The 122,361-nt window shown below is 47.3% G+C and overlaps 2 protein-coding genes across 7 annotated transcripts; one reads left to right on the top strand and one right to left on the bottom strand.

The window, feature by feature from the left end:
• Nucleotides 1-7,225: 7,225 nt before the first annotated feature.
• Nucleotides 7,226-26,462, top strand: CD74 (CD74 molecule). 2 transcript variants are annotated; one of them, XM_066590398.1, is made up of 10 exons: nt 7,226-7,429; nt 15,089-15,270; nt 16,739-16,818; nt 17,631-17,693; nt 18,374-18,469; nt 18,972-19,044; nt 20,764-20,886; nt 21,954-22,148; nt 22,315-22,374; nt 23,692-26,462. In XM_066590398.1, the coding sequence occupies exons 1-9, from the start codon at nt 7,350-7,352 to the stop codon at nt 22,362-22,364; spliced, it is 942 nt and encodes a 313-aa protein (XP_066446495.1). In that variant the 5' UTR covers nt 7,226-7,349; the 3' UTR covers nt 22,365-22,374; nt 23,692-26,462. The 2 variants fall into 2 exon arrangements, with proteins under 2 accessions (XP_066446495.1, XP_066446496.1); XM_066590399.1 differs by lacking the exon at nt 20,764-20,886 and having other exon boundaries at nt 7,228-7,429.
• Nucleotides 26,463-28,445: 1,983 nt separating this feature from the next.
• On the bottom strand, nt 28,446-84,498 carry TCOF1 (treacle ribosome biogenesis factor 1). Of its 5 annotated transcripts, none has more exons than XM_066590392.1 (30): nt 84,340-84,498; nt 79,956-80,008; nt 79,034-79,092; nt 78,814-78,854; nt 76,036-76,219; nt 73,418-73,515; nt 70,914-71,048; nt 68,260-68,364; nt 63,256-63,453; nt 60,773-60,916; nt 59,147-59,293; nt 57,547-57,657; nt 57,276-57,419; nt 56,911-57,030; nt 55,502-55,654; nt 53,807-53,950; nt 53,371-53,508; nt 51,295-51,474; nt 46,422-46,583; nt 44,632-44,757; nt 44,360-44,548; nt 43,193-43,330; nt 40,995-41,189; nt 39,706-39,775; nt 38,745-38,824; nt 38,486-38,636; nt 37,083-37,385; nt 34,250-34,344; nt 30,335-30,386; nt 28,446-28,877 (listed from the first exon to the last, which is right to left on the bottom strand). In XM_066590392.1, the coding sequence occupies exons 1-29, from the start codon at nt 84,439-84,441 to the stop codon at nt 30,354-30,356; spliced, it is 3,798 nt and encodes a 1,265-aa protein (XP_066446489.1). In that variant the 5' UTR covers nt 84,442-84,498; the 3' UTR covers nt 28,446-28,877; nt 30,335-30,353. The 5 variants fall into 5 exon arrangements, with proteins under 5 accessions (XP_066446489.1, XP_066446490.1, XP_066446492.1 ...); XM_066590393.1 differs by having other exon boundaries at nt 53,371-53,510; nt 53,812-53,950; XM_066590395.1 differs by having other exon boundaries at nt 60,773-60,913.
• Nucleotides 84,499-122,361: the final 37,863 nt, after the last annotated feature.

Genomic DNA, 122,361 nt, shown 5'->3' with positions numbered 1-122,361 from the left:
GTAAAGGTATTGGGTTCCCCACGGCCCCGGCACGACAAATATAACACACCTAAACAGGAGAATCTCCCAGTGCTATTTGTTCCTGGAACCAACACACATAATAAGAACAGTTCCTCAATTTTTCTTCTACCCTCTGTGGCAGCATCTGGACAAAACTCCCCCAAGTTGCAAAAAAGAACTGCACCATTCTTTGTTTGAAAAGTGACGTTTCGGCCCAATCCATGTGGAACAGAAAGGCTAATTTATCTAGGAATAATTATTTAGGAGGGGGGAGTACCGGTTGTATCCAAATTTGTAGAATAGCTTTCAACCCAGCTGCTGCCACAAAGTGCAAAACTTTCTGAGCACCTCTCGAACAATGATACTTGTCAGGATCCAAGTACCCAAATATCGCCCACTGAGGGTCTTGCGGACAGAGATTAGTTAAATGTGTTTTAGTGTACAGTATTCTTGGATTCTGGACCAAAAAGCCTGGATCCCGAGGCAGGCCCACAGACTATGAAATAAATTAGCATTCGGTGCTGCACACTTAAAGCAATCGGGGTAGAATAAATTCCCATAAGATGCCCTCTCTCTGGGGTTAGGTATGATCTGCGAGCAACCTGTAATCTCATCTCCACAAATCTGGAAAAGGGTAGATATTTGTAGGCCGAGGACATGGACTTCAAAATCATTTCAGGAGTAAGATTGGGGTTGTCCCCCGACCACTTCCCCACTCCTGGATCTATATGGTCCTGTTCCCGCATATCCCTTATTGCTCGGTACAATCTAGATATCATTCCCCTCACTCCCACAGATCTAGATGTTCTGCCTGTTTGCACCCAGTCAAATTCCTGAAACTGTGGTAATAATTTCTGAACGTAATGTCTGGCCTGTATATATGAAACCATGGCACTGATAATTCAGGATACTTACCTCGAGCGACAAAATGCATCTTTCTTGCCTGTGCAGCAGTTTATCTATTCAGTCCATTCCTTGATCCCACCAGGAAAAGAAAATATTGTGGGGATGATCGTCTTGAAAGTTTGGGTTATTAATAAGTGATGTGATGCAACTTTGAAAGTACTGTCAAACCCATAACCTGAACCCTAACTGCAGGAAAAAAATTGAAAAAGTATACATCACCTAGAAGTGCTGTCTGCCTCCGCTGCAGTTTTACCCCGGTCCCCGAGACTGTTCTTCTTGATCCCTTCTGGCTCAGGATTGAAAAATCCCTGCCCCATGGAAGCACTGTCCCGGATTGGCTGATGCTTACCCAAACAGAGCCAGCACTCGATGAACCAATCACAGCCATTCATCGAGTGGTGGCTCTGATGTGCTAAGCATCAGCTAATCAAAGGCAGTGCTTCCAGGAGGCGGGGATTTTTCAATCCCCATGCCGGAAGAGATGAGTGCTGGGGACCGGGGTGAAGCTGCAGAGGAGGTCTGGACAGCGCTTCTAAGGTGGTGTATACTTTTCTTTTCTACCTGCAGCCAGCGCTTATTTTTGGGGTAGAGCTTATATTTCAAGCCCCCCCCCCCCCAAATCCTTGCACGTCATGCTACAAAGTCATGCGACTTTGTAACACTTCAAAATCGAGGTATCACTGCGAGAGAACGCAGCAATATCGCACGGACCAGTGATGTGATATCGCTGCTATTTTCTCGCAGTGTCGCCTATGTGAAGAAGGTCTAAAAACCATCTGCTGTTATCTGCATACAGCGAAGGGAGCCTCATTTACATGCAAATGAAGCTAATAGGCTACTAATGGGCATTAGTGCCCATTAGCAGCTTATGCAAAATGATCGCTCAAACTGTCACTCTCCCTGTCAAATTTTGAGTGATCATTTTCGCATGTAAAGGGGGCTTTACTCATTTGAGCAACTATTTAGGCAATCATCGGCCCATATTAAGGTACCTTAAAGGGGTTGTCCCGCGCCGAAACGGCTTTTTTTTTTTCAATAGGCCCCCCCGTTCGGCGCGAGACAAACACAAGGGATGGGTTTAAAAAAAAAAAAAAGTTTAGTACTTACCCGAATCCCCGCTCTGCGGCGACTTCTTACTTACCTTACCAAGATGGCCACCGGGATCTTCACCCACGATGTACCGCCGGTCTTCTCCCATGGTGCACCGTGGGCTCTGTGCGGTCCATTGCCGATTCCAGCCTCCTGATTGGCTGGAATCGGCACACGTGACGGGGCGGAGCTACGCGATGACGTGTAGAAGGGGGCGGAGCCAGACCGCCGCTCGTGCCGAGACCCAAGAGAAGGGAGAAGACCCTTCTGCGCAAGCGCGTCTAATCGGGAGATTAGACGCTGAAATTAGATGGCACCATGGAGACGGGGACGCTAGCAACAGAACAGGTAAGTGAATAACTTCTGTATGGCTCATAATTAATGCACGATGTATATTACAAAGTGCATTAATATGGCCATACAGAAGTGCTTACCCCCACTTGCTTTCTCGGGACAACCCCTTTAAGTAAATACGTCCCATATTTATGTTGTGTTTTTCAATGGAATGATATCTAGCACATGATCACTATAGAGGTAGAACCTGAATGGACCTTGATACAAAGTTTGTAACAGGATTCCCCCAGCTACAATGTGCCATTTATAAAAGCGGAGTCACCCTTTCAGGCAAAAGGGCGTCCGGACCCCTCAGACTCCGGGGCTCGAGTGCGATTGCTACTTTTGCACCCCTATGATTACGCCCCTGACTTTATTCTTCGTATCTCCAGTGCTGAGAACCTCCAGAAACATTTCCATACATACGTTTGGCATAAAACTCTCTTACTAGATGTTGCACTGGTGCAGACTGGTAGAGCAGGAGATTATCCTCATATTACGCTCCCTTCCTGCTTAGCACACGGCACAGTTTAACAGAACGGGAAAGTATCAGAATGAAAGTCTGTCTGCCTGACAACAAGTGATGCAACGCAGCAGCCAATGAGAAATCCAGGTATGGACTCTTTTTTTTTTTTGTTGCTATCAATTGATATATATTATTTATAATCATGTGATAAATTTCATTTTTTTTTAGCACATGAGTTTTTTTTCTCTTTTTTTCCCAGGATTACTCCTCTATTGTTCACAGATTATTGGAACTAATTTTTTGTTTATAAATTTGGAAATTTCTTCAGTTTATCAGTATTTTTTGTCTAAATTAGATATAGAGTTGCATCAGATGATAATGTAGAATTTGTATATATTTATATATATTTCATACTTTATAAATGTATTTGTATAATCTATATTTTTATATCCGTATATATTATAACATAGAGTAATACATATATTTTTATTGTATAGATTGAAATACTGATATTGTGATATTGGAAGTGATGATACAAAGGTTTTTTACATTTGGTGGTAACCAATGAAGCTTGGAATGAGCTAATGTGTTTGACTATTTGAAAGAGATCCAGGAAAGTAAGAGTTAATTATCAGCTGATCCCTTTTTTTTAACTGTATATGTTTCTTAAAGGGGTGGTCTCGCGAAACCAAGTGGGGTTATACACTTCCGTATGGCCATATTAATGCACTTTGTAATATACATCGTGCATTAAATATGAGCCATACAGAAGTTATTCACTTACCTGCTCCGTTGCTAGCGTCCTCGTCTCCATGGTTCCGTCTAAATTCGCTGGCAGCTTGCTTTTTTAGACGCGCTTGCGCAGTCCGGTCTTCTCTATTCAGCACGAGCCGCTTCAGTGTGCTCCCCGCTACAGCTCTTCTGCGCATGCGCAGACGAGCTGTCACTGCTCGGGAGCGCGCTGCAGCGGCCATTCTGCACCTTCCTCTGTTAGAGGAAGGTGCAGAAACTGGAGCTGCCCAGCGGAGAAGCCCAGCCCAGCAGCCCCGAGAAGCGTCCCAGGTAAGTGATGGGTCGGGGGGGAACTAGCGCTGCGCCGGGGGAACTAGCGCTGCGCCGGGGGGGGGGGGGGCTGTCGCTGCGATGGGGGAACTAGCGCTAGGCCGGGGGGGCTGTCGCTGCGATGGGGGGGCTGCCGCTGCGCCGGGGGGGGCTGCCGCTGTGATGGGGGAACTAGCGCTAGGCCGGGGGGGCTGTCGCTAGGCCGGGGGGGGCTGCCGCTGCGATGGGGGGGCCGTCGCTAGGCCGGGGGGGCTGTCGCTAGGCCGGGGGGGGCTGCCGCTAGGCCGGGGGGGGGGGGCTGTCGCTAGGCCGGGGGGGGGGGCTGTCGCTAGGCCGGGGGGGGGGGCTGCCGCTAGGCCGGGGGAACTAGCGCTGGGCTCCGGAACCTAGCGCTGGGCTCCGGGGCCTTCACCTGGGCTGAGGGTCTAGCGCTGGGGAGCCGGGGGCTAGCGCCTTACCTGCTGCCTGGCGGTGGGCGTCTGGTCGGCGGCTGCGGGGCGTCTGGTCGGCGGCTGCGATGCGTCCGGTTGCCATGGAGACACAGCTGGCGGCGTCTCGGGAGCGCGCACGTCGGGCTGCAGCGAGCGACGGGGAAAGAGCCGGCGGCCATCTTGAGAAAACTTTATAAGTTGCTGAAACGCTGGAACGGTAAGTACGAACCAGCTAGAAATGTCATTTACAGGGGGGCTTAGTAATGTATACTTAATGGGGGGGACTGGGCAAAAAAAAAATTTAACTGCTTCCTCGAGACATCTCCTTTAAGGAAGCGACGTCTATTATAATGGTAAAGTGATCAAGGTTCTGATGAAAACTGAAACGCGTCCTTTGTTTTAGCTGGATATGTAAAGGCACATTCTAAATTAAGCAAAACATATCCTTTTTCAGTATTGTTGTATCTTGTCTCCACCACAGTTATGGGTGGAGACATGGGATGTGCTGCAGGAGCTAGGGGGAACGCCCCCAGCTCTGGATTGGCTGCCGGAGACACACAGTTTCTCCGGCCCTCTGCTCCCGCTGTGGCCAACTGTCCCCTGCTGCTAGGCGCTGCCCGTCTGGGAGATGTGCAGGTGCCTCTCTTGAGGACATAATTCCCCTGGCCGCCCGCACACCCGGCCGACAGCTGTCACTCACCCCCCGACGCTTTGCCTCGTTCCATCGCCATTACTGCGCTGGCACTACTATCTCCTGTGAGTCCTCCTGTTGCTATGCTGCTACAGCGCCGCTTTACAGGGCCCAGGTAGCAGCACGGGTGCTTTCAGAGATCCCGGTGTACTTGGGTATTTTCCCCTCGTGGTAGTGACTCCGCCGCTTACCCGTCTTCCTTTCTGGCTGCAGCGCTGATTGTGTCCCTGGCGGCTGTCTCCTGTCAGTAACCCCCCGCTGCTCACCCGTCTCCCCTCCTGGCTTCAGCGTTGTGTCCCCCTGGTGGCCTCCACTGCAGTCTGTCATTCAGTCCTCCTCCTCCTGCTCCTCAGAAGCTGGCCCCACTCTTAACATGACGGCAGCGCCACTACTACGGTCGGCCGCTGTCATTCTCAGCCCCCGCCCTCCGTTCTCATGACGGCAGTGGGACTTATCTCCAGGAAGCTCCAGTCAGCCGCTGTCATTCACGGACGGCCAGTGTCACAAGCAATCTTCTGCCGGCGTGCAGCTAACTAGTCAGCAGCTGTGGTGGGTACCTAAGACTCCACCTGCACATACCCATGTCTCCACCCATTATTTCCTGTGGAGACAAGATACAACAATACCTCCTTTTTTTTACTACAACCAGCTTCATTTATTCCTTGGATTTATTACCTGTCTACTGCCGCCTGGGACTGGGCGGAGAAGCTGCACATGTGAAGAGCGTCTTGCCGCAGCTTGAACAGCGTTCTGTTGGGAGCGAGGTAGTAAGCAACAAATCCTTTTTCTATTTCACTTTGTCCAAGCCATAACCTAAGGCCTAACTGGAAAAAATGTTAAAAAGTATACATCACCTAGAAGCGCTTTCCGGCTCCGCTGCAGTTTCTCCCCGGTCCCCAACACCGTTCTTCTTGATCCCTTCTGGCTCGGGATTGAAAAATCCTCGCCTCATGGAAGCATTGTCTCTGATTGGCTGACACTTAGCCAATCAGAGCCAGCATTCGATGAACCAATCACAGCCATTCATCGAGTGCCGGCTCTGATTGGCTAAGCGTCAGCGAATCAGAGGCAGTGCTTCCAGGAGGCGGGGATTTTTCAATCCCTGGCCAGAAGAGATGAAAAACAGTGTCGGGGACCGGGGAGAAGAAGGAGCCCCGGACAGCGCTTCTAAGGTAATGTATACTTTAAAAAAAAAAAAATTAAGTCCGGGTGTCTTTGTAGCGCTACAAAATCGCAGTATCGCTGCGGGAAAATGCAGCAATATCGCACAGACCAGCGATGTGATATCCCTGCTATTTTCTCGCAGAGATGCAGCGCCGCCCGTGTGAAGGAGGCCTAAAATCCATAATTCAACCAGGCAGCTGATAGCAGGGACCACACGCTGTGATTCTCCATGGGAGCGCTTATTTTTAGCTGCTGTCCCCAGGGAGAACAAAGCGGCTGTATGCAGATAACAGACCACCTGCTATTATCTGCATACAGTAAAGGGAGCCTTATTTACATGCAAATGAAGCTAATAAGCTACTAATGAGCATTAGTGCCCATTAGCAGCTTATGCAAAATGATCACTCAAACTGTCACTCTCCCTATCTTTTGAACGAATTTTGAGTCATCATTTTTGCGTGTAAATGGAGCTTTACTCATTTGAATATGCCCCAATGTTTCTTCCTTGTATTTGCTATCTAGCTGATTGCAATCTATTGTTCTCTGTTATCAGCCATGCCATACTTGACTGTTGTCTTTTTAAATGGAATAATATCTAGCGCATGATCACTACAGAGGTAGAACCTGAATGGACCCCGATGCAAACTTTGTAACAGGATTCCCCCAGCTAGAATTTGCTATTGCTACTTTTTTTGTACCACTGTCACCAAAATCGCAATCAATTTGCGATTGCTACTTTTGCACCCCTATGATTACGCCCCTGACTTTATTCTTCGTATCTCCAGTGCTGAGAACCTCCAGAAACATTTCCATACATACATTGGCATAAAAGTCTCATACTAGCTGTTGCACTGGTGCAGACTGGCAGAGCAGGAGATTATCCTCATATTACGCTCCCTTCCTGCTTAGCACACGGCACAGTTTAACAGAACAGGAAAGTATCAGAATGAAAGTCTGTCTGCTTGACAACAAGTGATGCAACGCAGCAGCCAATGAGAAATCCAGATATGGACTCCAACCCAGAAAAAAAAGCTCAATGTTTCGGGTATTTCCAATTTTCAGGTGGTGTAAGATATTTATAAGTTACTTTCACTTCCTAAAGAAGCTTGATTGGTTCTTGCGGGAGGTTTTAGACAATTTTACATATTAGGCAGTGCAGTCATTAAATCAGAAAGTCGTCCAGAGAGGAGCAGCACAGAACCAGAACATGGCTGATGAGGCGGAGAACCTGGTGCAGAACGAGGTGGCTGAAGACAATATCATCACCGTCTCCAGCAGGGAACCACGGTATGAACTTACATTCTATATGATAGATCATTTAAGGAAATAGCTACTAAACATTCATACATACTTGCCAACTTTTTAAGTACTTTTGATGGACACGTCCTTGTTGTGCAGGTGTATCTGAGCCCTCATGTCTCCAGAAAACCGTAAAGTCCCACATTCTTAAAAAGTAATGAATTTCCACCTTAAATAGTTTTACCCAAATAGGAAGTCCAAAACTTTGTCCAAAACTTGAAAATCCCTCAATCTCACTTTTTGCAATGTCAGAGGGTCCCAGAAGCTGAGATACGGGACTTGTTTGCCAGGGTCTATATTTCAGCTTCCAGGACCCGGTTCGAGTAGAGATGGTGATAAGAGAGAGGGTGTAATATTGGGGTTCAAGGGGTTGACCAATGCCATGAAAATGTTATACCATATCCACTAGTTGATTGGGAAAATGGGGTTAGCAAATGCATGGAGTGATGATCACATATGTGCACCACTGCTCCAATCCTTGCAATGAGACCACCGAAGATAGACGAGCGCCTGAACCCAATTATCGTGGATTGGGATGCGTTCCACCAAAATCATCTACCGTAGCAAGTCGGCTTATGACGTGGAAATCTTTTGATAATTTTGGAATCTACTCTTCCCCCTTGATTTGCTTTTGATTGCCCCTTCAAACTCCCCTTTCATCCTTTGCAGTGATGGTAACTGTACCTCACCTTTTGGGGTGGGCCCCCTCCTATCATGAGGGTAAGTACCAGGGTAACGGGCTTAGCAGCTGCTATGGGAACGAGAGGGCAAGGGTCTTCACTAGGAAGTGAGGGGCTGTTTAGGTGACCGTATGCATTACATGTACTATGTTGATTTACTGGGTCCAGCTGGGGGCATGCCAGCTCTCCGCTGATGGCAGATGTCGAGGGAGATAAGGGTCGGGTAGTTGCATTTCAGCTACCTGATCCTTTTGTTTTCAGGAGATGAGCCGCTGCCAGTAGTGTCTGGTATTAGTTCCTCCCCTCTCTGCATGCCGAATTCATGCCTGCTACGCCGATTTAAGCGTACATGCAGGGGCGTAACTATAGGGGGTGCAGAGGATGCATTTGCACCCGGGCCCAGGAGCTTTAAGGGGCCCATAAGGCCTATCTTCGCCACATAGGTAGCCTAGTAGTATGAATAAAGCAATTATAGTTGGGGGGCCCTGTTACAGATTTTGTATTGGGGCCCTGAATCTTCAAGTTACGCCTTTGGGTATAAGTACAGATGGAGGGAGAGGTTCCCCCAGGTGAACTTTTGCACCTGGGCTCCGGAGTTTTTAGTTACGCCCCTGCGTACATGTGTATGGGGCGGACAGCCGAGATAGTTGTTGGCCAGACAGCTAACTAATGTATATGGGCAGTCTTCGGCCGAATTTACACGGACGAGCGGGACATCGTTCCCAGAATCTCAGACTGCTATCGCATTTGTAAACTTGCACATTTCTCTGCGATTAGCAATGCGTTTTGCAAGAAAAATGTACCGCATCTCCGCGCATGCTGTTTTAACGCACATGAAAATCGCATGCTGTTTCAACATGGAAAATAAAAAAGTGTATTGCACACTTTAAAATTTTTTTTTATTATTGCTGCCATAGAAAATAATGAGTGATTAGCCCAAAAAATAGGAGATTCTGCGATTTTCCCTAATGTAAACACACCCGGTGTAAATAATGAGTAATTACAACACGCGAGTTCTGTGCTTCTTGCACATAAATCCAGAGTTTTCATTGCCTGTGTAAATGCAGCCTTAGAGATAAGATAAAAGTATCTTCATAAACAAGGCCCGACCTCACTGACGGAGGAGGAATACAACAGAAGTTAGAGACTTGGCATCAGAACCATCTCTATATTTCACATGGGTGTTTCTAGATACTATTTCAGGAACAAACACCTAACTTCAAGGTTTGTAATTTCACAAGCGTCAAAAGCAGCGACGCCGGATACAGTACAGAACACGATACATCAGAGTGGGAATCGCCGGTTCTAATTGTCCTCGGTGTATTGTAACATACAAGCAATGCTAATATGTGTGATATCTATAGAACCAGTGAAAAGACAACCAATGTGCTGTCCGTGACCGATGGCACCAGCACAGGTTGGCTCTGCTCCTTAGGCTCTGCAGTCTGTTCTATCTTGTCCTAAAGTCTTATAAGGAAAAAGAAGTAGAGGGGCTAAGAGATGCCAAGAGTTTGCCTCAGATTGGCATGAGAGGGAACCAGCATTTTTTTGGTCCATTGGGCTTTATGTTCCTTCTTTGCTTCTGTACTGCAGGCTAAGGCTGTGTTCACATCTCTTCGGAGATCGCAGATCCGTTCCAAAATCCCAGATAGAATAGCGCAGCATGGTGCTCCAATTTGTTCGGCAAGATATTGGGCGGCATGACAGAAACGCAGTTGACCCCATTAGAGTCAATAGGGTCCATTGGGTGCCAAAGCCAAAAAAGAAATATGGGCTCACCTCACCAGCAGTATCTTCCAGTGTTCCATTGGGTGCCAGTCATGTCAGTGAGCTGCCACATCAAGCACTTCCATGATTCTCCTTTTTGGCTCCTGCTACTTAGCCAAGCATTGGAAACCCCTAGCATATATATATATCAGGCATGTCACGCACAAGGCCCATGGGCCGAATCCGACCTGCCACCTCATTTTATGTGGCCCACCGGCCGTGCAGCATCTTTAGAGGCATTCCACTCATCCAATCTGTAGCTGTAGTCCGACGATCCCTTTGTGCGCCATCCTGTATGCATGGCAGATGACGAGGGGAGAGGTCAGTGGTCACCGACTCAGCAGTGGCTGCCGCTGGCGGGCCGGGTGAGTGGAATGCCTGTAGGGATGCTGCCAGGCCAGAGGCCAATCGGAGGGTCACTATTACAACTGGGATTACTATAGGCGTACTCATTAGTACTGGGGCCACTATGGAGGTGCCTTTTACTATATGGTCTGACAATTACAATCGGCTCTATGAAGGCAACCATGTGGCTGATGTGGCCCTCAGTGAACATGAATGTGACTCCCCGTGAACATAGCCCAAATCAGAGGTGTGTGAATAGAGGCAGTATGGAGGCACACGGTGTTGCCCCTCCGTATGAGATAATTGCCCCTCCGTATAGTAAGTCACCTAATGGAGTGCGCCACATTTACTCTGAAATCATATAGACCTACAGAGGTATGAATGTAACAGGAGACATAAGGATGTACAGCGCCATCTGTGGTAGAGCGGGATGGATGGATGGATGTACAGCGCCATCTGTGGTAGAGCCGGACGGATGGATGTACAGCGCCATCTGTGGTAGAATGGAATGGATGGATGTACAGCAAAATCTATGGTAGAGAGGGATGGATCTAGAGCTGTGCCCCGTACAGCGCCATTGTGGTAGAGCGGGATGGATGGATGTACAGTGCCATCTGTGGTAGAGCCGGATGGATGGATGTACAGCGCCATCTGTGGTAGAGCCGGATGGATGGATGTACAGCGCCATCTGTGGTAGAGCGGGATGGATGGATGTACAGCGGCATCTATGGTAGGGAGGGATGGATCTACAGCGGTGCCCCGTACAGCGCCATCTGTGGTAGAGCGGGATCGATGGATGTACAGCGGCATCTATGGTAGAGAGGGATGGATCTAGAGCTGTGCCCCGTACAGCGCCATTGTGGTAGAGCGGGATGGATGGATGTACAGCGCCATCTGTGGTAGAGCAGGATGGATGCATGTACAGCGCCATCTGTGGTAGAGCGGGATGGATGGATGTACAGCGCCATCTGTGGTAGAGCGGGATGGATGGATGGATGTACAGCGGTGCGCCATACAACGCCATCTGTGGTAGAGCGGGGTGGATGGATGTACAGCGCCATCTGTGGTAGAGCAGGATGGATGGATATAGAGCGCCATCTGTGGTAGAGCGGGGTGGATGGATGTACAGCGCCATCTGTGGTAGAGCGGGGTGGATGGATGGATGTACAGCGGTGCGCCATACAACGCCATCTGTGGTAGAGCGGGGTGGATGGATGTACAGCGCCATCTGTGGTAGAGCAGGATGGATGGATATAGAGCGCCATCTGTGGTAGAGCGGGATGGATGGATGTACAGCGCCATCTGTGGTAGAGCGGGATGGATGGATGTACAGCGCCATCTGTGGTAGAGCGGGATGGATGGATGTACAGCGCCATCTGTGGTAGAGCGGGGTGAATGGATGTACAGCGCCATCTGTGGTAGAGCCGGATGGATGGATGTACAGCGCCATCTGTGGTAGAGCGGGATGAATGGATGTACAGCGCCATCTGTGGTAGAGCGGGATGGATGGATGTACAGCGCCATCTGTGGTAGAGCGGGATGGATGGATGTACAGCGCCATCTGTGGTAGAGCGGGATGGATGGATATACAGCGCCATCTGTGGTAGAGCAGGATGGATGCATGTACAGCGCCATCTGTGGTAGAGCCGGATGGATATACAGCGCCATCTGTGGTAGAGCGGGATGGATGGATGTACAGCGCCATCTGTGGTAGAGCGGGATGGATGGATGTACAGCGCCATCTGTGGTAGAGCGGGATGGATGGATGTACAGCGCCATCTGTGGTAGAGCGGGATGGATGGATGTACAGCGCCATCTGTGGTAGAGCGGGATGGATGGATGTACAGCGCCATCTGTGGTAGAGCGGGATGGATGGATGTACAGCGCCATCTGTGGTAGAGCGGGATGGATGGATGTACAGCGCCATCTGTGGTAGAGCGGGATGGATGGATGGATGTACAGCGCCATCTGTGGTAGAGCGGGGTGGATGGATGTACAGCGCCATCTGTGGTAGAGCGGGTGGATTCTGAGTATGTACTAACATGATATGTATGAAGTAAAACAAATAAAAGACTCTCCCGCTAATACATGGGGGGGGGGAGGTCACTTCTTGGTCACTTCTTGGTTACTTCTTCTATTATTTTGGCTTTTCTGCCGGCGGTGACAATTACATCTCAGCAGAACAATGGGAAACGTTACCCAACCAATCAGAAGCTTTAGATTGTGTGATGTCACCGGTTGCCAGGCAGAGGCATCTTGGAACTTGCACTTTGCTGTACAGACTTGTGAGAAGAATGCCTCCTCTGTTCCTTCTGGTAGCTATAGAGCTGCAATCCGAATGCTGTCATCTGCGCCCCTGCCGTCAGTCACATGTCACCTACAAGTCATCTTATGGGGTACCAGAAAGACCCCCAATAATCATTCATGTCTGAGGGACCCCAGGAGGCGAAAAAAGGGGTCGCCCAAAACCCAACTACAATTGTATGCCATGAGAGCGCATAGGGAGAAGGAACAATAGCTCTGCAGCGCCACCTATTGGAAGGCAGCATTCATGCAAGTCAATGTTAGACTCTATATACAAGCCTTGTAACAATGACTGGAAATTGAAAGCCAAGCCAGTTTTTATTCAACGCACCTACTGACTTGATTCGGGCAATTATGGTCCAAGAATCACCCCAGAAGCCATGCTGCGACCATTGGTCCGTGAAAATAAAGAATCAGACATGCGAATACACGCACTGACTTTAACCCTTTGCAATCCTATTTTGGATTCAGGGTTTCCTAGGGGGGCTTTTTCTTTCTGCCATTACACAATGGCGCCATCTGCTGGCTAGAGCCAGTACTGCGGTATGGGACAGGCTGAAGAAGCCCCCAACAACAGAGTGGTCAGTAATATACAGTAAGAATACCCTGCTGGACGTCTTCTGACATTGGAGCTGTACAGCCTTCAATCAGAATGTCTTTAGACGTCAGACAGTGGATTGGAAAGGGTTAAGGCCTCCTGCCCACGGACGGATATTTTCTGCAGAATGCGCAGTGGGCGTCCGCACTGTAGATCTGCAGAAAATACCGCCCACAGCATGCTCTGGGAAATCGATTCTTCCACCACACTTGCGGAGACTAATTGTGGATTCCGCAAGCGGAGGAAAAATCGCAGCATGCTCCATTTTTCCACAGATTCCGCATGCACAGCTTCCAAGTCAGTGGAAGCCGTCCGATCCGTGGCCCTTCCGCCATGACATTGCAGAAAGGTCGCCGATTCTGCGTCATTGCCTAGTTACGGTGCTGGAAAAAAAATTGAACAAAGAAAATCCCTACTGCGCATGCCTGACGGCGAGCCGCCAGGTCCATCTGTAGTACAGAATACCTGGCGGCAGGCCAGGTATGCACAGACGCCGCTGCCGGATCTGAGTTTTGTCCAAATTTTGCCAGTTTCAAACTCAGACATTAAAATTGTCTATGTGAAGGAGCCCCGCCCTAGTGGTCAGTGTGAGAATTGCAGGGTTTCAGGATGTTTTTTTTTTTTATAAATAAGACATTTTCTGATAACACATTCCCTTTAACTTGTGAATACACTTTGTCAGGATGTCCCTTTAATACAATCTCAAGTAGAAAAAAAAAGCTCAGACTTTTTGTCCCCTAAACATAGAAGTTTATGAGACGCCACCTGTTGGGGTATATAATACTTTTGCATACCGATGCGACATCTCGTGGCGTGATATGTCAGGTTTAGAGATAAGGACTCGAATACTCAATAATAATCTCTTTCTATCTTAATGTACATCACGTGTTGTCCGCACATAAAGGTGTAGCAATACATAGGAAGAATTCCGTACAGCGACACCTGGTGGTGTGAGGGGAAACTGCAATTGTTAATTTCAAAAGCACCTATCATTGCAAAAACAAAAGATCAATAGCGTCTCTTGGGGCCCTTTCACACGGCCGTATTGCGTATTTCAGTCCTGGAGTTTGCAGTGTATTCAGACTGAAATATACTGATTCCCTTTGTGTTTCTGCCTTTAAAAACCCTAAGGCCTCATGTCCACGGGCTTAAAATCCGCAGCGTTTCTCCCGCATGCGGATCTGCGCCCCATAGGGATGCATTGGACACCCGCAGGTAGTTAAATACCTGCAGATGTCATTTTACCCGTCAGGCGCGGATCCGCGTGCGGGAAAAAAAATGGACATGCTCCATTTTCGTGCGGGTCTCCCACGGGGACGGCTCCTGCAGGCTTCTATTGAAGCCTATGGAAGCCGTCCGGATCCGCGGGAGACCCGTACCAGAATTAAACTCACCTGCTCCGGATGATGCGGTTCTTCCCTTCTTCGCGGCCAGATCTTCTTTCTTTGGCCCGGCGGATGTGCCGAGCACATCCGCCGGGCCGAAGAAAGAAGATCCGGCCGCGAAGGAAGGAAGATCCGCATCATCCGGAGCAGGTGAGTTTATTCTTGTTTTTATGCCTCATGTCCGCGGGGCAGGAGGGACACGCTACGGATTCTCCATGGAGAATCCGCGGCGGGCCTGATTTTCCCCGTGGCCATGAGGCCAAAAGTCCCATTTATTCTGTGCATATATGTGCAGCTAATACGCAGGTTTCCTGTATATTTATGCATGCCCATTAAATTAAATGCGCCTTTTCGGTGCATAACATGCAACATGCACCACATCAGGACACGCTGCGGACAGTTTCACACTAGATGGACTGTTTGGAGGCCAAGAAGAATTTGGACCATTTAGAGAAGTGGGGACTGCAGGACTTATGCAGGGAAGGTTCCATCCTAGTGCTGCGTACATCTGCTCTGTTCTCCTCTGGACTTGATGTCTAAAGACTCTTCTCTTTTTGTTTCTCTGCAGTACTTTGACATGTAACAGAAGAAATGTTGTGCCGGCTCTTTCCATCTTTGTTGCGCTTCTCATCGCCGGTCAAGCGGTGTCGGTCTACTTCCTCAGCCAGCAGCAGAGCAAGATCAATGAGCTGGACCTCACAACCAAGCAGCTGAAACTCAACGACATGATAGACAAACTTCCTGGATCACGTCAGTAATCACACTTGTAGCGCCCGGCAGCGCCATTGTTAATGGCGGTCCCTACTATATATACATAGGGGGTTGTGCTGCATGTAGAAGCCCCGAATATCCTGCAAAAAGGGAGCAATAACTAAATCCTGGTGTAAATGATAAGAATGCATGATATTGCTTCACTGGCACTTGTAGTGCTGAGACTCATCCAGGGAGCAAATGCAAAAAATAGATGTCCACCCAACATAATAAGTTGTAGTGATAAGAACTTGGGTCTCTGACTGACACAGAGCTGCAAATCTTACGCATAGACCTGGAGTTAAATAGATCTTCCAGACAAAAACTCTTTAGGATAGGATATAAATAGTTAATTACGGGCGACCCGCTGCAGGGGATTCCCATCAATCACGTGGCCAACCTTGCCAGTGTAGCGGTCCTGACATGCATCATAGGAGGCGGGAGTGGAAGGGGCCTAGCTGGCTTCACCCCATTTGAAATCACTTCAGTACATCGGCCCCCGGGGACAGGTGTGGAAGAGGAATAGCCACTTCAGCTCCCATTGTTTTCAATGCGGATGAACCCAGCTAGACCACTTCCGCTGCCGTCATCTATGATGCTCATCCGGCCCGCTGTGCTGAAGCTCATCACTGGGGATCCTGTGTGGTGGGTCCCCAGTAAGTAACTATTGATAATCTATCCTGAGGATAGGTCAACACAAGTTTTTGCCCAGAAAACCTGTTTAAATAATAAAGTTCTGTCTGCCTACAGCCACAACTAGAGGGAGCTTGCTGCATACTGTTTGCATATTGAAATCTAATAAATCAGTATGTAGCGGCTCTGCAGCTCCCCCTAGTGGTGGCTGCAAGCAGAAAGAATTTTATTATTTATCCCTTGTACCAGAATTAACTTTTACAATCTGTTCATAGAATAGGTAATAAAAGTCTAACTGAGTGGTAAGACCCCCCCACCCTCCCACGATCCCAAAAATGGAGGAATTGTGTCACCACTGCAGAGATGCTTCTCCCACCTGTAGGAACGTCAGATTGAATAGAGCAATGGCCATGTATGCATGCCTACCACTCCATTCATTTCAGTGGAGCGGACAGAAGTAGCCGAGCGCTTGTACTCAGCTGCCTCTGGCAGCCCCATTGAAAATTAAAGTAGTGGCACCGTGCATGCATGACCATTGCTCTATGAAATAATGCAGGATGCTGAACCGGTTTCCCCTAGAAAATGCCCGGCGGTATGCTGGAATCCCCATTATAGTCAACGGTGTTTGTCGGCACCCATTTTGACCGATCCTGTGCTACTTTTTCCTTCGTTTGACTCTGATCTTGGAGACAACCAATGGAATAACTTGACGTAGATATGACGACCCCTAGTGGTGGCTGGAGGTAGGGGACTACTTATGTCATAGCCCCCCTTTCTATCTGTTCTACACAAACCTCATCTTATGACCTTATATGTATCCCGTTTCCACTTACAGCTCCTTCCCAACAGCGACCAAAGCTGAGAATCGCGACTTTCAACGCTCCTATGGCTTTACGTAATGATGGAACCATGGAGGTAAGTAAATAAACGGCCGAATGTATAAAGAAGCTGTCTGAACCGTGCCACACTTGGTAGGCCTCATCTGTTTTGCAAGGGCTATTCTGTAGATTTAACCCCTGTCAGTACTGATGACCAATCCTTAGGATCGGTAGTTGATCAGCAGGGGTCCACCACTCGGGACCCCCAGCAATCACCTGATCTCAGCCTTGCAGGCCAGGTATACAAGGTATAACTCCCATTGATTTCAATAGAAGCAAAGCCACCTATTTATTTCACTTCTGTCTCTGACCCCGGGCCGGAGCTGGAAGTGTAATAGTACCCTGCAGTGAGTGTGGGGGCTGAGACCAGCTGATCACCGGGGGTCCTGAGGTGTGGACCCCTGCTGATCAACTACTGATAATCCTGAGCATATGTCATAAGTACTAAAAGAGGTTAAATGCCCAAAAGACCCCTTTAATTTTCTTAGCTGTGTACGTGGACTTTGCCGCAAATTTCATCCCCTCTTTCGAAGAGTTGAAATCCGCAATGAAAACGCCATGATTTTCGAGCGCTGTCGAATGCAGTAACCTGTGTTCGGAAACGCCAATAAAAGTTCGCAAATGCCAATAACGATGAAGGGGTTAAAAGCTTGCAATGAGGGACTGGGGCATCAGGGGGTAGTGATAAAGCGTAGAGGTAGCATTTGCAGCCAGTCCAAGGTCTCTGTGGCTACCAATATCACCCATTAAGCAGGCGCCTTGTTATAGATTTTGTATTGGGGCTGTGAAGCTAGAGGTTACTCTGTAACTCTGCCTGTCAGTAGAATCACCAAGGATTTTTCTCTACAGCTGCTGGAGAAAGCGGCGATGGACAGCAACGGTGTTGGAGATGCAGTGCGATACATGCTGCAGGTAAGTGGCGGCTACATGACTTAGCTGGTGAGAACAGCTAGCTCCGATGGTTGACACCCGTATGAAGTGGCTGCCAGGTACCGGCTCTGGAGTCGGCTCGGATGCTCATCCCACCCCACAGCTCCCTGCCACATCCACCATATACTGTACCGGCAGATGTCATGAAGGGATTAAATGGCAGAGCTACCAGCTCCATGCTGCGGGTGGGATTTATGTGTTACACGTCCGTGGAGGCGGGCCTCACGGGCTCTTATAGATTGGGGATGACTTTTTTGCGTAATAATGAACTGGATGTTTACAAAAACTTGTTTTTATTAATTAATAATAATAATTAAAGACATGTAGAAATAATCAACTTTATATATTTTAGTAATGTTACATAAAAAAGGGCGGGGTACGTGGATGGGGAGGGGTCTGTGAGACTCCATGTCTGCAGTTAGGGCCGGCTGACCGCGGAGAATCAGGGCAATTCACAGCATGCTGCGAATTGCCTGCCGCGAGCGGAGAATCGCAGTGATTCTCCGCTCGTGGACAGGGGCCGGCGCTTTCCATAGCAATGCCCGTGGACAGGGGGCCTAAAGGTTAAAGACAGAAAGGGAGCTACAGTGATCGACGTGCGACTACTTCTTGATGACCCAGCTGTTTTTCCTCATACTATGTCTTCCTTGTTTTGCCTGTAGATGCAGAACCCTATGAAGAAATATCCATCATTCAACGGCACCGTCCTAGAAAACCTCAGGAAGTTGAGGAGGAGTTTGAGCTATGAGGAGTGGACGGTGAGTGCGAAGCTCTATACATTCACTAGTTCATCAAGTAAGGGCCATTTTACACGGGATGACCTGTTGGGTGCAGATGCCCGACACGCCGCCCCGGGCGATGATCATTCTGGTGCTTTTAAAGAGAAATGATCATCGCTGGGTGGATGGAGGCGGAGCATACCGAGGATCGTCCCGGTCAGTCCACCTCCCTAGAAATGACTAAATCTGCTCATCAGCTGATCCGCCCGCCTGCCCGCTGTCAGTAAAGTGGGGCCGGACATTCCCATTGGTGGTCAGGGCCAGAATTGAAGTAAGAAGCATTGCTTCATTGACTTCAAAGAGAGTGAAGCTCTCGGGACAATGATCATAGACTGGCAGCGATCCCTGGTGGCAGCCCAGCCAATCAGCTAGTGATCCTGAGGACAGATCATCACTAGTAAACACCCATTTAATCATGATTCAATTCCCGATTGTAAGTTGAGGTTAGCCGCGGGAATCATCAGGCACTTCTGTCTTTCAGGTCTTCGACACTTGGATGCAGCAGTGGTATCTGTTTTACTTGGTGCAGAACTCCAAAGAACTAGAGACTCCAGGTACCAAATCCAGAACGCTCAGCTTCTACCGACACATCATAGGAAAGTAGCTGGTAAAGAGGTACTATAAAGGGGTACGCACCGTCCCGAGGCAGCAAACATTTGGCTGGACCTGCTTAACAGCAAGTGCAAGAAGTGCACCCCCAATGGGGGGCCAGCCACTTCCAATACCGCCTTATAGTGCCTCTGTACCGCACCGGAAGATGGAGGTGTTCTCCCATACCAGCAGCTGCTTCTGGGCAGAATAGCTGCATAACATGGCATCTAATGCAACACAAATCCATATGAAACAACCTCTATATGTATCTGCATGAAACCAGAGGCGTATGTGAGGTAGAAGAACTCTATGGGTGACTCGTAATGAGGAATATGGCCTTGTGCATACATTGTTCACAGCAGGGACGTAACTGCCGTGTTTCCCCCAAAATAAGACACTGTCTTATATTACTTTTTGCCACAAAAGAAGCGCTAGCTCTTATTTTCAGGGAATATCTTATTTTACTTACCTAGCAGGTGCTGTGCCGGTCCCTCCCGCTGCTCTCCGTAGCTCCGCCGCGCTTTTTGCTCTTTTCCGCAGGCAAATGGAAGTGATGGCTCTGATTGGTTCAGCGAGCCCTTCTCAGCCAATCAATGCAGTGCTTGCTGTAATTGGTTCTTTGACCTCTGCATTGATTGGCTGAGCAGAACCAATCACAGCCATTGCATTTTGAAGGCAGCATTTATGAATTGGCTGAGCTGCAGCACTGCTTGGCCAGTTCATAAATGCCGCCTCCACAATGCAATGGCTGGGATTGGTTCTTCGACCGGTACTCAGCCAGTCAATGCATCGGTTGAAGAACCAATCACAGCTGTCGCACTGGTTCAAGCGAGTGCTGCGTTGATTGACTTAGTAACGCTTTTTGAACCAATCAGACCCATCGCTTGCTGGAGGCGGGATTTATGAATCCTGTACAACGCCTGCTAGGTAATGTATTCCTTTTTTATGTGGTGTAACTAGGGCTTATTTTTGGGGTAGGGTTATAGTTCAAGTCTTCCTGAAAATCTCGCAAAATCAGGGTAAATCTTATTTTTGGGGAAACACTGCATAGGGGGTGCAGAAGATGCAGGCACACCCAAAGACTTAGGGTGCTTTCAATATGGGCCAGTATTAGCCCCCCATTTTCACCCAAAACCTGTATCTTAATTCGCCGCTCTGGAATTCTACTCCAAAACTCACAAGTTTCATTGTGGACTTTTGATGTTTCATACGGAGTGCAATAGTCGATGTGGAAGCCGTCTACACCAAAATCCACGTCCAACATCTGGATTTTGAAGCAGATGTGCAGCGGCGACTATTCCGGTCCATGTAAAAATACATTTAGGGTCCCACAAGGTCTCTCCTCAGCATATGAGGGGATCAGCACTAGGGAAGAAACATTACAGTTGGGTTGCCTATTACAGATTCTGCATTGGGGCCAGCAGCTTCAAGTTATGCCTCTTGTTCAAAGTATGCCACTACCAGGCTTAGGCCGCCCGTGAACTTGTGCGATGTAGGTTGGACTATGTTTTGGTTGTCATCTTCCACCGGTTGACATGTCGGCTACACTGACAGCAGATGCATAAACCAGACGTTCTCTACTCTTCTAAATCATGTTGGTGGAACGTCCCCTGATAAGGTTTACAGGGTTGAACCTCACTTACGGCCAACGCAATTCAAAGTGCTCCCGCTTTCTTCTTCAGGAACCAGTGTACCGCAGCACAGAGACCTACCTGTTGACTTGGAAAGAAGCAGAAACCTGGTTTATGTCACTACCAGTTACTCATCTGACTCAGCCCCCAGTTATATCGATGAGAGCCCAAGTGGTGAATATATGTTCCCTTCTCTGTATGTTGTATAGCAAACCCGTAACACGAGGAAGATAACACAATGGTCCACAGTAGTAAAGCCTCCAACAGCAATATATTCGTATGTAAGACATTTATTACATAGTCTTCAGCATATACTGAAGTCTACCCACTCACACCAATCCCTCGGCATTGTGCGGCTCACAACCTCACTTCTCCACCGCACCACATTAGTATGTTTTTGGAAGTACTGTGGACTCCAATCGTAAGCTCATGTGGTCAGGGCCCCGTCCTCCTGTGTCTTGTTTCTGTATACGTCTCCTGTCAAGTCTAATGTGGGATGTTTAAAAGAAGAATTAATCAGCAGACTTCAGATTTCTAAAAAATGGCTGCCAAATGGTGCACAATAGGCTTAAAGGGGTTGGACCACAGATGCAAGTTATCCCCTATCCACATAGTTCATCCCGGATTTTGTGCCAGAGACTGAGAACGGAGCCTCTGGTATAGATGTGAACATGGCCGTAGTCAGATAATTCTGCATAATACACCCTTTCCAATCCAATTTGTATCCTGGTTTTCCTCGGGGGGCTTACTCTTTTTCTGCCATTATACAACAGCGCTATCTTCTGGCTAAAGCCAGTACTGCATGAGGTGACATGTTGGATAGGTTCCGACAGCAGAGAGGCTGGCAATATACAGTAAGAGAACCCCGACGGCCGTCTTCCAACATCGGAGCTGTACAGCCTTAAATCATAATGTCTTCAGACAGTGGATTGGAAAGGGTTAAATCTTTGCAAAAATGCTAACTTCTGGAAGCCTGGGGATTGGCATGAGGAGAAAAAATGTGTATCCCATAAATGTTCAGTACAGAGAAGCTAGTGTTTTCTATGGAAAAGTAGATACATATTATGTACCGTCCAACAAAAACATCACCAAAATCCACTATTTTCTGGTTTTGAGAACATAATCCAAGTTTTGGCACCACCTGGGCTTTATGTAGATGTTGCTTGAGGTTGTCTCTGTAGCGTGGAGCCACCCCAAAGGCCTGCAGATCCTCTACATAGGATGTTTTATGTTTGTCTAAGGAGCCCCACTGATGACTGAATGCCAAAGGAGAGCTCAAGCCCACGTTCAGCTTGGTGCCTATCGCCCTCAATGCGATAAGAACGGCAACTACAAACCCATGCAATGCCAGTGGAACATACACTACTGCTGGTGCGTCTACAGTAATGGAACGGAGATCCCGGAGACCAGGGCTCGAACCAAGGTCGACTGCAGCGGTAAGCAGACTGGATATAGTACAGCGGTGGCAGACAGGGAAGTAAACTAAAGTCATGTGTCCACCAGCACTTTTTTTATTTTGGTGGGGGTGGAGGTTCTGCTCGCATCCGCATTAGGTGGGTTATCATGAAAGAGGCTTAGCAGTGATTTTGTTTTTCCCCACAGACCTTAGTGAGCCCATGATAAAGGAGGAACTGCTCCACTTTGCTAATTAATTCATTTACGGTAAGTGAAAGATATGCAGCTTATGCATCATTGGTATATATATTGAAGGCCCCCGTTCACATGGGCCGTGCTTCCTGTCTGTGTGAATCATGGATAGCACACAGCCCTTTAGAGCCAGCTGGCTTATTCACACCGCCATTTTTTTCACTACTAGCTAGAGGGATTTTTAAGTGCAAAAAATGTCAACTTAGTTACAAAAAGTGAATTTCAATTTTTGCTCGTTTCCACGTTGGCTATCGTACTTCTACAACTCGTACAAGTTGTCTTAAAGTGTGGGGACCAGTTACAGGGTTTGTACAGCTTTAGAAAAATCTGGCTGCAGGAAATAACCTCCCAATCCCAGACTAGCCCTGACCCTAGTCTCATCAGCACTGCCACTAGCTCCTGCTCACTGTCTGTACTCAGACCAATAACAGAGGAAGAAGTCTCCAAATTGCTCTCCTCTGCTCGCCCCACCACCTGCTCTAGCGACCCTCTCCCCTCACACCTCCTCTGGTCCCTCTTCCCGGTGGTCATCTCCCTTCTCACAACTATATTCAATCTCTCTCTTACCCATGGCTTTTTCCGCTCCTCATTCAAACATTCTATCATATCCCTACTGCTAAAGAAACCAACTCTTGACTCGTCCAATGCTGCCAACTACTGACCCATCTCAAATCTCCCCTTCATCTCCAAATATCAGAATGCCTAGTTTACCCCTTGCTGTTGGGGTCCTGCAGGGCTCGGCCCCCTCCCCCTTGCTGTTGGGGTCCCCCAGGGCTCAGTCCTTGGCCCTCTCCTCTTCCTGTTGGGGTCCCGCAGGGCTCGATCCTCAGCCCCCTTCCCTCCTCTTCCCCTCGCAGTTGGGGTCCCCCAGGGCTTGGCCCTCTACCCCCTCACTGTCGGAGTCCCCCGGGCCTCGATCCTCAGCCCTCTTCCCTTCACTTTCCCTTACTGTTGGGGTCCCACAGGGCTCGGTCCTCAGCCCCCTCCCCTCACTGTTGAGGTCCCCCAGGGCTTGGTGTTTGATCCTCGTCCCTCTTCCACTTGCTGTTGGGGTCCCACAGGGCTTGGTCCTCAGCCCCCTCCCCTCACTGTTGAGGTCCCCCAGGGCTTGGTGTTTGATCCTCAGCCCTCTTCCACTTGCTGTTGGGGTCCCCCAGGGCTCTGATTTATATGCAGCCTGACAGAATAAAAATCTATATATAAAATCGTGAACGCAGTGCAGACTAGATGCACCCCTGTGGTCTCCCATCATCCGGCCACGGGCCCCAACACCTATTGATGTGTAATTCCTGCTTCTATCATTGTAAACTTCTCTCAAATCTCGTTCTACAGGTGCAAAAAAATAATCTGCCTGAAGACATCGGTGATTCTGCAATCTGCGTAGTAAATGGCGCCGGGGTCCAGCCTAAAGTACAAGCTTCATAACTTGCTGTATGTTGTCACTTGTCACTAGTTAAGGAGAATAAAGCCTTGTGTCGGGCGTGTGCCCACTGTGTGTATAGAGTGCCATTACGAAATCATTTCTATCGCTGCTGCATGCGTGGATTCGGGCCTGATGCATCCTATAAAAAGTCCAAACTTTGCCTCCTCGAATCTCAATAGGAGCTGGAAGAGCTAGAAGGACGTGTTCAACCGGTGCCAGATTTTGGCGCAAATTTCACCTCTTCACTTGAAAATCCACAATATAAAATGTATTTTACAGATTTTCTCTGCGGCGTGACTGCAATCTCTTAAAATCCCATCCCCCATGCTTGTACCGCAAGGCTCGCTCCCACGAGAGCGAGGTCGGTGTGAGCCTAGCCTTACGGTACAAGCATTATGGATGCTATTACTATGCCGGAGCACCTTTTCTTAGATTTGCGTTGTTCCTTTGGCATTCCTTCTGGAAGCATATGGATACATTGACAACTGGGCAGTACCAGACAGAGCATGGACACCCTAACATATTCCAATAGGAATAACAGCGGGATGACACCACAGTTCTAAGAAAAGAGGTTATACAAGTCTTTACTAAAACAGACGTGACAGGAGAGCCAACCGATCCTCTTCTAAATTAAATGTGACTAAAGTTGCAATCCCTCACTCCGCCTACAGACAAGAGTGGCGCTGTTTTCTGTCTGGGATAAAGAGAAACCAACATCTTTATTCTCATACAACTTAAAAAGCACTGGGCCTCAGTAAATTTGCTGAGTGCTTCACTAGGACTCATTCTGCACAATGTGCTTCTTTCCCATCTAAAGTTGTACACCGCCTCTATGAAGGGGCTTGCCCATTAGAAACTCTTACTTGAAGTGGTGGCGGCTCTAGGCCAAAGATCTTTGTGCTTTTTCTTATCCCAGAGAATCCCATGAAAGGAGCTTCAGAATATATAGACTAAAGGTACTAATAGGGGCAATAATTGTCACCGGTAAACATGGCCGCCGCCGTCAGGGTGCTGGGCGACAAATCGCTCACCTGTCAGAGGCACTTGGATTTCAGCAGAACTACAAACCAAGCAACTTTCGGGCCGTGTAACCAGGAGCCACTCAATCTTTGGGCAACTCCGGGTTACTGTGAATGGAGGCTGCGGGCACAACCCCATGCTCCTGTATAGACAGTCGGGCAGTAGTCTGTGGGATGGCTGTTGGCCACTTATGCGCCCAACAGGCATCCTGTGTAAAAGGCACCTTAAGTCTTGTAGACCTGACTGGGTTGGAATCAAAGATGCAGAGGAACTCAACAGCTCATTCTGGTGGGCTTTGCTAATCGGAAACTCCTAATGTGGAGGTAGACGCCGCTGGCAATACCCAATAAGGATAAAGGCAACTCTCTGGTCCTGCAAAATAAAGATGGGCGCACCCCTTCTCCGACTACCTGACTGGGCAGTAGATGTATATTGTCCTCGACTAACGATGTACACCAATACAAAGTGTGCCTCAGGTAGTCCGAGGAGTGGTACGGGTCTCTGTTTTCAAGGGCCGGGGGTTGGTTTAACCAGCATTCTGTTTTTAGATCACCAAATTTGGAAATTCAAGCCCAGGTCTATCTTTAGAAAGCAAGATGCAGCTAGTTCCATGTGCAGATGAACGAGCCTATAAAGTGTCTGTGGGTGTAGACGGTGTTTCTCCAACTACAAAACCAGATGACCAAGATTTTTAAAATTAAATAGCTGGATGAGTTAAAGGACCCTCCGCTCCTGGAGGAAGTAAGATGGCGGCAGCGCTTCGGGCTACCTGGTGCACTAGAATGAGTCTCGTTAGTGTGATCCAAGCGCTTCAGGTATATGGTAGTGGGCCAAAGTAACACAGGATCGGTGGAGTGCTCCAAGAAACGTTACACCCAGTTGGTGTAATCAAGATACTTCCCCTTTATTGTGCATCGCAGCAGACTTCTATGGTAGTTAGTAAATAGGGGAGGCGTCTGTCCTGCACAGTAAGTAATGGCAATACAGATGGTGGTTCTTCTGAAGAGCTGATCAAGTGGTGCGGCAGCAGGTCTCCAGGCAGATTATCCTCATCACAAGTTAGACATTGCTCAATGGTTGTTTTCATGGATTTGACAGCGCCCTTAAAGGATATGGCTACTCTAAGAGCTCCTGCACACTGGCAAGGGTGATATCGGGCCAGGATTCACGGCCCAATATCACCCTCACAATCCTTCTGAAAACCCCTGGCTGCGAGGAATTCCCCATAGCAAGGAGAGAGAGAGGGAGGGAGGGAGGCAGAGCTACAGGGAATCTCCTGGAGATCTTCCCATAGTTTGATAAATGGGGGTGGGGCTAGATGGCTCCCCCTGACAGAAGGGCAGGGCTAGAGGGTGGATCACCCTAGCCCCAGACCTCTCTTGGCCAGAGTGGAATCACTATGGGAACCCCCTCTAACCCTGCCCCCGTCTCCACAAATATGGGGAGATCCCTATCACATCGCCTGTAGCTCGTCCCTCCCTCTCTCCTCGCTATGGGGAATTCCTACAGCCTCACAGGCTGTTTCGCGATCTTCTATTGATTTCAATGGGCGATATCGCTAAAAGAATGAATATGCTGTGATTTGTTTTCTGCATTGCAACACAGTGAAAATCCTACTGTAAAAGCCCTAAAATAAGCCCTAACTGCATAAAAAGAAAAAGATAGACATTCATTGAATGGCTGCAACTGGTTCATCTAGCACCATGGCTCAGCCAGAGGCAGCGCTTCCTGGAGGACCAGGAAGAATTGCTTGAAGACAAGTGCCGGGGAGATGTGGAAAAGTGTGTCAGCCGCTGTTAGGTGATGTTTGTTTCTTGCATTGCATATAGGGCTTATTTTTAGGGTAGGGCTTATATTTCAAACCCCCTCTCCTTAAAAAAAAATCCTGGCAAAAGAGCACCACAAAGCCGCTACATACAGTCATATGTATAAGGCTTAATGTGAGCAGCCAGTCCTGGTCAGCCCCTTTAAGAGTTTCCATATTTCAGATCTATTTAGTTTTTAAATAATGTAGTGTTTTGGCTTTGCAAAATATTCTAGATGCATAATTTTTGTAACAAAAAGTTAATTCAGTTTTTTTCTGTAGCGTGGTTTATTTGCGGCTTCTATATCATGTGCTTAGGATGTCACTTTCTGCGCACACTTAGGATGTCACTTTCTGCGCACACTTAGTGTTTGTCAGCATTTCTTGAGATCTGTGTGTTCATCTCAGAATTGCCTTCTTTGCTGCCAAGTTTAAACTGACTTTGTAATTCTGTGATCTGCATTAAACCAATTAAAGGAATTCTCCAAGTCCAGTCATGTGATGTGATCTCTCTATTACAATGTTCCTCCTGTGCAGCCTTTTTGGTAAATTCTAAACCTTAGTGGTCTTTTCTTTGCAAGCAGTTGCTCAGTCATATTTTCTATGATACTACTAATTTCCAGGTCAGCTCTGCAGTCAAGAGGAGAACCCTCATGCTTGATGGAACCTACTGTCCATAGAAGGTGAAACATGATCTCATTATAGGCGTTGGCCATCTTTTGATTATACCTTCAATAGTAGATCAGTTAGGTCCATAGTCGGAGACCTCCACCGATCAACAGTTCATTGGGGCTCTGCACTTGTGCACCGAGCTGATTTCTAGAGGAAGCTGACTGCTCTGTTCCCACTGCAGTGGCCGGGCTTGGTATTACAGGCAAAGTTCCCACTGAAATTAATGTAATACAAAGCCAGGCCGCCGCAGTGGGAACAGAGCCGTCTATCCTGTGCAGAGATCAGCTCAGTCCACTGGTCCAGAAAACAGCTGATTGGTGAAGATCCCTTGAGATGGGAATACTGCGGTCTACTTTTCATGGCCTAACCTGAGGCTACGGCCATCAATAGTTTACAACAAACTTCTACATTTAGTTAGGTATGACATTTCCCACAGTGTATACTTGACATGGGGAGGTTGGATTGCAAGCTCCATTGTAGATAGGGACTAGGAATTTTAGGCCAATGATGACCAATTGCAAGGGGTTTCTGAGCTGGACAAAAAAAAAAAAAAATACCCAAGACCTAAAGAATGGGGAAATGTGATAAAATGGGTGAATCATCGCTTACTGGTTGCTGCAATGATGTCCGTAGACGCCCACATGACTGCTGCAACCAAATCACTGGCCTCAGTGCTATAAAAAAAGGCACAAGACCACGGAGACCAGAGATTGGCTGCAGTAGTCACATGGGTATTCAGGCATTTACCAGCATATAACTTCCAGTGGTGTTACATGCCATTAAATCCTTCCAATGTATATATCCAATGGAAGGGTCTCCATCATGTTATAGAGCAGGAGGAGTTAAGCAGATGGATATATAGTCTTATCAAATTCAATAGTTAGCTCCCCCTAGTGGTGGCTGAGGGCAGACAGAATTTTACCATTTCTCTCCCCTCTGATACAAAGCTCCCAATCCCCAGCACAGGCGGAGCATCAACCGCTATGAAGCTACAACAGATTACAGAAGAGAAGCATTCTGGACCCTACCTATAAACCATCCGTTAAATAAGCCAAGACTCCTCGCCGCCATTCCAGCATTTGAAGTGTAGATGAATATTTAGGAGCCTCTTCAGCCCATGAAAAAACAAAAAGCCCCCCAAACAGACACCGTTCACACGCCACTAAATACAATACGAATATACCAACTTTTTATTTCACTTCCAGTGGAGCTGTGAATGGTATAAAGTAGCGTCAGGTCGCGCCGTCGCACAAGACTGTACTAACAGATCAAACAAAAACAGAACAAACCGTTCCATTGGCTCCCTAAAATAAAGCTTTTTAAAAAGTATAAAACGTATCTTACAATAGTTCTGTTCAATTCACACAAAGACCCCCGCGCCCCTCATGATCGCTGATCCGCTTTATGAATATAGCGCCATTTCACAGCTTGCAGAGTCCGTGTCCATGATGCCCGACCCGTACAGCCTAGAAACCGCCCAACGACATCGACCTTAAATAAAGTAAAATAAACCCTTCGTCTGGTTCCCCCTCATGTCATGATTCAGACAATGCATACATCTAAGACGTGATGGCTCGTAAGTCTCCATCCAATGAAGTTCTGAAAGAAAGGAAAGCGTGAATTAAAGGCCCTGTGCTCCGCCGCATCCATTTCCATAGACAGTGATTCAAGAAGAGAGACTTCATAATTCGTTTTCTGATTGCTTGACTTCCGTTGTTTCCCAAGGCAGCTGGCCGCCAACTGCGCCCATGATGGACGGGTTTCGAGCTATGCACTCTAAGGCTGGGTACACACGGGGCGGATTGCCGCAGCAAATCTGCATGCGGCCGCTAATCCCGGGATTAGCCAGCCATGTGGACGAGATTTCTCAGAAATCTCGTCCACACGGGACGGCAAATCCGCTGCAGCTAAACCGGCAGAAGCCGCCGCTGCGGCGCGGATTTGCCGACCGCAGAATGTTCTTTTTTTCCCCCCGCTCCCATAGAGGAGAGCGCGACCGCATTGGGAGGGCAAGCGGCGGGGCCGCCTCAAAACTGCCGCGGGTTTTGAAGCAGCGGTTCTCCCGGCGGAAATCTCACGTTTTTTTGCTGCGGCCAAACAGCGGGATTTCCGTCGGGAATCCGCCCAGTGAGAACCCAGCCTAATAGCTACACTGCGCAGGACGGCGTTAGCAGCTGCTGTGCCTCCTGCAGGCTTGGGTATAAAGCCCCAAGTCCTCAAGGCACCCCAACAGGTCATGCTTTCAGGATTTTCTCAGTGTTACACAGGTGATTAATTATTGTCGGCACCTCAGACATTGCCACAGGTGTTCTTACTATAGGAGATCCTGAAAACCTGACCTGTTGGGGGCGCTGAGGACTGGAGTTGGGAAACACTGCTTTAACCCCTCAGTGACCGCCGCTACGGCTTCTGACGGCCTGTATCAGCGGTCTATGTATGAAGAGAGATTGCTGGGCGATCTTCCTCCATACATCACGGGCGCTGGCTGTTTCTTACAGCCGACACCCGGCAGCAACAGCTCCGATCAGCCGCGCAGGTGTTGGCTGGGAGGTGTAGCGCTTAGCGAGAGGCGAGTCTCTGTGTAAGCCAGTGTTTCCCACCTCCAGTCCTCAGGGACCCCCAACAGGTCCTGTTTTCAGGATTTCCTCAGTGTTGCACAGGTGATGTAATTCTTGTCGGTCCTCAGACATTGCCACAGGTGTTCTTACTATAGGAGATCCTGACAACCGGTCCTCAAGGCGCCCCAACAGGTCATGAGTTGGGAAACACTGGTGTAAGCACTGTGCACGAGCGCAGACAGTCTTAGTGGTGACGTCAGCGCTCATGCAGTCATTTCAAAGACTGTCGGCCCGTGTAAAAGGACCATTAGCTGTACATTCCATAATCTCGACCACCTCCTACAGCCAAGGCGGGGGGTGGGGGTCCCAGATATGGGACCTGCACCAGTCTTACTCCTTTATGGCATACAGTCTGAGATAGGAATACCCTATAAGAGTTAGAAAACAAAACGATATTTCTATTTGTGTATTCATGGTCAGTGAACGCCGGACACTTACCTCCATTGCTGTGAGGACTTCAGACAGTCTTCTTGTCACCTTTTACCTTCTTCTGCAGAAAAAGACAAAGACAGACATTTCTTACAAGGTTCCGCTTTATAAACAGGTTCACTTCTGCTTTCAAGTCATTTATACGTTTCTGGGAGGAACACCAAAGGGGACAACAGAGGTGCAGGGAAAGATGTGGCAGCACCTACTTCACAGGGGAACACATGCATCTACTAACACAATCAGACACGTTAGGAGAACGGAAAGGTAGTCATTAACCCCTTCCCAACCGCCTCACAAATATACAGCAGCTCAGCAAGCGGACACACTGCTGGCGGGCGTATATTTATGGTCCTTCTCAGCTGAGCACCTGGGAGGAGCTGTCGGAATCTAATGAAACGGACTGCAACGATATAAGTGATAGCAATATCAGAGCAAAGGGAGAATGTATTGCGGAAAAACGATCCCTTGAAGGGAGGCTCTAGTACCCTGTTGTACCGCCTCCAGCTTAGATACTAGATGTGATACGGTCAGGTATGGAGGCTCTAGTGCCCTGCTGTACCGCCTCTAGCTTAGATACTAGATATGGTACAGATGGGCATGGAGGCTCTAGTACACTATTGTACCGCCTCTAGCTTGGCTACAAGATGTGATACGGGGGGCATGGAGGCTCTAGTACACTATTGTACCGCCTCTAGCTTGGCTACAAGATGTGATATGGGCGGCCATGGAGGTTCTAGTACCCTGTTGTACCGCCTCTAGCTTGGATACAAGATATGATATGGGTGGCCATGGAGGCTCTAGTACCCTGTTGTATCGCGTTTAGCTTGGATACAAGATGTGATATGGGGGGCATGGAGGCTCTAGTACCCTGTTGTACCGCCTCTAGCTTGGCTACAAGATGTGATATGGGCGGCCATGGAGGCTCTAGTATCCTGTTGTACCACCTCTAGCTTGAATACAAGATGTGATACGGGCAGGCATGGAGGCTCTAGTACCCTGTTGTACTGCCTCTAGCTTAGATACTAGATGTGGTACAGATGGGCATGGAGGCTCTAGTACACTATTGTACCACCTGTAGCTTGGCTACAAGATGTGATATGGGTGGCCATGGAGGCTCTAGTACCCTGTTGTACCACCTCTAGCTTGGATACAAGATGTGATACAGGTGGGCATGGAGGCTCTAGTACCCTGTTATACCGCCTTTAGCTTGGATACAAGATGTGATACAGGAAGGCATGGAGGCTCTAGTACCCTGTTGTACCGCCTTTAGCTTGGATACAAGCTGTGATACGGGCAGGCATGGAGGCTCTAGTACCCTGCTGTATCACCTCTAGCTTGGATGTAAGATGTGATACAGGAAGGCATGGAGGCTCTAGTACCCTGTTGTATCACCTCTAGCTTGGATACAAGATGTGATATGGGGGGCAAGGAGTTTTTGGCGTCTTAGAGGCATCTAGTTGTCAACAAGCTCTACACAAGCAGACAGAGAGGTCACTACACACAAGTAGCCTCTGAGAGCCTTTTTGTAGGTCAGTTTTAGGGCCTCGGTGACCAGAGCGTTCATCTAATCACCACAAGTATCATTATTCACACATCTGCCGGAGATGGAGCTGCATGCTGAGTTTTGCAGCAAAACGACAACTTCTTCTGGGGGCATTTTTCTTTCTTTTGACAATGAGTGATGATCATTCATGTACAGAAATACAATCTACCGATGCTGCGGGTAACAGTTACTGGTGCGATGGGGGTTTGCTGTGCTACGTGATACGAGGGACGTGAGGTGGTTCTACACGGGAAAACTAGAGGATTCATTTTGGGGGTAAATTATAACAAAAAACTACCTTATAAAATAGTGTGGGAAAATGTGGAAAAAAACTGTATCTTTTCCCATTTCTGATCATTTTTCCCTAAAGGAAAAAAAAATTTCTAAATTAACATCCACTCTAACATCCAATTGTAAATGAGGAAGCCCAACGAGTCCTGAAAATAGAAGGAACACAAACATTGTGTGATCGACCCAGCATTCCAAAAGGTGAATAGTGGCTCCGGGCACAAAGGCCCAAAACACCTCCGGTCACCAAGAGGTTAAAGAGTTTCACTAAGATTTAAAGGGGTTGTCCCGCGGCAGCAAGTGGGGTTATACACTTCTGTATGGCCATATTAATGCACTTTGTAATGTACATTGTGCATTAATTATGAGCCATACAGAAGTTATTCACTTACCTGTTCCGTTGCTAGCGTCCTCGTTTCCATGGAGCCGTCTAATTTTCAGCGTCTAATCGCCGGATTAGACGCGCTTGCGCAGTCCGGGTCTTCTTCTTTTCTGAATGGGGCCGCTCGTGCCGGAGAGCGGCTCCGTGTAGCTCCGCCCCGTCACGTGCCGATTCCAGCCAATCAGGAGGCTGGAATCTTCAATGGACCGCACAGAAGACCTGCGGTCCACCGAGGGAGAAGATCCCGGCGGCCATCTTTAACCGGTAAGTAAGAAGTCACCGGAGCGCGGGGATTCAGGTAAGCGCTGTGTGGGTTTTTTTTTAGGTCCCTGCATCGGGTTGGTCTCGCGCCGAATGGGGGGGGGGGGGTTGAAAAAAAAAAAACCCGTTTCGGCGCGGGACAACCCCTTTAATGGACATGGTTTAATAGAAAACATTGACAAGAACAGCGCAATTAGGTATTCATGTATGTGGGGATTGGCAGGAAGGGGTTAGAATGGGATCTAATGGCTATAGCTGGGCATAACCTGGGTAACGGCTCATAACATGCACTGAATACTGCCGGTCATACACAAGATAGACGTGGGCTGAAATGGCCATCCACTGTTCCAGAATTCATTGCAATGCCACACTACTGTGATCTACATTTAAAGGGTTTGTCAGTGGGGTCTGACTGCTGAGATTGGAGAAATAGGACTTGCCTGCTGCCTCTGACATGCATGGGGCGATCTGCGCATGCATGACCAACACCCTATTCATTTGGGGAGCTTGTGGGACCCTTATGATTGTGGCAGTTCCACTGGTTGGACCTCCACCAACCAGATAGTTGTTCCCCATCTTGTGATTAGGGATGACATTGTTTTTGCAGGATAACCCCTTTAATGGTGGGTGGCCGCCGCTCAGGATCCCCGACAATCAGCTGATCTCTGGGCCTGCTGTCAGCGTGGACAGCGCTGAAAGCAGATAGAACCATTAGCATTGCAGCGACCTTGGTTGGTAATGCAGGTACGGCTGCCATTGAATTCAATACCTGCAATGCCAACCCAGGCCACTGCAATATAGACCGTACTAACCACTTCCAGTGCCGACAGCAGCCCTTGGAATCAGCGGATTAGCGGGAATCCTGAACGGCAGACCCCCACGATCAGCCATCTAAAGATAGGTCATCAATAGCCAATAGCAAACATCCTGAACAAACCCTTTAAAGGGGTTTCCCACTACCTTAGAACCACTCTACTTCCTGGCCGTGACTTCTCACTGCTGCAGCCAATCATTGGTCACAGCAGTGATGTTCTATAGCCGCTGATTGGCTGTCCTCTGTTGACATGTAAAGGATCAGTCGGGGTTCCATCGGGTACCAGATGCATTTGCCGGATACAATTATGCAAGAGAATTTGAAACAAAAAACTGAAGTTCTATAGAAAAGAGCAAACGAAAGTGTGAGCCGAGTCCCGTCTCCCTTCCCCGGTCACACGGAAATGAGGAAGGTTGCATATTTTAGTACCCAAGCCAAACGAAAAACACGTGAGACATCTTGTTGGGAGAAGATCTACCAAAACTGGTGCAAAATGAACATTGGAGGTTGATTGGTTGCTATGGGCAACTGCACCACCTTTGATCAATGCTGCCCCTTGTTTGGCTAGCTGTGCAGGTTTCTGAATCCCCCCCCTCCCCCCAGCTCTCTCTATATCTGTATCTATCGAACACTTGCCTTTTTCTTCGGTTTTGACTGAAGGCTGACTCCAGAATCGGTTGACTCTCCGACTGGAGTGATCGGACTTTGTGACGGCTTCTTACTGTCATTTTCTGCAGGGACAACAAAGAGCTCAGTGTGAAGCTGGCAGAAAGGTCACAGAGATTGGAAAATGAATGTAAGCACTGCGTAAGAGCTCATGCATTTCAATTATAAGAGTTGCATTTTCACCTGCGGGGGGCGCTATAGTGAAACTGAACACTGGTGCCCCACGGATTACAGCTGACCTCTGCGGGACCCACCGGCAGGAAACCCCGTCATCAGCTCATTTATCTTTAATATATTAAATATTTTTGATTTGGATTTTCAAAACTTTTCTAATTTATCTTTAGAGCTCTCTTATAAAGACCCTTTATCAGCTGTTGGTGTACGGTTAGTCTGACAGCCGTTTCCACTGGCTCACCCAAATATCCGACTCGTTTAGGGAGTGACTGACCTCCCAGGGTGCTGGCCGCTCCTCTAGGGAACCAAAGGATTAGGTGTTAAAGCTCAATGTCAGGGAAAGTTGAGCCACCCCCATACACTTTAAAGAATCGTCCGGACTCTGCTGTTAGTAGTGGATTTTGGCGACTGAAGCCTAATGTGTATGGGGGGGCCTGAATGGGAAGTTTACTGAAAGCGGACAACTATTATAACTAGTAAGAGCCGTATTGATAACAAGGCACTTGACGGCATGTGCCTAGAGCGGTCGGAGGGAGGGCAGGCATCACTTTACTGTTAAAATTAGTTTATTAACTTTGTGTACCCTTTGTGCTTCCAGCCGTGTTGCTCTGAAAGCAGTTTAGCAGCAATGCAAATCAGCACACAGGCATTGCTGATAACAACCAGAGCTGCTGTAAAAAGGTCACGACAGAAGACCTCTGTACAAGTCCTGCCCACTCGCCAGGTTTTCTGTTCTCCACTGTTTTTAAGCTGCTTAAAATCCTGAAAGATCATCGTTCAGTGTACACCGCAGCCATTCAGTGTACACCGCAGCCATTCAGTGTACACCGCAGCCATTCAGTGTACACCGCAGCCATTCAGTGTACACCGCAGCCATTCAGTGTACACCGCAGCCATTCAGTGTACACCGCAGCCATTCAGTGTACACCGCAGCCATTCAGTGTACACCGCAGCCATTCAGTGTACACCGCAGCCATTCAGTGTACACCGCAGCCATTCAGTGTACACCGCAGCCATTCAGTGTACACCGCAGCCATTCAGTGTACACCGCAGCCATTCAGTGTACACCGCAGCCATTCAGTGTACACCGCAGCCATTCAGTGTACACCGCAGCCATTCAGTGTACACCGCAGCCATTCAGTGTACACCGCAGCCATTCAGTGTACACCGCAGCCATTCAGTGTACACAGCAGCCATTCAGTGTACACAGCAGCCATTCAGTGTACACAGCAGCCATTCAGTGTACACAGCAGCCATTCAGTGTACACAGCAGCCATTCAGTGTACACAGCAGCCATTCAGTGTACACAGCAGCCATTCAGTGTACACAGCAGCCATTCAGTGTACACAGCAGCCATTCAGTGTACACAGCAGCCATTCAGTGTACACAGCAGCCATTCAGTGTACACAGCAGCCATTCAGTGTACACAGCAGCCATTCAGTGTACACAGCAGCCATTCAGTGTACACAGCAGCCATTCAGTGTACACAGCAGCCATTCAGTGTACACAGCAGCCATTCAGTGTACACAGCAGCCATTCAGTGTACACAGCAGCCATTCAGTGTACACAGCAGCCATTCAGTGTACACAGCAGCCATTCAGTGTACACAGCAGCCATTCAGTGTACACAGCAGCCATTCAGTGTACACAGCAGCCATTCAGTGTACACAGCAGCCATTCAGTGTACACAGCAGCCATTCAGTGTACACAGCAGCCATTCAGTACTGAACAGCCGCTGCTTACAGTGAATGGAGGCAGGCGGGGGGGGAGGGAGAACTCTTCTCCAGCCACCTTGCCTCCCTGTGAGTGATACTCGCTCCTGTGTAACAGAACCGCAGCAAGGACATGCAGGGATGAGTGTTGGCATAGTTTGCCAGACACTCATGCAGTGTAAATGGGCCTTCAAGGATGGATTGTTTTGCTTTGTGTTTACAATTTACTCATTGTGTATGCAAGGGACAGAGACAATGGAATCTGCTGGCCAGATAATCTCTGGTTTACATAAACTAATGAGGGATTAGGTGCGAGGAATTTTATTCATACGTGTCAGCAGTTTGTCACAATTCGTTCAGTCATGCGGTTGTTTAAGCGATAATTGTAGCGTGTAAAAGGGCCTTTAGTTAAATATCGTAGGCTGGGGTCATCATATATAAATGGGCAGAGTATAAGCCATGCCACTTTACACAACTGCTTTTCAAAATATCCATGATGGCCTTTTCAAAAGCATGACCAGAGGTAGCCCGTCATGACCTGTGAGACACAAAAAACTACATTATGGGGTGTGCAGGGAGGGTTGTTTTATACTCACCAGGCGCCGTGCCCCTCCGAAGTCCACATATAGCCGTGTTTACATGTGATGCTGCCCTAGGCACAGAGTCTGAATACACCCCATTAAGACTGGCATCACACTGTATTTGTGTGCCCAGCCTTTCCATCCCGGGGTTCCATCTGAATCACTGACCACAGCATTCAGATGGAAGCCTGGAAAAAGCCATTGACTTAAATTAGTCAGAGACCAAAATGGTTTGATGTGTATTATCATATATTTTACACAGGCTGCCGTCATTTCCCAAAAAGCCTGGCAGCAAACTTTCTTCTCCTCTTAAGCAACCCCTTTAACACGCACTTACTTTTCTTGTCCTTTTCAGGTTTCTTCTTCTCCTTTTTGGAGGGTAGAGGGCTGCTGGCCTCCTCTGCTACGCCGGCTGCCTTCATTTTCTTCTTCTTCTCCTTCGAGTCTCCATCCTCAGGGGAACTCTTGCGCTTCTTGACGCTCTTCTTTTCAGAAGACTGGCTGAGTTCTGGAACGGCTGGGGATGTTGCTTCAAGTTTCTTGGCTTTCTTGTCTTTTGAGGGGGCAGGAGTTTTTTTGGTCTTTTTGGAACTTCCTTCCGACAGAGCTAAAACCGTCTCTTCTTCAGATTGCAGGAGAACTTGGGGGGGAAAACAAAGTCTAAAGCTGAACCGGTGGTTGCACAGTGGGCACTATAGGGCAGGTGTACAAATACTATGAAACAGACAGTACAAGCAGACAAGACAGTAACTGCTTCCGATTTATTGTCACTTTGTCCTAAAATTCAACATTTTGGTCATTCAGTAGTCCGAGACAAAACTTTACACCAACTATTAGTTTGCGCAATTTACAACAATTGTGCATAATTTGGCATATTCACGCCAGTCCCTTTACCACAAAGACACACCCCTTTGTCACATTTGTCAAAGAAAAGCGTCCAAGAGGGTCTAACGCTCATAAATGTTTTTTGAGCACAATTTGAGCCAAAAGCTATTGAATTCTAAATAGAAGATCTGTCCCTATGTGTTGGGTGAGAAACGGCAGCCAAGTTATTAGCAGCAGGAAGAGCTACTTGGTTACTAATGATGCTCCAGATTTGGGAGTGAAATTGATTGATTCTTGGCGAGCCTAAGAGGGTGCAGCCAGTCCACGAAACGTCACACCTTTTAAGGGGGACGTGCAAGTACATGAGATAAACTCAGAGGCACGAGACGCGTTTTTTGAGCTAGACTCCTGTTTTTATTGAAAATTAATCCATATAGATGCATTTCGGGGCCGTTGCGCCCCTTCCTCAGTACTTTAGTTGGGGATACACAGCCAGGATTGGCTGTGTATCCAGGATTTACTATTAAGGGCCTTTCCACGGGTTTGATTGGAATAGTTAAATCAGTTGGGGGGGGGGGGGGGGGGGGGTCGATCAGTGGGGGTCCACCACTTGGGGATTCCTGCCGATTAGCGGATATGCCAGAGGCAGACAACTCTTGTCTGTAGTGCAGTGGCCCAGTTTAGTAATGCAGGCATTGAATTCCATGGGAGCTGTGCCTGTAACACTAATCTGAATGACTCCATTGCAGACAGTGAGTGCAATCACAGCGGGCCTGCCCAACAGCTGGATAGTGAGGACCTCTGGCGGAAGACCCCACTGATAGGTCAACTATCAATGACCTATCCCAAGTCCTAGAAAACCCCTTACGGCATCTACAGTAGAGTGCTGGATACCTGAATCCCAATCTTACTAACCTTTTGGGGTGGATGGAGTCGGCGCAGTCTCAGGCTGGGTATCAACTTTGAGCTTCTTTACACTTTGCTTCGTGATGCTCTTGTTGTTTTCTTTGCTTGCGTTTAGCTTTCGTTTACCTGAAGGTGTTTTTGTAGGAGATTGAAGGATGCTCTTCAAATAAGTCGTGAGAAAAGCAGGAAATGGTTAGCACAATATTACTAGGTAGAAGTGAAAATAATGTATATAGAAAGGAGCAAACCACTCCGGAGCGCCACATACCTGAGATTCTTCCGGTTCACTGACACTTGAATCATCCGCAGACACATCGCCTCTTCCAGGTTCCGCTGGTTTACTGCGGCCTAAGAGAAGATGAGAATTCAAAGGCTGCTTAATGTGAATGTCCTGCTTTCATCATCCTGGTGCTTATAGAGCCAAACAACTGCATGGATTTAATATGCATCTAAACCAGCGGCGCCTCCCCCGAGAAGAGCGCCTCCCCCGAGAAGAGCGCCTCCCCCGAGAAGAGCGCCTCCCCCGAGAAGAGCGCCTCCCCCGAGAAGAGCGCCTCCCCCGAGAAGAGCGCCTCCCCCGAGAAGAGCGCCTCCCCCGAGAAGAGCGCCTCCCCCGAGAAGAGCGCCTCCCCCGAGAAGAGCGCCTCCCCCGAGAAGAGCGCCTCCCCCGAGAAGAGCGCCTCCCCCGAGAAGAGCGCCTCCCCCGAGAAGAGCGCCTCCCCCGAGAAGAGCGCCTCCCCCGAGAAGAGCGCCTCCCCCGAGAAGAGCGCCTCCCCTGTAACAGATGGTTCCACCTTATAGTATGCTTACTGGCCATCTTCTTTAAGACAACCACCCCCTCAAAAGCCCATTTTTCACAGTCTGGTATAAAGGCAAGTTCGGTTTTTCTTAAAGACTAGCTGCACCTTCAACTAACTTGACATGTCATAAGTGTTGATCAGTGGGATCCTGCTGCTGAGACCCCCACTGATCACTCATGCTTTATGCCCCCTCAACTGTCTTTTCGGTAACCTAATGTTACTGTTCAGAGCAGCACCACCCACTTCAGTCTGCACACAGTCTCCCAACCCAGGACGGGTTGCCACAGGCCGCATGGACAGCAGCCACTTTGTGACATTTCTGGAGAACCCCTTTAAATAACAAACACACCAAACAGTACTCAAGATCAGACCTGGTCCATCACTCATCATGATCTTCAGGACTAGGAAAAATTCCCTGCATGTTCTTACCATCTCCTAAGACCTTGCCGTCGGTTTCTTTAGTAGTCTTGACGTTGGGCTTGACAGATGCATTTAAATTCTGCAGAACACAAAAGGATAGGAGGTGAATCACAAATTCCATCAGAAGAGTCACAGAACCTGTTATACCCATAGCAGCGATACCCCAATGGAGCTCTACGCTTCTGGCCTTTTGGAGACTTGTCCTAGCCCTGTGTGTGGACAAATCTTGAACTCATCCATAGGAATATAGATATACTGGATAAGGCGCTGAAGGAGACTTAATATAGGGCCTTAATTATCAACACTAACAGTAAGACAATCCTTGTTGCCCATAGCAACCAATTACAGCTTTTTATTTTTCGAAAGCAGTCTGAGAAATTAAAGCTGCACTCTGATTGGTTGCCATGACCAGCAAGGACCGCCTTGATAAATGAGGCTCTAAAGTTTCAGTGAATTTATCAAACTTTTCCAAGGTTCATAAACTTCTATTTTTCCGACCAGCAATTCTCTTTGGTACAGATTTTCCCTGCGAAATTCCCTCAATGCATTGCCTTATGCCATTGCGGCCGGTCCCTTAAAAGGGGGTTCTATTACTTTTGACTATTGATGACCGATCCCTCCAGATAGGCCATCAAAGGCAGATGTCAAGTCTGTCAGTGCAGCGGGGCCAACAGACAACAGGGTTGGAGCAGAGGTGTGATAGGGGGCTCCACTGCTGGCTTTGACCGACAGGGTCGGACGTCCCTGTAGCGGTCAGAGCCAGAAGTATAACAGAAGGCATCGCTTCCATTGATTTCAAAGGGAGAGAAGTTACACTTGCAGCCCTGATTACCGATGTGAACATCCGGCCCCACTGCACTGACAACGGGCCAGAAGACAGAAGAGCGGGTGTTTGGTGGGGATGCAGAGTGGCAGACTCTCACTGATCAACTATTGAAGACCTCTCCCGAGACTAGGTCATCAATAGTGAAAAGTGATAAAGCCTCTAAGCCCCTGAGCCCTAATGGGATACACGACTGTAAGCTACACGACTGTAAGCTACACGACTGTAAGCTACACGACTGTAAGCTACACGACTGTAAGCTACACGACTGTAAGCTACACGACTGTAAGCTACACGACTGTAAGCTACACGACTGTAAGCTACACGACTGTAAGCTACACGACTGTAAGCTACACGACTGTAAGATACACGACTGGTTTTGTCCAATATGCTGAATGCTACTAGAAGCTCCATCATTTTGTCGCAACGTGCAGCTGGGAAAGACATGGACAATGTTCTCCAGAATGAAACCTACCTTCGGTGAAAGGTCATCCTCACTATCCGAAGAGTCGCTGGAGCTGCTGGAGCTCACGGCAGCAGTCTGCTTCAATCCAGCAGGTTTTCCAGTTGGGCCGGTCACCTTGGTCTTGGGAGAGCCCAGAGCCTTAACAGCCTGGACTGCCTGGACTGCCTGCTTTCTCTGTGGCGTTTTAGGGGTATCGGTCGCTTCCTTCATAAAGTAGTAAAAAACATTTTTAGCGTTACAACACGGAAATAAAATCTTAAGCCAGGCATTAAACTGAGGGTCGTTATTTTGTATCCAGTCACTAATGATCTGCTAACGGCAGAAGCCTCAAAATATTACTCTGTGCCTCTTCTCAACCGCTCCGCCGCCTCTGAACCCGTCAACCACTTCAGCCTGTTAAACGTTCTCCTCCCTTGGCATCACATACTTGGCCATCTCCTCGTATCTCACTGATCCGTGTCTCCCTCTCACATACCACATCCTCGCCAGCTCTGCTTTTGCCTCCCCAATACTCTACTGCCCTCCAGCTACACCCTTGGTCTAGGACCGCTAGAATCACACGGCTTTCAGTGCCACCTGTTTTACAGCTCAGATACAATATTTCCTCAACTCAGAGTCAAACTCTAGTGCGAGTCCAGGCACTCAGTCTCCGGGTCCGACTACTAAATCATCCTTCTCTGTGCTCTCCTATCCAAGACTCTTGCACCCCCAATGTATCTTGTACTCTGGCAGAACAGAGGTGAAAAGGTTGCGCATCAATCTCATCACTGGCGGCCATCGGCCAGAGAATCTACTTCAAGATATTATCAATGACATCAATGTTTGGAGCTCAACCGGCCCCCTCCATGCATGCCCTACGTGCGCGCAACCGGCCCCCTCCATGCATGCCCTACGTGCGCGCAACCGGCCCCCTCCATGCATGCCCTACGTGCGCGCAACCGGCCCCCTCCATGCATGCCCTACGTGCGCGCAACCGGCCCCCTCCATGCATGCCCTACGTGCGCGCAACCGGCCCCCTCCATGCATGCCCTACGTGCGCGCAACCGGCCCCCTCCATGCATGCCCTACGTGCGCGCAACCGGCCCCCTCCATGCATGCCCTACGTGCGCGCAACCGGCCCCCTCCATGCATGCCCTACGTGCGCGCAACCGGCCCCCTCCATGCATGCCCTACGTGCGCGCAACCGGCCCCCTCCATGCATGCCCTACGTGCGCGCAACCGGCCCCCTCCATGCATGCCCTACGTGCGCGCAACCGGCCCCCTCCATGCATGCCCTACGTGCGCGCAACCGGCCCCCTCCATGCATGCCCTACGTGCGCGCAACCGGCCCCCTCCATGCATGCCCTACGTGCGCGCAACCGGCCCCCTCCATGCATGCCCTACGTGCGCGCAACCGGCCCCCTCCATGCATGCCCTACGTGCGCGCAACCGGCCCCCTCCATGCATGCCCTACGTGCGCGCAACCGGCCCCCTCCATGCATGCCCTACGTGCGCGCAACCGGCCCCCTCCATGCATGCCCTACGTGCGCGCAACCGGCCTCCTCCATGCATGCCCTACGTGCGCGCAACCGGCCCCCTCCATGCATGTCCCAAGTGCGCGCAACCGGCCCCCTCCATGCATGTCCTACGTGCGCAGAACCGGCCCCCTCCACGCATGTCCTACGTGCGCAGAACCGGCCCCCTCCATGCATGTCCTATTCCCTGCGGATTTCAGCCGTTCGTTTTTCCCTTGTGCAGCGTATGAACAATATAGGTCGTGCTGCATATTTTCCACAATACTAAAACATACGAAAGTGAACGCATGTATTGAAATCGATGGGTTCTATGCGTACGCCAATGCGAGTGAGCCCTGACATCATGTGCATCACACACGACTCGCCTCATCTGGCCTCTAGAGGGGGCATGTGTTACCACCTCGCTAGCGGCTCTAGGTTGTGCGTGCAGACAGTAAGTACAGCATTACCCTACAGCTTGTAAGAGGCCACATCTGAAGTCTGGGAGCCCTTAGCTTATTGCGTACTGTCCGACAGCACTTAATGTGCAACACGCAGTTAAACAACCTCTAACGATGGTGCAAGCAGTCAGAATATATGTATATGTACGTGTGTATATATGTAATTACCACTAAATCCACAACCTATTAAACTAATCAGTGTGGTTGGAGGTGTGGAGTGACTGGATACTAAGCGTTCTACAGGTGACCATACCTTCGCTCCCGGCTTCCCGTCATGACCCGCTTCAGTAGGCGGCTTGGAAGGGGTTCTGGCCTTTGTCTTTGCGTTGGTAATGCTTGGTTTAGCGAAGGAACTTCCCAGCTTAGTTGGCACGGAGGGGGATTTTTTCTCCTGTTTTGAGCAAACAACGTTAAATCTGTTACAACACACAGCGGTATGACCCGCTGCCCAGAGCGGTCCAGGTGATGGTAGGTAGAGGGGTTCCATGTACCCTCTATGTACGAGTTCACCTTTGGTATCAGAATTGGGAACAATACGTGTCTGCCCATTATCAGCTGCCCAATGAAGGATCTGCCCGTTCACAGCCGCAGTCCTGCTCATCCTCGGTCTGTATGTGCAAAGCAGTAAGGGAAGCTGAACGCTATGTGCGCATCAAACAAGGACCCCCATAGATAAGCAAGTAAACCATTTATTAACCCCTAGGTTGCCCTCACACCAGGTATTAACCCCTTTTTACCCTCGGTGACATTAACCTCTCCACCACCTCATCCACAGGAAACATGTTAATCATTATGAAGTTTTGTGCTCTATATGGGGCATCCCCAGCTGCCAGAAGGAGACCAACGGAGGTGAAAGTGCACGGGCTCTAAAAATCCGCCACGCGCCTCTGAATGAGCCCCGACAGTGTGGGCAATCTCACGCACGGAAGATCTGATGCAGAAATCCCCATCACTGCAGCATTTGTCTTTATGGGGCTTGCAGAAATCTACGAGCATGCTGGGAGACCGCCCCATTAAAAGGGGTTGTTTGGGAATTAGTTCAGCTGATTAGGATAGGTCATCAATAGCTGATCGGAGGTCCACAGCTTGGCATGCCCGACGAGGAGGCGATTCCAGGCATAGCTGTCAGTACAGGTAGCCGATTGTGCCGCCGGTACTGCAGCACTCCTGACGGCCAAGCGTTTCTTAGGGATACCCGTCCAATCAAGTTCACCTGGACGGGGCAAGTTGGCCCACATTCTTTTACCAAAAATGTGCAATTTTACTGAGATATTAAATGTGTATCAGTGCTAAGTGTTTCTGCCCCGTTAAGTCGTTAATGCCCGAAGCCCTCGACGCCTTTAGGACTTATGGAAAACTATTTTTAGGCCACCCATTTTTTTTGCACCCAATCTGTTCCATAACCACAACTAGCGCGTACCGTAGATGCTTCCTCGTCCGTTGAGCTCGTTTCAGAAGACTCGCTTGACCCCTTTGCGGCTTCTTGCGTCAGCGCAACAGCAGCTTTATCTTGTCCTGCAGACTTGCCTTTTTCCACCTGGGATGCTTTTGGTGTTTGGCCTGCTCCCTTTTTGGCCACTGCCTTAGGAGTTGTTGTTGGAGTTCCAACCTAGTCGTCACAGCATTAGTTAAATCGGCAGCTACAAAAATAAACGACGGCAGATGCCATTCTACTTCATCCCCATATCATACCTGCTTAGCTTGTGCCGTCTTCACAGTCTTTCCCCCCTTTGCAGGCAACTCTGCTTTACCCTTGGCTGGGCTGGCTAAAAACGGAGTGGACGTCAACAGGGGAGTTCGCGAAGACACCTTAGGTTTCTTACATAAAACATAGCAATGGTTAGGAAATTATCACAAGCGGCATCGTGTAGCATTTACAATATACACTGGCATGCCAAAACTCTTGGGATAGCAACATGTAAACTGCTTGTAAAGTGGCGTTACCTCCGTTGATGCTTGGGAATGCCCAAACCTGTATAAACTGTTAGATTGAACACTGGCCAGAATGCCCATGGCAAGCGGACGTAAAATACTGGAGTTCAAATGAGACATGATAGTGGATGCCAGATGGATGGGGCATGCCATTGCTGAAGTTGTGCAGGCATTTAACCCTTTCCAATCCATTTATTTTTTCTCATCCATTCTCCCCCAGCTCCAAATAAATTGGAGCTGGGGAGAATGGATGAGAAAAAAAAAAATACATTTTCCCTTCACCCTCCTGATCTGACAGAGTTCAGGAGGGTGCAGGTGCTCACTGCACCGTGGGGGGAATGTGGAAGTAATACTTCCACATTCTCCCTTCTGCCTCCTGACTCGGCGATCATGTGACCGCTGGTGTCAGGTGGCACCCAGCCGTCACATGATCGCTGGGCCGGGAGGCAGAAGGGAGAATGCGGAAGTATTACTTCCGCATTCCCCCCACGGTGCAGGCTCCCAGCTTGGCGATCATGTGACCGCTGAGGTCAGGTAACACCGGTGGTCACATGATCGCCGGCCGGAATATCTCTTCATTACATAGTGCTAATTGAGCACTATGTAATCTGTAAAGGAGACGGGGGTCCTTGATGAGGATCAGTGCAGGACCACATCTGCATCCGATGTGTCTGATGATCGGGTGCAGATGGACTCCTGCACTGCAGTGTCGGGCCTGTCCCGACATCGGAGCTGTGGAGGAAAATGATGTCGGGGCAGGCCCGACATCTGATTGGAAAGGGTAAACATTCCTCAATCCACAGGATTACGTGTACCGGGAATATATCTTAGAGGCTATTACCATCCACAGGAGATTAATCATCACGAGCGGTGGCACATGGCTAGAATTGCATGTCTGAACAGACAAGCAACTTTGTGAAAGAAAGAAACTGTGTGAGAAATCCCATTCAATGCAGGAGGCCCCAGACACCCCGCAGGTCAGCGCAGCGTTCTGTAGCTGCCATGGCATATGGGAGCAGAAGACCCACCAGAGCGCCTCTTATTACAACACCAGACAGAATCTCAGCTGGGCTCATGAGGTTGCCAACTTGACCCTAAGTGGACCGTCGGCACGTGGCGGGGTCCGATGAGTCACAAATGGTTTGCGCTGATGGCAGAGTTTGTGCGTAGTGTAGACCCCATGAAGCCATGGACCCCAGTTGTCCACAAGACACTGTGCACACAATGAAGGAATAATGCACCGTGCCATCAGGTCCAAGTTATCCAGAATTGGTGTGAGGAACGTTCAGGCAAGTTCCTATGAATAGTGTGGCCTGCACATTCACCCGACAGGAGCATATTTTTGAGATGTGGTGAAAAAGTTCATTCACAGGGCTGTGGGTGGCTATTCCGAGAACATGGCTCCACATCCCTCCGGTCATGGAACCAATGCCTCATCGAGTTACGGCACTTTGCTGGGTTAGGGGGGGGCTCCTACATGATATTACTTCCTGTCCCGTGACTTTTGGCATGTGAGTTTATATTGGCTACTAATGTAGCTCACTGAGTACCTGAATTCTTGCTGGCTCCTGTTCGCTATCTGATGAATCACTGCTATCCGAGCTCTCCGCCGCCGCAGCAGGCTTTGGGTCTGTGACAGTCTTGCTTTTGGCTTCTGGTTGCAGGGACAGTTTTGTTGCTCTTTGTTTAGGTGTCAAGGAACTAAACGATGCCTGGAGGTGGAAGAAACAGAATTACTGAAATTAAAAGGAATGGCTCACTTATCACCTCAATGCATCCAAAATAAAACCTGGAGCAACTCTGCCATTATTATTAATCCCTTCCCCGTCTGTGATGTACAGATACGTTAGAGATGCAGGCTGGGTAGGAAGCAAACTCACACTTTATACTCAGCAGGTGCCATCCGTTTCTGACAGCCGTGGGTGCAGATAGCTCCAGTTGTGGCTGTTGGACAGCTTACACACCCAGCCAATCCTGACCGTGGCATGTAAACTGTCAGATGAGACAAACCATAAGAAAGAAAGTACCAGCTAGAAGCGGGCCACAGAGGCTCCCTCTGGAGCAAAACACCAGGGTAGCAAGGCACAAACAATTGGGTGGGTGCTGAAAGGTCCATTGTAGGACCCAGCGGGAATGTAAAGAGAAGGCTATAACATGAATCCACCGCTAGAAGGTCCGAGGCGTGATGCTAAACTGACAGTGAAGCATCCAATGGAACGACATACACCCCCAGAGGGCGAGCTCTTGCTTCTCTTCAGGAACACCCTTGCCAAGGCCAAAGATGGAAGGTCAACGGAAGAATGGCAATATCCTAGATAACAGCAAAGGTTTGAGATCACTTAAGTGGAAGGAAAAGTCAGAGCAGATTACAGAGGGACTACCAGGAGAAGGTAAGTAAACCACGACCTGAGGAATATCCCATGAAAAAAAGGTTGGTGGGAGGTAGGCAGAGCAAGGGTCACACCAACGATACCTGGTAACTGAGGGAACCCTGATCTTCTAGCGGGCCAGAGAGCAGGTAGAAAAAGGGTCTTTCCGTTGCTGGCGGGCAAAGGGGAAAACTGATCTTATGATTGATCCAATGTCGGAGAGGACGGTCTACTTTGACTGAATGAGTGAAGGACTCACCCCTTGTAATGATACCTTCTCAATCAAGGATGTTGGCAAGCCCATTGTGCACTCCAGGGATGCAAACTGCCAAGGGGCTGGAAAGTGGATCTGCACACATTGACTAATGTCTCGTGCGATTCGGACATGACCATGGCAATGCAGACTCTACTCGATCCCCTAAGAAAGTGGCATTTGGAATGGAACGCAGAGTGAACAGGAGGGGAGTCTGAAGCTGGAGGGAAGGAAAGATGGTTTGAAGTTCAAAGACGATGGTGGATTCGTGTAGGGATTATATATCCATTAAGATCCTACTCCACCTATGTGTGAGATTATGGATAAATACCGGAACAGCAGCAGAGAAAGGTCCAGGGCCCATGTGGCGAGGGGAGAGACCTAATTAGATGAAATGAGGTCAGAGATGCATCAAGTCTAGAAAGCTCATGGATCTCCTCCAGCAAGTTAAAGGGGTTGTCCCGAGGCAGCAAGTGGGTCTATACACTTCTGCATGGCCATAATAATGCACTTTGTAATGTACATTGTGCATTAATTATGAGCCATACAGAAGTTATAAAAAGTTTTATACTTACCTGCTCCGTTGCTGGCGTCCTCGTCTCCATGGTGCCGACTAATTTTCGCCATCCGATGGCCAAATTAGCCGCGCTTGCGCAGTCCGGGTCTTCTCCTCTTCTCTATGGGGCTCCGTGTAGCTCCGCCCCGTCACGTGCCGATTCCAGCCAATCAGGAGGCTGGAATCGGCAATGGACCGCACAGAAGCCCTGCGGTCCATGAAGACAGAGGATCCCGGCGGCCATCTTCAGCAGGTGAGTATGAAGACGCCGGACCGCCGGGATTCAGGTAAGCGCTGTGCGGGTGGGTTTTTTAACCCCTGCATCGGGGTTGTCTCGCGCCGAACGGGGGGGGGGGGGGTTTAAAAAAAAAAAAAAACCCGTTTCGGCGCGGGACATCTCCTTTAAGATGGTGCCCGGTGAGAATTGGGATCAAGAAGCCAAACTGCCCAAGGTCTGCATACAATAGAAACAGAATTCTCTACAGTCCTGGTGAAGTACTTGTGTAGAAGAAGACAGAGCCGATTCTACCAGCAATGCAAGAAGAGTTATTCTCTGCCTTGGGAAGACAACAAGGCGCCTCCTACATATAGAATAGTAGAAGGTCTGGATAGTAAGTAGGACAAGACAAACTAGACCCTGCAGTCCGGCGTCATCACAATCTTACCCAAGCAGAGGAAGCTTCAGAAAATAATGGAATGATTTGCCAATGTTGCAATGGGGTCTAATTAGAATTTGCCACAGAGAACCATGCTGAACACGTCAACTTCAGGATCTCAAAATGCAATGCAAGGGGAAACCCCTTATGAGGAAGAACGTCTTCAGATGCGGTTCCTTGCAGCCCGCAAAACAGTCCACCATAACAAACACACCTAAGGGATAAAAATAGGCGGATCTGGGGTGAGAATTATTCCCTGGTGAGAACATGGTGATGGGGCACCCGATGCTCACAGGAAGGATTGTGGACTGCATAAGACAAGTCCTGGGCTTAGCAAGGGGATGAAAGGGGAGACCCCACAAGGAACTGCACAATTTGAGAACAACATGGCTGACTGATGCTAGCCTCATGTTATAGAAGTCATCACCCAAGCCCACAGGCAGATTTGAATTGGGGACGATCCGCAATTCAAGCCGCCCAGAGGGAGACAATGGCGTCCGCAGCTTCATTAAAGCATGCAGATTTCTTTTGCGGACCTTTTAGTCCCGCACAGATGGCTTCCATTGAAATAAAGCTGTCCGATATTAAATTACGGACGGACCACCGACTCCGCAGGAAAACAGGAGGTTTAACAAAAAAAAAAATTAAGAATCTCTACTGTGGACGTGTGCGGAAGTGCGGGTCGGCGCATCGCTGCACATGCACAGCCAAGACCCGGATAGGCAAGCACGGTCCTCGGCTGCGGGCAGGGTTGGATTCCGCCGCAGGCTCCCACATGCGGAGTCCAACCAGCCCGTGGCCATGAGGCCTAAGGGAGAGTCTGGTGGGGCTGGCTGTCTGATGTGAGCACAATTGGGTGGCTATGACAGTCCCATCAGGGGAACGAGGTGGAAGGGATCTCTCCTCTCTCTCTGGGAGGGGCCAAAACAGGCACGTCACAGCGGGGAGGAGCCAAAAGCTGGAGCGGGGTCGAAGGACGCTAATACTCGAACGAGCATCAAGCTCGGCAGACATGATATATCGTATACATGAAGGGGAACGGGTGGGTAATAGATGCCTTTAGTAGGCGAGTATTAATATCAGTTACGTAATCTAGTTACCTAGTTGTGTCGGCTACAGAGATTGACCATTGTACCATTCCTGCCCTTGGGAAGGGATGAAGAAGCCGTATGTATGGTGGTGACAAAAGCAGCATAATCAAACACAAGCATTAGGATTAATTCTATCAGTTCCACTTTTTGAAGTCGTGCAGTGGCCTTCAGTGCATCGAGTGGCAGATATAGCGTCTAGCAGTACTAGAATTACTCCTCCCATGAACTTGGGCAACTAGATGGCTGATGTGTGCCATAACTGTGCAGTTCTACGTAGTCATGTCAGATGCCAAGTCAAGTCTCAATGTGATTATCCTTCTTATGGAAAGGGGGCAATGAAGAAGCCCAGTGTCAGTGTCCATGAAGTCCTGCCCGTACAAGCCCAGAGTTGTGGGGAGAAGAAGGGAAGTGCCCGGGCTGGAGGTTAAAGGGACTGATGGTCTACAGTGAAATCAGAAGAGGACGCTCTGTGGGAGGAAGACTAAGCCCTGTGAGCACGTGACCGGCCTGAGAAACCACAGCCTAGATTAGCAGCGCGGGCCCAATTGTATATGTCACGTCGGCAGCAGCGCAGGACAGATACTCCGTGATGGCCCCTCTGCTGGCAAGGCGTATAGAGCAACTGGGAAGACCATGATCGGCAGGTGAGCTGTGGAGCTTCTGATGCCGCTTTTCTGCCCCCCCCCCCCCCTCTACTAACCTCTGGCAACTCTGCTCCTCATGGCCCCGCTCGACTAAGTACTTCGTCCCGACCAGTTTAACCCCCCCCCCCTCTGGCAACTCCGCCCCCCCACTGTAGTGATTCATTTGTCCCAACCACTTTACACACACACTGATACAGCAGGAGGGCAGCTCCCACTATGGCCGAATTACCACCACTCCTAGCCGCTGGCTGTATCCGCGATTCCAAACACTGACCCTAACCGGCAGCTTCTCATGTGGCGTCTTGTAGGCAATGCGCTCCTCCATGCCCCGCTGGACTGCCTCCTTCGTGCAGTCAATTTCACCATTAATTCACCCCCGCTGATAGGCGCTGGGCAACCATTCATGCACGGAACTCCTGCATGGCAAAGCAGGATGCATGTATCTGGCGTCCTGTTGCCATGACGACGCGCCGAGTACACTACAGAGGGAGCTCCCTCCCTCTGTGCATGCTTTACAGGTCTCTACCCAGCTGTTCTCGACAGCTAAGTTAAGGTGTGCATCCACAAGCCAATCCTAAACTGTGGGCGTTTCCTGTAGCTCTGACCGGCCAGCCCACAATTCCAGCCATAACTCTGGTGGAGACAAGATGCATCTGTACCAACAAGTCCCTCCATGTATGCAAATAGGGAGAGACTTAACAGTGATTTTACGCTGCTCTCTGGGGTCACGGCGATGATCTCCATACAGGGCCAATCTTGAAAGGCTCAGTGTCTCTAATTAAGGGGTCATTCAGTGTAAACAAGGAAGTTCGCAGTCCATTGACACAGGAATTTTTCCAATACTAAATACTGACCTGGGCAGACGGAAGGTCCCCATCTGAAGAATCACTTGTCTCAGAAGTCTCGGCTGCCGGCACTTGGAGCGCTGGGGCTTTACTGGTCACAGGAGTTTTCTTGGTAGCACTACGTGATGCTGCAGATGGACTTGCTGCAGCTTTACTAAGCGATACGGCGACAACTTTTGTTTTCTGTGTCTGCGCAGACAGAAGTAAAGGAATCAGACTTGGTCAAGTGCAAGGAAAATAAAGCACTTCACTTTTTAACCACTCCTAATTAGTTATCAGGGCAGCTGGGGGTAGCAGGATTACAACAGCCCCTGCATTGCTGGATTACAGCAGGTCACTAGGACCGGCTCCACATCACTCAGGACATATAACAAAAGGCGCTTCCTTTATTGTCCCTCTATTAACCCTTTCCAATCCACTGTCTGACGTCTGAAGACATTCTGATTGAAGGCGGCACAGCTCCGATGTCGGAAGGCGTCCGGCAGGGTATTCTTACTGTATATTACTGGCCGCTCTGTTGTCGGGGGCCTCTCTGGCATGTCACATACCGCAGTACTGGCTCTAGCCAGCAGATGGCGCCATTGTATAGTGGCCGAAAGAGAAAAACCCATAGGAATCCCTGAATCCAAAGTTGGATTGCAAAGGGTTAATACCTTTTCTGACAAATTTTATTCTGTGGGTCGCTGGGATTAGAGCAATACCAAATTTGCTTTTTGAGGCTTTTTTTTTTGCTGTAATACCTAAAAAAAATTTTTTGTCGCTGTTGACTGCCATAACTTTGTTATCTTTCGATTGACGTAGTTCCATGAGGGCCTGTTTTTTGCAGGATAAGTCGTGGTATCTACGGGTACGATTTTGGAGTACATGCAACTTTTTGATCGCTTTTTATTACTTTTTTTTGGTTTCTTAGAGACTTAGGGTGACCAAAAAAAAAAGTGATCATGGGGGCAGCACTGGCCAATGAGAGCAGAGGTAGGTGTCTTAGATTAATAATGCATACTAATGCAGTGTGCATGAGGTAGTCATTGAAGCAGATCGGACATCTTTGTTCAGGACCAGTCGCTTTAATGATAGGGAGGTCTCTGCTGTAACAAAACAGAAGATGAGCCGGATGAGCAGACATCAGTATATGGACAAAGGAGTAATTCCGCTGCTCTAGCATATTTTTCGTGGAACCACCATGGAAGATGAGGCAGATGGGCTGCCCAGGAGTACAACATAAGGTCAGTGAGTGGCGATCTCCCTCCTCCCACTTTGTACAGAGACTGTTGTCCATATCTAAAGCAGTAGATGGTAGGAGAAGTCAACTCTTCCTTTGCTTAGTGTCGCCCCCTAGTGGCAGGAGCTATACCCAAGGTCCTCACTGTGTTCACTAATGACATTGGCGAAAAATCCAAATCATCTGTCCATCGGATAGGTGATAACTTTATGATCAGTGGGACCCCTGCTAATCCGGAGAACACACATGCTCCACCGACGCAGGAACTGTTGGGACCCTCGCTCTTGTGATCAGTGGAAGTCCCAGTGGTCAAAGCCCCACCGACCATAAAGTTATCTCCTCAGATGGGTAGGGAATAAACTTTAGATTTTGGTAGAACCCTTTTAAGCAGATTTTTATAGGGGGTCGTTTTTTCTTTAACCCCAGCACACTTGATTTCTTTACACGTTAAGTTGGCAAAGTATGTGGTTCCTGGGAAATCAGTGGACGATTCTGGTTTAAAGGGGTCGTCCAAGTATCTTATTCTTTAAATGGCCGGGCATGTTAGAAAATGAAAAGAAGAAGTGGTACTTACCTCTCTCCTCCTCCTCTTCCCAGGAAACAGTTGAGCGGCTCCAGTGAAGACCCCGCTGTCAGCACAGACTGGATGTCAGGTGACCAGTGCAGCCCCAGAATCCCCATCCCAAACTCCTGGCATCATGGCACCCAGATGCGAGCACTGATGCCAGGAGAATGGGAGACGATGCGGCGGTCTCCAATTGGTTGCAGTGGTCACCCATCTGGTCGGAGATTTTTAATAATAAGACTATCCTCAAAAACGGCTTCATTTTTTATCTATATGCATTGCAACAACAAAAATAACGTACCGTTTTCTCTTCTAAGTCAGAGGAATCGCTGCTTTCAGAGTCAGCATCCGAGTCGGGAACATAGGCAGTGGTTGCCTCAGATGGCTTCACTGGTGGGGTTCCTGCGCTTAGAGTTGAAACTTTCACAGCAGAACTAGGCTAGAAGTAAAAAAACAGTCAAAATATTAGCCAACGTTTCCCAGTAGGAAAACCCAAAACTTATACAACATTCAGCAATAGGTCATCCATGCCCAGTGGAGGAGGTAATGCTTTGACCCCTGCTGTTTGCTAGAATGAGGTGGCAGAAGATCTGTACCCTCTTCGCTACATAGCTAGGGAAATCTAAAGCGCTCTGCCGGTCAGTCATAGCGATCAACAGGGGTCACGGCGGTCAGTGTTGCACAAACAGAGGCATCTCTATGCTCTTGCAGTCCATGTCATTCATGCTAGCAGCTACCTCATCATCATCACTGTCCGATTCCTCGCTGGTCTCATCAACCACATTCTGGGTGGACGTTCTCACTGCTGCAGTGCCGTCATGGGACGCTGGGGTCAGAGCTGTAGATTTGGCATTGGACTTCCCGTTTGCGGCTGGAGTTGCCTTTGGTTAAAGGCAACACAAATGATATTGAAATAGGTACAAGCGCAAAACTGCAATCCTAGCTAAGAGACTAAAGCGCTCCGACGTTTCCGTATAAACGCTGAGCCGTTGCGTCTCTCCACTGTAGTAGATGACATTTCCCCATTCCCACAGAAGCATCGCCCTTTGATGGGTATGTATTTAACAGGTCAGCCCCTCCCAATGCTTGTTGGCTGCAGAGCCCGCTGAACACAAATACATGCAAGAGGCTGCAGCACCGAGCGTTCTGTGGAAGGCCAAACCAGTGAGAGACTGGCGCAGCGAGTCCATTTACGATGCAGTGCGTTCACGGATAGTGAACTGCTGCGGATTTTGGTGCAGGTCTGCACCCCTTCGACTCAAAGGATGAAATCTGCAATAGATCGCTGCAAAAACCATCTGCACCAAGTAGTGAGGATTTTGATGCAGATCCACACCAAAACCCCCCAATGTGTGAACGGACCCCGTGTGTGATAGCATTAAGTGGGAGGGCAAACTGTTGAAAGTTGTTCGCTAGTCAATTACCTTTTTACACCAGACGATAATCAACCGGCAACTATTTTCTAGGCGACTGGTGAACAAATTCTCACTTGTTTGGTGGCGGTGTTTATGCAGAACTGTCGCTTACAGTCGCTCCATCACGCAGCCATTTGGAAGATACGGAAATAGTAACCGCACTCTTATGAAAGCTGACTGAAAGAAAATCTAACTTGTTGCCCAAAAGAACCAATCACAGCGCAGCTTTCATTTCTAATACTGCTGAGGTAAAATGAAAGCTGCGCTGTGATTGGTTGCTGTTGGTTGGCCCACCCTGTAGGGGTGTCCCATATAAAGCCAACCTGATGACAAGCAGCTTAGGCTGATTTAGATTTAATCTGTAAGGTGACCCCAATACTGCTTCTCCCCAACAGCAAATGAGTTTCCCCTGATAATAGCGGACCATACGGGGCACCCTAAAAACAGCTAATCATTTAGACCCTTAAACTCCTGGCCTCTTTTTGATCTCAGTTCTGACCAGCTCAGATGATCTTAGCTTTATATGGTCTCAAATTAAGTCAGATTCTCAGTCTGTGTGATGCTGTTACATAGATCTACCACAGAAACTGCCTAGTGGTGTGCCCAGTCACTGATGATGATCACACAACCCCTGCCACAGTTATAATAGAGGATATCACAGCTCACCCTTCTGACCGTACACTTATGGGCTGTAACGTATTCAGGTAAAGATGGAAGGTAACAAGGTATAGTCTTCGCTAAGGTTGTGCTAATACATCATGGGGTAGATGTAAAATATCTCAGCCTCAAGATGGTGCCCGATAAGCATCAGACAGGGGGCTGCACTGGATGGAAGAGGGCTCAATACACAGTGTGACAATTAGGTGATGGTAGGGGTGGGAAAATGTGTTTTCAGCAGAGTGGCCCTTTAAGTACATACAGTTAATCTGCGATTCACAAAATGTGCATACTGAACCAAACTAAGCCGAGGGACGGAAGGAGAAGCACAGGCTGGAGCGTGCTATGAAGCAGTAATACCTTAGCAAGTGGCTCGTAAGTATCGGAATCCTCTGTTTCTGAGCTGTCATCGGCAGGCAGTGTGGCTTTGGCCTTTGCAGCCACTGCTATGGGCTGCTTGGCACCGGGGGTCCGCGTCTTCACAGCCGACGCTCGCAGAGGACTGGCAGTTTTCTGATAAAAATAAGTGAAGTAAGTAGGCTATGATGAAACGCACGATATACTGATGAGACAGATAGAGGTCCCATACATTGGGACCCGAGAGACATTAACGTACGGCACATGTCAAGGTGCGAAACTCTCCAACATCTCACGTCCCCAGTATAAACCTTAATGCTATGTTACGTCCTGCTGCCTCGCTGTATGTATGAAGAGAGATCGTGCGGCGATCTCCTTCCATACAATACGGGCGCCAGCTGTTTCTTACAGCTCCCGGCAGCAACAGCACCGATAAGCAGCGCAGCTGATCGGAGCAGTTAGCCCTTTAAAATGCTATAGTCAATTCTGACAGCGGCATTTAAATCCCCCCCGTACAAAAAGTCGCATGTATTCCAAAATGGTACCAACGCAAACTACAGGACGTCCTGTGAAACATGAGCCCCCGAACAACTATGAAGACGGAAAAATAAAAGTTATTGCACTCAGAAGACGGACAGAAAAAAAATATATAAAAAAATAAAATCTTTGAAAAAAAAAAAATGTAGTACAGCAAAAAACAAAAAAAAAACAAAACACAAACTAAGTTTGGTATAGAAACAAGACGCACTGAAAGATGGCGGAATTTTGCTTTTTCTTCATTTTACTTCACTAGTTTTTTTTTCTTCATTGTACTCCACTTAGAATTTATTTTTTTTAAGTTTTTCAGTACATTAAATAGCACCAATGAAAAATGCAACTTGTCCTGCATAAAACAAGCCCTCGTACAGCGGCGTCGATAGATAGAGGAGCTATGATTTTTTAAAATAGGAAAAAACAAAAAAAATTGTCCATGTCCTTAAGGGGTTAATGTTGTACTACATTTAAAAATTTTTTTGGATTTGGCTACGACTGTACTAATCCACATAATAAAGATAACATGTGGTTTTTCTTAAATCTTGGGTCGTTTAAGTAAACGCCCGTCAAAAGTTGCATTTTTTCTCTATTTCTTCTCACTTAGAAATGTTTACGTCTTCCCGGAGCGGTCTCATCACAAACCCCTTAATATGATCAGCTAACTGGCATGGGCTTCCAAGACCTCCCGCAAACCACTTCTTTTGTCAAATGAAGCCAGACATTTTCCTTGCGGGGTCTACTGCATTGATACAACTCCACGCCAGCCATTTGTATGAATGGGCTGAGCCGCTACGGGCTGACATGCCTCAGCACAGAATAGAAGCAGAAGGCGTCCCCAACCCCCTTTACTACAAGCTGCAGTAACATTATGCCAATACCTTCACCCCTTGATCCTCGTCACTATCAGAGGAGTCGTCTTCGGAGGACTCATCTGCTGCGGCCTTCTGACCGGCGGATGGAGCTTTCACACTTGATGCTGGAAGCGGACTGGTAATTTTCTAAAGGAAACACAAATGCAATGATAGTACGATCCTCTTTAGGGAAATGTGTGGTATATGCAGGGTGGGAAACAAATCTGGACATACCCGTCTAACTATGTAAATAGGAGAAAAAAAAAAAAAATTCTTATTACTGCACCAGTTAAACGAATGTGTCCAGACTTTTGCCTCATGCTGTATTTCTCAGGGCTGCATATACGTCCAGCCATTTAGACAAGTTTGTTAGGACTGTGTATTGCCATTACCGTGGCGGCCGGCTTCTGGTCATTATGCTTATCCGTGTCTGAGCCGTTAGCTGCAGATGCTGAAGTTTGCAGCGGGGTCCGGGACTTTCCAGTTGCAGCACCCGTGGATGGCGTCTTTATAGCTGAAGTTTGACTGCTAATTCTCTGTTGTGATGCAAAGGTTTATGAAGACGGTTATCGTTGGTGATGTACAGGGATACGGAAGAGAATTCTAAGGGATGCACATCGCTTAATACAGGATCCCCCCGTTATAACTGTCTACCATTCGTACCTGGGACAGCGGCTCCTCATCACTATCCGAGTCGCCTGTCCCTGAAGAGTCTTCCGCAGGGGCGGGCAGAGACTTTGCTTTAGGCGAGGTAGCTACCGGGACAACTTTTTGCTGAAATGAAATCACATATACAGAGAGCTGGGATTACATTGTGGAGTGTAAATACCTTTGTGTTCGTACATGAAGGGGTGTGTTACTTCTAGAGGAGATAAGCGGCTGCCGGGCATCTACAGTGACAAGTACACCGACTGGCCAATTCAATTTTGGATTCAGTGTTTCCTAGGGGGCGCTCTTTCTGCCATTATACAATGGTGCCATCTGCTGGCTGGAGCCAGTACTGCGGTATTGGACATGCTGGAGAGGCCCCCCCTGTACGATTGAAGCGCCCGTAAGGAAATGAGACCCCAGAGAGCATAATGTCACGACACGTTTTCTGTGGATCAGTTTCAGTGTGAATCCACATTAGATGGGAAAAACCAGCGATCGGAGAGACTTCCAGCGAGGCCGGTCTTCAGTGCTGGACTAGCCGGGGGCAGGATGTCACGGCCAGCCTTGTGGGGGTTTCGCGGACAGCAGTGTGGATCAACGAAAAACAAAAGAGAGGTTCCCATGGATGTAAACAACTCATCGCCTGAAGCACAAGCAGAATGAATCGATGACCCCTTCTTGTCAGTTTTCATAGGGCAATATTCCTGCAGAACAATATTAGCACCTAGTAGAGTCTACACCGTGACGAACTGCTGCGGTTCTGAAGGGCAAAAAAGGGTCCCAAAGCGCTATTAGATGGGGGTCTCTATTAACCCTTTGCAATTCAATTTTGGATTCAGTGTTCCCTAGGGGGCTTTCTCTTTCTGCCATTATACAATGGCGCCATCTGCTGGCTAGAGCCAGTACGGCGGTATTGGACATGCTGGAGAGGCCCCCCCGACAACAGAGCGGCCAGTAATATAAAGTAAGAATACCCTGCCGGACGTCTTCTGACATCGGAGCTGTTACAGCCTTCAATCAGAATGTCTTCAGACGTCAGACAGTGGATTGGAAAGGGTTAAGGTAGAGATCCAGTGCATCATAAAATTCCACCATGTTCAATATAGGGGTGCAGTCAGAATAGCGTTACACTGCGAGATGGTCTACAAAGTCCCCCAGAATAACAAAGCAACACAAACATCATCCTCATCTAAAGCCAGCTTGAACTTGCAAAAAGTAAAATCGCCCAAAAATAACTGGCAGCATGGAGAGGGGTCCGTCTGCCGGTAAATACAACACTAAAAGGGAACCAGTATTAAATACGTGACATGGCTCAAAGTAATGGAACGTGGAGTCTGGGGAGCTGTGCTTCATACTCCCTGGGCACGCCGTTCCAGCACCGTGTCCCCCGCGCACCGGCAGCTTGACTCTTTCTGCAAGCACATCTCCCATAGAGAATGCAGAGAGTCAAGTTGATGGCACCTGTGAACTTTGTGAGGGCGCGGTGCTGGAACAAGACGAGCATGAAACACAGCCCTCCGGACTCCCAGTTCTCTCACTTTTGAGCCCCATAATGTAGTTTATGGGGCTCAAACACAACAGGTTCCCTTTAATTACATAAACACAATTTTACCTCAGGTGCCTTTACTTTCAATTCACCATCAGAATCATCGCTGGTCTCTGAGCTTTCAGCTCCGGCTGGTACAGCTGTGCCTGGCTTGGGAGCCTGGGAACCAGCAGTCTTTGCCCCTTTCTTTGGCGTTGTGGTGGTCTTCTGATTCTGTAAGACAAAAAAAAAAAAACATCAGATGAATAATTCAGGTGAGACACTCAATGTGCAGAAACATCTGCAACCTGTGCAACGACGACTGTGCGGACGCTGTGTGCGAAACATCTGCTGTTCTAGGAGACTGGCTGCAGCATTGCCAAGGGTGGGAAGTTGTGGCCATCCCTCGTTAATGCCGATGACAGGGACACACTCGGTTACCTCGCTGGTGTCAGACGGGCTCTGGAGGTTCCCTAGTGTAGTCCCGTTCTTGGACCTTAGGGTAACTGTATCTGCACTCACGTCGGTACCATCACGCACAGTCACTGCTGGCTCTACTTTATCTGGTGAAGCTGTAACCTCCGGCTCTGGGATTTTCTGCTCCAAGACGATAACGCAAATATGAGCGATTAGAAAAAGGTGAAACATAACGAGGAGGCGATATCACCAATGCAAAGTGGAGGAGTTGGCCACATAGGACACGTATGGGTGACTGCTCCAACTGGCATCGGGTTTGACAAAACCTTTTTTTCATTTTCCTTGCTGCAGAGGTAATCGGACTTTAATCTGCTCCAACCTCCCAAAATACATTAATTGGCTTGTATTTTAGTCCAGAGTTAAGTGTATTCGGTTGTTTTTTTTTCTCCTTTCTATGACCCACCCCCTGAACAGGTCATGAGTAGGTGATGGACGGGGGTCTGCCAGGGGATAGGTTATCAGTTAAGAAAGCCTGGAATACTCCTTTAAAGTGTAATTGCACTTTTTAAAAACTTGACAGAGCACCTGCTCAAGTTTTGATCAATCGGGATCCAGATGCCAAAACTCCCGCTGATCGCTCAAATGAAGGAGCCAATCAAAAAACTTTGACGTCGCTCTGATACGTCAAACATCTTAAAAAGTGCAATTACTCTTTAAATAGCAGTAAAAAAAAAAAAGTTGCACTGGATCCTTGGTCTAACACAATGCAGATCATAACCCCAAGGTGACAATTTTGAAGAATGTGTTGGATCATCATGGGTGGTCACTAGAGATGAGCGAGCATACTCACTAAGGGCAGTTACTCGAGCGAGCATTGTCCTTAGCGAGTACCTGCCCGCTCAGAAGAAAAGATTCAGGTGCGGCGGGGAGGGACGGAGGGGAGATCTCTCTCTCCCTCTCCGCTCCCTCCTGCTCACTCCCACAACTCACCGCTCCCCCCCGCGCCGGCAGCCGAATCTTTTCTTCCGAGCGGGCAGGTACTCGCTAAGGACAATGCTCGCTCGAGTAATTGCCCTTAGTGAGTATGCTCGCTCATCTCTAGTGGTCACCACTCTTCTCCATTAGGGTACGTTCACACTGAGTGGAAACACTATGGAATTTCCACAGCATTGCAACATAAAATGTAGGTACTAAAACGGTCTGCCGATACGGCTACGGGTTATGCGGACATTTTGCGGAATTTGACACGTTTCCGCCCCATGTGAATATACGGCTGATATTAAGGGTATCACATACCTGCTTTACAGGTTCCTCTTCCATTTCTGTCTCACTACTCGACGGGCTGACAGCTGCCTTGGCCTGTGATGGAGTGGGTTGGCTTTTATCCTTTAGTTTTGATGCCTGAACACGTGTTGCAAGTTTGGGAGTTGTTGGCGTCTGCTGCAAATACATCAAGATCCGTCAGGTACTTAAAGGGGTTGTCCCGAGGCAGCAAGTGGGTCTATACACTTCTGTATGGCCATAATAATGCACTTTGTAATATACATTGTGCATTAATTATGAGCCATACAGAAGTTATAAAAAGTTTTATACTTACCTGCTCCGTTGCTGGCGTCCTCGTTCCCATGGAGCCCGACTAATTTTCGGCCTCCGATGGCCAAATTAGCCGCGCTTGCGCAGTCCGGGTCTTCTGTAATCTTCTATGGAGCCGCTCGTGCCAGAGAGCGGCTCCGTGTAGCTCCGCCCCGTCACGTGCCGATTCCAGCCAATCAGGAGGCTGGAATCGGCAGTGGACCGCACAGAAGAGCTGCGGTCCACGAAGACAGAGGATCCCGGCGGCCATCTTCAGCGGTAAGTATTGAAGTCACCGGAGCGCGGGGATTAAGGTAAGCGCTCCGGTAAACTTCCTTTACTTCCCTGCATCGGGGTTGTCTCGCGCCGAACGGGGGGGGGGGTTGAAAAAAAAAAAACCCCGTTTCGGCGCGGGACAACCCCTTTAAGACAAGTCAACAAAACGATGGTATAATACTGTCTGCTGGAGCTCCCTCTGACCAAGAGCGGTATGGCCTCAGCAACTCCATCAATGCATAGATGGGAGTTATGGAGAACGCCATGTGCTCACTTGGAAGAGTCACCCTCGTTAAATGAAGGAGCTGCAAAACGTCCAGGGGCTGTGCCAAGTTACAAAAGTATTCCCCATCTACAGGATAGGGGATAAACAGACAAAACAAAGTAAGCAAAAATGCCAAAAAAAAAACTTTATTAAACGGGATAGTAAAGTATGAAAAAACTTGTAGCAAAAAAAAAAAAAAAAAATCATTAGGTTCCCAAGTGGAAGAGAACCGCCAAGGAGCGGAGCCCCAACAGCAGATGTGATCCAGGCAAAAGTGAAAGCAAAACAGAACGCATCCATGGAGGAGATCCCGTCGGGGGGATCGCGGTTTTTCAATTACCAGCTACTATATCTTAGGCTGCCGGCACACTGTTGCCTTTGCTGCCATTTACTGGTTTTTGTCACTGCATGTATTGTGTTACATGAGGGGGTGGGAGTAGCCATGATGTGACACCCCCTTGTGCTTTGGCTTTTCGCATGTTTTAAGGGTATTTAACTTGTTTCTTGTGTTTATGGTTTAAGTGTGCGGCTCTGATACTTTGCTTATTGGTAGTGCCAGCCTTACGGGAGTCACGGTGAATTCAGGATAAGGGATAATAGAGATCAGTGGGTGTCAGTGGTTGGACCCTCACTGATCACAAAGGCCCCCAACATGAATGAAAAGACAGTTGTGCATGCAGGCTGCGGCTCCGCTCAATTCAATGCGGCGGCTAGAAACAGGTGAGTATTAGCGCTCAGCAATCTCCAGTGCTGTAACTGAAATAAATGGAGCTGCGGTGCACATGTGCAGCCATTGATTCCTTCACATGGAGATCTTCAGGACCCCCGTTTTCAGAATCGGTGGGAATCCCAGTGGTTGGACCCCCACTGATCATACAGTTATGCCCTATCCTTTAATAGGGTTGTGCCAAGTTATAAAGTTATCCCGTATCTAAACGGGTGTTATGAAAATTGGAGAGTTCCCGAACTCCCATTACTCTAAAGCAGATCCGTCACTGGATAGAAACAGACACAAAACTCAGATTATCCCCGTTTTTTTTCATTTTACATAATCGCCTCCCTTCACCTTGATGGGCTCTTCTTGGGTCCAATGCTCTCAATAAGTCAAAAGGGAGGTCCCCACCGCTCACTCAATGGGTGATGCCAGACTTTCAATTAAGTACAGCTTCATCCACTGAGAGTGAGCAGTGGGGACCGCCCACTTGACACATTGAGAATTCAAAGACCTAAGAAGTGCTTGTCCAGGCAAAGGGAGGAGAGTATAGAAAAAGAAGAAAAAAAAATGGAGAGCGTCAGCGGGGCTATGTAGACCATGTGTGTCCTAGTGGCCAGACAGGTAATAGCACTCATTTGCTACTGTCTACTTTATGTCCTCATTAATTCCCTTTGACAACCAAGAGGATTATGTAGCAGGTCAGAAAAGGTCTTTAATTCAGATGAGCGAGCGTACTCGCTAAGGCAAACTACTCGAGCGAGGGGAGAGCGGGGAGGAATGGGGGGGGGGGGGGGGGGGGAGAAGAGAAGATCTCTCTCTCACTCTCTCCCCCACCGTCACCCAAATCTTTAGAGACGAGCGGGCAGTTACTCGCATAGGGCACTACTCGCTCGAGTAGTTAGCCTTAGTGAGTACGCTCGCTCATCTCTAGTCTTTAATGAGGAGTTTCACCTTGTTGTCGCTATCGGAGTCATCCTCGCTGCTTTCATCCGTCTCCTTCGTAACCGGAGTTTTCCCTGCTGCAGGGCTGCGCTTGGGCGTTGGGGTCACCTCTGTCGCTTTACCTATGGATTTCCCCTTCGTACCTTTCCCCCGTGTTGTCGTGGACTTGGCAGCTTTCACCTGAGGAGCCGCTGGCGTTTGCACTTTCTGTTACAAATCGAGATAGATAAGTGATATTAAGAGATTCTAAAGGCAATACTAAACCCTGCAGAAGGCGGCGAGGCATCTGATCTATGGACGCTGTATTACGGCTTCATACAACCTCCTGTTGTACTGAGACTTCGCTGTGCACCCAGCGACGTCCGTGCGGCTCCACATCCGCATGGATTAAAGGTCAGATTGGAAAAACATTAAAAAAAAAAAAAAAAGAACCCAATCTACATTAACCCTTTCCAATACACTGTCTGACGTCTGAAGACATTCTGATTGAAGGCTGTACAGCTCCGATGTCGGAAGACGTCCAGCAGGGTATTCTTACTGTATGTTACTGGCCGCTCTGTTGCCGGGGGCCTCTCCGGCATGTCCCATACTGCTGTACTGGCTGTAGCCAGTAGATGGCGCCATTGTATAATGGCAGAAAGAGAAAACCTCCTAGGAAACCCTAAATCCAAAATTGGATTGCAAAGGGTTAAGTTCTGCAGGAAACAGTGGCATTCTCTACTGGATGTCATATTAGGTGGGTGTGGTACATATATACGCATGATGGTGGTGGTGAGTAGGCTGTGGCATCGCAGGAGTCCACGTGGGTAAAAATAAATAAATGAAAAATTCTCCCCCCAGATGATTGGTGAGCGGGCATTCAGGCTGTTGATTTGCCCCTCTTTTGTGTGGCCCTTGTTAGATGTTTTTAGATTTGGGGCCCGTTTACCGCAGATGAAGAGGAGGAGCTTGTAGAAGATGTGCCCTCACTCCAGCATGGCTGACGAAGTCCCCCACGGCGTACATTTTACTTTAGTAGTATACGAAATGAGAGCTGGGCTGTGATTGGTTGCTGTGGACAATGAAGGCTTTCTTTCAGACAGCTTCCATAAGCATGTGGTGTCGGGCTACTTTTTGCTGTCCTGAATGCCTGCTTAACAATCAGTGGGTAGATTTTTTTTTTTAACCCACGTGGACTCTCACGATGCCCCAGCCTACTCATCACCATCATGTGCAGCTAACCCGGACTCTGAAGGCTCACACGGAAGACCCTGTTGGGACCTGCTGAGCGCAGTCATGGTAGGCTGCCGCGGTCAGTCCCTAGGTGCTGCCAATCTCCCCGTAGATGCTCCAGAGATGGGACTGGAGGCAGCACCATCTTTCCTGCCAGCCAAGGCTCTCTGCGTTACCCCCCTCAGGGATGGTGCCTTTATCAGTAGGTTGTCCAGATATGGGATTGCCACGATCCTCCTGGAATGAAGAATTGCCTCCACAGCTGACAGGACCTTCGTGAAAACACTCGAGGAGCTGATGCTAGGCTGAATAACATGGTGACAAATTCGAAAAGGTTTGAGTGCATTGCAAAGCAATCACTGGTGGGACTGGCAAATTGGAATGTGGAGATAGGCGTCCCTGAAATCCATCAATGAGAGGCATTCCTGTTGCTCCATGGGTGCAATCACTGCTCTGAGGGTCTCCATGCAAAAATGGGGTACTTTGACGTAATAATTTACAAGTCTGGAATTCAGTAACAGGAGAACTGATCAGTCTTTAAGTCCTCCCACACACGGGGCGTTTTGTACAGCGTTTAGCTCTGCCTTTTCAGCCCGGCGCTAAACGCTGTACAAGGCTCCCATTCATTTCAATGGGGCTGCTCACACAGGGCTGATAACGCAGCGCCTTCCAACGCTGCGCTTTGACAGCGATGCAAGTTCTATTTTGGGGCGTTTTCAGCCCTGCGTCACCCATTAAAATGAATGGGCAGTGGTTTTAGCACTGCTGAAAACGCGGCAACACTTGGTACCGCGTTTTTGGCAGCGTTAACCGCTCGCCGATTTTCAGGGTGAGGGCTTGCACTAGAAGCCCTACCCCGAAAATCAGCCAGAGCTAGGTAGAGAAAAAAAAAAAATCAATACTCACCTAGCCGCTGCAGTCCGGGTCGCGGCCGCTGGTCTCTGCCGCTGATCCGGGCTTCCTCTGCACTCACAAGTCTATTGCCGTAGGCCAGGTTTGAAAACCCCGCCTCCAGCAATAGAGCGCTGTGATTGGTTGTCGGCGCTTGCTCGATGCCCAATCACAGCCCTTCATTGACTGTCTCAGCCAATCACAGCTTGCCGGCGCTGCGTTTCTGCAAACGCCCTGTGTGAGGGAGGCCTTAGGAACAAAGAAGCTGGAGTAAAAGCTAGTAAGAGGTTTGAAGAAACTGGGACGATGACTTCCTGGTCGATTAGGTTTTGAAGAGATTGAAAGTACTGGGAGGATCTGGCCAGATCGGAATAACGGCATACCCGAAAGAGATTAGCTTGTGTACCCAAACATCTTGGGACATGAGACAGACACACTTCCCTGAAGAGAAGGAGATGGCCTCCCACCTTGCATGACTGGGTTGGGTACCGGCGGTCATGTGGAGAAAGATTTAGCCAAGAGGGCTTAGGTGCCTGGGGGCAAGGACACCTGGAGGTTCGAAGGAAAAAAAAAAGGGAGAATCTGACATTTTGCCCTTGGATAGTGTGACTCTGTGGGTGAAGGCAAGGCAGAAGAGGGAGGTGACGGAATATGAATGCGCAAAGTTGGAGACATTAGTGGTTGCCTGGCTCTGTCGCGCGTACATTCTGGTAGGAACAATTCTTTACTATCAGGGCCTTCAGTCGGGTTCTGGCTGACTGTCCTGCCCAGCATCTCCACAGTGGACCTGAAGGCTTTTTAAGGCCCGAAACCGCCACTGAGAGGGAGCATGCCCATTTGGGTTCAGGGCACTGTAGGGGCATGGTGGTGGAGGTCATTGGCTGGTCTGAAAGAGGCTCCTGCTGACATGAAAATTTGGTGCGACAATGGGAACATGCAAGTGCATCGCTATGGCTGTATTGTGCTTACTGGATTCTCTCCTAGAATTAGATGTAGTTGTATGCGCAGAATGCCCAACAGCATTCAGTTGCAGGCTCAGAAGCTACAGTTGAGTTAGGGTGCTGAGAAGTGGCTAGGGCAGATCTTACCCTAACCCAGGGGGTCCAGAAGTCCCCTTGAGTGGTGTAGCAGAGGAGCTGCAGGTAAACTGGTGTCCTGGATGTGGAAGAATGGCAGAAAAGGGGAGGCAGGACTGGTCGTTACTAACTGAAATCCTACCCCTGACCGTAGAGTCGTGGCCAATAATGTGTTGATCACAGCGAATCATCTATCATGGGCGAACGCCTTCCCCGCACCTATGCGAAGGGAACTTCTTGTCCCCAGTTATCTAACGAGTGCAGGCTGGATGGTGAATCGCACGAACGAGTGGAAGCTCGGGAAACAGATGTGAACCACGCCATCTGAATCTTCGTCACGCCCATAAAGACTGCAAATGGACGCAGGGACCAGCAGTCGAAATTCCCCAGGGATGCAATGCAGCCCAGATAAGATCGCCCATCCAAAGGAGGAAAGTTCCCTGAACAGGCAGCAGCGCCCAATTCCCATCACCCTGCTCAGATCACACAAGGGCCGGGTCAGTAAACCAAGGTCATTTCTCACCTCCCTTTGATAGGGAGCCCAAGGAATTTGAGCAAGATTATCTCCGCTGGCGGGTCACACAAAAGTTGGGGCTTCTCTGTGCCTTCGGGAGGTAGGGAATCAGCAGGGGAGTTGGGACACATCAGGGTTGCGCTCAGTAGGAACTCCAGGATCTTTAAGATCTGCAGCAAGAAGGTCTGGCTCCTAAACGGATTTAACTTAGTGGCTGCAGGAGGGTATAGCTGGCAGGAGTTACTCTTCTTGAGCTTAGTGTCCACCTCCTAGTGGTAGGAGCTACATCTGAGGTCTTAGCTGTATCCCACAATGACACAACCGAGAAATATCTACTTATGTCCTTACCCTTTGTGCTTTTAGGGATGGGCCTACTGAACCAAAATTAGAGCTCTACCTTAAAGGGGTTGTCCCGCGGCAGCAAGTGGGGTTATACACTTCTGTATGGCCATATTAATGCACTTTGTAATATACATCGTGCATTAAATATGGGCCATACAGAAGTTATATACTCCCCTTCCCTGCGCTGGCGTCCCCGTCTCCATGGTGCCGTCTAATTTCAGCGTCTAATCGCCCGATTAGACGCGCTTGCGCAGAAGGGTCTTCTCCCTTCTGGTCGGTCCGGGCACGAGCGGCGTTCTGGCTCTGCCCCCTTCTACGCGTCATCACGTAGCTCCGCCCCGTCACGTGTGCCGATTCCAGCCAATCAGGAGGCTGGAATCGGCAATGGACCGCACAGAGCCCACGGTGCACCATGGGAGAAGACCCGCGGTGCATCGTGGGTGAAGATCCCGGCGGCCATCTTGGAGGAAAAGAAGGAAGAAGTTGCAGAGAGGGGATTCGGGCAAGTAAAATTTTTTTTTTTAATTTCAACACATCCCTTGGGTTTGTCCTGCGCTGAATGGGGGGGGCCTATGCAAAAAAAAAAAAACCCGTTTCGGCGCAGGACAACCCCTTTAAGCCTCCAGCACACGAGTCGGGAGCAGCACCTAAGAGACTCAGACGCAACTCGCACTGGACGGCGCATGGACTGTGTGCTGTTTGATTTACAGAGCGCACTGACAGGTGATACATGTCCTACGTCTCAACAGTGAAATGGATGGGAATAGAACATACATGAGCTTTTTTCACAAGGACCACCGGCCTGTCTGAAGTAAATCAACATGCACATCCTCACAGGCCTATAACGGGGCTGTGTCCTGTCCGTGGACTAAGCACGCACCTGGCCTTACATACGGAGCAGCAAAACTTACTAAACTTAGTAGTTTGTGGGATCAGTAATTCTTTACTGACACAAATCAGGTCGGCAACGATCTTTACCTGTTCCTCCGGCTCCTCCTCGCTACTCTCTGAACTATCTGCTTCAGAGGAAACTTGCTTTGTGTCCTTCGATGCCTTGAGACTGGATGGAGTCACAGCTGCGGGCTGCAATGAGAAGACGTGGAGTCCTGTAAGTACGCCTCTACACAAAATGCTAAGTATACAGTAAATACCTATTTCTTACACATATGCTCTATGTTAACAAAAGCATAGGGACACACGTAAGGTGGTGGCATAATTAGATTTTATTCACATTTTTCCAGCTAGCCCCCCCCAGACCCAGTTGTTGTCTCTACACCTAGCGACCCCCCCACGCCCTTCTCCGCCAGACGCAGTTGTCGGCTTTACACCTAGTGACATTTCCCCCCTTCCCGTTGTCCCGCTCCACGTCTTGCGATCCCACCCCCTCCCGCGCCAGACCCAGTTGTCGGCTCTACACCTAGCGACAACCCCCCCCCCCCCTTCCCCGCCAGACCCAGTTGTTGGATCTACACATTACAACCCCCCCCTTCCCCGCCAGACGCAGTTGTCGGCTCTACACCTAGCGACATTCCCCCCTCCCCCTGTTGTCGGCTCCACACCTGGCGACTCAACCCCCCCTCCCCGCCAAACCCATTTATCGTCTCTACACCTGGCGACACCCCCTCCTTCCCCGCCAGACCCAGCTGTCGGCTCCACAACTGGCGACATCCCCCCCCCCCCCCCAACTTCAGACCCTATTATTGGCTCTACACCTGGCGACATCCTGTCCCTACCCCCGCCAGATCCAGTTGTTGGCTCTACACCTGGCAACTGGATTTCAGCATGGCTAGTTACAAATGGCAACAAATGTAAATTTTTGCTATTCTTTGTAAATTCAATGGCACATCAGTGTTCAATTCTCTCGGACAGCACATGAACATCTGTCAGTGTGCGGGCCGATCCCAACGGGGCAGTGATCAGTGGTCCAATTATGGTTCCTTATACGGGACAGAATAGAAACAGCTTTTCCACGTGAACCATCAGTTCATGTTAAATAGCACCTGTGTGCATAGGCAACAGTGGCTCTAATGGGGAGGATAGTAGTGACTGGAGGACGATCTCTGTGCATCTTCATCCTCACGTGTGGTCAGGCGGTGGAACTTCTAGCAGATGTTCTAGAATCTAAAAGACCGGCATTCAGACTTCCTTTACTACAGCCATGCAGGCTGGTCACAAATGGAAACAAGATTGAAAAGTCTAGTCGCCATTTGTAAAATTTTGAGTCACTGGCAACCACTTTAATTGCTATTTGGATTCCTGGATTGGCAAGAAAATACCTTATAATTGTGTTCAGAGAATTACAACAAAAGGCAGCGACCATGTAAGAGGCAGAACCTACCCCAACATATCAAGGAAGGGGGGGGGGCTACACACCTTGGGGCGCATGAACAATGTCATGTGACAATCCTTTACCGTTTGGTTCCCCGTGAATCAAACAAAAAAAAGAATGCAGATGCATATGGAGTAAGTGGGACCTCAAAAACTCCCTACAGGTACTGCATTACCACTGTGTGCATGAGCCCTAACATAAGTCCATGGCATTAAAGGGGTGGTCTCACCAAAATAATTTATTCCCTATCTTGTTGATAGGGATAATCTATCATCACAAGAATAGGGGTCCCCAAGGTCCATAAATGTGCTGCTGCATTTCAACAGCACTGCTGGAGATGGTCAAGTGCTTGAACTCTGCCGTCTCCGGTCGTCCCACTAGCATGAAAGGAGTTGTATTGTGCATGTGTGACAATTACCCTATTCGTTTGGCATATCCAGACTTGCTCTCACGATTGAGATCCCAGCAGTCAGACCCCCACGATCAGCTTTCGTGTTTCCCCGAAAATAAGACAGTGTCATATTAATTTTTGTTCAAAAAGGTTTACCTTTTTTACATGTATAGCTGCCTAGACACTATTTAAATTGACTTTTTAAATTAATTGTTAGCAGGGCTTAATTTTGGAGTAGGGCTTATATTTCAAGCATCCTCAAAAAGCCTGAAAAATCATTTTGCATCCTCAAAAATTCAGGAAAATCATGCTATGTCTTATTTTCAGGGAAACAGGGTAGTTATCCTGTATCCCATGGAATGGTGGGGGTCCAACCACTGGGATCTCCACCAGTAGAGAGTGGTGGTCACACATGCATAATGCTGCTCCTGATTTCAGTGGGAGCGCTGGAGATTGTAGAGCACTTTAACTTCAGTGGCTCCATTCATGTGGGGACCTTCAGTACCATAAAACCATCCTGCTGCAATCCAACGAAGAACCTCTAAAAGTCTTGGAAGACTTCCCATTCCACATGCCTTAAAGGGGTTGTCCAGAAGTTCAACAAATGGCCACCATAGGTGCAGCCTGTGGAAAAACATCCTAGGATCGGTTGAATGCATCTCTAAACTGGGGGGTGAAGGGTACTGCTCTACAAGCAGGGACGGAACCCGAGACTACACGGTTCCCATGAGGCTTACCATTCAGCCTAAAAGTAACGGAAAAGGGTGGCATTAGGCTCCACCTCTTCCCAGCTAGAGAGGCATTCAGCCCACCCTAGAATGAGATTTCATGGGCAGCACGGATGGAGGCCATTTTCTTGAAGTCCTGGAGACCCCTTTGACCTCACCACCTTTATTCTTTACAATCACTCACTTTTTTCTCAATGTCGGTTTCATCGCTGCTCTCAGAACTCTCATCAGCATCACCTTTAACCACCGACTTCCCATTGGAGGCTGGAAGGCGTTTTTTAGCAGCCGCTGTAGGAGTTTTAGTGCGCGCTCTCTTAGCCTAGAAGAAACCAGAAAATCATGTTACCATTCTGCAAAATACTTGCCAAAGTATTAGGGCAGCAGAAATGCAGTCCTAAGCTCTCGCTCATGACCTGAAGGTTGCGAGTTCAATCCCCGCATGGTTCAGGTAGCCGGCTCAAGGTTGGCTCAGCCATCCATCCTTCCGTGGTCGATAAAATAAGTACCTAGCTTGGTGGGGGGGTAATAAATAAATTACCTGAAAGCGCTGCGGAATAAGTTAGCGCTATACAATATTTTTATTTAAGGCCAGCTGCTATGTATGCAGTGGACTGGTGTTTATAAGGAAGCCTACATACACAAGTCTTCCATCACAATAGTTTTGTAGTAAAAAGCGAATGAACTTCAAGGAGCTTTAGGGTGCTTTTACGTAAGCGGAGTTAGGCCACAGGAGGTACTGCAAGCGTCCGCCATATTTTACTACTGAAGATGCAGGCTCCCATTTCTGCAGTGTAGTGGGCTATGGAGCTCGCACATGCACAGCAGCGGCTACCTTCGTCTCAATGGGCCAGCTACACAGCCGAGTGTTGCGACCGAATAGCCGTCGGACCCATAAAAACTAATCGAAAGGCGCCATTCATTTTTATGACGTACACAGAGGCAGTGAAAGAAGAATACCTAGTTGTGTGACGGCATCCTGTACTCTATTGTTACTTTCCATTGTGAAGTCTAGATGACTTTTTAATCACCTTTCATTGCATTTTTTCTTGGAGACGTAGTGATGAAAATCACAATTCTGACATTGCAAATTCTTTTTTTTTTTTTTTGACCAGGTTCACCGCGCGCGGTAAATAATGCGTTGGTCTGATAGGTCAGACTTTTATGGATGCAGCAATAGCAAATATGTTTTCGTTTTTTTTTTTTATTATAATAAAATGTGGAAAAGTTTTTTTCATATTTACCAGTATTAGCTTTTAATTTTTGAAAATAAATTGGTTTTTATTATTTAAGCGGTTTTAATTTTTTAGCCTTAATTTCCGTTCTAAACTTGCGATGGTTTGATCGCTCCTGCAGTATGATGTAATACCGTAGCATTACACGATCTAATAGGCAATCTGCAATGGCAGCGCAGGGGGCTTTCAGAAGGCCTCCCCGACTGCTATGGCAACAGAAGAGCACCCCATGACCTCATTGCTGGGGGACTTTGGGGACCCCTGAACTCCGATCAGGGCATTTAAATGCTGTCAGAATTGAGTGCTGATTACACCAGTTGTGAGCGGATGTCAGCGGTAAGAAACAGCCGACAGCTACAGTGTATGGAGGAGGATCAGCTACCAATCCCTCTCCATACAAACCGCGAACCTCCATGACGTCACTGAGAATCGCATTGGTCTACGTGTGACAAAAATATCAGGATTACTTGGATCTGTAAAACCGTTACAGGGTTATTCTAGGAATCCTATAGAAAGGCCGCTATAGTCCCACCAAGTGGCGGTCCTACATATTTATCAATAGGACAACCCCAAAACCAATGTCCGAGACAGGACTGCAAACGTTATCCTTAAAACAGGATTGAAAATTGCATCTATAATAAAAACATTTAAAAAAAAAAAACTGAAATGAAGGAAATGCAGCCTCAATAAACGGGGAATGACATCACTAAGGTCACACATATAAGAAGCCCCTAGAGCAGTGTTTCCCAACTCCGGTCCTCAGGGACCGCCAACAGGTCCTGTTTTCAGGATCTCCTATGGTAAGAACACCTGTGGCAATGTCTGAGGCCCCGACAATAATTACATCATCTGTGCAACACTGAGGAAATCCTGAAAACATGACCTGTTGGGGGTCCCCGAGGACTGGAGTTGGGAATCACTGCCCTGGAGGAAATCCTGCTCATATCAAACTACAATAGGCACAACCAAGCCCAATGTAAGGCGTATAATAAAGTGTTCCCATGTGACTGAGGGTCTGGAGATCCCTGCGCCCCCACGTGCACATTTTGCCCTCAGCTTTGTCCCCTGGGAGCTAAGGGCGAAACGTTCGCATCGGGACGCAGGGGTCTTCAGACCCTCGGTCACACTATTATATGCATACATTTGGCTTGGTTGTGCCTCTTGTAGTTTGATATGAGCACGATTTCCTTTAGGCCCTTCTTATGTGTGTGACCTTGGTGATGTCTTTCCCCGTATATTGAGGCTGCATTTCCTTCCTGTTCCGCTCTTTGGGGGGGGGGGGGGGGGGGGGGGGCTTTTTAAATGTTTTTATTATATATGCAATTTTCAATCATGTCTTTAGGATAACGCTTGCAGTCCTGTACATTGATTTCAGGGTTATTCTACTTCAAAGTGACGTGCCAGATTTCCAAAACTTGGCCTGCTCATTAAGGCGCGAACAGGCTTGGTCACTTACCGGCTTGGTCTGTTCACCGTTGGGGGCTGATGAAGTCTTGGGGGCTGATGAAGTCTTGCTCTTTTGCTTTGATGCTGGGGTGGACTTTAAAGCGGCTTCTATAGGAAGAGAAATATGAATTAGGCTCTAACACTGTATCATCTGCGCTGACAAACACTAACTATTGTAGCGCTTCTAAAGTACGCACACATGTGGTTTCAGCTCGAGGGGTGAAGATCTGCCAAATAGCTGAAAGCTCTTCTCTTATAGGAGTTGCCCTCGCGACTCTCTTTAACCCTTTCCAATCCAGTACCGGCCCCTCGCCCAACATTAAGATTTCCCTGTGATGCTGGATGAAAGCTGACATGCTTCTAACAGCGTGCCGAACAGCTCTCCATTGCTTCCTGCACACCGCACCGACATCGAATTAGAAATGGTTAATTTTTTTAAAAAATTGCTAATAAAATCATCATAACGGGTCGTTTTTGTGCGTTTTCTGTTGAATGCTTCCAAGGGATCCACAACGCACGTTCCCACCCAAAATAAGTAAAAGCTGAAAAGTGTGCGGGTCGCAGGGAAATTGGATTGGAAAGGGTTAATAGCAAAACATACATAACAAGCCTGTATAAGCTTGAGAAGGCTGACCGTGTCTCCTCATCAAAACTCATCGCACTCGCAGGCGAGCGGGATATCAGCACGGCTTTCTCAGACCAATATCTTGCTCACCTGTGCAAATACAGCCCAAGGTTGGTCTCACATGGCCGTAAGCGTAACCCGCTGTGGGGGTCCTGTAGTGTTTAACCCATTTTTACAGGTGTGCAGGTGGCCGTGCCCGGCATACGGCTGCGGATTTTGGTGCGGATCCACAGGGTGAAATCTGCTACAGATCCACAGCAAGAAACTCTGCGTAACCTACAGCTAATTGTGCCAATCTTGGTGCAGATTCTGTGGACGGACCCAACAAGCGCCTTCACACAGGGCTGATTGGCTGCAGATCTGAAGCAGATTTACACGAATCTCCAGCACTTTAGCCCTGTGTGAACGCACTCCTTGGGTAGGTTCGTGTGTCGGAAATGCTGCAGAATTAGCTGCTGTGAGGAATCTGTAGCAGTTACATTGGATGCGGATGGTAGTAAGCCCCTTCCACAAGCTGGACGGAAAATCCACTGCGCAAATTGGCCCCCCCTGCAGATTGTGAATGTATGCAGCGGCGTTCACACCCTCGAATAAAGCCTGCAGCGAACGCAAAACCTCTGACATACTGAGCATCATTGCTGCTGCAGAAACTCTGCAATGTGTGATCATACCCGTAGGCTGGAAAGATAAGTGCCTCAAAAGACAGAACATTAACCCTCCGGACCGCTGATGGTAAGTTTACGTTGGGTGGTCCCGAAGGCTGTATGCAGTGGACTCCGCTCCATCCCTGCCGTGATCGGAAATAGCTGTGATGGTCAATGCTGAGCATGCATCTAAACAATCAGAGAGATGGGGGGGGGGGGGGGGGGGGGGCGATGGACTAAAATGTCAGACCGCCATGCAAATGAGAGACTGCCATGCATAGATGCCCATCAAGTCCTGCCCGTGGCAGGGCTTGATAGGCAACGTCAAATATCGCTATATACTGCAATACTGAAGCACAAAAAAAAAATAAAAAAAAAATTGCTAAAACTTTTCTTTAAATATCAAAACAGTTCATTAAAAAAAACAAAACAAAAAACACAAAAAGTCTTTTCCCTGTAAAAAAAATTTATAATTAAAAAAAAACGCATATATTTTCTCATCCTCGTGTATGTAAAATGGCGATTAAAATATCCCAATATTTATCCTAAGGGCGCCTACTTCTGGAGTTTTTTTTTCCCTGCGAAATTCGCAGCATTTTTTTTTCTGCAGGGGTCTATGGGACTTGTAATGTTAAAATCGCGATCGCGCAAAATAGCAATTTACCGCAAGTCCCATAGATCCCTACAGGAAAAAAAATGCTGCGAATTTCGCAGGGAAAAAAAAACTCCAGTGGGTGGGCGCCCTAAAACGGTGAAAGCTGTTATATAAAAAAAAAAAAAAAAGAAGGAAGCTGAAATATGCCAAATTTTTTTTTCCCTTTTGTTTGGAGGGGGAGGGGTTGCACTATTCCACCTCCCAAAAAGTGTGAATGAAAAGTGAGCTAAAAGACGTACATTTCCCAAAGATTACATTAGTAAAAACTAGTTGACCCTGCAAAAAAACGAACCCCCGCATAACCTAGTATAAAAGTCTTAGAATACGGTTTCAAAAACAAAAAAAAAAAAACTGAAAAACTATTAAAAACTACATAAATTTGCTAACAGCATAATTGTACTTAGAAAAATGTACATCTGTAATTTTTTACTGCACTGTAAAGGCTGAAGACAGACAAAAAAACCCCAAAACGGACTGCATTTTGCATTTCTTTTTTAAATTCCTCAGTTTTTCCGCACGATAAATGGCACAATTATTAATGGGAAAATGTTTTAAAGAGTAATGAGAAGGGATGAGAAAAGGAAAAAATCTCTGGGGTATTAACCCCTGAAGGGCTGAACACTACTCCGATCCAGGAAAAAGCCTATAGCTCAGCGTACACAAAGCCTCCCCACACGCCAGCGCCCCGTCCCGCCATCCCTCACCTTCGGATAGGACCATCTCCTTCTCGCCGTCCTCGCTGCTATCAGCGGGGGCCGCAGGGATCTCAGTTGCCGCCGGCGGGTCACTCTGTGAGGACGCTTCCATTTTGACGGATCTCTTCTTGACTTTCGATGCTGACTTTTTCGCCGATTTTTCTTTCTTGCGTTTTCTGTCTTTCGCTTTGACCTGATCCAAAACAAGACGAGATATGAACACATTAAGGCCGTTTTCTGGTGTCATCGTTTGTAGTCCGACAAGAAGCTGCAGACGGTCTGCAATGAAGGGTCAGATCTACAGGCAGCAGAAGATGAACTCTCCCGTAAAGATGCCTTTGGGGCAAACACCTGGGAGAGAACATTGCCAGCGCATACCGCTCGGTCCGCTGAGTAATAAGTGTAAGGGTGCGCTGCTGCGGGCATAGCCTTACCCTCCAACGAGAGTATCACTGCAGTAGTGCAAGACAGAACGTGTGCATGGCACCGGTCCCGGGGCGGTAAGCAAAATCCCTGTGTCTGCTCTGCTAGATGTAACTATGTCCTGCGCCATCAGGGAGGCGCGGCAAACTCTTCTCATCCGCACAGAATAAATCCAGACACATTCTCTTCCGTATGTCTGCATTTTGATAATACAAGCTCAATGATGGGGAAAGGCCGGCTTGGCACATCTAGACCGGATCACACCGGATGGTCGTGCGGTGGGGGCAGGAGGGAGAGGATACAGGAAAAGGGAAAATATTACACCATCCAAAATCATCCTACTAAATGGACTCGGCGTTCAGGCACACACCGCAGTATTAAGCGGCGACTACTGAACATGGCCTATGCTCAGACTCAAGGGGGGCTCCCCACTAGGATGTCCATGTGCCCTAAGGCTGGGTTCACACTGGGCGGAATTGCCGCTTTAAATCCGGACGCGGGTTTAATAGCTGCAATTCTACCGTGGAAATCTCGTGGCATTTCTGTGCGGTCATTCTGCGAGATTTCTGCGCTGTGTGACCGCAGCCTAAAAGGGCACTAAGGTAGCACCGCTGAGCTCAGTAGTTACCATGTAGCGGACACCAATCATCGATGGTTGTGGTCAGAGTTATGTCCGATCCCATCAATTAGGACCACAACAGTTAAGCTGGGTTTCCACGGACTAAAATCCCATGGAAAACTCGCGGCTCGGATGCACCAAAAAGCCACGAGATTTCCGCAGCTTCAAAACCCGCAGAGTTCCGTTGTGGCTTTCTCTCCCCATAGAGAGGAGTAAGGCCGCAACGGAAAAAAAAAATCCTGGGATTAGGAGCTGCGGGCGGATTTGGCGCACAGAAATTCTTCGGCAAATCCGTCTCATGTGAACCCAGCCTTAGGCCGCCTGCAGACGGCCGCGTCGGATCCCGCTGCGAGAATTCTCGCAGCTGGACCAGACCCGAGCCCCTGCAGGGACCAGTGCGGCACTCACCTCTACCACAGCTCCGGCTCTCTGATGTGCCGGCTAGCTGGCGCATGTGCAGAGCGGCACAGAAATAGAGCATGCCGCGACTTGTTTTGCACGCAGACAAATCGCGGCCGTCTGCGTATTGTGATGCAATCCTATGCAGGCGTCCAGGGGTGGAAATTCTGCGGGAAATCCCGCTGCAGAATTTCCGCCCGTGTGCAGGAGGCCTTAAGGTGTTCAACATCCCCATCAGTGGATGGTCACAGCAGCTGCCGGCTTAAAGTGACTGGAGCGGCACGGGGGTATATTACCTGCAGTTCTTCTCTGATCCACTAGTTTTGGGCTCTATTTTCGGCTAGTCAAGTTGGCTGCAGCCATTTTCTAACTATTTAATGTACACTGCACTCTGATTTGCCAATACTGACCACATGAGCAGTTCTGCCAATCAGAGAGTAAGTAACACTACCAATGCCATGTGGAGATTAAGTAGTGTGAAGATTGCGTCACCCATCTTGGGTGGCTGAAGTCAGAAACCGAAACCAGAAGATCAGAGGAAAGACAAAAGCACAGTGGCAGCCAATATACCTCCTCCTGTCCAGAGACAGAATTTAGTCCCAAAGTTTTTCCCTTCCATCGAATTTATGCTGAAAGTGTGAAATCTGCCACAGATCCACACAAAATCGGCGGATTCTGGTGCAATCTGCTGCGGATCGTTTTTAGCGGTAGAAAGTCCGCAGCAAATATGCCCCATGTGAACAAATCCTAAAGGTTTTACCAGGACTTAATTATTGATGACCTACCGCTATCAGTACAGATAGCTCCATCCACGTCGCAATGGCCCAGGGAGGTATTGCAGGCATGAAATCAATGCATTGCCAGTCTGGGCTTTTGCAATGCGGACAAAGTAGTCAGCTTCCAGCTGTGTTCACAATGACAGCAGGCGGCACCCCTGCTGATCAACTACCAATCACCTATGTTGAGTTTAGGTCATCAATAGTTAAGGCCTTCTGCACACGACTAGATTTGCATTGCGGAATCTGTGGTTTGTGTCCGGCTCCGGGTTCCGCAGCGAATACCTTCCATAGCATGCAAGGGAAAAGTGCTTTTTCCTGCACATGAGCAAAAATCAATTGGGATTTTCCACTCACGGTGCGGTGAGCTGTGTCTGCACAGACGGCTTCCGTTGAAGTCAATGGAAACCACCCGATCTGCGGCCCATCCGCAATGAACATTACAGAAAGGTGCTGGGACCTGCGTCATCACCTAGCGACGGCGTGGGAAATCTATACTCTTCATGTCCGACAGCGGGCACAAAAAAAAAAAAAATATTGGAAAAGAAAAACAAAAAAAACCTCGCTCACCTTCTTGGCAGAGTCCTTTATTCCTTGGACCACCGGACTATCTGAAAGAAAAAGAGCTATGAGGCTAATGAGCTCTGAAATAAACACGAAATAAGGAATCCAAAAATTCACATTCATTTTGAGACACCATAAAAGACTAAAACAACCACCAAGAACAAATACAGCCAGCCCCCCTATAGCGCCACCTCCTGGTAGTTCTTTACACGAAGGTCAAACTTACCAGAATCCTCGGAGCCCCCCAGGTGCTGTGCCTTCTTGTCTTTTTTGCGCTTCGACTTTCTGCAAGAAGAGACAGAAGAATGACACTGGGGTTCTGTTGGGGCCACGTCAGGCGTACAGAGGATGTAATTGGGGTTTGAAGGCACAAATCAATGACGAAACCTTCTGTGGAAAAACTGAGCACGTGGCAGATTCCAGAATCCGCATCCTGTGCGTTCATGCTGCTGTGAAGACGCAGCAGATCTTCATCCCTGTAACATATATCAGCACAGGATGCAAGACCCAGAAAGATGAAACCTGCGGCTGCTTGGAGAGTCACCGTGGATTCAGGCCACGGACAAGTTCAAAGCCACATAATCCACGACTCAAATTCGGAGGGCTGTGGTGGATTCCCATATACAGATGAGCCCACTGAGTGCAGCGGACACACCTCGGGGTCTGCGTCACGAAACAAAGTTACTTACACCTTGTTTATATCCATCGATTCCCAGACACGCAGAATCAGGGCGACATCCACGTCACTTTCTGCCACGTGAACATATTAAAGCATCTGGACATTGTGTCCAATCATATACACGCTATTACTCCCTCCCACGCAGGACGGGAGCCCATGGGTCATGCATTCAGGTCTCCCGAACATCAATTGGGGCAATTAAATGCAGCTGTCAGAATTGATAGCAGCATTTAACAGGTTAAAAGCTGCACTCAGTAGCGCTGATGATCAGAGCTGTTGCAGGCCGGCACCCCGATACCCGCTCCACACAAACCTTGCACCTCCGTGATATAAATGTACGTCGTGGAGCGTTAAGGGGTTAACTAGAGGATGCAGCCCCCCATTAGCACCAGCAGGGTCTACCTGTACCGCACTGAGTTTGCTTTGTGCCTCTGAACCCTTCATATGAGCAGGGTAGCACCTGACTTACTTTTTCCAGTACGAGAAGACGTCCGTGAGCCACGCATTCGGTAAAGCGAAGTCCTACACAAAAGAAAAATAAAGATTATTATTAATTAATCAAGTCTATTCAATATTGATAACGCCTTAACGGGTTTGTCTGGGCCATCTAGTATGGTATAGTAGTGGACCTGCGGGGGCCCATGCGGATGCCCGTGCCTACTGGCAATGCTGGAAGCAGACTGCCATGTCCCTGTTTTCTCCCTATGAGAGCTGTGTCTGTAGTACCAAACAGGGGCGCTGCAATCCGTTTCCGCTGCTGTCCGCACCGCTAGTGGTACCAGGGATCAGCTGACCGGCAGAAATCCCGAGCCGCACCCCGCCGATCAACAGTAAAAAGTGCAAATCAGAATCCACAGAGTAAAGGTGGAATATGACGCCATGTCAGCTCAGCGCCCGTTCATCCGCATGAGGATCTACGCTGCGGACACGGCACTTCTTAACACGCAATGTGCAGCAGGTTTTCCGCATACAGATGGCTTCATCAAAATGAGTCTCAGGGCCCTTTTAGACACAACGATTATCACTTACAATTCGCTCAAAAGCCATCTGTGGAGCGATAATCGTTGTGTCTAGATGTGCCCATCTTTCAGTTTTCATCCGAACTATGGTTTTCAGTTCTGCTTAAAAACCATCATTCAGCAGAACAGCCGATAAGCAGAACCGCATGCTGTGTTCTGCCCGCGGGGAGCCGATTAAGTTGTATCAGCTGTCAGCCCCAGATCAAAGGGAATGTAATGAAGGAACAGCGGGTGGTGTGTTCCCTGATTACCGCTCCTGGCGGCTCACATGCTATTGACTGGTACTAATAGGCATTAGTGCCAGGTAGTAGTTTGTGCAAAATGATCGCTCAAAGGCCAAAAGCAGCACAGAGAAACACAGGCCAAAAAATAGGAAGAAAATTGAATGGCCGAACGGCTAAGGGTCAGTTTTACCGCAATAGCACTCGCCTATACGAATACAGTCTAAGGGCTTATTTAGATTCATGCCGGCCATTATATGGCGTGTCTCTCTGCAGGGGGAGGAGGCTGGAAGGGTCGGGAGCAGTGCTCTGAGCTCCCACCCCCTCTCTACCCCTTTGCACTATTTGCAATGAGAGGAGGCGGGACGGGGGCGGGGCTAAATTCCGGGAATTTGATCTGCAGCGTTTTAATCTAAAGGGGTTTTCCGTGGAAAATACTATTGACCGCGTGTTGTCCGCGCCGGAGATACACCGAGGTCGGAGCAGAAGTCTCTGCGCCGACCTTTGTGTAGTTTGTGTGAGCCCGGCCTCAGGCCCAAAGTCCACGGGCTACTTCACCCAGAGGGATACATGGGCGCCCGCAAATTAAAGCATGCGGATTTGTTTTGCGGACCTTTCAATCCGCAGAACAAAGCGCAGCATGCTCCATCGAAATCAATGGAAGCCGTTTGTCCTGCGGCCATTCTGAAATCATCAGTGCAGAATGGCCGAGGGAGCCATGTCTGTCACTGCGCCGGCACATGTGCAGCAGATGGGAGAAGACACCGGGGGTATTATTATATCTTGATGACATCAGGAAGTCCTGGTGGAGTCAAGATTGACAGGGGGTTGTCACCCCCTGTACCTGATTGGCTGGACAGCTGCCAAGTCAGTAGGTCCTGGAAGGCGATGAAAGCTGTGAAAAAGCCATAGAGTGCCGGCCGCTGCTGCCGCGACTAAGCAGTGAGGCGTCTTATTATGCAGGCCACTACTGGCGCCCCCCCATTTAACTTCATGAGGCTGGCCGCAGCAGGGAGGGCAACGCGGCGGCGGGAAGCACTGTCAGACCCGTCCGGATGGGATTGCGCCACGGCACCAAAGCAGGATTGTGAGCGGCGGCACAGGCAGATTCTACCGGTAGTCGGCTTCTCCTGCAGGCGATTAGCGGAACGCACCATGTCGCGGACTGATGACGGGCGCAGCAGTGACGGCCCCACGACCGTGGGAAGCCACTGTGACAGCCGGGCGCAGTGCTGCAGCACAGCGGGGATCGGAGTGTGGCAAGGGATCGCTGCTGTATGGTGGGCGGCGGCGCCGACACATGGCCAGTAGGTCTGCGCAGTCGGAGCCGGCTAAAGGGAGCACACGGAAGCTAGGATGTTGACAGCAGGTAGCCGGCTGCCGGAAGGGAAGACACAGCCGGCGTCGGTCAAGCAGTCCTCATCCTCCCTGCGGCCGGGAGCCATGACAGAGAAGCAGCGGTGAGCCAGACGTGCAACCTCTACATTACTTTTTGCCGGCCCCGCTAGCTTACGGTGAGGCTTACTTTTTATTTTGCAGATGGTAGTGTAAGCCTACATATAAAAGTAACCCTCACCCTAAGCCACCACTGCCGGCAAGAAGCAATGCACACTGTGCTGCTAGCACCTTCGGCTCTTCACCCTATCGGGAGCTGGGGGTGTGAGAGGGGCGTTCCTCCTGTCAAACCCCTAGCTTGCGGTGGCTTCAAGATACACTAATACCGACACCGGGCAGGTACGCACGGGTCACCGGCCGGGCATGGGGTCAAGCTCCTCTACAGGGATTCCGCATGCAGAGTCTGACTCCCCTGTGTGCGGGCGGCCTTAGACGGGTCGGATTCTGTCGGTGGGAGTTTGTGGATGTGGGTGGACACGCCGGCCTGACACATGTGCAGTGGAGATTTTTTTCCATTAAATCTCCTGACTTCCCGGGGGATCCGCAGTGACAGCTGCAGGTGTGCCGTCCGTGCAGGATGTGTGGAAAGTAATCGCAGCATGCTCCGTTTTCTGCAGATCCTGTGGGACGGCTTCCATTGACTTCAATCTGCGGCATACCGGCAACTGTCACTGCGGACGTGCTGCGGATCTGCGGGAAAGCAGATTGTAAAAAATGTATAATATATATATAAAGCTGAAAGCCCTCACTGACTCGCCAAAAGTTCTCCAACTTCCCGATGTCGTAGAAACATGAATTTTGGCGCAAGCATAGATTATCTCCAAAATAAGAAAAAGCTATTGGGTCCCAACTCGATTATTCAATTCTAGCGCAAAAAAATTGGCGTCAAAATTTAACGTACGTAATCTAAATCACTCACTTCCCAATGTCATAGAAACGGGAAATTTGGCACGGGCATTGAATACATCGTAAATAGGAAAAGTTAATGCGTCCCAACTCGATTATTCAATTCTATGCGCAAAAGAATTAGCGTCCATATTTTACGTATGGAATCTAATTCTCTCACTTTCTGGTGTCATAGAAACATGAAATTTGGCACGAGCATTGATTATGTCATAAATAGGAAAAGCTAATAAGTCCCAACTTGATTATTCAATTCTAAGCGCAAAAGAATTAGTGTCCAAATTTTACGTATGTAATCTAATTCTCTCACTTCCTGATGTCATTTTATATGAAGTAAACGCTGCATGGTTACCTCCACGTGGTGTTTCCTAGGTAACGCAGAGAACTATGCAAAATGGTGAACATATGTTTTTCCTCAGTATCTCTAAAGTAACCACGACTTCATAAGATTTCCGTGTGACCACCAGATAAACGCCAGTACCAAATTAACTCGGGCGAAGCCGGGTATATCAGCTAGTCTATATATATATATATAAATAAATGTGTATATATAAAAATTGCACTGCGCATGCATCGGGCACAATCGGTGGTGCGCCGGAAGCATCCGCTGTGCTGAAGAAAGAAGTTCTGGGCGACACGAAAAAGTATTTTCCTGCCCATGTCCGCGGATTTGGCTGGATTCCGTGTCAGTGGATATGAGGCCTTACACACAGTTATGGACTTCAACAAAAGCTAAATATATTTATTAAGCACAGAAAGATGTTAAAAACACTAAACCCACAAACAAACAAACGAAGTCCCACCGCAGCACAGACTATAAGGTCCGATGCCCACGAACAGAAGCGGATGTATTTACACACAAGTTTCCCGCACATTCAAGCTCGCCCATTGATATCAATAGGCCATTACGGTGCGACATACGCACCAAGGCCGCACATGCGGTTTCTTTTCATGCAACTTTCAGTAGGCCATCAATACTTGATCAGCAGGGGCCTGTGACTCGGAACCCGGCCAATCGCTGCCAGCTCTGGTGTGCACATAGCTCCAGTCCTTATGTAGTGGCCAGCCCGTGTAACTGCAGCATTGAATGACGGCGAGGTTCATTCACAAGGCTAACCCATTTAGTAACCACTCTCCATGCTGTAAATTCCCCGTGAGCGCCCTGAACCCGCATTCATACAGGATACTGCAATCCCATTTACAAGGTTTCAGCTACTCTATGGCTAATGTCACTCTGCACCCCGACCAGACACACACTATGTTACAAGGCCAGAGAGCACGCGCTGGTCACGTGACTGCACAAGCGTCTCCTTACCGTCCCGCTCTGTAACCGCAGCTCGTTGGCAGCGGTGATGTAGCCATGCCGGAGGAGGTGGTAGTACACCAGGCTCATGAGCTCCTTGTTAACTTGCGGCATGATGCTGTTCCACAGAGGCAAACCACGTGCTTCCTGCCCCACTACTTCCGGCCGTAACTCTCTCGGTGCATTGTGGGACGGCCGGAGGTTGTTCATGTCGCTCTTCTTTTTTTTTTTTTTTTTCGTACGAGCTTTATGTAAACAAACAAAAACCAAACTACACCGTTCTAGAAGCGTTATGAGCGCCCAGCACGAGCGTTGCCCAGGGCAACCAACTCCAATTATAGGCAGCCGGGACAATTGTTGATACAGTTGCTAGGGGCGATTCATCACGTTTTCTGGCCTCCATAGTTATATATTAGGACAATGTATTAAAAGAAATTAATAAATATTGTACATATTATTTCCCAATTGAGAAAACAGCAAGATTCTTCCGAAAAGTTTATTGTGAAAATTGCATTAACCCTTTACTGACAGCAATTTTTCAAATTTTACAATTTTTCCCATCAACTCGGTTTTGCGAACGATCTCTGAGCGTCGCGAGACGCACTGAAATCGCACGCGGTGTGAAAATAACGCATTAGGTGTTAATGGCTTAGTGCGCATCCAACAAAGCATTTTCCCGCACCTTCCATCCGGTTACAATATTATGGATCTCGCACAGGAAGATAACACATCGGCTTTAGGCCGTATTCACACAGCCAGAGAGAGGTGCACTCAAGATCCTCTGGCGCAACTCCCATGGCGCATTACATGTCCCGCGCTCGTACGAGTCTCACACCTTAATCGCTGCCTGCGTCCGAGATCATTTTCCGCGCCCGTTTTGTTCATCTCAGACAGAACTTGTTGGAGAATATCGTCCGTCTCCATACCGACTCAATGGGTTCATTTACATAAGGTGACCAGATTTTCCCAGGGTCAAAGCGGGACAAAGGGGTGTGGTCAGGGGCGGGGCTTATCACAACGTATGATTTTACCTCCATCGTTATAAAAAGTACAGGGCGGTTCAAAAAATAGGCGGGGAGCAAATTCCGCAGAATTTCTGCATCAAAAAAAGGGTCAAAATCTGTACCATTGGTGCGGATTTTGACTGGAAATCAGCTGCGTGCCCGCAGCTGATGTCATACTATGCAGCGCTCCCCTCACCCCCTCCGAAGACTTTGCGCTGTCGTTGCTTCCCAGCTTACGGTTCTCAGCAGCCTGTAGTGGCTTCACCTGACCAGCATCAACTGAGCAGGCCGCTGGGCGCCAGAAGCTGAGGGGCCCCGACCGCGGGAAGCCCTCGGAGGAGGGTACAGATTTTGACTGTTCTTTAAGATGCAGAATTTGTTGCAGGAACGTCCACTGCGGACATTCTGCTGCATTTCCGCCACGTGTAAAGATACCCTAAGGACCCCTTTCGATGGCCGTGACAGAGTATCGGTAGCAATATTCTGCCATCGGGGGGAGCCCTGACAGGTCTCCGCGATGAGCCTATCTAACCGATAGGCTCACCGCGAGAATGGTGGCATGCCACGATTTGAATCGCGCGAGCGGAGAATCGCTGTGATTCTCTGCTCGTGGACGTCGGGGCTGCTCTTTCGCCCCATGGACTAGAACCTTATGGCCCCCTGCACACGGTCGGAAATTCCGCGGCGGAATTTCCGCCCGTGGAAGCTGCCATAGGATTGCATCCTACGCAGACGGAAAATGCAAATGTAGGCAGATGGACGCGATTTGTCCGCACGAAATCCCGCGCAGAAAACAAATCGCGGCATGCCCTATTTCTGAAATGTCATTCCCCAGCCGCTGGCTCCGTTCTGCTCGTGCGCCCGCTGCCCGGCAGCCGGCACATCAAAGAGCCGGAGCAGCGGGAGAGGTGATTATTTTTTAATTGTATGTCTTATTGTATTTTAGGTGATGTTGGGTTCCACGTTCCGGATATGCCTTCCTCGCTTGCGTCTCCCCCGCCAGTGGACTTCTATTTATTTGTTTCCTTCGTATTTTTTCCTTCCTTTATCGATGAGTTTGGATTTATTAAGTGCTGAATAAAGCCTGCAATTTGACCATTTGCCGTGTGATAATTTATGCCTTTTGTGGTTGAATTGGCCAACCTGTATGTTACATGTATATACAGGAAGGATTTACGTCATCATAACTATTAATGACCTCTTCTTCACACTTGTTGGAATCGATTTAATATGTGGGTGATTTATTTAAAAATTCCCTGTTTTAGTGGTGGTACAGACTTTAAGCTTCATAGCCGTCTTTTTCCCTCTATTATGGATGACTCTGATTATATGAGCCAATACTCTAATGGTACTAGTTTAGACTATACAACATATTTATACTGATTGGTAGTGCCCATGTGGGGGCGGTACATTATTGATAGACTGTTCATCTCTCATACATAGTATATCTAGATTAGGTAAATTACACATCTGATACAGTTAGAATCGCCGGGTCCCAACACATTATATAAAAACATGGGATTGTCTGTGTCCCTATTTTTGTTACTAGATTGACCCGATATTTGGTCCGCAAAAATAAAATGTCTCAGAAGTGGTGGTTGTGAACTTCTAAATCTGCTTGCTTAGGTGATTATTCAGAGTGTCACTTTGTATTTGGAGTAGATATCTAATATAAAAAAAGCCTACAGGTCTGTCTTTCTGTCTGTTTGTCTCTGTCTCTCACTGTCTGTCTCTTTTTGTCTGTCTCTCTCTGACTGTCTGTTTCTGTCTGTCTATCTCTCTCTGTCTCTCTTTTTGTCTCGGTATCGCTGTCTCTGTCTGTCTCTTTTATTCTCTTACTGTCTCTATCTGTCTGTCCCTCTCTCAACTGCTCTTTTTTTGTCTCCCGCTCTATGTCTGTCTATCGCTCTCTCTGTCTGTTTCTCTCTGTCTCCCTATCACTCTCTATCTCTATCGCTGTCTCTCTATCGTTCTCTCTTTCTCACTGTCTCTCTATTGCTCTTTCTCTGTTTTTCTGTCACTCTCTCTCTGTGTCAGGAAACCAGGGAAAGCAGGAGTCAGGGGTCCCTGCAACGTAGCCCACAACCCCTGTCCCTGCCTACTTGCCTCCACTCCTGGCTAACCCCAGGCGGGCAACTGGGCGACGGTCCCTACACTGGCTAAGGGAATGCTGGGGAAATCCACAATCCCTGGAAACAGAAAACAAATGGACAGACAAACAGACAACCAGAGCGAAGCACAAAGGGAAAACCGCAAACCAGTCCAGGAGCAAGCCAAGGTCAAGCACTAAAAGTCAGTCCGGAGAAACGCAGTACAGAAGGAGAAGACGAAGTCAGGTCAGGGGAAAAGCCGAGGTCAATACACTAGAAAACAGGAATCCAAGGTAACACTGGTGAGTGCAAGGAAGCCTAAACAAACACTGGCAGGGTCAGGAAGCAACTGCAGGGTTTAAAAGCTGTCAGAGCTCCCGCGCCAGCAGCTGATTGGGGCGGAGCACCTGACAGCAGCAGAATGATCAGAAAGTGCTGGGAGAACCTCCCTCAGCACTAGCAGACCAGACTAGGTCAGTAGGGATGCAGCAGGCTGCCATGGGAACAGGGACACGGTGCCGGGCAGCAGCAGCCATGCTCCTAGCACCTCTGCGCTGTGTAGGAGTCGGGCGGCCAGGAGTGATGACCAGCGTAGGAGTCCCCCTGCGACGCGCACTCGCAGCAGGGGTGACAGCACCCGCCGTGCGGGCACGGCGACCCCGATAGCCACCCATCCTGACACTCTGTCTGTTTCTCTATTGCTCTCTGTCTGTTTCTCTTTTGCTCTCTCTATCGCGCTTTGTCTCACTGTCTCTTTCACTCTTTGTCTCTATCACTCTCACTGTCTCTCTATCGCCCTTTCTCCCACTGTCTATTGATCTCTCTGTCTTTCGCTTTCTCTCTGTCTCTCTATCGCCATCTCTCCGTCTCTCTATCGCTCTTTCTCATACAGTCTCTCTCTCACTGTCTTTCTGTCTCTATTGCTCTCTCACTCTGTCTGTCTATTACTCTCTCTCTGTTTCTCTATCGCTGTTTCTCTCTCTGTGTCTATAGCTCTTGCTCTCACTGTCTCTCTATCGCTCTCTCTGTCTCTATCGCTGTCTCTCACTCTGTCTCTCTATCGCTCTCACTCTGTCTCTCTATCGCTCTTGGTTGGGCAGTGTATGCTGTGTTGCTTAGCAACACTTCACTCATTCCAGCGCATGCCTGAAACACAGCAGCGCCGCCCATAGACTTAACATTGTAGCTTTCAACCCGCCTGACAGTCCCTGAATGTACTAAACTCACATTTGATGATTTTACGGCACCGGTGAGCAGGTGTGTCATCTAATGACACCAACATCATCCACCAAACTTACAGCAAAGGGGTCAAAGTGCGGTGCACGAAAAAGCATGTAGGCTTCTTTTTTTATTAGATATGGAGGATGGGGGACATATAGAATTAGCTGATACCATATACATTACATAGTGGTGTTTAGCCATTGATTCCTGCATCACATTGTAAAACTCTCACACATGTGCAGTAGGGGGTTTGAATATATGCCCTGGTTAGGTATACTAGTGATACCGCGAGGTTTCAGGAAGGCAGCGCATAAGCAATGCCCACTGTGTGACGTCTGGGATGAGTTACTGTACGTCACGGTGTGTGATGTTCTCGCAGCATTTGAGCGATCCTGCGCATGCGCGTTTGGTGGGGAAGACGCCGGTGATCTCCATTACGTCAGTGAAGGCATCCGGAGCATGGACTTGGTGGTTGGGTGTACAAATGATAGTATGTACAGTGCTGTATTTGTTTTTTTTAAGTGTATGTGCCTCATATATGTATTTTTTATATTATATTCAGGATGTTGCTGTGTTTTAAATGGTGATTGGTGGTTTGTTATATGTAATTAGTTATTTAAATGCCAGTGTGTCTGGGGCATCTTTAGGCTTGACAAAGACCTGGGAAGGTTGAAACGTTGCCTTTTTATACAGCATGAAACAATAAAGCTTTGTTGTATTCCATCATGTATGCTACCACATTCTTATTGGACTCTGTTTGACGCACTGGAGCGGGTGGTTCGTGGCTCCGCAGGTGGCTTTGCATTTCCTTCACCTCCCCTTTTTGGGTTTCTCCTTGGAGTGCTGTTAGATTATTTATTTGCTAACCTTCATCTTCGCAGTGATGCAAGGCTGTTGCTTCTCATCACAGGGGCTTTTACATGGATGGCGAGGGCGGTATCAGGCTGTGACTCACAGCCCGATATCCCCCTAGTCCATGTGAATCTAGCATTAGGTGTAAAATTCCAGGCACCATGAAAAAATTTTTTTTTCTTCCTCGGTGAATTGACTGCCGGGGATCTGCTACTTGGGATCCCCAGCAATTAGCTGATCTAAGCTCTCGCCTTATTGCATCCAAGCCAGATGTGGACAGCTCCATCTGCATTGCGGTGAGAGACAGAAGTGTCATGAAAGGCATAGCTATTACACTTTCAGTTTCAACCATAATGGGGACGGAGCTGTCAGCATCTCATTCTGCTGCAATGAGTGTGAGCGCTGTGATCAGCTGATTCCTGGGGGTCCTGAAGCTTGACCCTCACCCATCAACTATTGATGACCTATCCTTTAATGTTATCATACTATTGATGATATTGTTTAATGCACCTTATAATATATGAATTCCATGATTGGCTGAGCGCTGTGACCAATCACAGGCAGCACTCAGCTGTCATTCGATAAGTGGCTGAGCACTGCCTGTGATTGGCTGAGCACTCAGCCAATCAAATACAGACCTCTCAGACCGGAAAATGGCCACCACACGTGTAGAAATGCTTCATGAGACGTGGTTTCTCTTTAAGACTGGCGCCTGCCAGCATTTATTCACAGCATAACAAATAACGGAAACAGAGTCCAAATAAACATTCTTCCGTAAACAAAGTCCATATAAGCACCCCACCTGGGTGCTTGAGATTAGGGTTGTCGTCCCTGTCAACCTCGTGCCTTTCCGGGTCTGCACTGGACCCTGGGGCTAGCAGCCCCTTCAGCTCCACTGAGCTGTCTCTCTGGCTCTCTCAGCCAAGGTCTCCCTTGACTGTAGCAGGAATGCACACTTATATCCCACTTCCTGACAACACCTGTGGGCGGTTTCCCTTTTCTCAAGCACCAGAATGCCTGTCTGTTTGACCCCTACAGGCCATTCTCTGTAGTGCACCTCTATAATATATATATATATATATATATATATATATATATATATATATATAATTTTTTTTTACACAAGGCAGGGATCATTTTCAGGGAAGGGCATATATTTAAAGCCTTTCCCTGAAAATCCCTGCAGGGGTTGCCAGCAGCCCATTGGCAGCAGCAATACACATAACTAAAGACAAGACCATTTGCACAGAGCATCCACACTGAAGACATAACATGTATGACAGTTATGGAGGGGCCAGATTTACCCCTCTGCCCTCCATCCCAGTCCGCCTTTGACCTTGGTACAACCCCTGTAATACAAATTAATCAGGTTGTCATGATGTTCAGGCTTAAATATGGCATACATGTTTGAGCAGTGCCTCCGAATGTCGATACCCCATTGAATACAACCATATGCCTATATTGCTGCATACAACTACCGTTGACTTCTACTGTAAAAATATAATATACAGTGCAGAATCAATTTTTTGGATATCCAGTTTTATTGAGAAGAACTGTCAACTATACTTTTCAATGCAGCTGAGACAAAGGCAGACTGACTTATAGTGCTTAATCAGGAGCGCTTGGGAAAAAGCACAGAAGAAAAGGGAAGGGAGGACAAGGGAGGCGCTATCTGGTGTAGTAAGTCCTGTGATAGACATGATGATTAGTTAGTATAAAATGTCTATCGATTTGTATAAACCAAATGTATTATGCTGTTGCAATGACTTTTAGCCCTGTGGAGTTTAATGGACGCACAATCTAATCATGGTATTTGCTCTGATTACACAAGTTGCACAACCAGCCTCTAAGAGTTAAAGGTTATAGTGTTATATGTATATACTTGTCCAATACTGAGTGTTTTCCTAGCCCTATCACCCCTCCCATCCTGAAGTTAGTTAAACAATGATTTATCACTACACAGAAATGACTTCAGCTAGGACAGAGTCCACACCACATCAACACTTGGAGAGGGTGAGCAGAGAGGCGGGAGATTCTATATGATCCGACAAATGAGAATCCTATATGTTACTGATGTAACCTGTTGCACGCCCATGTTATGCTTTACAATAAAAGGAGCTGTCTGGCTGTTTCTGGGCAGAGAGCCATTTTGGATATGAGACTGATCGCTTGTGTCTAATCTGCTCGATGATGTGTGCACACTATACAATTCGGAAGCTACAAAATACCCCGAAACCTGCTGGAGAAAACCATAATCCAGATCAGTCCAACCTGGTTAATGCAATGTGTGATGATAGCTAATTCTTTCATCTGATAAATTGTACCACAATGTGTACAACAGCATAGGAAGGCCAAACGTGAAGAGGAATAACAAGCCTCTGTTACCAGGTCTTACACCGGGTGTAATATTGCAGCAAAAGAAAGTCCAACTAATATGAGCGCTACTCCTCATGTACTGACAACTGAAACATCAGACTTGTTCCTGATTAAAACTGAGTTTTTATTACTGTTCAGCTCAGTCACACGGGCGTTCGTACGCGCATCTGACAGCTGCGTTTGCGATCTGCCTCTATATAGACCCAATGCTTTGCAATGGGAGCGGTCACATGTGCGCATTTGGCGAAAATTATAGGACACAACGATTCGCAGAACGCATGTAACTGTGTTCTGCACAAATCGGTGTTCCTGTGTATGTGCACTCAATGGGGCCGGCGCTGAATGCATGAATGGGTGAGTGCTGCCTCTGATTGGCTGTGCGCAGGGACCAATCAGAGGCAGCTCTCAGCTGTTATCAATAGCTGAGAGCTGCCTCTGATTGGTTACAGTGCTCAGCCAATCAAAGGCAGCCCACTCAGCAGGCGGGGAAATCCCCGCCTGCTGAATACTACAGAGAGCAGTTCAGGAGAAGAGCTGGCTGGACGCTGCTGAGCCCCAGCTGCTGCAGAGACGTGATTAGAGATTTTTTTTTACACTTTTTTTAGGATGGTTTTCAGGGAAGGGCTTATATTTTAAGCCCTTCCCCGAAAATTGCTGCAGCGCTTGCCAGCAGCCCATTGCTTTCACTGGAGCCGGCTGTATTGCTGGCTCCATTAAATTCAAGAGGAGAACATCACGCTCCTCTGTGAACAGCTGTGGCAGAGGATAGCGGGCAGCGCTCTTTTTGAGCGTACAAACGCCTGTGTGACCGAGCCCTTTGGGCAGATAAATGCTGCTAGCAGCGTCTTTTTCCGCCGTGCCGCTGGCTTCGGTCACGCGGTTTTTTGAGCGCATCAGTTATGCGCACAAAAAATCGTGCGAAAAAACGCCCGTGTGACTGAGCCCTTAGTAGAAAACAAAAACCTAAAACTACGTGTTTCAACCCCGGAATGGGGTCTTCCTCAGACTGCTATATTGTCCAAAAGTATGGGGATATGTTAAATGTGGGCATGTTAGCCATATGAGGGCTTGTTTTTTGCAGGATGAAATATTTATAGTGGCACTACTTTTTAATACATATTATTTATTGAAAAAACTTAGTTATTTTAGGGGAAAATGAAAAAAAAACAACAATTTAGTTATTTTTTTTACTGTGTGGTATAAATGACATTAACTGTATTCTACTGGTGGGATTATGGTGATGCCAAAATTATAAAGTTTTTGTTTCTTATATGTTACTACTTTTGTACAATAAAAAAAACTTTTTTAGAAGTCATGTTTTATTGTCATCAATATTATTTATTTTTTCCGTTGGCGCAGCTTGTTTTTATGAGGCAAGCTGTAGTTATTATCAGTACAATTTTGGGGTACATATGACTTTCAATCATTTTTTAGTCCATTTTTTTGGAGGCAGAATAATCAAAAAACAGGTCTTCATGTACATGTTTTTTTTTAAGAGCCAAGATAGAAAAATTGCACCATACTTGCCTAAAAACTCGCATTTACATGCGATTACAATGCTTTTTTTTTGCCTTCCATAGAAAAAAATGGGGGGGGGGGGGTCTTAAAGGGACTCTGTCACCTACTTTTAGCCCTATAAGCCAAGCTTATGGGCTGAAAGTAGGTCACCCACTGAGTCTGGGTAAGTTTTTATACTTGCCTTCCCTGTCTCTTCCCCGATATAAGCGCTGAAAGCCGCTTCTGCAGTGCACTGAGCGTCACGCTAAGTAGTCCACCTATTATAAAATTAGAACAGGCGGACTACTTAGCAGCACCGCCTAATGCATATGCAAACTTAACGCCTTGGACTCAGCGAATCACCTCCTTTCAGCCCATAAGCTAAGCTAATAAGGCTAAAAGTAGGTGATGGATTATCATTATACAAGAATCGCCCCAAAAATAGGATATGCAGTGAATTTCCTATCTCCGACCATGGGTCCAGAAGAAAAATCACTCACGTGATTTACATAATTGAAATCAATTCATCGCACGTGAAAATCGCCCCATGTGAATCCATCCTAACCGGAACACGCATAGGAGCCCCAGTTACATCCCCGTAGTGTGAAATTGGTCACTGGCAGAAATGGGCTGGGGTCTGCTAAGACCCAGCAGCTCTGCTATGCCGTGAGTTATTGGCAATCATGTGATCACGGGGTTCCATAGAGGAAATGGCATTGCGGCTCCCTCTATTCTCTATATAGCACTTATTAAGCGCTATGTTGGCTGGAGAAAGGAAGGCAGAAGCAGATATGAACCCCTTCTGTCTTCTCCTCGGGCTCCTTGGATTTGTCTGACAGCTGAAAACTAGAGATGAGCGAGTATATTTGCTAAGGCACATTACTTGCGCGAGTAGTGCCTTAGCCGAGTATCTCCCCGCTCGTCTCTAAAGATTCGGGTGCCGGCGGGGGGCGGGGAGCGGCGGAGGAGAGCCGGGAGGAACGGAGGGGAGATCTCTCTCTCCCTCTCCCCCAACCACCGCCACCCACTCCCCCACGCAACTTACTTGTCACCCGCGCCGGCCCCCGAATCTTTAGAGACGGGCGGGGAGATACTAAGCTAAGGCACTACTCGCTCGAGTAATGTGCCTTAACGAGTATACTCGCTCATCTCTACTGATAACCCAACCTGGGCTTTAAACCCGCGCAATATTTTTACTATTGGCCGGGATTAATGCCCGGGACCAAGCCCTGTTGGCCCTAAATGGGTTAATGCCTGATACTGACCCTACCAATATATCAAGCAGCTGTATTTGCTGTTATTCCTTTTCTTCGTTACCCAGTAATTGAACGCCTGAATAATTATTTGCGAACCAAACCGATTTTGTGGTCTTTGTTGCGGCTTTTAGATGAATCCGAACATTTGATTGATTTCTGTTGTGTTAGAATCCCAAATCTCATTAGAGCTCTAATGAATGTGCCTCTCTGAAGCTATAAACCTGTTGCTATCTCGTCCTTGTAATGATACGAGCACAGAGCAAAATGACGTCCAACATATTTTAATCAGCGCAATTTTTCTAATTAAGATGTGTGACTAATTGACAAATAATGACTTTCTTCCAGAGGAATGAGTCCGTTGCGTCTTCAAATTGTACCATTAACATTTCAAAGACTTGATATTTCCTGTGTTTTCAATGAAGACCGTATCCAATTCCGTTACTTAATTTGGCGCTCTAATTAATTTATTAATAGCATTTCAGATTCTTCCGATTCTACAGCGTTGCAAATATATTGTATAACTTTGCATAGCATATTAAGTGATTCCTAAAGAGCCCCGGCAGTAGCTACTGATTGTACAGAAATCTATTTTATTTTAAATAAAGTTTATTGAAACAAAACTGAAGCAGAAAGTGTTAGTGTTGCCCATAGCAACCAATCACCTTCCATCATTTACTGTATTTTCAATGTTAAAAATGAAAGGGATGATCTGATTGGTTGTTATTGGCAATAATAAGACCTCTTTATGATGCACTGGGTACGTTAGATCGGGACTTGGGTAACGTCATAGCGTCCACCCACCCCATGTGATCCGCATGCTGGTGCATGCTCAATGTCATTTTGGCACTGGAAGCCAACATGAGCACTTCATCTCATGTCTATCTATCTATCTATCTATCTATCTATCTATCTATCTATCTATCTATCTATCTATCTATCTATCTATCTCCTATTTATCTATCTATCTATCTATCTATCTATCTCATATCTATCTATCTATCTATCTATCTGTCTATCTATCTCATATCTATCTCTCTATCTCCTATCTATCTATCTATCTATCTCATATCTATCTCTCTATCTCCTATCTATCTATCTATCTATCTATCTCCTATCTATCTCTATCTATTTATCTATCTATCTATCTATCTATCTCATATCTATCTCTATCTATCTATCTATCTCATATCTCTCTCATATCTATCTCATATCTATCTATCTATCTCATATCTCTCTCATATCTATCTCATATCTATCTCTATCTATCTATCTATCTATCTATCTATCTATCTATCTATCTCATATCTCTCTCATATCTATCTCTATCTATCTATCTATCTATCTCCTATCTATCTCATATCTCTCTCATATCTATCTCTATCTATCTATCTCATATCTCTCTCATATCTATCTCTATCTATCTATCTATCTATCTCATATCTATCTCATATCTATCTCATATCTATCTCTCATCTATCTATCTATCTATCTATCTATCTATCTCATATCTATCTATCTCATATCTATCTATCTATCCCTCTCATATCTATCTCTCTATCCATATCTATCTATCTATCTATCCATCCCTCTCATATCTATCTATCTATCTCCTATCTATCTATCTATCTATCTCCTATCTATTTATCTATCTATCTATCTCCTATCTATCTCTATCTATCTCATATCTATCTATCTATCTCCCATCTATCTCTCTATCTATCTATCTCCTATCTATTTATCTATCTATCTATCTCATATCTATCTATCTATCTATCTGTCTCATATCTCTCTATCTATCTCATATCTATCTATCTATCTCATATCTCTCTCATATCTATCTATCTATCTATCTATCTATCTCATATCTCTCTCATATCTATCTCATATCTATCTCTATCTATTTATCTATCTATCTATCTCATATCTCTCTCATATCTATCTCTATCTATCTATCTATCTATCTATCTATCTCCTATCTATCTCATATCTCTCTCATATCTATCTCTATCTATCTATCTATCTATCTATCTCATATCTCTCTCATATCTATCTCTATCTATCTATCTATCTATCTATCTATCTATCTATCTCATATCTCTCTCATATCTATCTCTATCTATCTATCTATCTATCTATCTATCTATCTATCTATCTATCTATCTATCTCATATCTATCTCATATCTATCTATCTATCTCCTATCTCATATCTATCTCTCATCTATCTATCTATCTATCTATCTCCTATCTATCTATCTCATATCTATCTATCTATCCCTCTCATATCTATCTCTCTATCCATATCTATCTATCTATCCCTCTCATATCTATCTATCTATCTCCTATCTATCTATCTATCTATCTATCTATCTATCTATCTATCTATCTATCTATCTATCTATCTATCTATCTCCTATCTATTTATCTATCTATCTATCTCCTATCTATCTCTATCTATCTCATATCTATCTATCTATCTCCCATCTATCTCTCTATCTATCTATCTTCTATCTATTTATCTATCTATCTCTCTCATATCTATCTCTATCTATCTATCTATCTCCTATCTATCTCATATCTCTCTCATATCTATCTCTATCTATCTATCTCATATCTCTCTCATATCTATCTCTATCTATCTATCTATCTATCTATCTCATATCTATCTCATATCTATCTCATATCTATCTCTCATCTATCTATCTATCTATCTATCTCATATCTATCTATCTCATATCTATCTATCTATCCCTCTCATATCTATCTCTCTATCCATATCTATCTATCTATCTATCCATCCCTCTCATATCTATCTATCTCCTATCTATCTATCTATCTATCTCCTATCTATTTATCTATCTATCTATCTCCTATCTATCTCTATCTATCTCATATCTATCTATCTATCTCCCATCTATCTCTCTATCTATCTATCTCCTATCTATTTATCTATCTATCTATCTCATATCTATCTATCTATCTATCTGTCTCATATCTCTCTATCTATCTCATATCTATCTATCTATCTCATATCTCTCTCATATCTATCTATCTATCTATCTATCTCATATCTCTCTCATATCTATCTCATATCTATCTCTATCTATTTATCTATCTATCTATCTCATATCTCTCTCATATCTATCTCTATCTATCTATCTATCTATCTATCTATCTATCTATCTATCTATCTCCTATCTATCTCATATCTCTCTCATATCTATCTATCTATCTATCTATCTCATATCTCTCTCATATCTATCTCTATATCTATCTATCTATCTATCTATCTATCTATCTATCTATCTCATATCTCTCTCATATCTATCTCTATCTATCTATCTATCTATCTCATATCTCTCTCATATCTATCTCTATCTATCTATCTATCTATCTATCTATCTCATATCTATCTCATATCTATCTATCTATCTATCTCCTATCTCATATCTATCTCTCATCTATCTATCTATCTATCTATCTATCTATCTATCTATCTCCTATCTATCTATCTCATATCTATCTATCTATCCCTCTCATATCTATCTCTCTATCCATATCTATCTATCTATCCCTCTCATATCTATCTATCTATCTATCTATCTATCTATCTCCTATCTATCTATCTATCTATCTATCTATCTCCTATCTATTTATCTATCTATCTATCTCCTATCTATCTCTATCTATCTCATATCTATCTATCTATCTCCCATCTATCTCTCTATCTATCTATCTTCTATCTATTTATCTATCTATCTATCTCATATCTATCTATCTATCTATCTCCTATCTATTTATCTATCTATCTATCTCCTATCTATCTCTATCTATCTCATATCTATCTATCTATCTCCCATCTATCTCTCTATCTATCTATCTCCTATCTATTTATCTATCTATCTATCTATCTCATATCTATCTATCTATCTATCTATCTGTCTCATATCTCTCTATCTATCTCATATCTATCTCATATCTCTCTCATATCTATCTATCTATCTCTATCTATCTCTATCTATCTCATATCTATCTCTATCTATCTCTCTATCTCATATCTATCTATCTATCTCATATCTATCTATCTATCTATCTATCTCATATCTATCTATCTATCTATCTATCTATCTATCTCATATCTATCTATCTCATATCTATCTATCTATCCCTCTCATATCTATCTCTCTATCTATCTCATATCTATCTATCTATCCCTCTCATATCTATCTATCTATCTATCTATCTATCTATCTATCTATCTATCTATCTATCTATCTATCTCATATCTATCTATCTATCTATCTATCTTTATATTACAATGGCCCTTTGAATTTAACATTGAAGGCAATAATGTTTCCACATGCATTTAGCACTAAAATTCCAGCATCCCCAAGAACTCGAACTGCAGGGATCAGCAATGTTTTGTTTCAATCTTTCCAGTATTTCAGTTGGCATTCGGAATGCAAAAAAAGTCTCATATCATAAAGCACTCTTTTTATTTATTTTTTTAATTTCCCGTGGAGGCATTTTAAAAGGGAGGAAAAAAAAAAAAGAAAAATGCCTATATTGGAATCCATCAGCATTCTCAGAAGCTCTTTTCTGCAAACGATTATAAAAGCACATATTTTGTTTGTTGCTATGGAAACCGGCACTTTACCCTCAAATTCAAGCCTCTTCTGACATGGAATGGGCGGGAAAACTTGCCCGTTGATTGGGAATGAAGGCACCTAGCACAAAAGCTAAATGCTACTTAGTTTTCTATTAAGCCGAACTTTATTCAAAGAGAGTTAAAAATATCGCAAAATACAAAAAAAACCACATCTACCTGGGCAGTCTAGAGCCGTGAGCAATCAATGCTGGTACAGATGTCTTGCCAGGGCCGAGCCATTAAAAACCTGACGTGTCAAGTCCGCCTGGGGTCCGGAGGCCAGATTCAGCCCTTTTTGTTAATTATTTTAGGAAAAGTATAAAATAGCGCCCCCTATCACTTTAATGCGGTTAACCTTTTACCTGTCACAGTTCTTCTCATTAGTCCTGACTCATGAGCAAATTACAAGAATTAGTTTTGCAAAGCCAAAAAAAGCTCCTTTCTTGCTCCCATCGATTATTGGGATCATAAGGCCCGGTGTAGAGGATTTTCAGGCCGCGGTGTCGCTCGGGCAGCATTGATTTTGGTGACAAAATGAGAAAAGTCTTGCATGAATTTCCTGTGTACAAAGAGCAATGTGCTGATTTTAATGGTCTGCCTGGTGTGAGGTTCGATTTTTAACGCTTCCAATGGATTTTCCCACCCACATCCAATTATCCGAAAAAAAAAATACACAGACTGATATTGATTTTTTTTTTCTAAGCATGAGAACAAATGGCGGTTTGCAGCACAAACACAAAGCTGAGTACAGAAGGTCTGTTCTCCTACTAGGCTCCAAGTCAAATAGGCCCCAGATGGTGCAGCACCATACTGTAGGGCTGATGTTGGGTTACCATTGTGTTGCCGTGTATGTGTATTGCTGATTTTAATGTGTAATTGGTTCCACGTGAATTAAATCGTACATGCATTTTCAAATGAGTATTTAGAATAAGCTCCTGTGTGTACGTGAGGATTAAAGAAGTTGTCAATTTGTAAACTATTGATAGCCTATCCACAGGATAAGTAATCAATAGTAGATCAGCGGTGGTCCATCGCTTAGGAACTCTGCCAATAAGCTGTTTGGTGGTCCAGACAGCTCCGTTCTTACTGCAGTGGCCAGGCTTGGTATTTCAGGCAATGTTACTATTGAAGTGAAGGGGAATTTTGCCTGTAATACCAAGTCTGGCCACTGTAATGTGAACGGATCTGTTTGCTTCCTGCAGAAATGAGTTTTAGTGGTTGAAAGCATAGACCTGGTGAACAGCTGATCAGGTGTCAATGGTTTACAATTGGACAACCCCTTTCACACTATATGTGGCTATTATATGACTTTTTATCCTGCATTTATCACCAATTTTCCCTTCTATAGTTTATATCTGTAATATTCGGCTAGCTTCAGTAGCACATCCGTAAGAGTCACTACCTCTCTCACAAAAAAATATTGGCCAAGGTAAAAGAAGGTGTGGCTAAAGATATGACTTATCGCAATGTATGATTTTACCGCTGTTATTCCAGTTGCCCCTCCCTATGGCCCCTATGGTAATAGTGCCTCATCTCAGTGGTCTCTATAGTAATAGTTCCTCATCTCAGTGGCCCCTATAGTAATAGTGCCTCATCTCAGTGGTCCCTATAGTAATAGTGCCTCATCTCAGTGGTCCCTATAGTAATAGTGCCTCATCTCAGTGGTCCCTATAGTAATAGTGCCTCATCTCAGTGGTCCCTATAGTAATAGTGCCTCATCTCAGTGGTCCCTATAGTAATAGTGCCTCATCTCAGTGGTCCCTATGGTAATAGTGCCTCATCTCAGTGGTCTCTATAGTAATAGTTCCTCATCTCAGTGGTCTCTATAGTAATAGTGCCTCATCTCAGTGGTCCCTATAGTAATAGTGCCTCATCTCAGTGGTCTCTATAGTAATAGTGCCTCATCTCAGTGGTCTCTATAGTAATAGTGCCTCATCTCAGTGGTCCCTATAGTAATAGTGCCTCGTCTCAGTGGTCCCTATAGTAATAGTGCCTCTTTAGTGTGCCCAGTAGTAATAATAACCCACTTAGTAGTCCAAACAATAATAGTACCTGCTCTTTGTGACCCCCTCACCCCTGTACCTCTGTCTGGGCAGCAACCACAGCATGAAGAACTTTAACTTATTCTAGCTCCGATCTGGCTGCCACTGATGTAATCACAGACTCTGCCTCTTGACTCCTCCGCCCGCCGGTATCGGCACTGCGTACAGGACATGCAGGAACACAGACGTTGCGGGAGGGATCAGAGTCTCTGATTACTTCAGTGGTGAAGCTAGAGCGGGAGTTAAAGTACTTCATGGTGTGGTTGCTTTCTAGCTGTGCTCAAAGCTAGCAATTATTTTTTACTGGCCATTAATACGGCCAGTAAAAAACAAATACCGCAACCGACCTTTGAATATAATGGTGATTTACCGGCCAGGTGGCAACTCTTCTTTCCCTCCTCCCCTCTGCTTTCTATAGACTTCAATGCACAGCCTGAGTTGTCATCTTCTTTCACTTCCTGTTCTCCGTCTTGCTAAAGTTGTTAATACAGATGGATTTCCCATAACAATAGAAGTGGATGACAAATTATAAGGAAGGGAAAGTCATAGTAGATGGTACTGTGGTGAGATTTTTCATTAAAAAAAGTGATTTTAGGTAAATAAAGTAAATAGGATTGAGCTGCAGAACCAGTCACAGCTGCTATACAATATATTGCTCGGGGCCTGGTATAGACTCATCTGAGCGCTGCTGTCACTTCAATCAACTCATCAGCCAGAATCCTGAGCAGCAGACCCCTGACAAAAAACGCCTGATGACATATCTTGAAGATAGGTCACTTCCAGTAACCCGGTTTAAAGACCACGATCACAGGTGGCCATGTTAAGAGAGAGCATGCTTCTTGCCAATCAAGACTGAGCTGGACAGGGCCATGTTAGCGCTAACGCCATACATACCCGACAATGCACCACTGATGGACCGCTTGCTCACAGTGGTAAAGAAAAGGTTGTGTGACTGCCTAGAAAGAAAACGACCGTTTCCCCGAAAATAAGACAGTGTCTTATATTAATTTTTGTTCAAAAAGGTTTACCTCTTTTACATGTATAGCTGCCTGGACACTATTTAAATTGACTTTTTAAATTAACTGTTAGCAGGACTTAATTTTGGAGTAGGGCTTATATTTCAAGCATCCTCAAAAAGCCTGAAAAATCATTTTGCATCCTCAAATTCTGGAAAATCATGCTATGTCTTATTATCAGGGAAACAGGGTAGAAGCGGGACTACTTAAAGAGGTTGTCTCGCGAAATCAAGTGGGTCTATACACTTCTGTATGGCCATATTAATGCACTTTGTAATGTACATTGTGCATTAAATATGAGCCATACAGAAGTTTTTCACTTACCTGCTCCGTTGCTAGTGTCCCCGTCGCCATGGTTCCGTCTAAATTCGCTGGCGGCTTGCTTTTTTAGACGCGCTTGCGCAGTCCGGTCTTCTGTACTGAGCACGAGCCGCTTCAGTGTGCTCGCCGCTACAGCTCTTCTGCGCATGCGCAGACGAGCTGTATCTTCTCGGGAGCGCGCTGGAGTGGCCATTCTGCTACCATCCTCTCTTAGAGGAAGGTGCAGAAACTTGAGCCGCCCAGCAGAGCCGCCCAGCCGCCCAGCAGAGCCGCCCAGCCGAGCCGCCCAGCCCAGCCGCCCAGGTAAGTGATGGGTTACGGACTGACGGGGGTGACGCGTGACGGACTGCCGCTGTGGCCCCGGAGCCTACCGCTGGACCCTGGAGCCTACCGCTGGGCCCCGGAGCATACCGCTGTGGCCCCGGAGCCTACCGCTGGGCCCCGGGGCCTATTGCTGTGGCCCCGGAGCCTACCGCTGGGGCCCCGGAGCCTACCGCTGGGCCCCGGAACCTACCGCTGGGGCCCCGGAGCCTACCGCTGGGCCCCGGAACCTACCGCTGGGGCCCCGGAGCCTACCGCTGGGCCCCGGAACCTACCGCTGGGCCCCGGAGCCTACCGCTGGGGAGCCGGAGCCTACCGCTGGGGAGCCGGGGCCTACCGCTGGGGAGCCGGGGCCTACCGCTGGGGAGCCGGGGCCTAGCACGGGGGAGCCGGGGCCTAGCGCCGGTTACCTGCTGCCTGGCGGTGGGTGACTGGTCGGCCGCGTTCAATCCCGGGGTCCGGTCGGCGGCTGCGGGGCGTCTGGTTGTCAGGGAGACACAGTTGGTAGCGTCTCGGGAGCGCGCACGTCGGGCTACAGCAAGCGACGGGAAAAGAGCCGGCGGCCATCTTGGGCAAACTTTTTATAAGTTGCTGAAACGCTGGAACTGTAAGTAGAAACCGGCTAGAAAAGTCATTTACAGGGGGGCTTAGTAATGTATGCTTAATAAGGGGGACTGGGCAAAAAAAAAATTTCACTGCTTCCTCGAGTCAACCCCTTTAAACTGGTCTGCAGTGAAAGAAATCCCCTCTGTTTCTTTAACCCCATAGACTTATAATCGGTTAGCCAGAGTTAAAGTTTTTTTTTTAACTAGACAAAAAAATACCTGGACTGTTGAACTGTTGCTCAAAAAACAAAAGAAAAAGGACAAAAAAAGAACAGTAGTGTGAACAGAGAACAAGTAATAGGTACGGGTTCAGTCTGAATAAATAAAAAATGTTTAAGTTGGATGACTGTAATAAAACAACTCGCTAATATTAAAAAAAAAACATTCTCCAGTTTCAGCAACCTCTGTCCATTTGAAAGCATCCCCAATAGGTTGACACTGGGGGGACCTGCTGATAGAACCCCTGCAATGAGCTGCTATCACCAAGGGAAGTGGGTAGCTTGACAGATTTTTTTTCTGTAGTGATGCTGAAGCACAGCATGACAGCACCTAAATGAAAACTGTTAAGAAAATTGTAGATCAATGTATCAGTTAATTGTTTTTCTATTAGATTGTAGACTAGAAAGTAGTGAAGGGGTTAAATGAAACCTTTTCTATACCAGTGAATGGTACAGATAGAGACAGATAGAAGATAGGATAGCCCTCCAGACCCCCCCTCCCCTTGCATTTCTATTCACTGAATTCATACGTTTCTTTAACATAAGTTACACCTTTTAAGGTGCAACTATAACATACAAACATTTTATTTGTACCCTATCATGTATTATTAATCTTTGAGGTATGTACTTTTCCTGTGATGTCATTTATGGTATATAAACCACATGCACCTTTGAATACATTAGAAAATTATTTGATACCGCAACAAGGCTGGTGTGATTTGTATTTCTCCTGGGCTCAGACTTCTACATGAGATCTGGGATTGTCTTCTCCTTGATAAACACATAAATTCTCCTTACACAGACCAATGAGCCATCTGTGTAATACGTTGACAAAAGGGCTCCTCCAATGGGAGAACCACTTTTTTGTAAGGACTTTTTTAGTCTTGCTAATGGGGGATAAAAACCCTTTTTTATATCTCTTGGGGTCCCACAGTACAGGGGGATTAAAAGACGGATCATAGATTGTGATAAACAACAACAGTCTTTACTTGGAAGCTGAATCAGTGGTACAATCACTTTAACTTGGCACACAGTTTCAGAACTTTGCAACACAGTTTCAATACTTAAGCAATGCTGGCTTTACTACTTGGCAACAGGTATCAACTTGTCAACCCTTGCAGAATCAAGTCTCAGTCTCTATATATTCACAGTCTCTTAGTTACTCAGCAGTCCTGGTGTAACTCCGTGGACACGCTCAACAGTTCACAATGGTATGCTCTCATTCTCTTAATGTTGGACTTCCACTCTCTCAGCAATAGAGTAGGGCCATGACTGGAGTTCGCACAGTGGCAATAGTCCAACTAACCGGGTACTTTAAGCTCCAACCAGGATGCTCCAAGACTTCTCCCAGCTCACGCTCTCAAGCTGCACCCAACATTTTCCACATTAGGCTTCGAGAGTGTCTCTCGGGGTTCACAAATCAGGCCACATCTAACCCTCCTCCAATCTCTCATACTTGTTGCTTACTTAGCCACCATGGCAAACACAATAACAAAGTTCTTGCCATACCTCGACTTCTGGACAAAACACAGGCACCATCATGCGAGAAGACGTGCCCTACCATTGATACATCAGGCACAGATGCACCACTCAACACAGTAGCCAATTATGCAAACATTCAAAATGGTTGCCATGACAGGGACCAAGACCACTCATATAATGTCCATGGGGGCCACAGCAGAGACTGCTACATAAACCTTTTGCATAATACATATTTACAGTACACAATAGCCCAAGTAGTTATGCAATGATCATAAATCACTATAGCATTTCTCTTAATAAACCCAACATTTCAGTCACTTTCCTATTTAAATATTAGTGCAGCGTCCGAGGAGCGGGCCCCAGCCTGGGAGACAGAGGGTTGAGTTTGGGCCTTGTTACGAGGGCTCTACTGTCTCCCACTCAGAGGATAACCAGGGACACATCCAAGGGGCCGAGGACAGGCTATTAAAGGGAGGTTAACCTAACCGCAGTTTACCTTAGTCTCTTGTCACAGGTGACGTCACTGTTCCATCCTTTGCGGTGAATTCCAGAAGGAGCAATAATGAGTCCACGCATACAGAGGTTACTTTTAAAAGGCTGAACCGGGAACGGTCGGTAAAGCCGTTTACTTGGGAAATAAACTTGTACAAAGTAGAAACAGTCCAAAACAATTTACAGCCACCACCAGGACACTGGTGCATGAGGATTGTGGTGTGAAAGGGAGGAAAACGCGAGAGCAGATGAATCCACTGGCTAGTTATCTTCGGGGATCTGTTCCCAGACACTCTTCTTACTCTCTGAACTCTCTACTAGTATACACTCATAGTTAAGGAACTGCACTCAGCGCTACACGGTGAACTCACACAGGCTTGAGGTTTCTCTTGGTGGTCAGCATAGAGGCCTTGGTAGGTTAGACCCAGAACACATACAGCATCTTCTCTGCCTCCTCCATCTCCTCGGCCCACAGACTGAAGGTGTCTGTGTGCCAACAGGCTCCCAGAACACAGAAGAAAGAAGACGGAAAGCCTCACTCATGCACCTTGCAAACACACACACACACACATATATATATATATATACACATTATGACAAGGTCACATGACATAAAAAAATGCATTTCCAGACATAGTCCAAAGAGTAACCCATTCAGTGCTGCAGCTATGCAATACACATGATATTCACTCACATAAAAGACACTTGACAACACATAAGCACAAGACAAACATAGACCATTCAGAAACGTCTAGAAACCTATCGCACGGAGAACTGGCTACTAGCTTGTGGGATGGTCAACAGGTGGATTTAGGTTGGAGGCGATCACCTCGTTTAAGTCCACCTGGTTAAGTGATTATACTCTTCCTGTTGAGATACATGAACCATCCTCTTTGTAGCTCTGCCTCCTCCCCATCTGATGATCTGAGGCACCGATGTCTGCCCATTGGCACCTCTGCAACATGATTATTAATTTCTGCTACTATATTTATGTTATGAACTTGGTTCTGGTATTGTATCTACATACTGAGGTTGTGTCAAGCAGATGGATGTGGATTTGCCTTACCACACACCGTTTTGGCTGTGGGCTATCTGAGGTTTTCAGGCTTAAAGGGGTTTTGTCATTAAAAGAAAAATTATCTAAACCTACCTATTCCTTCCCTGTCTGTCCCCTTATCACATCTTCTCCTGGTTGAGCTTCTCCAGTGCCCCAGGTCAGCTCACTGCAGGCTGGGCCCAGCTTGTTATGAAGGCTGCTTATCACAAACTCCTTCCTGCTGGGTCAGTGAAGGTCACATCCCTGTGCTGTAGCTTCACTGCCTAGGAAGGAATTCTAATCTATTTCAGAGACAGCTCACATGAGCAATCTCTGAAGAAGATAGGCAGTCCTCCTGCTGGCCTGTGAGCTGTGACATAACATACATTGGCAGACTGCCAACCTAATGTACGTAACCTCACAGGAAGGAGCGGAATCAGGCAGCTGGAGGTGAAGTGAGCCCCCAGACTGCTGGAGACAGGAGAAGATAAGGGAGGCGAAGATCTGGTAAGTAGACCGATGGGGGAGGAATAGATAAGTAGAGCATTTTTCTTTTTTAGTGACAGAACCCCTTTAACCCCTCCAAGCGAGATACCAGCTTTGCTATGGGATCCCCAAGCCGTTACACACACAGATAGTCCTGGTACTGTGACTGCTAATGCTGCACTTGGCCGAGTCATGGTAGCCGGAGTGCTGAACAGGGTGTAGTCAGAAAACAGGCAAAAGCCAGGGCTTTTGGCACAGGTACCGTATATACCGGCGTATAAGGCGACGGGGCGTATAAGACGACCCCCCAACTGTCACCTTATACGCCGGTATTCAGTGGAGAAAAAAAAAAAAATTTATTACTCACCTCCCACGGCGTCCTGTCGCGCTCCGGCAGGATGTCGCTCGCTCCGGCAGGCTGTCGCTCGCTCCTCGTCCCCGCCGCAGCATAGCTTTCTGAATGTGGGGCTTGAAATCCCCGCTTCCAGAAAGCTAATACACACGCCGGCAGCCATGACATCATTGAATGGCTGTGATTGGCTAAAGCACACGTGGCTTCAGCCAATCACTCTATTCAATGACATCATTGAATGGGTGTGATTGCTAACACGTGCGCCTTCAGCCAATCACAGCCATTCAATGATGTCATTGAATAGTGTGATTGGCTGAGCCACGTGTGCTTTAGCCAATCACAGCCATTCAATGCTGTCATGGCTGCCGGCGTGTGTATTAGCTTTCTGAAAGCGGGGATTTCAAGCCCCGCATTCAGAAAGCTATGCTGCGGCGGGGACGAGGAGCGAGCGACAGCCTGCCGGAGCGAGCGACATCCTGCCGGAGCGCGACAGGACGCCGTGGGAGGTGAGTAATAAAATTTTTTTTTTTTACACTTTTTTTTTTTTGTATTACCGGCGCATAAGACGACCCCCGACTGCAGAGCAGATTTTTCGGGGTTCAAAAGTCGTCTTATACGCCGGTATATACGGTACATACATAGGTGCTAAGACCAGCACTGACTTTTTCACCCCCTCACACATCTATATATCCAAATTGGCCATAAAGAAGGGCATTGCCTTATGATGCCATGGGCCCTATTTGACCTGATGGGTACTGTTTTCGAGAGACACTGAAAATAAAGTAGTGGTAGGAAACCGGTATTGAGTAGAGTTATCCTCCTCTAAGATACATTAGGGGTAATGTAATGTAGTGATCGTAACCATGGCGGAGAAGTGTTATATTTATATACTGTAACTAAAATTACACTTTAACATATGTACTTAATTCGTGGTACAAAAGGCTTTCCAAAAATACACTCATTGTCATAAAAAATCCATCCACTAGAAGGAGGCGTTGGATTAGAATGTGTGATTGTAACATTGATATAAGTGATTACAATATCAGAGCAAAAGGAGTATTCATTGCTGAAAACTGAACACTTGAAGAGAGACTCTAGTACCCTGTTGTACCGCCTAGAGCTTGGATACAAGATGTAATACAGGCGGGCATGGAGGCTCTAGTACTTTGTTGTACCGCCTCTAGCCTGAATACACAATATGATGCGGCTGGGGGGGGGGGGGGGGGGGGGAGTGCATGGAGGCTGGGGTTTAACTAAAGGCTCAGGGACCCGGGTGCAAAATTTCTGCTTTGCCCCCCCTTCACCTCTACCTGTACCCATTCCTAAATTGTGCTGTATACAGCTGCAAAATGGATTTACATACATGATCTAGCCCCTTGGCATACGCTTTCCAAACATCATTAATTTTTTGGACTACATGAAAATTTGTTTGAAGTGCCTTAGGGCTCCTTCATACTGGCGAGGGCAATATCATGGCCCGATATCGCCCTCGCCAACCCGTGGATGTGAGGTGTTTTTCATGTGACACAGTCTAACATCACTGCAGGAATGAAGGAATCCCCCGCCGAGGCCGTCACAGCTGCAGCAGAGGATTGCAGAGCTCTCTCATTGTTTTTAATAGGGCAGGCGCTGCTGCTGAGAACAATGGGCGATATCACAGAAAGTTAGGGCATGCTACGATTTATTTTCCTGTAAACCATAGCATCGCGATGCCATGTAGGAAAACATCGGTAATGTGAATGAACCCATTCAAAGGATTGGGGGTCATATTTGTGTGTCTCCCAATGCACAAATCTCGCATGATTTTCTCGCCAATGTGAAGGAACCCTTAGGCTGCCTTCACAAGGGCGTCAAAATCTCATGAAGCTACCGCCGGCCCATTGAAAACAATGGGAGATGCGAGGGCAGGCCCAAAGATAGGATGTGATGCGGGGGAAAAAATGCCCATGTATTTTTTCTGAGCTCCTCCCGTGCAGAGAGGAGAAGTGCCGCTTGTGGTTGCTGGGTGCTCAGCCTGTTAGTACCAAGAAGGGGCCGTCCACGCTGGTTGTGCCAGGAAGAGGCTGCTTGTGAGATTAGTCTGATTGCCATTAGGGAGTCGGGAAGGAATTTTTTCCCCAAAAGAGCTAATTGGCTCCTGCTCTTGTTTTAATTTGCCTTCCTCTGGATCAACAACACAGGAGGATAAACAGGCCGGACTAGATGGACATGGTCTTCATTCGGCCTTACATACTATGTTACTATGTATTTGCTGTAACTGACCCTCCAGGTTCTATTGGCAATGAATCTGGTGGCCGGACGGCCACGGAAGGCTGACAGTCTTGTGCAGGGGTTCATATTAGTGCGTCTCGCAGCTCACGAATTTTGCACAATTTTGATGCCCATGTGAAGGCAGCCTGAGATGTAACCCCATGATGGGTTTTGCAGCAAGATGACAACCCCTTCTGGATGCTTGATTTTTTTTGACAAAATGTATATTCTATATTAGGCCGATAAAGACGTGCGCTGCATGAAATGCCCCTCGTTTCTGTCCCATCGCCAGCCACGCCAGGCATATTACAGTAATATACTCCGGAGATTTACTGGTGTGTAATAAACATTTCTGATTGCCCGCTCCCCGTCACTTTATTTTAAATACCATCTTATTTATTTAGTGTGATACGGCCAGCTCTGGCATTTCTAAAGCATTTATATTCCGGCCACACTTACCCAATGTCCTTTAGAGATCCTCTATTTATAAGCCGCCATGACTGCGCAGATTGTTGTAGGAGTCATAGAAAGCAGTCACACATTCACGGCTATCTTGGGCAGCACATTTTTGCTGGTGTCCAGCCTTTATGTTTGGTTTGGCGAGGTATGTTATAAAAATTAAATTTACCACCGATAGCTTCATAAATGGAGTAATACTGTGGAATAATTGACCCACAGGGAATAGGACTTGGTTTAGCCAATTGTGTAATTGTAATGCACTGAGCATGGGCCCACTGTGCCACTGGCTGATTTGACTTTGCACTAATCCTGAGGGCAGCTCGAAGAGGTCTCTGGTCTTCATCTTTTAACTCCTTTTTGAGGTCTCTGGTCTTCATCGTTTAACTCCTTTTTGAGGTCTCTGGTCTTCATCTTTTAACTCCTTTTTGAGGTCTCTGGTCTTCATCTTTTAACTCCTTTTTGAGGTCTCTGGTCTTCATCTTTTAACTCCTTTTTGAGGGATCTGGTCTTCATTGCAGGAAACCTCCTGGACATTTCCTCAGTGACAGCTGACCCAAATGGGTCAAAAGTCACCAAAGCATGGTACAAAGGGATTAGACTAAGATAGAATCCGAATAACAGGCTGAGTTCAGGACGTTGAGTTCAACCAGTACAGATAAAGGGGCTGTGCCAAGTTATAAAGATATCCCATATCAACAGGATAGAGAATAACTTTATGATCAGTGGAGGAACAACCACTGTGACCTCAAAAATCCAGAGAACAGGGGTCTGGAAGGTTCCTGATGAATGGGGTGGAGATCATACATATACAGGATCTCTCCCATGATCTGTTTATACCCAGGACTGCGACGGTAACGAGAGGGCATCCGCTACGTCTAGAGGAAAGCAGGTTTCATCAACAACACAGAAAGGGGTTCTTTACTGTAAGAGCAGTGAGACTGTGGAACTCTCTGCCTGAGGAAGTGGTGATGGCAAAATCCATAGAGGAGTTTAAGAGGGACTGGATGTCTTTCTGGAGCGGAAGGATATTACAGGATATAAATCTTAGGTTAATTGTTAATCCGGGTATACAAGCAGGTAGGAACTATTAGGGGTTGATTCAGGGAACAGTCTGATTGCCATTAGGGAGTCGGGAAGAAATTTTTCCCCCAAAAATGCTAATTGGCTTCTGCTCTTGGTTTTTTTTTTGCCTTCCTCTGGATCAACAACACAGGAGGCTAGACAGGCTGGACTAGATGGACATTGTCTTCATTCGGCCTTACGAACTATGTTACTATGTATATATGCTCAACTGATGCTTTCAGATCAATGGGAAGGTTAGAAATTGTGGAGTACAAATGCTTGTCAATTTCATGCACTCCTATAGAAATGAATGGATTAGCGGCTTGCATGCATGATCTCCGCTTCATTCATGCAGGGACCTTCGGTACCCCTATTTTCTGGATTAGTGTGGGTCCCAGCGGTCGAACTCCCACTGATCATAAAGTTATTCTCTATGCTGTAGATGGGGCTAACTTTATAATTTGGCACAATCTATTTAACAGGCAGAAGGTCATGGCAAGTAGTGTTCAGGCAAAGAGTAGTCAAAAAAACAGGGTAAGGTCAGGACAGGTAGAGTTCAGAAAGCTGGATAATCAGCCAGAGGGTCAAAACCAAGAATCAAGCAGGATACAGATACACCTTCACAGAACTACTAGAAATGTATTGTTCACACACCTTGCATTGAATAATAACCCAAAAATGATTGGGATAAGCTGGTGCTAGTCAGGTTGGGTATGCGTGCTGCCCTTTAAGTGGCAGACAGAGTACATGCACACCCTTCAAAAAGAGACAGTGTCTGGAGAGCGCAGCATCTGCCACATAGAAGATGCGTACCAGGAGGATACTGATGACCATGGGCCATGTCCGGCAGGATAAGGTGGTAAGAGAGAGTTCCATCTATTGCAGCCAGAATGCTATCTATCGGCTCTTCATACTGTTTCACTCATCCTGCTCAAGCAGTTTTGCTGAAACACTGAACTCGCCATAGACATGAGATTTTATATTTATTTTAGACTTGGTCACTTATTTATTGAGGAAACTTGTCCAATATTAAATCTGTGGGTGGCAAAAGTATGTTGTTAGGTATAGCAGACAGGTCTCCTGCTCTGTCCTGTCTGTTATCTGAGTTTGTAATTATTTTGCTCCAGCATCTTCGGAGTTAACAGCTCCTGACTACTACACCCAGCTGAGGCTGTTCGCCAATCACTCCACTGTAGTGTCCCAGAATAACATCCTGGTCCCCTCCATAAATGTCATGCATGTTCTGTCTCGTGTGGTTGCACTGTGCAAAACTGTCACGTCAACTTTCTGTATGTGTGTTGCACAGTTGCGGCGTCTGAAGGGTTAACTCCCATAGAATCATTGCCTGTCAGCTCTGCTGCTGAATGTATCTATCCTACTGTGTCATGTTGTACAAGTGAGGTTATAAATGTGAGTGTCTGAGAGCGGGAAAGGTTGTTGGTGATCATCCATCTATCCATGCTGTTGGAGGACCCACAGTGATGCAGGGAAGCACTTTTAGCTTCCTTGCATTGAAAATGGAGAAGAAGGAGAGGCTCCCTATGAGAAGCTGAGGATCTTCCCTCTTCCCCGATCCACTGGGGAAACCGCACAGGGCACAGGGAGACACCTCTGGTTTCCTGGTGTCTAATATGGAGGAGAAGGAGAGACCTCCCTACTGCATGAAACGCATGGGGTAACGAGTGAGTTACTAAATTCCCCCAGAGTGAGAGCAACCCCCGAATAATTCTGTGTAGAGCAACCCATCGTACCAGGTACCTGTTAACACTACAGGCATAATTTTTTCCTGCGTGGCCGTCCGCCATTCGGATCACCACACAGAGGTACGTAATTTTGACACCCACGTGAATGTTGTGCGGAGTGCATCTAGGCTAAGCAGTCTTCAATAATTGTCTGCCATAGTCTACATGGAGTGACACCTACTGTTTACCTCCTCCGGAGTACACCCAATTTCCGGGACATATAGATAACATGGACTATAGGGCCGTATTGTTCCTGTGCTTCCTCCCATGCTGCGAATCGCCGGCCGCGAGCTGAGAATCACAATGATTCTCCGCTCGTGGAAAGGAAGCCAGCGCTTTCCATAGGAGTGCTATGGAAACCTTCACACGGCGTCTTTCGCCGGCGATTTACCATGGATGGGGCCTTAAGCCAAAAGACAACTGTCCACAAAATATTGTTTCAATAGCCTTCTGGCTTTTCCAGGTGATCTTTAGCAAACTGTAGATGGGCAACAATGTTCTTTTTGAAGAGCAGTGACTTACAATCCTGCCACGCACACCATTGTTGTTCAGTGTCCTCCTGTTGGTGAACCTTAACCCCTTCCCGCCACAGGACATAAATGTACGTCCTGGCAAGGGGGTATTTAACGCAACAGGGCATACATTTACGTCCTGCGGATAGCGCAAGGTCATAAGAGATCCTGCACTATCCGGCAGCGCGAGCCAACTATCACCAAGAGCCGGCCTCCTCCTGCAACAGCAGGAGTGCTTTGAAGCAGTGACTCCCGCTATTAACACCTTCCTTGCTGCAATCTATGTAGATCGCGGCATGTAGAGGGTTCACAGAGAGAGTGCGCTCCCTCTTTGACGTAATCGTACTCTCTCGATGAAAAATGCGGAGAGCCCGATGCGTTGCCATGGCAACAGGATGCCAGATACAGTCGTCCTGCTTTGCCATTGCCTATGATCACTATAACAAGCGATAAGGCATTGCAGGACCGATTCTCCACGGTCAGCCTATCTATCAGATTAGGCTGAAGTCCTGCAATGCCTTATCATAGTGATACTAGGTGCTATGGTGCTAGTCCCCCACCGGAACATAAAAAGTGTAAAAAGGAAGATAAAAATAATGTAATAAAAATGTTAAAAAAAAATTTGAAAAAAAACTTTTTTGTACTTTTTCCCATATTAGTTTAAAAAAACTAAAATCCCACATATTTGGCATCACTGTATCTGTTACTACCTGTACAATAAATTGAACAAGCTTTTTATCCTGCACGGCAAAAAGCATAAAAAAAAAAAAGCGCAGCTGTGCGGCACAAGCACGCTGGAGCGGCCCCATTCAACGGGACAGAAGAGGCAGACTGCGCAAGCGCGTCTAATCAAGGAGAAGGATTTGGCCGGCGCCAGGGAGACAGGGACGCCAACACGGGGGGGGGGGGGGGACCCCCTGTAGGTAAGTGAATAACTTCTGTATGGCTCATATTTAATGCACGATGTATATTACAAAGTGCATTAATATGGCCATACAGAAGTGTATACCCCCACTTGCTGCCGCGAGACAACCCCTTTAAGGGGTTAATATTAGTTAATGTAAGAAAGGCCTTTAGTTGCTTAGAGCTTACCCTGGGATCCTTTGTGACCTTACAGACTATTATACACCTTGCTCTTGGCATGATCTTTGTTAGCCGACCACTCATGGGGAAGGGGTAGTGGTCTTCAATTTCCTCCATTCGTACACCATCTGACTGTGGAGTCCAAACTCTTGACCGAAAGTTTTGTAACATTTTCCAGCCTGATGAGCGTCAGCAACTCTTCTTCTGAGGTCCTCAGAAATCTTTGTTTGTGCCATGATACACTAATACAAACGTGTTGTGAAGCTCAGATATTAACCCTTTCCAATCCACTGTCTGACGTCTGAAGACATTCAAATTGAAGCCTGTACAGCTCCAATGTGGTAAGATGTCCGGCAGGGTATTCTTACTCTATATTATTGGCCGCTTTGTCGTTGGAGGTCTCTGCAGTATGTCCCATACTGCAGTACTGGCTCTAGCCAGCAGATGGCCCAATAGTAAATTCAGTGACAGCAGCAGGAGTCCAGGTGCAGTAAAAGCAGGTTTCCTTTATTTTGTAAATAAGGCACGCGACGTTTCGGCCATTGCAACAAAATAAAGGAAACCTGCTTTTACTGCACCTGGACTCCTGCTGCTGTCACTGAATTTACTATTGGGACGTTTTCATAAGGACGTAGAGTCCATCTACTGACTGTGGCTGTACAGCGCCATAGAACCTCCCCCCTTGTGAAGGGTGGTTTCCATTTTTTCAAGTCACATTGATTTATATTAGCCAGCAGATGGCGCCATTGTAAAATGGCAGAAAGGGAAAGCCCCCCTAGGAAACCCTGAACCCAAAATTGGATTGCAAAGGGTTAAATCAAACAGGTCACCCGCTCACACCTGATCGTCATCTCATTGACCCTAATTTCATCTTCCCAGTATCTGCCAGGTTGACATACTTTGCCACTGACTGATATGTGATATTGGATGATTTCCCTTAAAGGGGTTGTCCCGAGGCAGCAAGTGGGTCTATACACTTCTGTATGGCCATAATAATGCACTTTGTAATATACATTGTGCATTAATTATGAGCCATGCAGAAGTTATAAAAAGTTTTTTACTTACCTGCTCCGTTGCTGGCGTCCTCGTCTCCATGGTGCCGACTAATTTTCGCCCTCCGATGGCCAAATTAGCCGCGCTTGCGCAGTCCGGGTCTTCTCCTCTTCTCTATGGGGCTCCGTGTAGCTCCGTGTAGCTCCGCCCCGTCACGTGCCGATTCCAGCCAATCAGGAGGCTGGAATCGGCAATGGACCGCACAGAAGCCCTACGGTCCATGAAGACAGAGGATCCCGGCGGCCATCTTCAGCAGGTGAGTATGAAGACGCCGGACCGCCGGGATTCAGGTAAGCGCTGTGCGGGTGGTTTTTTTAACCCCTGCATCGGGGTTGTCTCGCGCCGAACGGGGGGGGGGTTTAAAAAAAAAAAAACCCGTTTCGGCGCGGGACATCTCCTTTAATGAATAACTGACCTAGTTGACTATTTTTGTCTCATTTGTTTGATTCAGTTCTTTTTACTTATGTTTAGGACTGGTGTGAAAATGTGATAGACTTTTAGGTCAAATATAAGAAAATATAAGAAATATGGAAAATTCTGAAGGGTTCACAGACTTTCCAGCACCACTGTACTTGTAGAATGAGCAGGATCTGCAGTTAAAGAAATTTACCAGGGTTGAAAAAAATTGGTAACCTATGCCTCAGAACATTTTCCAGTTGAGCCTATGTAAAGGGGTTGGAAAATATGGCTACTTTCTTCCAAACACAGCGCCACCCTTGTCTGTGGGTTGTGCCTGGTATTGCAGCTCAGCTCCCATTCACTTTAATGGAGCTGAGCTGCAATACCACACTCAACCCTCTGACAAGGGTGGTGCTGTGTTTGGAAGAAAGCGGCCATGATTTTCTAACCCTGCACAACCCCTTTAAACTCTGGCATCCAAAAGTCACAATTTTGGTGCATGTGCAAAATCTGTGACTTTTTGGGCATCTACGTTGTGCCCCTCCCCTTTTTCAAAGAGAAGTTAGGGTCCAGCTTTAGAGGGCATGGCAGCATGCGGCTTGTCACATTTGCTATAATCAACGCTACAAACCGGCTTATATTGTACCAAAAGTTGTCAAAACACAAAAATGCACATAACCATTTTCCAATACATGATATGGTGTCATTACACGGTGTCATTAAAAAATATAACTTGTCTTGCAAAAAGCAAGAACCCAAAAAGTGTTATGGCAATGGAAAAGTGAAAAGGTCAAAAATGAAAACAAAAGGTCAAAAATGTCTGGTAGTTAAAGGGTTAATATATTTTTACATACGTTATCTAATAAAGATACAAGGGGTTTTCTAGGTTGGTATGGCGTACATGGGGTTAACTGTTTAGGTATACTTTTGATGTACATCCGTGTTCGGTCACTAGGTGGCGCCTCATCTTTACATGTAGGAATGATGTTCTATACAGCTCACAGATAGGATGGGACGCCTATTCATCAGGTCAAAGTTACTGCATAAACCCTTCCGAGCCCCGGGGTGTCGTTAATTCTCTCCTCCATCAAAGTTTTTTACTGGCAGAATGACTTTCCAGCTGTTCTAATTTATATACATAGAGTAATTTGTTAAAGGGGATATATCCTGAAAACATCCCCTTTAATAACCAGTTCCTGATTGCTCATAGACTATAGACATCCAGGTGGCCAATGCCTGGTAAGAAGGGGGTGCTAAAACTTCTGGTCAGGAAGTGATCACTGCAGGTCCATCTTTTCTAGCTCCTTGTGGCCAGCGAAGGCAGCGTCTGGCCTTGCATTACATCACGCAGATGGTTTTCTGTATGAACATGTTGGGTCTCTTTTTCCAGACTTGACTCTTGTTGCCCCTTTCTGATCCCTGTGGCTGTGGATGGCAATAATTGGAGTAAGTTTTATTCTTTAGTAACGCCATTCCTTGTACGTTTGTGGAAGTGCTGCCCAGAAACCCTGCTGATTACATGTTTGCCACACCAGTGTGCTTGTGTACTGAGCTGATTTCTGCAGGAAGTAGAAAACTCCATTTCCACTGCAGTGGTCAAGCTTGGTATTACAGGCACAGTTCTCATTAAAGTGAATTGCCTGCAATACCTAGCCTGGCCACTGTAGTGAGAATAGAGCTGTATGTTTTCTGCAGAAATCAACTCAGTGCATGAGCGCATCGGCCCAGTAAATAGCTAATCAGCGGGAATCCCAGGTGGTAAAACTGCACCGATCTACTATTATTACTACTGATCTATCCTAAGGATAGTCCATCAATAGTTTACATTTGGACAAACCCTTTAATTAGGGACATTAATTACTAGAGTTCTTCATTTTTAGCATTTGTGTTTATAACCCACTGCTGTACCCATAGAACCCTTTTTTAAATGGGTTTTCCAGATTTTTTTTTTTAATTTAGCTGTTTGGTTCATATATTGCATAGAGTTAGGCTGCGTGCCCATGGGCGTATTTGGATTGCGTTCCCTGCTGCGATAATCCGGCCATGAGGAACGCAATGCAGGCTTTCCATAGTGTTGCTATGGAAAGTGCAGCCCCCCTGTCCACAAGCAGAGAAGCATAGCGATTCTCAGCTCACAGCTGGCAATTCGCAGCATGCTGCGAATTGCCGCGATTCTCCGCGGTCAATCTATCTGTCAGATAGGCTGACTGCGGAGATTCGTCTGCAGGCTCCTGCTCCCGGGCGGCGGTTTCGGCGGTGGAGCTCCGCAACGCCCGTGGACAGGCAGCCTAAGGCTGGATTCACACGAACGTATATCGGCTCGGTTTTCACGCAGAGCCGATATACGGTGTCCTTGCCTGCAGGGGGAGGAGGCTGGAAGAGCCAGGAGCAGGAACTGAGCTCCCGCCCCCTCTCTGCCTCCTCTCCGCCCCTCTGCACTATTTGTAATGAGGAGAGGCAGGGTGGGGGCGGAGCTAATTTGCAGAACTTGGCCCCGCCCCGCCCCACCTCCTTTCATTGCAAATAGTGCAGGGGGACGGGAGCTCAGTTCCTGCTCCTGGCTCCTCCATCCCCCCCCCCCTGCAGATGAGGACACCGTATATCGGCTCGGCGTGAAAACCGAGCCGATATACGTTCGTGTGAATCCACCCTAAGAGGAAGAGATTAGACCATGCCTTGGTCTGAGCACTCATGACTGCTCAGTTCTGCAGATGCCATAGGGAAGGCAGCATTTTTTAAAATATATGTATGGTAATTCAAAAGCCTTCTTACTTTTAAAGATGTGCCAGTATTGCAAGTCCAGGGTCATCATGGCCCATCCCTATTGGAAATGTAAGGGGTATATGGTTGTTGCTGACTATTTTATTCTTCATTTGATACTGCGCTGTGTCAATGACTTGTAAACCATTTAAAGAGGGGAGAGAGTAAGGGGCAGCTCTCTGAGCAGGAAGAGGAGAAAGGGAATGTATAGTCTGTACAGCCATGCTGCAGTGAGAGAAGCTGGAGAAACCCCCCCTCTGTGTCTGTGCAGCTATGTTGCATTCTGAGGACCTGGGGATACTCTCTCGAGTCTGTACCGCCATGCTGTAGATTGAGTAACAAGGAATACTCCTTGGTCTGACAAACTATGGTATCCCTGACAAAAATTTTAGCATTAACATGCTAGTAGTACTAAAATGCTGGTATCCAAGTGGATACCATCAGCATGTAGGACCACTCGTCCACAAGGTGCCAGCACCAGCAAATAAGAAGGGTTAAAGGTAAAACGTTGCCGCTTTACTGGTAGGTTAGTCATGTAAGGGATACCAAACAAAATATGGAGAAGAATAATATTTCAGTTACTTCGTAGAGGAGTAAGCTAAATCAGCGGGACCGCTCTACAATCCGAGTCGGCTCTAAGTAATCCCAAAAGGTTGGTGTGAGAGTCCAAGATTTTCTTATTTATTTATTCTTTTTATGGTTAAGATAAAATAGTTTTTAGTTAAAATAAATTGAACTGGCATAAGGGGTTAATGGTCGAGGAAATATTTAATAGCTTGGATCCTTTTATCATGGGGAATATTGGTATATATGGACTTTGCTTAGCACTAGGAATCTTAATGGCACAAAGATGTGTTTGCATCTGTATTTTCATTGTGTATTTTTTTTCTATGCGCATGTGTATCACATCAGCTTTAGGGTGGATTCAGACGACCGTATATCGGCTTGGTTTTCACTCCGAGCCGATATATGGTGTCCTCATCTGCAGGGGGGGAGGGTGGAAGAGCCAGGAGCAAGAACTGAGCTCCCGCCCCCTCTCTGCCTCCTCTCCACCCCCTCTCTTCCCCTCTGCACTATTTGCAATGAAAGGAGGCGAGACGGGGATCGGGCTAAGTGCTGAGAATTAGCCCCGCCCCCGTCCTGCCTCTCCCCATTGCAAATAGTGCAGAGGGGCAGAGCGGGGGCGGGAGCTCAGCACTGCTCCCCACTCTTCCAGGCTATCCCCCTGCAGAGAGAGACGACGTATATTGGCTGGGCGTGAAAACCCAGTTGATATACGTTCGTCTGAATCCAGCTTTAAGTAGTTATGTTAAGCCTGTTTAGTATTTCTAGAAGTCTTCTAGGGATCTGTTGGTGGATTGGATCTAAAAACATATTGAAGGCTCACTTCGACTGTTGGTGTGGATGCCTGTTGTCACTTCTCAGTCAGCACATAGTTAATTATTTGCCAGCACACCTTGTTTCTGTAGGTTCCAGACAAGCCAGGGTTAACAGCTCCTGTGCTTTCTAGTCTAGGTTAATTAGTCCTTCTAGTGTCTGAGAGGTGTGGCTGGTGATTGACTTGTCTGTCAGCCAATCAGCTTCTCCCTCCTCTCTATGAGATCCAGCTCTTGCTGACTGGGGGTTGCTGATTAATCTTCAGTGATCCCTGAGCAGTCCTCCTGCTCAGATCTGCTGTGTGTCTGGCTCCGGTACTTAGATTTGTTTCCTGTTTGTGTCTATTGTTTGTCTGTTCTTGTTCTGTTTATTTCCGTTCACTGTATCCCATGTGTTCAGGGCTCCCTGGTAGGGATCTGTAGTGGCCCAGGTACAAGTGTGGGTCCGCATCGGTGGAAACGATCGGCCCGCCTATTAGGTGGGGCTCCTTCCTGGGGTAGGGGTTTGCAGGGAAAGGATTTCCCTTAGTTTATTCTGCATTTACGTTGCATGGTCGTGATATACAGACCTTTTCCCTCAGGTCTGTTCTGCATCTAGCCACCTGTATCAGCGCTTTCCCGTATCCGTCTTGGATGCCCCCCATACCCTGTTTGTGTTGGCAATCCAGGACGGACATGACACCTGTGAACTGAGGGGTGTTCCACATCAGGTGAGTCCGTTCTACACTCATATTGTTTTCTTTCCATTGTTTGGAGCACTAGCTAAATTTATATTAGCAACAGGAAATGGAGGATTAATTAATGTATCTAGGGTAGCTCCTCTGAGTTTGTGCAGCCATTCTGTGGAGTGAGGTACAAGGGATACTCCCGGGTGTGAGAGAAACTGCGATGCGCGTTTATTTTGGATAAAGGTTGACCTGAATATAATTATTGGAGAGAATTCTGACTCTTCATTTCCCTCCTCCATTTTGCTTAACCAGATTAATGTGATACAGAACTACAAGAGACTACCTTACTGCTGACTAGGTGTTATGTAAGCGGATGTAAATCCACTGTGTTGCCCAACCAGGAGATGGATCAGACCGGCAGGGCTGACAGCTGACTCTGGAAACCCGGATGCTCACAGCTGAAGATGTGACTTGGAATGCGACTGTGACCAGGGAATCTAGCCCTATGCTGGTAGCAGATGGTGAAAAGTCCCTGCCTATAAACAGCAGAGAATTCACCCTGACAAGGGCGGCCCTGCGCAGGACCTGGGTGCTGTTTAACCCTGGCAGGACTAGTCACCAGGAAGCCAAGAGCAGGATAACACCAAGCCATCTGAAGAATCAAGAAGTGAGTGGGCAAGTTCAGAACTAAACTGGAAGTACCGAGCAAACAGAAGACTAAGCACCAACTGGAAACACAGGAACAGCAGGAGCGACTGCGACACGCGTCTTCATGAGAGGACTCCTACAATAACATTGCAGGACAGGCTGTCAGGTCTGAGGCATCTATATAGTGGTGAAGAAATGACAAAATCTGCAGCTGGGTGGGAGAGGCAGAACCAATTTAGCCATGGATCTGCTGGAAAAAGGCAATCACAGATTCAGAGAGCGACGCCCACATTTGCCAGACCTAAGACTGGGTGAGGACTTTTGAGAAAAGAGAATATAGATTGAAACCATGGTTAACAGGTAAGGGTTTTGGAGAAATCTACTATATGGGTAATAGACTTTTAACACAATGCTTTGAACACAGATCCTCTGTGATAGCTGACCAGTATATGGTTGTGAGTTAAACTATCTGTTTTCTCTCATTAAAGTTTTTTTACTGAAAGCATAGGTGTTGACTCCTGGACCCTATATGAGTTATCCCTGGAACTCTGTGCTACCAACACCATCCTGATCAGCAGGGAAACTCTAAGCCAGATACCAGGACCCCCTCACAGGGATACAGGCTGAAGGATTTCTGGGGGTTTATAGATGATAAGGCTCTCCTCAACTTCCCCGGTATCTGAATTTGCAGCAGTTGCCACCCCTAGCT

This window comes from Eleutherodactylus coqui, chromosome 2, assembly GCF_035609145.1.
Source record: "Eleutherodactylus coqui strain aEleCoq1 chromosome 2, aEleCoq1.hap1, whole genome shotgun sequence".
Classification (NCBI taxonomy): domain Eukaryota; kingdom Metazoa; phylum Chordata; class Amphibia; order Anura; family Eleutherodactylidae; genus Eleutherodactylus; species Eleutherodactylus coqui.
This window is presented reverse-complemented; position numbering and strand designations above follow the sequence as displayed.

Coding starts and splice junctions, on each gene's coding strand:
- TCOF1 (XM_066590392.1), bottom strand. CDS start 84,441: ATGCCGCAAGTTAACAAGGAGCTCATGAGCCTGGTGTACTACCACCTC. Junction 76,220..78,813: donor TAAAGGACTCTGCCAAGAAG/GTGAGCGAGGTT, acceptor GTTTTGGATCAG/GTCAAAGCGAAAGACAGAAA. Junction 51,475..53,370: donor CTGACTTAGAAGAGAAAACG/GTACGTTATTTT, acceptor CTGTCTGCGCAG/ACACAGAAAACAAAAGTTGT.
- CD74 (XM_066590398.1), top strand. CDS start 7,350: ATGGCTGATGAGGCGGAGAACCTGGTGCAGAACGAGGTGGCTGAAGAC. Junction 18,470..18,971: donor TGAGCTATGAGGAGTGGACG/GTGAGTGCGAAG, acceptor TCTGTCTTTCAG/GTCTTCGACACTTGGATGCA. Junction 19,045..20,763: donor CAAAGAACTAGAGACTCCAG/GTACCAAATCCA, acceptor TTTCTTCTTCAG/GAACCAGTGTACCGCAGCAC.